We start from the raw sequence: 144,179 nt of genomic DNA, 5'->3' as shown, positions 1-144,179 counted from the left end.
TAGTGATTCAAAGTGAACACTGCGGGGACTTTGTTTTATAGCCGCGTCTGTCTGTTTGTATGTTTGTTCGCGATAAACTCAAAAAAGACTGAACGATTTTCATGCGGTTTTCACCTATCAATAGAGTGATTCTTGATAAAGGTTTAGGTGTATAATTTGTCAACCCGTGCGAAGCCGGGGCGGGTCGTTAGTTTAATATAAAGTTGATACTTTAAGACGTATGAATAAATAAAAGAACATTTGCATGAAGCAAATTACCATTTAAGGAGAAGTCTTATTGCGTTCAGATCAGGACCTAACTTGAAAATAGAATAATAAATTAATCTCAAATCAGTTCTAACTGTACCTATATTCGATATTACGAGTTAGTAGTTTGTTCGTCACACATATTTAGTTAGTCTATGGTTTACTATAGTCTGTGAGAAAAATCCCTAAAAAAATCTGGGACTGGGTATCGGTACAGTAAAAACATTGATTGTCTCGATCAAGACAAGTTACGAGAAATCCAAAAAAGCCGAGAAGATTACGAGAATCTCTCGTAACACCCACACAACGGCAGAAGTAGGTAAAGATCTGGGAGGGAATAAAGAATTTATTAAGGGACAGAACGGACAGGCACCGCTCGCTCCTCCGGGACATACTGCCCTTTGTTTTTATTGTATAAATACAACAATTTTATTATAGCGCTGTTACTTCTGCGAGAGCCCATAAGGATGACACTGCACATATTTTCTTTTTTTTGTTTAGAATTAAATGCATACTTTGCTCATTTGAAATTGCAATAGGCTTTTCTTTTAATGTATTCTCCATATTTAATAAACTGAACGCTTCGTAAATTCTTCTTCTGATAAATAATTACTATATGGAACTTTAAGATGTTAATGGGAATAACATTTGTTAACAAAACACTATTTTTCGGCAGTGTTTTAAGTATTCATGAAAATGCTTAAAGAAAATGAATAATTCCTAAATTTGTAAAAAAAAAAGTTTATCATAACCTAAACTTATTCATACTGTAGATTTAAAATAAATACTTGTCGAACCGCCACGAAAGATTAATTAAAGTGTTTTCTTTTTCTTAGAGCAAATCCATTTGAAACCTACTGTGTTAATTAGTGAAACTAAATAAACGCACACTTGAATTCTTAGTTTTAAAATTATACTCGACACGTTAAATAAAACAAAAAGTTCCCTCGCATCGATAAGCCGATTAATAAGCAATTTGAAAGTTCTCTATCCAACTTTAACCTTCTGCAATCTCACACGGTCAATTTTCAAACACCCATACATTTCAATAAACCCAAACTGTAACTTGTTAACCCCAACCACAGTTCGTAATAAAGGCTAAGTACAGTCCAAAGGTGAACGACCCCATCCCTCCGGACACCTGCTGATTTTATTGACAACATACCTTGTTGTTTTTCCCCCTCCTCCCTAAAATTGTTATTTTGGTCACATGAGAGCGAGGTTTGTTGGTCCAGTAATGAGGGAGTGTTTTTGATGCTTTGTCCGCCAGACACGGTAATGAGTTTGCGTTATTTAGAAAATCAAATGTCTATCATATGAGTGTATGTGTGTGTAGTATGTTTCGTATTTCATTATATACGTATATGCCGGTCAGCAGTTTAGACAATTGATCAACCGGAGGGGCCTAGTCTATACCTAATCTTCTGTACAAAACATTTATTGTGTTGTGATTTATGATGAATCCTTTTCCCCGATTCCACGACGCTCTACATCAGGTACTCTGATTTTAAGAGTTCATTGCAATCGTGTATTCTTTTGTAAATTTCCGTGTGTTTTGAGGTTGCCGAACTAAGTTGTATCAATTTTTGATAGCTTTATAGGTACCTACATATTTACCTACGTACCTAGTATATCCCATGTTATGATTAGACTTTTCAAACGCACCGGCGAATTGAGTGGAGGCATTTAGGGTGGACATGTTTTGTTTGTTTTATCTGTTTCGTCTGTGTGCTTTCAGTGTAAATATTTTTGCGTTACTTAAATAAACACTTTTTTTTATTCTGCTAAATTGAGCTATACCCTGTCTTTTTTAACTCCGTTAATTTTAAGGGTTCATTCCGTGTCTAACGTGCTTAACCAAATGCCCACTACACAGCTAGGATAACTTTATTGTAAAGTTCGACTATTTTACAAATTATTTAATGATTTTTCTAGTGGTGATCTGATCATTATCGTGTATGCAAAATTGATTGATCCAACCACATATATCATGGGTATGCAACATACCATTAATGATCGAACCAGAACTAATGTGTTGCCATATTGAAATTAAATTAAGCCGCAAACCGGTAAACGTGCGACTGCTGTATTATGATTAAGTATATTTTGTTAAATTTGTAATATCGGTCCACTGAAAATAAGCTGATGAGTAAATATAAAAATAAAAATGTTGACTAACTTACTTGTAAAATAAAGAATACAGTGCATTCAAGCAACAATATACAAATTTATTTATATTTTTTATTTATTTTATATTTATTGGTTCACCAACATTTGTTTACAATTTGTAAAATATAACTACAAACGTTTTAACTATTATCACTAAGCGTAACAATTACTTAAAGGTAAACAGTAAACACCACTTGCATTGAATCAAGTAAGAAAATTGCATTTACGTGACATACCTAATACCGATTTAAACTTTCACGATTATTAAACATTATCAAACTGCACAACGGGACTTAATCGCGTATTTAAGTTTTAAGATTTACCTCCGACGTTTCGAGGACGGCGTTGTCCCCGTGGTCTCGGAGAAGACTGGCTCAAGTTGACATCAACATCTTCTAGCCGCGCGAGTTTTTCGAACTACCCGCACTTAGTCTTGTTTATCAGTTTGAACGTTTTGCGCACTAGGGATGTCACTCTGTCGACACACAACACTAACGATATTCGATTTATCGACTGTCGATATTCGTTTCCGCTTACATTTACTAATGACTGGATTCCATGTGGATGAGATCTTAAAACCCTCGTCCCGATTAAAATTGCAATGTTTTTTGATTTCAATGGCTTCCCGCACTTTTCTACTGTAGAAATGGCGATCCGTGGAGAGGATTTTAGGGTTATGCAGCTCAATCCAGTGGTTTGGTCCTGACTCCAGCAAATGCTCAGCCACCGCAGACTTGTTGACCTGACGATTTTTGACAGCTGCGATATGTACCTTAACTCTTTCTGCTATGGTGCGCTTAGTTTCTCCGATATAGGAACTACCACAACTGCAATCTATTTTATAAACGCCAGGTGACTGGAACGGAATAACGTCCTTCGGTGACCTTAGGCTCCCTGCCTAAGCACCTTTATCCAAAGTAGCAGGGAGCCTAAGGTCACCGAAGGACGTTATTCCGTTCCAGTCACCTGGCGTTTATAAAATAGATTGCAGTTGTGGTAGTTCCTATATCGGAGAAACTAAGCGCACCATAGCAGAAAGAGTTAAGGAACATATCGCAGCTGTCAAAAATCGTCAGGTCAACAAGTCTGCGGTGGCTGAGCATTTGCTGGAGTCAGGACCAAACCACTGGATTGAGCTGCATAACCCTAAAATCCTCTCCACGGATCGCCATTTCTACAGTAGAAAAGTGCGGGAAGCCATTGAAATCAAAAAACATTGCAATTTTAATCGGGACGAGGGTTTTAAGATGTCATCCACATGGAATCCAGTCATTAGTAAATGTAAGCGGAAACGAATATCGACAGTCGATAAATCGAATATCGTTAGTGTTGTGTGTCGACAGAGTGACATCCCTAGTGCGCAAAACGTTCAAACTGATAAACAAGACCAAGTGCGGGTAGTTCGAAAAACTCGCGCGGCTAGAAGATGTTGATGTCAACTTGAGCCAGTCTTCTCCGAGACCACGGGGACAACGCCGTCCTCGAAACGTCGGAGGTAAATCTTAAAACTTAAATACGCGATTAAGTCCCGTTGTGCAGTTTGATAATACCTAATACCGTTTACAATAATAATGCAGACATTAACTATTTGCTATTGATATTAACTATACATATAAGAGTGACACATACCGTTACAATAACATTGCACGGCGTTTATATTCCATTCCTTACATAATTCACCACACGTAACAAAATATTACTCAAAAACAACCTTTTACGCCCAAATGAACCCCGCAAGCAAATAACGCAAGGAAATCAGTCTCTTTATACCGAACTCGTAATGCACCGCACCTTCTGTATGGATACTTCAATTTTATTTTATGTTGATCCCAGGCTCCCAGGAATGGCTGCTAAGGGAGCGGTAAAGCCGAGGCTTACTCCGCCGAAACACGTTTACTAACCTGCCTGGAGATAAAGAATTCAAACCAAACAGAATTTTAAATGCGCCAAACTATGTAGACTTGACGTGTATCTTTGTGAGTTAAGAAAATCTTTAGAGTTAGACCAAGAAACGTCTGCAGCGATTTTGATAGCGCTCGCAGCTCGCAGTGCAAGTGTTATTTACACGACATAGATAATTTCTTAGAAGTTTGACGTTTAAAATGACACTTGCACTGCGTGGGCTATCAAAATCGCTGCAGACTTTTCTCGGTCTGACTCTATGTTATTTTTATGGGTGTACGAAATTGATGTGACACGTGTTTCATCCAATATCTATTTCTTGATGTCAGTTATCATGTGGCGATAACTTTTTATAAGCCAAAATATTATTAAGTGTCAAACTACTGGCTCTTTTTCTACACAGTTTTAAAGCTTAGCTTAGGTTGTTTGATTCACATATTGAAAAATTAGAGTTTCACAGACGTGTTTTTAATGCCGCAGAACCGCAATTTTAAAGAGGGAATTCCCTTCAAAAAGAGTATAATGATCTTTTTTTGCATTTGTTGCATCTTCAGAACGATAAAATCTACTGAACTACTAATTCAACTTGTTGCGTTTAAAAAGCGAAAGAATGTCTCTCACTGCGCCATCGCCAGTTAGATTTCCACATAGCCAAATTATTGATATTTGGAAAAGTAGTTAGGTTAGCCCACACTGTTAACTGACAGTTCGTAAACCTTATTACAGACGGCATAAGGTCCACCGATGGATAGTTAAGACTGTTAAGAGTGTTGCTGTCTGTACAACATTTAGAAAACTCCAAGAAGATTTGCGGAAGCGTCTGCGATGCGTAAAATCGGAAATAGCGTCCGCCCCAAAATTGTTCACCCATAAATCAGAGTCACTATAAAAGTCGCGTTCACGATAAAATAATAAATATTGCTTATGATTTTTATTGTACTTTCCTATCGCAAATCTCCCGCTTGCCTTAGTATGGAAATAAAAATAATGTTCCAGTAAATACTTGTTTATGATCGCGGAAAATTCATGCTCGCTACTGCTACTGAATGCAATCGGTTAAGTGTGCCAAGTTGCCAACAGGTAAAAAGAACCAAGTGATCTGATTTATAAAATTTTGTTTTATTATATGTAGGTAATTTATATCATATCTTATGTTAATCTTAATTTAGATATAGTTTATTAAATGTATCATCTATACATATAATAAAGCTGAAGACGGTCGAAAGTCTGTACATGGAAGATATTTGAAAAAAAGTTGGCTTGGGATACTTCGAATCGATAACAGAACACGTTCCAAAAGTTTTTAGAATTTTTGTCTGTTTGTCTGTTTATCTGTTTATCTGTTTGTCTGTTTATTTGAACGCGCATCACGTGAAAACGGCTGAACGAATTTTGATGAAAACTTTACTAATCTGTCGAGAAAATCCCCGGCCTGGTTATAGGCTATAAAAATTCAACCCCTAAAAGGGGGGGTAGCCACAACACTTGATTGACTTAAGTTTGCCCCTGAATCTTATGGCGCTACTTAGGAAGGAGGGGCAAACTTTTTTCAAATATGTGCTACCACTATTGAGTACCCCGGTAAACTAACAGATGGCGCTGAATTTAATACGTTGTGACATGAATAAGCCACCGAGGAAAGATTTTGCCAAATTAACTCTAAGTTTAGAGCAGGGGGTACGGATATCAACAAAAATAATTGAATAATTATGTTGATTTAATAAATTAATAATACAACAAAATTAAACGACAGTAAATTGCCCTTCATTGCACAGTCTTTTGGGGAACTGAGTAAACATTAATTACTTAATAAAGAAAACTAAAAATGAGTTTACATAGTTACATAGTGGTAAAATAAACACACATAATTATCAACCACGCGTATAATTGCATAATTATTTAAAATTATAAATTTTCTCCATCATGAATTATATACTTGGTCAAGCAGATCATGTCAGTAGAAAAATGCGGCAAATTTGAAAAATGTAGGTGTGACATTCGGGTGGCGACGGCAGCAGAATTACTGTTGTAACGTTACTGCTGCAGCACTGTTAATTTTCGTGATAAAATGATGTGACTGATTTCCATACTAAAAATCAAAATGTACAACTGCCTATCAAATTACGTTTATATATCGAAAAATTTTCGCGCTCGCTTCGCTCGCGTTTTCAATAGCTTTCTAAGTCAAATTGCGTTTTTTATATCGAAAAGTTTTTGCTCTTGCTTCGCTCGCGTTTTCAGTAACATTCTAAGATATGATAAAGGTGACATTCGGGTGGCGACTGCAGTAGCATTACTCTGTTGCAACGTTACTGCTGCAGTGCTGTCAATTTTCGTGATAAAATGATGTGACTGATTTCCATACTAAAAGTAGAAATGTACAACTGTCTATCAAATTGCGTTTTTATATCGAAACATTTTCGCGCTCGCTTCGCTTGCGTTTTCAATAACTTTCTAAGATATGGCGACTGCAGCAGCATTACTCTGTTGCAACGTTACTGCTGCAGTACTGTCAATTTTCGTCATAAAATGATGTGACTGATTTCCATACTAAAAGTAGAACTGTACAACTGTCTATCAAATTGCGTTTTTACATCGAAAAATTTTCGCGCTCGCTTCGCTCGCTTTTCAATAACTTTCTAAGATATGGCGACTGCCGCAGCATTACTCTGTTGCAACGTTACTGCTGCAACACTGTCAATTTTCGTGATAAAATGATGTGACTGATTTCCATACTAAAAGTAAAAATGTACAACTGTCTATCAAATTGCGTTTTTATATCGAAAAGTTTTCGCGCTCGCTTCGCTCGCATTTTCAATGTCTTTCTAAGGTATGGCTACTGTAGCAGCATTACTCTGTTGCAACGTTACTGCTGCAGCACTGTCAATTTTCGTGATAAAATGATGTGACTGATTTCCATAAGTACTAAAAGTAAAAATGTACAACTGTCTATCAAATTGCGTTTTTATATCGAAAAATTTTCGCACTCGCTTCGCTCGCGTTTTCAATTACTTTCTAAGCTTTGGCGACTGCAGCAGCATTACTCTGTTGCAACGTTATACTGCTGCAGCACTGTCAATTTTCGTGATAAAATGATGTGACTAATTTCCATTCTCAGCTGTAATACGGCAATGAACGTCACTCAACTAACCAAAAAAATTCAATGTAATCTCGATGACCCTAGGGAGAGGGGGCACCATGGTCTAGAAATGCTTAGGGCATCAAAACGGCACTGGTAGTTTGCGGAGTCAAACGATTTGGGACTCGCATTTAATACGCATTACCATGCCTTCCAGAAAAAAATTCACAGATTTCGTGCCTCACACGACTATCGAGCACATTGGAAATGAATCTACGGAATTCGAAAAAATATTGTCGCTGAGCGACGAGAAAGTCTGGATAAGGAAAAAGTTACAAAATAAAACTACAACGTTGAATGATAATTATTTTATTCTTAGACTAACACAAGTATCCTGGACATAACGCATGTGAACAAACAAATTGCAAAATTTCCACACGCGTATCCAAGTTTGAATAATTGTCGCCGTGGCGCATAAGTATAGGTACATATTTCATTTTTCGATTAATAAGCAGGATATATTAATGTTCAAAGTACAAGAAAATTATTACACGGCAAATCCGTAGTCAACTCGAGAAGTGGTGATCGGCAGCGGCCCATTTGCTGCAAGATATGAAATTTTCTTGACAGCAGTTTGACGCGACGAGAGATGACTATAACAGCGTTTGTCTATGTTGCACCAAACATGAGTTCCAATAGGTACTACCAGGGTTCAGCATCAGCTATCTTGGGTAATGCTCTACCATGTGCTCATCATGACGAAACGGGTGTCCAAAACAGCGTGTGCCTATGTTGCACCAAACCTGAGTTCCGCTAGGTACAACCAGGGTTCAGCATCAGCTCTATCTTGGGTACTACTCTCCTAAGTGCTCATCAAGACGAGTCGGGTGACCAAAACAGCGTGTGCCTATGTTGCACCAAACCTGAGTTCCGCTAGGTACAACCAGGGTTCAGCATCAGCTCTATCTTGGGTACTACTCTCCTAAGTGCTCATCAAGACGAGTCGGATGACCAAAACAGCGTGTGCCTATGTTGCAACAAACCTGAGTTCCTTTAGGTACAGCCAGGGTTCAGCATCAGCTCTATCTTGGGTACTACTCTCCTAAGTACTCATCGAGACGAGTCCGATGACCAAAACAGCGTGTGTTTATGTTGTATTAAACCCGAGCTCCACTAGGTACTGCCAGGGTTCAGCATCAGCTATCTGCTAGCAGCCGCCAGCAACATGCTGAGGTGAGACCATTTCGTGCGCGTTTTATTTTGTCCCTCTCCCTCTCCCTCTCCCTCTCCCTCTCCCTCTCCCTCTCCCTCTCCCTCTCCCTCTCCCTCTCCCTCTCCCTCTCCCTCTCCCTCTCCCTCTCCCTCTCCCTCTCCCTCTCCCTCTCCCTCTCCCTCTCCCTCTCCCTCTCCCTCTCCCTCTCCCTCTCCCTCTCCCTCTCCCTCTCCCTCTCCCTCTCCCTCTCCCTCTCCCTCTCCCTCTCCCTCTCCCTCTCCCTCTCCCTCTCCCTCTCCCTCTCCCTCTCCCTCTCCCTCTCCCTCTCCCTCTCCCTCTCCCTCTCCCTCTCCCTCTCCCTCTCCCTCTCCCTCTCCCTCTCCCTCTCCCTCTCCCTCTCCCTCTCCCTCTCCCTCTCCCTCTCCCTCTCCCTCTCCCTCTCCCTCTCCCTCTCCCTCTCCCTCTCCCTCTCCCTCTCCCTCTCCCTCTCCCTCTCCCTCTCCCTCTCCCTCTCCCTCTCCCTCTCCCTCTCCCTCTCCCTCTCCCTCTCCCTCTCCCTCTCCCTCTCCCTCTCCCTCTCCCTCTCCCTCTCCCTCTCCCTCTCCCTCTCCCTCTCCCTCTCCCTCTCCCTCTCCCTCTCCCTCTCCCTCTCCCTCTCCCTCTCCCTCTCCCTCTCCCTCTCCCTCTCCCTCTCCCTCTCCCTCTCCCTCTCCCTCTCCCTCTCCCTCTCCCTCTCCCTCTCCCTCTCCCTCTCCCTCTCCCTCTCCCTCTCCCTCTCCCTCTCCCTCTCCCTCTCCCTCTCCCTCTCCCTCTCCCTCTCCCTCTCCCTCTCCCTCTCCCTCTCCCTCTCCCTCTCCCTCTCCCTCTCCCTCTCCCTCTCCCTCTCCCTCTCCCTCTCCCTCTCCCTCTCCCTCTCCCTCTCCCTCTCCCTCTCCCTCTCCCTCTCCCTCTCCCTCTCCCGAACTCTGCGAAACATGAAGTCATAAATGTCCTGTGAAAAATGTCGTTCTGACTTTTTGACTATTTTAAGGTTAGGCTACAGGGCAAACCCTTAACCCGATCGTCTTTGTTTTAGGCTCAAATTGTAGCTGACTAAATTGTCCAGAGCCGTTTTTCTCAAATTTTTGATATCATTCTTCGTTTCCAAATTATCGAGCACCAAAATCAAAAATTCGGAAAAAATTGAATTTTATTTTCACTATTTCGACCATAACTTTTTTTGTTTTTGACTTTTTCGAATAATTATTTTTGAACCTTACAGCTCTCGTGATTATGCGTCTTTTGAGCCTATTTTTTAATATCATATCTTCACAACTTTCCGAGATATAAGGGGATCGCACTTTTTCGTGAAATCGGACCGTATACTGGAGCGAACGAAAAGACATTTCCAATGTCAAAAATCCAATCATTCGCGAAAGTCTCGCAACGCATTGAGGTTACAAGGGGCACGTGGTCTTCCTCAGGAGTCTGAAGAGGACCACAGTGAGTGGCGCTCTAGCCAGGTAGGCCACTTCGCTTTCGCTCGCGCGCGTATACCTTACTGTATCGTCCGATATACATCTACTACTCTGTCGTTTAAATCACGTGTAAAATTTGAATAAGGGCGAAAAAAAAAATTGATTTTGGAGTGTAGTTTTATTTAGTGGTACCTAATTGTAAAATATTTTATCTGGACTGCAGTCCTCTAGCATATCCATCTGTCAACTTTACTTCAAGTTCCGCCTCCAGGGGAGAGGGAGAGAAATTAGGATTAGTAATTAATTAACTAATTAATTAATTAATTAAAATTTCTTTATTAAAGACAACATATGGTCCATACATTTTTTAGTTATTGCTTATAATTTATGTTAGTAATAACAGTAACCTAATAAAATATTTAATAATTTATAAACAAAAGTGACTTTGTCCGCTGACCCATTGCCCATAACAGAGGACAATCTAGCTTATTAGCTAATTAGCCGCTTACTGACACAGACCGAATTCCACGCGGGCGGAGCCGCGGGCACAGCTAGTAAATCATAAAACATAAAAATACTAATACGAAAATAATACTAAAATTTAATTTATATTACAACGTAACGCATTTTATCTCAAATATTGAGAAGTATTTATTAGGTAAAGGTAATTCTATTAGACTATTGTTTTGAGCATATTTTTTTAGTTAAAAGTCAATTGAATTAAAAAAAACAGTAAATCTTCTGACATCACATTAAATAGCAATGTATTATGAATATTTGTAAAGTATGAAAATTGCATTACTTTTTGTCTTTATGCATAATCGAAATGTGTAAACGTAAAACTATAATATAAAGTCAATTGGGATGAAAAATTACCGTATTTTTTTTTATTAACACCCTTACAAAATTAAACAATCTATCACAAATAATTAAGGCAAAAGATCCATAGAAGGGACAAGACAAAGACACTCGGGGCGTCGCCGGAGATGTGTCAGCTTGTTAGTAGTAATTCCGTCCCGGCGGGAAGCCCTCTGACTAATACAATAGTCTAAGAAAGAAGGACACTGGGTATATAATATGTATTTAAGAACACCTACTTCGTTTCTAGCTAATGCCTTCTAATGAAAGAACTCCACAGAAGCATCAAAATATAAATCGTTTTTAAGGTTCCATGCCCAAAGGGTAAAAACGGGACCCTATTACTAAGACTCCGCTGTCTTTCCGTCTGTCTGTCACCAGGCTGTATCTCATGAACCGTGATAGCTGGGCAGTTGAAATTTTCACAGATGATGTATTTCTGTTCTAGCGACAACAACAAATACTAAAAACAAAATAAAATATACAACGAACGTGATTTTTTGCCGTTTTCGTGAAATGGTACGGAACCCTTCGTGCGCTAGTCCGACTCGCACTTGGCCGGTTTGTTTTTATCATCAAAGCCGCAACCACTAAAAAGCTCCACAGTCCATTAGCAAATGTACAAAATTAAAAGTAGTTTTAAATTTCTCATTGTTGCAATCTTAAATCGCTTTGTATATTTTTTTATCAATTGAATACACATTAAAGCTTTTAAATTAATATTTTCCGACACGCTGTAACTTTTCATCTGTGTATCAATTAATTATGGTAATTAACAGTAAATATATAACATATTATTGAATATTCAGCGCGAACAACGAGCAAGGCTTTATTAAAATTTGGTTTTATTAACGTTATTGGGATTTATTGAGAGTTAATTTATTATTGATTCTGAATATAGCTTATTTATTTTGTTAGTTTATCAATTGAGATATTACTCTGTGGCTTGTGGTTGTTAGTGAAACGAGTTTACATAATAAGTACATAGAATAATTGAGGAAAAAGCTATTGTAAATTTCTTCTAAATCCTACCTAGAGCCTAGCCTAGTACCTATCCTACTTACATAGTATATCGTCAACCTACTTGTAGGTAGACTTATTTTGTAAGTTGATAAAGATAAACTTTATTTCAAAGAAACTATCTATATGTAACATATTTAATATAAAATAACTTATTAAAATAAACTAAAACTACAAAGAAATTAAAGTTATATTCAAGGAAGCTTAGCTAGTTTTAATTATACCTATTTAGATTCATTCAATACTCAATAAATTTTTGGAATGTAATGAAATTTTGCGGTTTTGCTGAAATTGTGCTGTCCTGCGGGCTCAGCACGGTTCCATTTTTATCGACTATCACTAAGCGCGTCCCTTTCGCACTTACATACTTGTTAGAACGTGACAGGCATGGTGACAAGGGATAAAAACGCGACCGTGCTAAGCCGCCTGAAGTTAAACTGTCTGATAAAAAATATGGAACAACAAATATACCACTAGGTATTAACTGTGATTGAAGTATAAGTACTTATTACAGTGAAGGCCGACTATTAAAAAAACAATATCGTTTCATATACTAGTTTTTTTTCTTCCGGATAAATAAAATTAACATATAGCTTATCCAGATCTTAAACTAAATAACTGAGCAACTTATCGAAAACAAAACAATTTCTACTTCACTTCGCTTACCGGCGGGAAAAGGTCTTTAAACATATTACAAACCTGATATCTAAAAATAACGTTTATAATAAATGGAAAATGAACACGACCGTATTTCAGAGCTTCGGAAAGAAAGTTCTCGTTCCATTAATTAGAGAAAACAGATCGGAGAGGACTGAAACAGCGGCGTGTAATTTACGACCGGGACTTAGACGCTAATTAATTTCAGCATTTGTTCAATTACTGACTGATAAAGAGTTGCGTAAATTATATATTAATTTATTAATGAATCTTGAGTCAAAGTAAGCACCGAAATTTAAATTTCCCGGAGAAATTAGCAATGTGCAAGTTGCAGAAAATTCCCGAAACATCTGCAAACTTTCATGAGAAAATTCTCATGCAAATTTCCACTTACGTTACCGTTCAGGTCAGGGATTATTACTCAATGTTCGTAACTGTTGACGACTGGCCGCGTAGCCAAGATGGCAATCGCTTACGCTCCGTAGCGATCGAAACGCAACTGTCACTGTCACACTAATACGGAAGAGTGATAGAGAGACAATGCTTTTCGTTGTCGAAGCGATAGCGATTGTAACCTTGGCTAGGCCGGCTGGTTCATTAAACATTTACGTCACTCGTTGGCGTTTAAGAAATCGAAGTGTCATCGAAACTAACTGATAAAGATTGTCGTAGACTTTTTGAATTTTGAGGATTACGGGAAATTCCGGGAACTGGAGCCGATACTGCGGTGCTGTGTCTAAAAGGAAATTTATACTCGTGGGTGACTCACTTACCCCGTTAGGCCGTAGTCCTCGTCCACTAAAATCTAAAGCGGGTTGTTCTTATTATGCGGCGGAGCGAAATATTATTATCTTTGGATTTTTCTTATATAGATGGAAATCAGTATAAGATGCGGCAATTTATTTTCAAGAGTGATGTCAGTTGTCAGTCTATCAATATGTCAGCGTCACGTCTCGGTGGCCAGTAATCACCGTAGAGTTTTTATTTTAAAAGAGGTTATGCCGAAAAGGAAATTTTGCGCAGTAGCGCCACCACTAACTGTGAGAATGTTTGGTAATAAACGTGCAGAAAAAATACCGAGAACATTTCATGGGAACTTTGCAGTTTTTGAAAATTCTTTTCGGCACATTGCTAAGAGTGATTGAGAGTTTAATTATATAGAAATGAATCCCGAAAAACCAGCGTCGGAGCTTATTGCTTATTTATATGAGATTCTCGAGAAAATAATGTATGGGATTTTTTAACAAAAGTGTACAAATTGAACACTTACACAGATTTTTTAAAGGGTTTGTAACCTTAAGCACTGTAAGCAGTCGATATGAACACGTACTTACTGCTAACAAAATCGCCGATTTAAGCCAAATGTCAATCCCATTAATTCCCAAAATTTCAACATCATACCTGACACTGCTAAAGCTCTCAAAAATCATAAAAGCGAATTTCTCGCACGATAATATATATCCGTCAAGGAAACTTCGTTCGGAATTTACAGTATCAGTATGCCGGGGGTGTATCGGTGAGGCGACATGAATACCTATAGCATTTCATTACGGTGCTGTTAGGGGGGCCGGGCGAAGTGCAGACTTGTACACCGGTATAACTACGTCAGGTATACCTAACTCTAAGGTTGAAAACGAAAATACTTTGTGAGAATCTTAGAGCATTTAATAACTGGAGTGGCCATTAAGAGCTACCCCTCTGCTGAAAAACTTGCACAATTGTGCAAACTTTTGCATGGACTGACATGGCTATTTGTACGTTACGTACAAATTCATGTAGAAATAGCAAGACAAATGTATTGCTATTTCTACATGAATTTGTCTCCTCCCCCGCAAAAATCGGCAGACTGTTTCGTAACGATGACATCTCCAGTTACTAAATGCTCTAAGGTGAGAATATACCAAAGGACTCATTTTTGATACTTTTGGGCTTTTGGTTATGCTAAACACATTCACTGTACTTAACACATTCCGCGATTCGCTAGGCGGGTTCTCTGTTCGTAGGCGGTTTTCGTCCACACGGAAAAATCGTGGCATCCGCTACGCTCGTAGCTCGTACTGTGCGCTGGCAATGAATATGGGCCCGATTCGGATTTTGAAATAGACATATATTAGATATCTTTTAGACATCACCAAGATACGATAACGATGTGTTTAAGATCTAACCTGTCAAATATGACATTTGCGCAATTCTGGAGATACTCTTGAACGATTTCCTCAGGATATGACATACAGGCCTATTCGGATTTCGAGATAATCACAAGATCTTGATACGATTTAGAGGTCAACTAGATCTACATTAGATATCGACTAGATGTGACTTGGATATCTAAGCCATAACTTGTCGAAATCGTTCAAGAGGACCTCCAGAATCGCGGAAACGTCAAAATTGACATATCTATCTTACAAATATCTTTAAATTATCCGTATCGTAACTTGTTGAAGTCTAGTAGAAATCTAATTCATTTTCCGAATCGAGCCGTTAGAGATCCAATCCACATCTAATAGATATCTTACGCTATCTAACGTAAAAGTGACATTGGTTGCCCGAATTGCGCTGCAAAAGAGAACTAGTTGATATCTAAACTATAACGTATCTAGAATGGATCTAGTACGTGTCGTCTCTTGTGAATATCTTGAAGTTCGAATACGGCAGTATTAATATAGGGTTAGGTTTCTCGTAAGTCGTAGCTCTTTAGCACAAATAATTCAGTGGAGCCGTAGTCAGTTATAATATAGTTTTATAACTGAACGAATGAAAGATTTTCAAATACAATACCATTTTATTAAATAATTTACCTTCTTGGTTGACCAGTCCCTGTGAGTAACTCTCATCTCTTTGATGTTTTCATTCTATTAATTTAGACAACTCTCACAAAATGATACTTTCATTAATTTGTGGGAAGTGAGTAACACATAGTTTCCGAATTGCCTTCGATGTTGACTTCCAAGATTAAACAAAATAATTATTCACTAATTTCTGCAGTCGATTGAACCATATCATGAACTTGTATATTAATATATAACAAATACATCAATTCTAGTAGTAAAATTCTGAAGCATGCTAATACGTTAACATCGGTGGATGTATAGAGTATACATTCTAAATGACAAGCCCTCTGTTAAATTTTAAATAGGTATAAATTATATACAATAACATCATATAATAAAAAATAACGAGTAAAAATTAGTTTGTACGCCATCGCCGTTAACACTCAGTATGAATATTCTTATGAATTCAAAACAAGTTCCATTGTTCATCCCTCTAACTCGCTTTATTTTTATTAGTCATCAAAATTAATCATCAGAATTTTTATCGATAAACATTTATATATATGCGATTCTTATTTAAGTTTTTTTTACATATACCTAGGTCTGAAAGTATATATTGGTTTGCAGAATGCCTAAACCTAAGTAGGTACATATAGGTATTTTATTTCTCATAGGCAGAATAACTATTCTGCCTATGAGAACTCGCTTAAAATGAAAACATCGTGTAAATATTCGCTCGCTTAGCTAAACTCTATTTTCCATACGAAGACAAAACCCATAAACCTATTGTTTAGTTCCATAAAAAAGTCTTTTTTTCAAACATTTTTATTCGCAACACATTGTCAAGGATTTGTCTTTTGATGTAGATTTGGCCCCCTACAGGATTCGTACGGAAAACCTCCGAACCGAAAGCGTTATTCGTTGCACGTAGCAAGTTTTATTGGAATTAAGCTATACGGAACCCTTTACCGAGTCGTTGTCTTTTCGAGGATTACGAAAAGGGTGCACACGGACGGAAATTATAAAAGCAGAATTTAAATCCCTATTATCCATAAATTCGTCGAATCCGGCATGCTTGTCTTGTCATAAGGATTATATCCTTGGCGGTTTTGTGATTTATATCTTGTTAATGTGTCGGGTATTTAGAAATTTGTGCAAAATTTTGGTGAAACATTTTAACATACAAATTCGTCCGGCCCGCTGGGGTTTCCGGACAAAACGAACTGAGCATGGGACATGTAAATGTAAAAAACGGATAAAATATGCATGTTGCCCACTGGCTCTTAATTGTAAACTCAGTTCTAGAAACTTGTCAAATGCGTGAGTTTTAAATAAAACAAAAATACAGATTAAAAGTGGAAACCCGCATTAAAAGGCGTCACTAAATCATGCTTAGGTTTTTTAACTAAATACATAATATTATCTTATTGTTATTAAAATATATAGAGTCCGTCTAAGGTATCTTTGCATTGACTTAAACATAACAAAGCGAGCAAATGTCCTTAGGTATAAACGTCATTATTTTCATAGAATTTGTTTTTTTTAATATCACATCGGTGGCAAACCAGCATACGGCCCTCCTGATGATAAGCAGTCACCGTAGCCTATGGACGCCTGCAACTCCATATATTAACTTTGACATTGCCACACTTTGTCGCTGCAAATGCCATGCAGGGTTAGCTTGGTCCGACTGTACCATATTAATAAAAATAATAATGTAGGGACTTACAATCTATAAGTACCTAATGTTCATACAATTTACCAAACCTATAGTCTGTATCTTTAGGTAATTAAATAAAAGTAAACAAACAATTTGTACATTTTCGGGTAGTAACATTTATTGGTTAACCGACCAATCTACAAAACCGCCTGGATCAGTCAGTGAACGACCTGACTTCAACCAACATTATTTGATCGTGTAATGTTTTCTTCTATTACCCTCAACTGGCTTAAGGAGCAATTTGAGGCTAGATTTTGTTTACTTTTATTTAAATACCTATAGATACAGAGTATAGAGTTAAAACTGGCATTTATAATTTAGTCATTCTAAAAGCCTACTCTTCTACGACTGTTCAAAAGTCATTTCACCAATCTACAATTTTACGTGCATTTCATCACCAAAGTTTTGTCAAGTGCAAAATAAAACGTTGGGGTGCAGCGGCCATAAAATTCAGTGCGTGCTGAAGTATTGTTCATTTTTATGATTCATCTCCTATGTTTGTAGACCCTTACGAATGGAACTGCGGAAAGATGGTGATAGGTGTGGAAGTGTACAGTTGACAACGCAAGTCACTTAGTGTACAGTATTTTCTCTTATGATAAAAACATAATTTGCAAAAATAGGTAGGTATGTTGCCTATCTAAGTCATGCATGTGCTTAGGCACTTCAGAACATGTGCTATAAATAAACGTACTTATACGTAGACATCGTAAATTTTATAGCATTTTCGGTGCAGCGGAGTGGTGTTAACGGAATTTATAAACAATTTCAAACAAGTTAATTACGTTAATATTAACCTTAATTTACCATTTCAGTTGGAATTATCTAAACCAATTCCGTTAACACCACTCCGCTGCACCAAAAATGCTATAAAATTTACGATGTCTGGCTTATATGAAACGAACCATCGTTTCTTGCCAACCTAGCGTCAATATTTACTTGTTGTATAGTACCAGTAATGTACGGCGAATTGTCACTCTCAGCTCACTATTGTCACTGTGGTAAAACAGAGGCCAGACCCTGTATTTCATTTCATAAATCAACAACTATTGTTATTTTTTTATCACAATCGTTCATAAATATCATAAAGCGCTGTTGGCCTAGCGTTAAGATCGTGAGACTTTCAATCCGGAGGTTGCGGGTTCGAACCCCGGCTCGTACCAGTGAGTTTTTCGGAACTTATGTACAAAAATCATTTGATATTTACTAGTCGCTTTTCGGTGAAGGAAAACATCGTGAGGAAACCGGACTAATCCCAATAAGGCCTAGTTTACCTTCTGGGTTGGAAGATCAGATAGCAGTCGCTTTCGTAAAAACTAGTGCCTACGCCTATTCTCGGGATTAGTTGCCAAGCGGACCCCAGGCTCCCATGAGCCGTGCCAAAATGCCGGGATAGCGCGAGGAAGTTGATGTTCAAAAATATTGAAATTAAACTTTGCTTTTAAAATTCTATGCTATGTCCTAGACAGGAGTTGGCGACGAGTAGCTAAAACCTATGTATGACCTAAATAACTACAACCGTTGCAAACGTTTGACCACAATGCATGATATGATGCATATATTATTCACACAGGTTGTGCCGCTGACGTCGGTTTGCGTTTATGATATTACAAGGTAACATTAACGTAATGTACAATTGCCATCAGATATATCGGAGCGGCCAAGGCGCTCACAAATATCGGAACACGCCTCTATTGTCAAGGCGTTAAAGTGCGTGTTCAGATTTTGTGAACACCTTGGCCGCAACACTCTTAACTGAGGGCCTTAGCCAAGATGACACTCGTTGGTAGAAAACAGAGTTAGAAATTATTTTTTTGGTAGAAAGCAATAAAAATAAACATACCTTAAAAAGTTCTGATGTAGGTATACGTTCGAATTAGCGTTTTTGATAGAGATATAGCGAATTAAAAGGGCGTGCGATATTTCGCGCACGACAGTACTGCCGCGGTATATTGGCACAGTACTCGCGTCTAAGTAAATTTGGTCATCTCACCCAATCTCCGTTCACGAGGGGTCAGCCCCCAAACTACGAGTATCGAGATTTGAGGGCGCTAACAATGAATCATGGAAGACTTTTATTTAATTTGTCCTTTGTTTATTGCTGTTGCACGTGATAAAGTAGTCTTCAGGCATATTTGTCAAGTAAATTACAATTTGCCAGAAGGTAGCAGATTTTAAATGTTTGTTTTATTATTAAAATCGTAGATTATATTGTAAAAATTGTTTGGTAGAGATTTTTGGCAACTTACCTATATGCTATATATTAATTGTATGATATTTTTAATATGTCTTTTTGTACAATAAAGAGTTTACTACTACTACTAATATTCACTGTTTAATATACCTAATGATGTTTTGATGGTAAATACAATTAGGTATATCAAAGTAAATACGAATACAAGGGGCAAAGTTGTTATGGCAATATTCATACCCGAGCAAGCGAAAGATTCCAAAATTGAACAACTAGAGTACTAATTGTAAACCATTAGAAATCAAATCCAAATGAACGCAATTAAATATTTATCATTCAAAATCATGACTTCATCACATCACACGTCAATCAATTCTACCAGCCAACTTATGAGAAAACAACTCAAAATTTACATCTAATTACTTTAACACTCTGGTGGATTAAATGCAACTCTCTCATCAGGTTTTGAAGAATAAAGAGATCCTTTACGAGGGTGTGGTGAAAAATAATTGATTTCAATGTTATGTATTTTCGTAATATTACTGCAACATCCAGACCAGACGTTATCTGTTCAAACCTACACCTGCGATCAGTATTTATTGATATAAAATATACCCGTATAACGGTTTACCGCATTCCCCACGCAGTAACTGGCTAAAACTTTTTGGAATAAAATCGTGGTAATATTTTGGCAGGCACGTATTGCTGAAATCCTCAATATTCAAATATCATACGTTAGATACATACCAGTCTGTTTTTCTATACCTTTTTACCTGAGCCCGTATTGCTGTTGTCATCGTTCTTATACTAAACTAGCGACCCGCCCCGTCTTTGATTCTGTATTTTCATGAATCAGTTAACAAAGTCAAACAAAGGAATATTTCAAGGAATATACAGATGAACAAAGTGTAGCATTTACCTTTGGATACCTCCTTCCTTTTTCTGTGTACTGTATTCCAATTCCAGCAATTAGCTTTCCACGTCCGATCATTCTGACTTGCTTATCATGTCTGCGATCACATTACGATACTTCGTGAATTATATCTGAAATTTACAGACGTTAATAAGACTCTCAAAGTCCTTATCAACCCTCGGGATGCATGGGAAGACTGGGACCTCTGCCTGGCTTACTTTGGGCTATTATTTCTATGACTTTCCATATGCAATGCGGCCCTAAGCCACCTCAATACATACCTTTAGGTTTTTCCAATAATTTTATGTAATTTTAGGGAAATTTCATTAATTTTAATGCTGTATATTCCGGGATTCTTTCATTGTTTACATTTTGCAAGATGATTGACGTAACCCGTCAATCACTCTTCAACTGTTCGGATTTCACCACTAAAAAGGCTAGTATGTATATTTTCGGCAAAGGTTATTCTAAATTTCGTTACAAATAATAACTGGTAGTCAACTAATTTTAAATTTCAAATTATGTAATTATGTAATAGTTCTTAAGTTCACCTATAAAAGCGGTACAACCGTCATTCTGATTTGGTGACCCTCGCTGCGCGCCTGTGTGCGCCCTCCTTGACGCCGCGCGCCCGTGCGCGCCCTCCTTGACGCCGCGCGCCTAAGCGCGCCCCCCTTGAAGCCGCGCGTCTGAGCGCGCCCTTCTAGTCACCACCGCGCGCCTAAGCGCGCCCCCCTTGAAGCCGCGCGTCTGAGCGCGCCCTTCTAGTCACCACCGCGCGCCTAAGCGCGCCCCCCTTGAAGCCGCGCGTCTGAGCGCGCCCTTCTAGTCACCACCGCGCGCCTAAGCGCGCCCCCCTTAAAGCCGCGCGTCTGAGCGCGCCCTTCTAGTCACCACGCGCCTGAACGTGTGAACGCGTTTCTCCAGGCGCCGCACCCCGGAGCACCGTGCTACCTACTACGCTACCACTGCTACCCTGTGTTACTGGACTATTTTAAATCTCAGAAGTGCCATATTGACCCACCCATATATACCTGGAAAATAAACGTTACCTACCCCTGAATCCTTACTTTTAATTACTTCACACCTTCTCCACCCTTCATCCTTCCAGCTGCTCAGTTGCGTGCTCTACCAATTCATTGGCAGAGCACGTAACGCGACAAAAGAAACATAAAAGACACCAAAGACTCGAACGCAAACATTTTCCTTATTAGCCTACTTTGGTGTCCCACTGCTGGGCAAAGGCCTCCCCTCGTTTTCTCCACTCGAAGAACTCTCCACGCAGAAAATTATAATTTATAATGTACCTAGTTTCGATTCAATTGAAAACACAGGTAGGAACCTAGAATAGGTACCTACATGGAATTCTTTCAAAAGTTAATACTTGACAAAAATATACCTACAAGAAAATGTTTCACTTCATAAACTACGGCGTATCAACATACAAATCTTTTTAAAGAACTCATTACACTCTGTTACAGCGCCTAGAAGCACATAACAGCCATAAAGTTACCTGCTTAAGCTTACAAATTATAGTTTAATCTTGTAATAAATGCCAGAATATTTTTGCCTTTATCAGTACACCTTATAAAACAAAGTCCCCTGCCGCGTCTGTTTGTGTGTATGTATGTTCGCGATAAACTTGAAAACTACTGAACGGATTATCATGCGGTTTTCACCTATCAATAGAGTGATTCTTGAGGAAGGTTTAGGTGTAGTCTGTACGGAAAGAGAAGAGTCGTGGAATGTAATCGAGCCTATACATTCTACGACTCTACTTTTTCCGCACAGACTTTATAATTTGAACAGGTTTTGTGTATGCTTGCGAAGCCGGGACGGGTCGCTAGTTTAAACTAAAACGTATATATTAAAATAATCGCGGAGATACTTGAATTTCAAATGAAACAGCATACAATGTAGCAAAATGAGATATAAGCATTTATGGTAATTTTAAACATGGCCGTTTCGTTACACGGAAACGAGCGGTCTGTATTTGTTTGACAATGTATTTGTAGCGGTAGTTCAATGAATATTAGCTTTGGGTTTATATCCTATTGTTTGCATTATACAGTCACCTGCAATAATATGTTACTCTTCGAAAGCCGCAAAAATATGTGACACGCTCTAATGGCTCTACATATAAGATCGTGCCAGATATTTTTTGTGTAACATATTATTATTGAAATTAAGACAAAATAAGAAGTATGTAGTATCAATATGATGAAATTCTTTATACCTAATTAAACATTTATCAGTTTTATCACGAACACAACACGAGTCAGGCAACCCTTCTAAATGAATTCGAAAACAACTGCATCGCAAGGCTACACTAGCACATAGTAGTTAAATGCGTTTGACATATCGCTTGCCTTGGCATACGGGCTGAGTGAGCCAAGCTTCCATAATTAATCTGTTACGTCGGTGGCCAACGTAAACGGGCTCGGGGGATAGTGGCGGCTCCTGGCGACAGTGGTGACACTGTCGGATAAAAGGAAGACTTTAAGTGGTGGCTAAACTACAGTTCTGTAAAACAGAGTGCAGTCGAGTGGAGTTGAATTGTAAAATCCTGGAAGCAAAAAACATGGGAGCGTGCCCATTTGTCAAGCAGAAACAATTAAATGCCAACCGAAGTATACAAATAAATTTCTTATATAGATCATTAATAACAAAAATTCCGTCTTCCCTAAACAGTTTAAAATGCAATCAATGGTTTGACAAAAAAATCTGGCATTGGCCTATAGTTCGTTTTTTTAGCATTAGAAAGAACTTCAAAGAAGGTAAGCGATCTTGACATGTCTTTTAATTAAAAAACGCTAAAAATCAGTAACTATTACTTATAAAAGCAGAAGAATATAAATGATCGTATTAGATTCATAATTGTTACATATTTGCCGTAACTTATTTTTAAAATGTGTTTTTCAATTAAAAGACACATCAAGATTGTTTACCTTATTTCTAATGCTAAAAAAACGAACTATAGGGACGACCTGCGAGAAAAATACATAAAAATATCAAAGATTCCGAACTGAAATTCATTAAAATTTGGAAATCGATTAAAAAAGTTAACAACATAAACAACGAAAATACAATCGTACAGGAAAATTGAACTACCTATATATCATCAAGACGCAAAAGCAAACGTTATTGGTTAACTGTCAATTACAATATCTATTTTGTTTCAGACAATAGAACTGTTGATCGACAAATATTAGGACAAAAAGACTGAGCATTATCGAGAAAGAGATATTTGCAAAAGGGGGAGCTCTTGACAAAAGGACATTTCATTGCATTTACACTGAGGGAAATAAAATCACAATTTTTGGAAAGAAATGAACTGAGAGGAGAAAGGGTTGAATCGGACGCAGTCTGAATAGACAATGCTCAGTCAGTTGTTGATTTGCGGACCGTTGCGCGCATACCAATGAGTTTTGGTGCAGTTGAATTAATTATTAGACTCGAATTGTAAAAAATGGAGAATTGTAAACTCAATTTGTCATACGCTTGGATTCTGTTCGCTCTGCTGCCGTGAATACTAAAGGTGACTCGCGTCTCTTTGATTTAATTTTGTGCAATGTGCACATCAGATCTCATGCTTCGCTTTTACAATTTGTCATGTTACGTTTTTAGGGTTCCGTACCCAAAGGGTAAAACGGGACCCTATTACTAAGACTCCGCTGTCCGTCAGTCCGTCCGTCCGTCTGTCACCAGGCTGTATCTCACGAACCGTGATAGCTAGACAGTTGAAACTTTCACAGATGATGTATTTCTGTTGCCGCTATAACAACAAATACTAAAAACAGAATAAAATAAAGATTTAAGTGGGGCTCCCATACAACAAACGTGATTTTTGACCGAAGTTACGCAACGTCGGGCGGGGTCAGTACTTGGATGGGTGACCTTTTTTTTTGCCGTTTTTTACATTATGGTACGGAACCCTTCGTGTGCGAGTCCGACTCGCACTTGCCCGGTTTTCCAAAAAATACAAATGCGCATGGGGTGGCATCTACTGTATGCATATTCTGTTGGGGCAAAGTACGGACTACTTTCGTTTCACCTTACATACTTTCCAATACCTACATAATAAATGTGAATCAGTTTAGAGGTATAGGTATGCTGGTATAAGCAGTTCTTTTAATATGTAGGTGGGAATTCTAAATGTAACCGTTATAGGTCTCTATAACTAATGTCGTATGTAATATTAAAGCATTATTATTATTCGCACACATTACCTTAATTTAATTTACTATCAACACAAAGAAAAGGATAAATTGAATCCACCAACGGTTGACACCACAAAAATAGTTGCCTTGGGCTGGTCATTTTAAGTATCTAGGTAAATACCAAAGGTTATATATTTAGGTGAACCATGTATTTTACTTTAGATACAGCCATAAATTCTAGAACTACGTAATCCTCATAATTAGTAAGAGTAGTAGTCCTGAAACTTTGTGACTGAAAAAGGAAACGCAGCTATTTTACTACCTACACGTCAGCAAGATTTCCAAGTAAATCCATTTCATACCCGTACGTCAGTCTAACGGAAACAGCGGGAAATGCACAATTAGAGGGCCCGAATCGTGCGTCGGGGCCAGGAATGCTTTTATTTTTCCACTTTCCCGCCAGTTTATGGCCTCCGATGGCCAGTATTGTGAGGATTTACGATGTGTGTAACGTACGCTATATGTTTTGGGAATTAAATAATATAAAACGTTTCTAGGTATTGATTGCCGTTTATCGCCATATTCTCTTCATTATGATTTTTATTCGTGTTTTTACCTGACGCGACAGCAAAAACCGGGATGTTTTTAAAGCGCGGGTATCTACATATATCTAGTCTATGATTCTCTTTATGCTATTTTTGTCTAATAAATAAAACATATTTTAGGAATAAACTGTATTCTGTATTTCATAAATATAGTTCTTAAAGAAAACACCTTCCTTTATTTAGTAGAAATAAATTATGTACGTATGTTGTAATCTCCACGCCCCGAGAAGGCTCTTTCCCGGTTCGGTGCCCTAAGCTGTTTAGACTGTGAAGTAATTTTCTCACGCTGGGAAATAATCTTTCACGTATCTTTACTAAACAACTAGGTACTTACCTTAATATTACGAGAACATTGCTTTGCACACAACATACATACATCGGGTAATTGTATGCATGTACCTATTACTTACCTACATTTAATACTCGCTGTACCCTAAATAATACGGCTAATATTAATGTTGGCATAAGTCTGTGGTGTGTAACAGGCAATACCTATTTAATTATATCCTTAATTTCCAAAATTCTAGAATGTGTAGTTGACTTTTATGCTTAACGTGATTTCTTAATATTTCCCTAAGTTAATTCTTTTTAAACACCTCTACAAACTCTAGATTATTTTTATTAAATAAATCACCAAGTAACGTCTCCACACATACACACACACACACACACACACAGAGAGAGATCACAGAGAGCTTAGCGACCGGCCCAGAATGTCGAATTAATTTAATTCAAACCTAATTATAATGAATTTTACCATTAAACTTATTAACATGATTTCCTTGGCAGTTTCTGCCTCGTACGAAAAATATCAGTTCAATTCCAAGATCAAAAGACTTACTCAGGAAATGATACTCGTAGTTACCTAGATTGAAGGCATTCTCGCATACGCTGTTCCCCAGGGACCAGCAAGCGATGACTGCGATAAATTCCTGGCCCGCCCGCTCGGAAAACATGCTCTTAACGCGGACCACAGCTGGCAAGGTGACGTGGAAAACATTAAGGAATTGATTATTTTCCACACTAACTATTAATAAAAAATATCTAAAGTATGTCATTACGCCTATAACATAAATCTCATCAAAAACATTTTTATGTAAAATGTTGTCAAGTCGAGACCATAATGGCTCGCACCGTCAAAAAGTTATGAAATCTCATGTAGAGCGAAGCTTCTAACTCTACACGCGCTGACTCTACAAGCCAATATTCATTATATTTATTGAGCAATTTTGCATAAATGTTCTGCTGTATCCAAATGTACTGTATACGCACGGTCTAGTCAGAATAGGCTATCATCCTGACACGAAGTCTCTCAGCCGTGGTAATAACGCATATTTTTCATCTCGCATCTCGCTTTATTTTACCTACAACGTGTGAGTTAAAAACTGGGTATTCTTTTAAACTGTTCTATATTACCTGCCTTCTGCGAGGAAATGGATTTTCGTAAAAGCGGCGTAGAAAATACTGGCACTTTACAGAGTTTTACAATTAGTTTATTGCGATGCAACGTTGCTGCGTCACTTTCGTTTGACACATTGAGGAAAGAGATGCATATATGTTGTGTTTAAAAACAGATTGGACAAGTGGCTTTTAAACAATAAGATAGACGATGTAACTTAGTGATGTGATATGACTTTACACACTTTGAACTATATAGTACTGGACACTGTGTGACATAGGCTCATCAGCTAAATAGCTGCTCGCCTATAATTATATAATAATAATAATAAAATAGCGCATATTGGGGTCTAACCAAGTTGACAATCATTTGCGCCATAGCGAAAAAAACTCTATCTATTCCTCTATCTCTCTTCCTTATTAGTTTAGTTCCCTACGGCGCTAAGGATTGTCATCTTGGCTAGGCGCCACTTAACGCGCTAACTTAATATTAATAAATTAAAATACTCGTGTGATCCTTTTATCAAACTCATTTCATTCGTTTCATAAACCCACACTCGTATTTTAATGCCTTTCATTATGTAGCAGTCACATAAACTACTATTACGCCTTTACTGGTGGGATACATTTTTTCAGTATTGAGACTCAAATAAGAAAAAGGGATATCTATGTACATACATTATTATTATTATATAAGTACGAGTATAATGTATGTACCAGAGTAGTTAACTTTTATTGTAACGTCCATCCTACCGACTGCGCCATGTAATATTAAGATTTGAAATAAACAACAACCATATGTATTCTGTTAGTGAATTTATGAATGATGTATAGATTTTGACGATCCACCACAGGAGATACTATCTTGACATTATTTTAGAATCTTATCATTTCACTTTTAATTTGATATTTTATTGATTATATTGTTGTGACATCCCTGTTTTTGACGATCATAATATGAATTCCTGTAGATTTACATGCCTGCAATTTATAATGTAATCTGTATTATGAAATAAATAAATGTAATCTAATCTATGTAAATTGACATGTAATATGAATGATATTATGAATAAAATTAAGATTTTTACAACCATATCTAGTTTGGTCTAAGAATGATTTATTCTTCTGTTCAATCATAGACACAAACACATAAGGGTAACATTCCATTTCTAACCGCAGCTGCATTACTGTCAATTTTACTATGGAAATTGACAATGACAGCGACGCGTTCAGTACCGGTAGTGCAGCTGCGGTTAGAAATGGAATGTTACCATAAAAGTCAAAGACAAACTAAACATACTCTACACACAGACGTGACTTTTTTCTCAAATGTATTTGACCCATAATTGCATTCGAGCTATTTCCTCAATTTTACCCCTTAAAGTCATATAAAAGCACGGCTATCAATAACTAATTAAAAAACAAAGCGCTGCGAGCGGTGTTAAATTACTAGCGGGACATTGAAGATGCAAATATATTCAAATAGGAACGAAAACCCATTAAAAACTCATTGAGCGGGAAAGATGAAAGAATGGAGTCCGGTTACTGTTTTGTTAGGGACTTATTAAATGCCACCGTGTAGGTAAAAAACCGGACAAGTGCGAGTGGGACTCAGCGCACGAAGGGTTCCGTACCATTACCATTTCAACTGTCTAGCTATCACGGTTCATGAGATACAGCTAGATACATGGTGACAGTCAGACAGACAGACGGACAGACAGACGGACAGCGGAGTCTTAGTAATAGGGTCCCTTTTTTACCCTTTGGGTACGGAACCCTAAAACCTGAGCTAAAGCACCTTTTTCATGCAGGCATAGACATATATATTACTTGTAGGTATGTATAGTTTACAGAAACGAGTTAAATAAATAACATTGATACTGACAACTATTCATGTTGAATCTTCTAAAAAATTAATCATGGCAAAGTAAATTAAATGCTTGCATACCTTACTTCATATTACAAATTTCAAATATGAATGGAACATGGAAACTCGTGCTCGGCCACGACATCGTCGGCAACTACAGGTTTGAGCGTGACACAGCGATCGGAGCTCTCGACCTATGGTTGCCACCGCCGTCGCCGCCGGTTGCGCAATGTCGTGGCCGGGCCGTACCACTTTTCTATAGGTACTAGGCTCACGAGAAGGGCCTCAGAAATGTAAAATGTTCACCTATTCGAAACCTTGATACTGTAAGTTTTAACCTAGGTAGTCGGTAGTGACCCTGCCTACGAAGTATTTTCCAAACCTCCGATTTTTAGTGTTCCGTACAAAACTTTGTTCACGGAACACTTATGGGATCACTTCGGTCTTGAAAATCAGTTAAATGCGTTTTTCTCGGAGACCGTTTGACGTAGATACCTAAAATTTGGAACAGTTATAGCAATTACCACCACTCATATTGTAAATAAGTCAAAACTGCTTATTTCTTATTTAAGGGGGAAATTTAGGGGGTTGAGAGGGGTAGGCTGAATTTTTTTTTATTTGTAAGAATCGTGTGGGGTACCATTAGAAAGCTTGCAAAAAATTGAGTCGATTGACTGATTTTGACTTCATTTTAGAGTGCAATAGTTTCGATAAAAAATGGATTTAAAGTTGCAAGTTTTCATACAAAAATTTTCACCTCTGTCCTGGCGATTTTCGCGAAAACTATAGCTAATAGGCAACTGACCAGTCAATACCCAACTTAAAGAAGCATGGAGACGGCGGGAAATTTATCAGCTTAACTTTATCTTTATTAGTTTTTCAACTGCAGCCTGATCTTTGGTTGCTTAGGGCTAGCTAACTGATGCTTACACTGGTCATTTCATATTAGGAAGTAGTTTTAGCGAGAAAGATCCTTAGTAAAAACTTTGGCATTGGAATTTATGACTTATGTCTTTGACACAAAGTTTAATTCTGCTTGCTTATTTTTGTGGGATATTTAATTTTATCTGAATAGCCTACTATAAGTATGCGAGAGATCTACAAAATACAACCTTATTATATTGCAAATAAGTTTAAATTTCGAACGGGCTTTCCAACCAATGGACTATCTAATGTGCTCAGTAAGAATCATATTTATTATTGCAGTTTATCTGAAAAATTCAAATTAAGAATTCCGTTCTTCACTGTCGTTGTGTTTTTTTTTTCACAATAGGACACATAGAGTTAGTAAGGCGTATAGAGATAATAAAGTCATTTAATATTTATTAACAGCTATGGCCTCATCTATAGATTTTATTGAGAGTATCTGATTCGTCGAAACAATATACACAATATTCCGTAGTTGAATACGGTATCCTAAAAACAGGCAAACAACCTCTGTAAAATGTAACGATGCGAGCGGAACACTAAATGCCTCGAGCTATCTCGGGCTTGGCCAAATTTTTTTTTCTTGTATTCCAATAAATAAGTATAACGCCTTCCGTCATTCCTTTAATGATAATATCATGATTGCTTCTTCTGTCTTCCATAATTACAAAGTCCTACCACAAACTTTGATAAACATAGTTGCTAATAAGGCCCCACAACATAATGATAAAGGCGGTACCATGCTGTTACTCACTAAAGGGTCATCAACACGCCGCCGGCTCCCGCGTTGCTCGGCAACGCCGGCGTCGCGACGGCGCGGCGCCGCCGCAGCCTCCGAGTCACTAGCCTGACGATGAATCATACCGTGAAAATGCGATTTCATTAAACTTCAGAGATGTGACACGCATATGAATTTGTTATAATAATTTTCCGGCGAGTAAACATAGGGACGAACAATGATATTATAACTCCAGATCGGCGGGTTTCCTGCACTCAATGTGTTACTTCTGAGTTATGAGAGAAATATGTGAATTTATTTCAAGGTGAGTAACAATGATATTATACGTATTGCTGTGACAAAGCGGATATGCACTATGACCCACTAAATAAATTTATAATATCTGTCCGAAAATATTTCCTAAAACATAAATAATTAGAAAATAAGTTTAAATTTAGAATTTCTTTAGTTGTTTACTTATATATGTTTTGCATGCGGTGTTTACCTGTAAGTGATTGTGACATCACTCCCTAACATGTATTAGCTTGTACGTTTTAAATGTATCGATGTCAACAATTGTTGGTGAACCTTAATAAAATAAAATAAAATAAAAATAAAATAACTCCAGATCGGCGGGTTTCTGCTCTCAATGTGTTACTTCTGAGTTGTGAGAGAAATATGAATATAATTTCAAGGTGAGTAAACTTGAGGCAACAAACCGCCTGGATATTTCGTAGTTCGTGCAAAGTTGCTTGTATAAAAAATCTATAACAACTTCTTTGTTTTAGACTAGCAACCGGCCCCATGTGAGTCTTTTGCTACTACATATTTACCCTGACGATAAATCACACCCGTGATAAGACAGTTTCATTTGAGTTCCGAGTTTTGAGACGAAGTTAAATATGATTGCAATAATTTAGTTACCAGATGAACGTTAGTATTTAACTCCTATATATATATATATATTTTGGTCTTACTAACCAAACCGTCAGTTAGTGGTTCCTTAAAATTGTTAATACTGCCCGATTCGAACTTTAAGATATTAATAGATCTAGAAACGATATGGATTAGATGTGTTAGTGTCAAAAGTGACAGACATTTTTGTTTGAAGAAAAGTTACATTTGACACTGACATATCTAATCCATATTGTTTCTAGATATAGAGTTATATTCTTTCATGCATGTCTTAATTACTTAACCTATTAATGTATAGTTATAGTTTGTAAAGTAGTGTAAAAGCCTCGAACTGTTTGAATGTTGTTGCACACCTGTTATTGGTGCATAAATATCATACGTGTCTGCTGTACTTATGTAACTTTACTTGCTTTGTTTATGTACTGTTGGTGTGTCTTATAAAATAAAATAAAATAAAATAAAAATAGATCTATTAATTGACGTATCTTAAAGTTCCAATCAGGCCGATATAGTCTAACGACCTCTTTGTATGAGCAAAATGAACGATAAGTAAATGACATCATTCAGGGTGCGTAGCCAATATGCCAATCGTTTACGCTCCGTAGCGAATGAAACGCAACTGTCACTAGAGTAATAGAGAGACACAAAGCGTTTCGTTGTCGTAGCACAAGCGATTATCACCATGGCTAGGCACCCAGGGTGCCTTAAGTTGCGCTTCCTTCGCTACGAAGCGTAAACGATTAGCATGTTGGCTACGCACCCGGATATCATTCAGAGTATTCAGACATCAGTGTACCTTCGAATTCGTTCGGATCTGAAGATCGCGAGCGCGGTTTTAGAAATGTAAGATTAGTATCAAAACATGATTTTTTTTAAACTCCGAATGCCGCATCACAATGGAAATTAATCTGTATGTTAATTGAACTCCGCAGACTGCAGCGGTATTTCCTATTGGAGCATTTATTGGACGGCAGATTAAATGGCCAGGTGCGGCACAATTGCTTTATTAGTATTTTCATTTATTTTAAATGATTTTAATGACATTCTATAAACATAACGTAAATATTTTTATACAATTTTTAATTTTGTGTCGAGATTTTGAAATAGAAATAGTTTATTCGTGGCAAATAATTAACAGATAAAAAAAGATTTTGTGTTTTTTTACGATGCCTCTAGGCTATATCGGACCTATATACTTAGGTACTAGATTTTCTAAAAGAATATGTAAAGCTACAAATAGTTTTGACTGCTTCTACATTACCTATTCCACGTTTTCAAAATGTGCACATAAAGTTGTACGAAATAATAAAATTCCAATGCATAAACAAATCAGGAACATTTCTAGTAAAATTTCGTGTATCTGCAAATATTTCTAAGCTCCAAAGGTAAAAGTATTCAAAATATGAAACCGATACCCTAAAATATGAGTCGCTGGATCGGATGTAATTCTGTATGCAAGTCGCGCGTGTTGCAGATTTCAGTACAACTAATCAATAGCCTTGTTCCATACAATTCGTTCGTTAGTGTCTATAGCGAATTATGCTATTATTTACTCCATTATTAATGATTGAAGGGGCTGGTGATAAGAGAGAGCTGTAATCAAGTGTAAACTAATTGTAGGTTTTGTTTAGTGGGTAGTTAATACTTAATAGGGCTTAATGAAACTTGATGTGACTTAAATCACAAGTTGTAATTAGAACAAGTTATTTTAAACTTTAATAGGGCGATGTATATAAGTAGAAATTGTGGTTTTAGCGAACGTACATAAGTACTAGCACTAATTAAGTGACACCTGTTGAATACTTTAGCTAAAAGAGTAATAACGTCACAGACTTTATGATGCCAATAACTTACTGGGAAAATGTTACTAATATTGAAATCCAAAGGTCATTCAAACAATTTACCTATTTTATTTTAATAATTTTGATCACAAAACAAATTTCTTACAGACAAATTACGGTATTAGCTTACAGTTCAGATCTGAAAAAACATTAAAGATAATTATAACGCTCGCTAGAGAGATGGATTAGATAAATTACTTATAGACAAGGAGGTGAAAGTGAAGTAGTAAGGTTTTTTTAAACTAAACAGAGCTGCGTTAGCTTATAATTAAACTAAATCTAAAACTAAACTAAACCAAACTAAGTCAATTAAACCTGATAAAAGCGTTTTTTATTGGGTTGCGTCCCATGAGATATAACTACACAATATATAATTTCATATTAATAACGTTCACAAGATATAATTAACGTTTGCTATAACATCAAAATCAATATTTTATTAGGAATAACGGTCATTTAACATAATACTCATTTTGTATAATGATTTTTTATATAACACTCAAATACTATAAATTCAGTAAATCATACATAACGTATATCGATCATAGTATATACTATCTTTTAGTATAATGATTATAAAATATAATAGCGTATGATATACTAAATAGGTTATAACTGCTACCCCTATACAAAACAAGCTGTTGCCAGAAAAGTAGGTTAGGTTAGGTTAGAACTGCGACCTCTACAGAAAACAAACTGCTGCCAGAAAAGTAGGTTAGGTTAGGTTAGAACTGCGACCCCTACAGAAAACAAACTGCTGCTAGAAAAGTAGGTTAGGTTAGAACTGCGACCCCTACAGAAAACCAACTGCTGCCAGAAAAGTAGGTTAGGTTAGGTTAGAACTGCGACCCCTACAGAAAACAAACTGCTGCCAGAAAAGTAGGTTAGGTTAGGTTAGAACTGCGACCCCTACAGAAAACAAACTGCTGCCAGAAAAGTAGGTTAGGTTAGGTTAGAACTGCGACCCCTACAGAAAACAAACTGCTGCCAGAAAAGTAGGTTAGGTTAGGTTAGGTTATTCTATACGAGCATTATGCATTTTGGTGTTAGATGTAATGAGTAATATACATTATAAATCTGAGATATTATGAACGTTATACATAATGATCGTTATATACAATGATATTATACTTAAATAACGTTATACTTAACAAAAATAGATATTTTGATGTTATATCTAACGTTCGTTATACACCTTGAACGGTATACAAAACAAACTTATACAATATGAGCGTATATAATATGAATATTATAGTATAAGTTCTTATGTCTTATATATTACTTACCCTTTTTATTGTATCTGAACTTGAAAACAATGCAACCTGCATTTTTCAACCGACGCATGTAATTCAATCCAGCGGTACGTCAGGGGTCCGTCGCGACCGCTTCCTCGCTAATCAATCAGTGCGGGTGCAGGTCTGCAGGTTCGAAATGCATTGGAAAAATAATCCCGAAACTATTGAAGGTTTTTCGAGTGTGCCGTGGATGTTGCAGGCATAATGTATCAGAAATGTTTGTTAAAATAGAGATATGAAACGTAACACAGAATGAACAAGTACAAATATGACGAAACATATACGGCGCGATTCGGGAAATGAATTAGAGATCAAATATCACTAGATATGAAATAGTAAAGATATGTGACGTTCCACGGCAAAAGGTACCTTATGGCGGCCGCAATAATATTGGAGCGGCGTTATTAATAGCATAAGCGCCAACCATTTCTTATTCTTATTCTATTCTTATATTATTTTTAAAAAACGCCATTTCTAACATGGTTTAGTAAAATAAAACATTGTCTTAATCCTTAAACCTTTTTCATTCTGTTATATAAACAGGTATGTAGGAAGTAGGTACAGTGGCCAGACGCATTTATCCCTAATTTGTGTCAAGCGCACGCAATAATGAACCCGAACCGATGGAGGCAGACTGTCCACTCCAATTCCCTACTGGCCACAACCCCAATAATTAAGGACCAAATAAAGAGGAAGATCTAATGTAACTTGGACATTAGACTTTCAACGTAGTTACTAAACTTGCCTTTATCTTAACTTAACTTTAAACTTTTATCTGCTGAAAACAAGTTTGTTTGAAGAGTCTTAAACAGGGTATTTGACTACTAGTCAAATCAGTTTCTTTTTTCGAACTGTCAAAACGATTTTGCTTCTATGGAATTTATATCAAACACTAGCATGTGACGTCACAATCAAATTACCTACTCTTTATAGTTTTATACGGGGTTTAAAATAGAAATTGTGTCTAAAACTAACTGCTGTTTACGTTTCTCTATTCATCTTCTGGTGCTTTATTTCATGCACTCTGTAAAATAATTTATTTTAAATACAGTCAAATACCCTATTGTTGATGTAAACTGCATTGATAATGCCTATATGTAAAAGTGTTTCTTTTTGTTTTATCTATTATTCTATACTTAATTTATATAGTAGTAAAGTTCATTGCTAGTTTAACCAAAGTATTTACACAGCATAGCTTAGTATAGACATGAAGCTGTTAATCTCGTAAGTGCTAGAACGTGCATGGCGTATAACGTGCTTGCTACGTTAACGTCCGTGCGTAGGTACGCGCGTTGAGCATACATGCATGTGGAAATCCTTGAGGGATATCTGACAGTCCCGTCCAGTGGACTTGTTTCCGCTTATATGATGACGATGAAAGAGCTTAATAATCGTAATGTAAGGAACCTATTTTAGTGTAATAAAGAGCTTTTAACACCACAAATTCACTTAAAATAGTTCAAATATACTCGAGAAGACCCTCAATTTAATTTAACTCGTTGTTATGATATAAGACAGGTAACCCTATCCATAAAATATCCGCCGAAATACCCAACCGTGAAAAGGGTACATGCTCGAGGGAACAGTAATTTAAATAAATATAATTTTGCACATATTTTATGTATGAGAGAGTGGCCCGACAACGCGTGGGTGCGTATGAAACGCCATTAATAGAACAATTTTAAATGAAAATATTGAGACACGTTCTAGCGTGGTGGAAGATTTTTGATACTAAGTTTAAAGGCACAAACAAATAGCTTGCTATAGCGACACAGCGCGGAAATGCTGCCTGCGTGATGGGCACCTTGCCAAAAGGCCAGGGCTTGTTATAGGAATTTTTATTTTTTCTAGGTAGGTTTAGTTTTAGTCGCTTTATTTTATAACTAGTCATAAGTCATAATAAAGCTATCTATATTAAATAGCTTCGTAAGTGGAGAATGTAAGGATGCGAACTATTATTTCCGGTAAAGTACCTAATTAAAATTTTGACAAATCAAAATTGCATTTGTTGCCTGGCTCTCTGTCTCTGCAATAACAAAAACGTCACTTTTGACACTGACATAACTAATCTACCTAAATCCTAGTCGTAATATTTTGATGTATCTTTAAAGTTCGAATCGGGCCGTTAAGCTTCTCAAGTCAGCAGAAGGTGCAAGAAGGTGGTTCTCACGTATAATCCATTACTCACCACGTATCGTTAATGACACTGCTACGTGAAACACACGTTGATCATATTAATTGATAACTTTGTGAACGATCGCGGCGCTATTTGGAAATGTTTGTGTTTTTGCACGGCTTTGTGGACCAATCAATCACTAGTTTTGCCGCTCTTCCCAGACAACCATTATTGGTCACGGAACATCCATAAGTTCCATAACACATACTTGGTACCTAAAGGTAGTCACAGTATCGAAAGATTTACAACACATAAGTACAAGCTGTACTTCACAATTTGGCGGCGATGTGCGGTAACATTGTGAACACTTTGTGTCCAAATGCGGTTCTGGTTATTTTGTGACGGAACTGTTTCTCCGTGTTACGACTCAGTTTAATAGTTTTTTTAGAGCATTGTGTTCAACTCGCACTGATTTAAAAAACAAATGTGAACTTGTGAAGTCGTGCAAAAGCAAGATGTGGCAAACGTGCTGATGATTACAGCAAGAATTATAAAAAATCACATATATTTTAGACCTCGACCGGGCCTCGATCTCCGGACCGGATTTTGGCGGACTTTCTCTGATCAGATCGGGGAAATCCTGAAGTAAGGCCAGGTGAAGAGCACCCTCAACCGACGAGCGTGTATGAGGAATGTTTTGAAAGTGAAGGAAGCGAAAGAAGGTATATCAGGATCGTAGCAAGTGGAAATCCGTGGTCTTTGCATGTAGAGTAAGTCAGGACTCTAAAGTAAAACAACTGTCAGTTCCCAAGACTGTTTTGTCTCTTAAGATGCCCTTTATTTCTCAAGAAAACCTTATCGCAAGACTTTTCCAGTTTCCGTTGAAAACAAATGAGCAACTAACGAACAAGTCGGTCCAAGTCAGAGCTAACTAATCGAACTAAAAAGCTGGTATTCGATTAAGCCAATCGGGAACCATTGTCTAGCGGCGCTCCCGTTCATTTAGCTAGTCTTAATGTTATAAAGCTATTTTTTTCACTTTGTCACTTTTAAATACATATTACAATCTTAATTACAATAAGTTATTGGGCAATTTTTTAATTCTTGATACAATGTATATTGTGTCAAAAATTAAAAAAACTAGATGAAAACCCGGCTTCGCTCGGGTAAAATAAATAATAGTAATAGGTAATACTCATTTTGAATTAAGTAATTATTTACTTTTAGACTTCATACCTTCATCAAGGCGGTTACAAACCTATCTCATCTCAGAAAACTTTAAATCCGTAACATACAATCATAACTCGAAAAATTTACTATTCCGATATATCTAAAAACAAATATGTAATTAAAAAAACCTAATCCGCTTTTCTGGTAGCAGTTCGGTTCTGTAAGGGTCGCAGTTCTAACCTAACTTACTTCTGGTTGCAGTTTGGTTCTATAAGGATCACAGTTCTAACCTGACCCACTTTTCTGGTCGCAGATCGGTTCTGTGAAGGCCGCATTTATAACCTAGCCCACTTTCCAATTTCAAAAGAGGGAACCCTTTTGTACCTACCCTTCATGGCACTAAAGTGAAAGTATGGAAATTATCACTACTATTTCATTCTTTAATATTAATGCCTATCCGTTAATATTAAATTTCGTTTACAAAAAAAAAACTGATTAAGTGCGAGTCGGACTCACCCATCAAGAACGGAACACTTTTTAATATTTGTTGTTATAGCGGCAACAGAAATACATCATGTGTGAAAATTTCAACTGTCTAGCTATCACGGTTCATGAGATACAGGCTGGTGACAGAGGGACAGTGGAGTAAACTGAAATAAAGGTTCCGTCACACCGGCGCGATTTCAGAGCCGGGCCTGAACGTTTTATATGAAAAAGCGGCGCGCCCCGCTCACGCGCCGCACGCGAAACGCGCCTGTGTGACGGAGCCTGAAATGTCAAACCGGGCAAGTGCTCACGCACGAAGGGTTCCATACTTTTTAGTATTTGTTGTTATAGCGGTAACAGAAATACATCATCTGTGAAAATTTCAACTGCCTAGGCCTATCACGGTTCATGAGATACAGCCTGTTGACAGACAGACAGACAGACAGACAGACAGACAGACAGACAGACAGACAGACGGACAATGAAGTAAAACTGAAATAAATGTCATATACCTACTAAGAAAAACCGGCCAAGTGCGAGTCGGAATCGCTAATAGGTTCCCGTTTTTTAGTTACCCTTCAGGTACGGAACCCTAGTATGAGTGTAATAGATTTGTAACCGGTCAGCAATGTGAGTCCCTTGGAGAAGCAGAGGTCTAGTCTAAACCCCCACTTACCATCGGCATTAACAGCCTTGTATTCTTGTTTGCCACCAACATGTCATATTAAAACATATTAATAAAAATTTACTCGGTCAACAATGTGAGTCCCTTGGAGAAGCAGAGGTCTAATCTAAACTCCCACTTACCATCGGCATTAACAGCCTTGTATTCTTGTTTGCCACCAACATGTCATATTAAAACATATTAATAAAAATTTACTCGGTCAACAATGTGAGTCCCTTGGAGAATCAGAGGTCTAGTCTAAACTCCCACTTACCATCGGCATTAACAGCCTTGTATGAGTTGTATGCTTGTTTGCCACCAACATGCCATGTTAAAACATATTAATAAAAATTTACTCGGTCAGCAATGTGAGTCCCTTGGAGAAGCAGAGGTCTAGTCTAAACTCCCACTTACCATCGGCATTAACAGCCTTGTATGCTTGTTTGCCACCAACATGTCATATTAAAACATATTAATAAAAATTTACTCATTTCATCAGTCATATCCAGCCTAGCATTGCATTGGCCCCGCTTAAATATTTCTTTAATTTGTTTTTAGTATTTGTTGTTATAGCGGCAACAGAAATACATCATTTGTGAAAATTGAAACTGTCTAGTTAATCTAGTTATCACGGTTCATGAGATCTTGAGATACAGCCTGGTGACAGACAGACGGACAGCAGAGTCTTAATATTTAATAGGGTCCCGTTTTTACCCTATGGGTACGCAACCCTAAAAAGTGACCAAGGCCTCCAGTGCCCTAGGCTGGAATCAAAGCAGCGTCCTCTGCTATTGCAGCAGGTGCCTGTGCCATTCTGCCACCGGGCCACCCACGGCGGCATAGGTCGAATTTTTCCAAGGATACTTATGCACTACTTACTGAAGGTTTATGGAGCCTCGCCATCCCTAAGCCTAAATTAAATATTTTCTGAAAATAATTTGTTTTGATCTAATAACATATTGGGGTGAATATCCCAAGCAATAAAATTTGATGGCAAGACTGAAAACGCTGGTGCAGAAAGTCAAAATAGTCATATACTATTTTTTTTTGGGAACATCTCTTAGCTATCGACCTCGGGCAATAACTAATATTAAAATATGAAATAATTTAATCATTGAAAAAAAAAGATAAAGGCCCAATTTTTCATTCAGGTGGGTTGTCCGGAACCCAGTTATTCTTGTTTAATGCCGCATAACTCTAAAACTATACAAGATATCAAATTAGTTTTTAGTTCATTATAATACCATATCAATAAAGAACCCTTTAAAATATTACTTGCTTACTAACTCTTTAATAAACCCCCTTATTATGCGTAAAGAAATTTGTCCGGCAAAATAATCCTTATTACCGCGGACAAATTTCGTCGACGGTTATTGGCTAAGTTTGATTTCGTACGCCCCCCCGCCTCCTGCGCACTTTGAGAGTCAGTTGTGCCGCGGCTCTCACCGCAAGAAGACGTCGACGTGATGCCGAATAGATCCGCTACACACGTGAGTCATGTCATTTCGATGTTACGGGGACAAAAAAAATATCATTCCGGAGTTTGCTATATGTTTTTTGTTTCATATTTGTTATTTTTCAAATATTTACAGATCGTGTATTTTGTACTTGTGAGTTTAAATGTCGCGATAGTTAAAGAATGTGGGATTTAGTTATTTTTTTATAATTTTATTTCACCTCGGTTTATCATTCCACCAATTTCATTCCGGTGATTTCGGTGTAGTAAAATGGCTTTAATACCCACCAGAATGAAAATAACACCGGAATGATATCAAAAGTAGCTTCACTTTTGTGTTTAAGTATTATTTGGGGGCACTGCCATGCCCCCGCCAAGTCCGACAAAATAAGATTCCGGCTGTACCTTGGCGCCAAAAGTTCTGTGTCATCTTCTGTACTAACTGCCATCTGGTAAGTATATTGACTTTTTTGTGTTCGTAATTTAAGTCTGGAACACTGACCAAGGGCTCACCCACTAAAAAATGTCCTGGCGTCAGTGGGACTCTTGTGGTACTGTCTATTTCACAAAGAGGACGACTATTGAGACATGCCTCGACCTGGGTCAACAGAGTCGCTAATTCTTCATAAGTCAGTTTAGTATCCTTATTTACTGTGTAAATGTCGTTTGGCAGACTGAACTCCCGCTTCCCACAGGCCTCCGTATGAAGGCATTCTTGAGGGTATGAAGTGCCACGTTGTCCCTTCAGTCGCTAGCAGTTCTGCCACCTCGCTGGCTAAATTGTTTTTCCCAGGTTCGAACATGTATTTCAACTCTTTAGCAGAACCAATAAAATTGGTACCAGTATCGCTCCAAATATCTTTACAATGGCCTCTGCGCGCAACAAATCTTCTAAAAGCAGCTATGAAAGCTTGTGAAGTTAGATCCGATACAGCCTCAAGATGAATAGCTTTCGTAGCCATGCATACGAACAAACAAATGTATCCCTTGGTCGCATGATGTCCTCGGCCTTTAGATGTTCTCATTAAAATAGGTCCAGCATAGTCAACGCCACTATTTAAAAAGGGACGATTTTGGTTAACTCTGACTGTTGGCAGCTGGCCCATGAACTGATTCTTAACTTTAGCTTTGTCTACAACACAGGTCTTGCAATTGTAAATGCATTTTCGAATGGATGACTTTAAGCCGATAACCCAATATTTGGTTTTCACGTAAGTCATCATTAACTGGTTCCAACCATGAAGTGTTCTAGTGTGGGCCTCATTAACAATTAATTTTGTAATATGTTGGTTGCGTGGAATAATAATTGGATGCTTTGTCTCTTCAGACATTGAGGCATTTTGAAGACGTCCTCCCACTCTTAGCAAACCTTTCTCGTCTAAGAATGGTGCAAGTGTGATTAGGGTACTTCTTTTCTTAACTCTTCCATCTTTCTTCAAATCGTTTATATCTTTTCCATATACTAAATTTTGATAGAACCTTATACATTGTTCTTCCACTTTTTCCATTTCTTTAACTGTTATGTGTTTATTCTCTTTTTCTTTCGGTCAACATTCTTCTACAATAAGCTAGCACTCTCTTCATTCGTGACATTGTTGAAAGTACATGACATGTCGTTTTTGATTCTAATTCTGTTTGTGCAATTTCTCTTTTTTCATATTCAACTTGATCTCTCTTAAGCCATTCTGGCCCACTCCACCACAGATCTTGTGTAGCTAATTCTTGAGCTTTGACTCCTCTTGTCGCGATGTCCGCAGGATTGTCAGCAGATTGCACATGTCTCCAACGATCATTATCTATCAATCGTGTAATATCTGCTGTCCTATTTGCTACAAATGTTTTCCAGCGACTAGGTTGAGATTGCAGCCAAGCTAGTACGACCATTGAGTCCGTCCAAACAAATATTTTATTTTTATGAATCTTCAGAATTTCTGCGACATCACTGATCAATTCTGCTAATAAGGCTGCACAGAAAGCTCTAATTTTGGAACAGAAAGTTGCTTCAATGGTGCGACTTTAGTTCTAGACGCGATCATAGAGACGTGTACTACACTACCTCTAACAACCTTCAAGTACGTCACGGCTGCATAAGCTTGAGTGGATGCATCTGAAAATCCGTGCTCAATGTGATCATCTTCTCGTGTCATGTTTAACCAACGCTGAACCTTGACGTTTTGTAAATGTATCAGTTGTTCCCTATGGCAAATCCACTCGTCTGTCAAGTCCGATGGTAACTCATCATCCCAACCCAGATGACTCAACCATAACTTCTGAATTAAAACTTTAGCAGTTATTATTACAGGTGCTAGCCACCCAAAAGGGTCGAACAGACGAGCAACATCAGAAAGTACAGACCTCTTTGTTATAGTACTTCTCATCTCAGGTAAGTTTACTGTAATTTCAAACGTATCGTCTTGTCTATTCCAGGTGAAACCAAGAATCTTTATTATTTTGTCCATTTTGATTTCTAGCGTGTCTCTTGTACTATTGTCTTCTTTCAAATATTCTAAAACTTCATCGGAATGACTAGACCATTTTTGCATTTGAAATCCTGCTCTTCTCATTATTTCTTTGATTTCTTGGCACATTTTCTTCGTTTCTTCTATGTTTTCATTTCCTACCATTAGATCATCCATGTAAAACGACTTCTTTATTACTGGCGCAGTTTCAGGAAATTCGTGAGCTTCGTCGTCGTACTGTACTTTCTACTGTATTGCTTATTTCTATAGGCTTTGTATTGCGGTAACTCAAATGGAAATTCTAAAATTGTACCTATTAAATTTGTGGGACAATTTTTTCGTTTTTAAATTGAAAGAGCTTGTTATCTCGAGTAGAAGTACCATAAATTGTGCCCATAATTTAGTAAAAGTGGCACTTTTTAAAGAAATACTCGATATGCTAGATAGAACATGGGCATTTGAAACAATGACCTTTTATTTATGTAGACGTGTGACGTTCATAGTTGGCAAAATTAAAATTTGATCCAACGATTGTGACAACTTGACAGGTTGGCGTCACCCATACGACTAACTAAATATAGGTTCCGGAACCTATATTTAATGGCTCACGATCGTGCGCCTGGTACCATATCTACCTCAATTTACTTACATCTATGATTCGAAATAAAGTTTCGGTTAATTATTGAACTTGGCTGATTTAGGCAGTTCTTAGCATTTTTCTCATTTTAGTGTATAGATATCATTCCTGTGTTTATTTTTTTCATTCCGTTGGGAAAAATGTCATTCAGGTGGAGTGTTATATCATTCCTTTGCATACTTATCATTCACGTGCGAGTCATTTTTTTCATTCCGGTGGATAAATGTCATTCAGGTGGAGTGTTATATCATTCCTGTGTATACTTATCATTCACGTGCGAGTAATTTTTTTTAAACTCCGATAATTCTCAAAAGGCTTAAGATATCAAGTGCTCTGTAAGAGGCTTATCAAAGAACAGTCTGAGGTCTCGATTGACATTAAAAGAAACATCGAAGAAACGTAAATAAAGAATTACACCGGAATGACACAAAAAACTAGTACTGTTGAAATTGACCCATTGGAGTCCTCGTAATAGGGGTCCCGTTTTTACCCTTTGGCTACAGAACCCTAAAAATCAACCTTGTTTTGGTACTATGTACTATGCTTCACTATGACTCTGAAATTTTAGCAGGAATTAATATTTTTTTTTGTTGTCACCTATCAAATTAGAATAGAATAGAATAGAATAGCCTTTATTGACCAAAAAATTAAATTTCAGCACATATTACATTTAAATAAATTCACATTTCATTTATATCAATTAGTTTCAATATTTTTTCCTTAGTAACTTTATTAAATAATTTTTATGTCATTGCTTTTTAATAATTATTTCAGTCTGCCTTCTTGGCATAGGCCTCCCCCAGCTCTCTCCACAGCTCTCTATCCCTTGCCGTCCCTATCCAATTAGGTCCCGCATGCTTCTTTATGTCATCCGACCACCTCATTATTGGTCTCCCTTCTCTCCTTTTTCCATCTCTAGGATACCATTCCGCTTCCTCTCTATCCCACTTATCTTTACCTTCCCTTGCCATATGTCCAGCCCAACCTGTTGCAGTCAAAAGTGTGAACTGGCCAAAGAACTATTAACCGACAAAAACAGGCAAAACTGCTTTGACTGAGCATGTTGGTCAAAAGTAGTTTTACCTGAAAATCATACCTATTTCTGGCAGCAGTTTCGTTTTTAGGGCGTAGCAAAAAAAAAATAACCCTAACCTACCTATCTCTGGGAACAGTTTAGTTTTTTGGGCGTAGCAAAAAAATAACCCTAACCTACCTATCTCTGCGAGTACTTTTGACTGATAGTAACAGTCACAACACAATTACTATTAACCAATGATTTTCAGGTATAACTACTTTTGACCAACATGCTCAGTCAAAAGCAGTTTTGCCTGTTTTTGTCGGTTAAAAGTTCTTTTGACCAGTTCACACTTTTGACTGCGACATATATACTATCTATATATCTTATTATATTTAATCTTATATTCAACTTACATTGACTCCGGAGATAACTTATTAGCTTTATGCAGTTGACTTTCCAATTCACCGATACACCTCAAATTTGATTCATAGTCTAAAGCACAGTTATTAAATATGTCCACAATACACTGTAGCTTTTTGCACTGTTTCACACTGGCAATGTACTTAATCAGAGTGTGTTACAGTCAGCTGGCACTTAACTCAAAGTTTCTTTGAACAACGTCATTTTCATCTCGCTCACTTATTAGTTTATCACAGCTGCTTCAAGGTTGCTTTCACTTGCATTTCCAGGTAGCTAGTAGTGCCTTGACATGTAAGAATATTTGGAATCATTCTGAAATATTAAAATACAACTGAGAGACCGATGTTTATACTAAACACAATACACCCATGGAACGCTTTGAAGTTCAAATCTCGTTACGTTACGATGGCGTTTGCACTTTGCACTATGTTCGGTGACTATTTTTTATTGTTAACACACACAATACACTATTTAACAGGTTTTTATCACGTCTGGAGTACCGGATAAAGTATTTTCGAATAACAGCCGTCATTGACGTCTAGGCAGTGTTGCTATCGTCTTAAAAGCCGTAACAGACTATCGCACGTTCTGGCTTAAAAACAAATTTATGTAATAATTATACCGGTATACATATCCATATGAAACGAAACTTAATGCAAATAATAACCATTATACATACCGGAAAGTCATCAAATAAACAGTAATATTCGTCTTGCTTTTTATTAAAAAAAATACGACCAACCTAACTTGTAAGCATGTTTGCAGTTTCTAAACGCAACGCATAGCTGTCAAATGTCAACCAACAAATTGAGCCTTTAGTATTGTTTGTCGAAATTTTTTCACTTTTAAATGCAAAATACGCGACAATACGAATTTTGCGGATATATGTTGTCGATTCAAAAGTGTTATTTTTTTACGCTCTTTTGTTTGAGCATAATTTAATTTGTTTCTACCGTCAAAGCCGCTCGCGTTTATATATAAAGATAATTGGCCAACTGTATTCTTCTAAGAAGTACTATTCATCCAGACAATTTTAGCAAATAATCGTGAACGCGAACATTCCATCAATGCAAATTCCAGCCGGGGATTTAAAGTTTTCTTTTTTATTTTTGGTTAAAAAATACACGTCTCACATACGAAAAATATTATACCCGACATATCTACACGATAATTGACGTCTTTAAACATACTTATCTGCATCAAAGAGAATTAATCTGCATCCACGAATAGCTTTAAATAACAAAATTTTAATTTTAACCGTGGTTTGCGTCTGCTATCTGGATAATATTTCTTAGGGATAGGCTTGGTGGTCACAGGGATGATATTCGATACGTTGCTAATTTACAAAGTAAAATGAATTCAGTCGATCGAGCAAATACCGCAATGTCACGAAAATCGCATGCAAGTTTTGAACCTTCTAAACGGACATCTTTCTCTGTCACTATAATATTAATTACTAATAACGCCATTATTGGAGTAAAAGAGAAAGATACCCGCAATGGGGTTGGCCGGTGGAAGTTTTTAGCAGATGGCGCCATCATAGCTTGCCCCGTCAATCCCTAGAATTGTGTCAAATTTTTGTTTTTTTAATACCCTGGATGCCAGCTCTTTAAGCCAAATCTCATAGAAAAAGGGGCAAGCTATGATGGCGCCATCTAGGCAAACCTTTGACAGTTGCCAACCCCATTTACGAACTTCGGCGTTCGCGGTAGACCCTCTGAGGTATGCCACGCGCCACCTAGTGGAGATCGTCAGAAAAGAGTAGTAGGTAAGCCGTAATAGTACGACGTAGCCACCTAGCTACCGTAACAACCATGAAGGGTGTATACTAAACGCTAGAGGGCGCTGAATTTAGATATACATATTTTTGTTAGACATAGACACTATAGACACAGATTTGGCATAGACTATTTATTACTGTACTGTCTTTTCATGTTTTATTTCAGGAAAACGCCTTCTATCAATAAAGTAGCGTTTCTTTTGTTTTATCGATGTTTAAAGCAAACTAAATTCGTTCCAATTTACTTATAGAATAATGAAAACTCATTTATTGTAAAATAAGTGTTATAAAATGAATACAAAACTAAAATTAAGTACAACTAAAAACTAAAGCTAAAAACTAAAAATATTTATCAAAACTTTGCGCCCTTGGTAAGGTGCCCATCACGCAGGCAGCGTTCCCGCGCTGGATTGCTATGGCCAATCTTTGCGCGAGAAAGCTGCCCGCGCGAGGGTCACCTGTGGCCTGCCTTAGGCGTTTGCTGAGCTCCTTGTGGAGCCCCCGAGCCCCCCTACCCCACGGACCTAGTGTCTCGACGCCGAAGGCTACAAATTCGTAGTGTGCGCCGAGACAACTATATTTATTAACCTTGGAACGTTCTCGGACGTCAGCCGCCGCCCCGGCCTGTTTACTGGTGGCTGAAATGTAGGACGCCGCCAGCGTGTCTGCGCAGGTGGCGTCCCACACCAGCGCGCGGCCCAACCGCCAGGGGATCAACGACATCCCGTCGGGGCGCTTGCCGTCATCCCTTGCGATCTGGGGCTCCAGAGCCGCAGGGACGTCGGCGCTGACGAGCGCTCTCCTCAGGATGTCGTTAAGCGCGGCATGACGGGATAGGCGGCCGGCGCCCGAGGAGCAGGCGAGTCCGTGGTGGCCAAGGCGATTAACAGGGGCCCCACAAGAGGCGCAGCTATGGTCTACACATACATCGGCCCCGACCCGGAGTCCGATGGCAATTCTTAGTGTGTTTGGCTCGATGAATGTGCCGGTGTGGGGTGATGGGTAGGCGTGTAGCCATTGTCCAGACTCTGGTCTGGACACAGCTAAGAGCCTTGCGCGGTCCCTTCCCGACGAACTGTCAACTAGGGATTTCATGACGGCGGTGCAGGCCAAGTTGTCCCAGGCCCTTTGCCTCTCGGGTCTAGGTGGCACATCTCGCAGTTTGGCTAGCCAGACATTCCTGGCCTCATCCAAGCACGCGATCTCGCAGTTTGTTGTTTTAAGGATTTTACCTGCGAGATCAGACGTGCTATGGATTGAGGACAAGAATGCCGGCAGAGCAACACTCGATATTTTGCGTGTTCCTAAACCGCCAAACCTAATGGGCAAAGAAGCCTGGGTCCAAGCTGGTTCGTTAAAACGGACATTCAAAATCGATTCCAATTAAAAATTATGAAACTTTATATGGTGGGTCTTACTAGGATAAATATTACGAGGTTCATCTGGGAGCCTTGATCTCTGAAATAAAACTACTATTAGGTAATGAAGACCAGGGCCCTATCCCACAAAACTTTACAAGTTGACAATATTGTTGTAATAGTAATAAACTCTTTATTGTACAAAAAGACATAAATTACAAATGACATACAATTAGTAAGAAGTACAAAGGCGAACTTATCTCTTTGAGGGATCTCTTCCAGTTCTTCGAGTAGATGAGAGGAGAGAGTGACAAGAGGAGAGTGGTGGGAGGAGGAGTGTGAGTGAAAGAATTGTTAAATTGTAAACAAAAAGATGTCACGCCACAGGTCTAAAATTAACAAAATTTATTTGGCATTTGTAAACCCGTAACACAAAAACAGAGTATAAATAATACCTATATATCGGATAGCTTACCTACATAATTATAAGATATGTATGTACAATTGTATTTACTTAACTAATAATTAATTAAATAATTAATAAGTAGGTACTTAATTTTGTAATTATTTAGGTAAAAAAAATCACAAAATGTTTGGATTATTTTTTGCGTTTTCTAATTTCATACCTATCAAAAATTAATCCTTTTGGATTATAATTAAGTACTATATTTATTACAAATCAATAGAGCCATTAGGAGGCAAAATACCTTGCTTTGTTCCGATAAGGTCCACTTTATGCATTTTTTATACATTGAAAAAATTGTATTAATACGTCTAGATAAAGTTAGACAGGTAAATACATTTGTTTTACTAATGGTGTTTAAATTTTAATTGGATTTTGTCCCTAATTGTTTGTGAACTTTATTCAGGGGCACTGTACATATAAACAATCTTTATTGGACTGTGGACTTCAGTACCGTAACATAAGGTAAGTACCTTCTTACCCAGAATTCCGGAACGGGTTCCGGAATAAAAAAAAAAGTTCTAATTTATAATTAAAAATTTCGTTTAGGTTGGATTCTGGGCATGTCTCGCTTTGCTTTAGCAAGTAAAATATACGATAGTTAATTTAATGACTAGGTATGATAATACAGCATAACTATTAGCCATGTTTGGCCATGTCAATGCATCTAGTCTTGTCAGACGGCTAATAACACAAACATAGTGTAGTTTCTTAGCATCTTTCAATGGTAATTGTGGGTCAAACAGATCACTGTGTTATGTCTTTCCTGTAGACATACACAAGAGTTAAGGGCTATAAAGGTTAATTTTCTTATTTAACCCTTATCCACGTGAAAAGGTCCTCCTTTTATTTAGAGAACTATGATAAAATCATTGCTTACATGCCCACAAGCTGCTAACTATTGCCCACAGGAGAGAAAAATGTACTGTTCGCGATAACACACTAGTTTTCTCTCCTGTGGGCAATAGTTAACAGCTTGTGGGCATGTAAGTAATGATTTTATCATAGTTCTTTAAATAAAAGGAGGACCTTTTCACGTGGATAAGGGTTAAATAAGAAAATTAACCTTTATAGCCCTTAACTCTTGTGTATGTCTACAGGAAAGACATAACACACTGATCTGTTTGACCCTTGTATTAAAATCGAATAAAAGTACTAAAATCCAATATACTTATTCAGTGGTCTCAATTCCGGAATTATAGGTAACGGAAAATTTGTCCGAGATTCCGTATTTTTAATTTATTCCAAAGTTTTATACAAAGTTGGACTGTTGGACCACCCCATTAAACGGTCAAAAGTTGTTTAAACAGTTGATTCATCCAGATACGTTTTTTTTTTTTTTTTTTTTTTATTACTATTATTAATACAAAAAATAACCTTACGATCTAATTCAGTTCCCTGCAAAACTGTTTACACAGTTTGTCTGCAGGTGCGAGTCTCTTATATAATTACGTTATATTGGGTTGTCCACGATTTCGGAATTGCGAATTTATTCCAATGTTTTACACAAAGTTGGACTGTTGGACCACCCTATTAAACGGTCAAAAGTTGTTTAAATAGTTGATTGATCCAGATACGTTATATTGGTGGTTCGTGGTCCGTCCTCGTTTCCATGGTCTTGTCCAAGCCGATGTATCCATGGTGTTGGCTATGTTCTTGTTTTAGCTGCAACCTTACGCCGCGGATTAACAGGAGCATGTACCCTCGAACAACTGAAAAACGAAAGTAGCCGATTAATATCTAAAACTACTTAGTTATGATCACATGCAACTATGGTATAATTGCGTCTATTCGTTATTTCTCGAATACGTATGGTCAGGGCGCCCTCTATGGTCTCATGTATGTTTTATGATGCAAGTATTTAAAGTTACAATAAACCAATAGTTGCATTTATCCTGGTTCACCATAATAGCTTCAAGCTATGGTCTTTTAGTACAAAACAATGGGACACTTCGTGACTACTTTGAAAAAAACTCGTATCTGCCAATCAAAGGAAAAATGTGGTAACTATGTATGGGATACAGTTGTATGGGGGGGTTTAATCTTTTTGCAGATTCTGTTTTTGTATTTTTTTTTAAATAGCGACACCAAGAACTTACAAGAGCTATTATAGTTTCTATTGAATTAAATATTTATTTATATTATTTTCACAAAACGGTGCAGTAACTGCAAAAAATACTGCGTAATACTTACTTATTGTTAATACGACGAAAAATGTCAAAAAATGTTTTAGCTCATGAAACAAATGAGGTGATGGTTGGTACGCAATCGCCGTCACTGCACACAAGACGATACACATAGCGACTCCGAGGTACATAGAAATCTTGAGCAGCTTCACTTTTTTCTGTAACACAATAATAATGATATTAGAAGTATTATAGACCGACCGCTTAAATGAGTCCTCGCCTGCGCGGTACGGGGGCGACGGGGTAGGACGACTAAGGGCGGCGGGGAAGGTGCGGGCGCCGTACGCCTGCCGCCAGAACCAAATGAAGATGGGCGTTTTCAGAAATAAATATCTAAAACCCGATTCTCACAGATCCCGGTGTTTTTGGGTTCTTTCAATTCAGAATCACTAGCATATTCAATTCTGATGATAAAATTAAATGTCCCAAAATCTTGTATGAAAATTGTACATTCCACTACGTCACGCACATACAAGTGAAAAAAAATTTCATACTAAAACGTGACGTAATGGAATGGACATTTTGGGACATCTTTTTTTAATGGAGGGATGGAGAATGCTGTCGATTCTGAGTAGAATGAGCCCAAGAACGTCCAGATGTGAAAGAATCAGGTTTCCATATTTATTTCTGAAAACGCCCAGATTAAACGTTTAAACGTTTTCCAGCTTGCTGGGAATTAATTATTCGAAAATATAAAATTTGATTGGCTTAACAGACACACAACCAGGCGTGGCTCACTCCGCGATTTCGTCGCTTTGCTACAGGTAGCTACAAGTACATCCGTTCCATACCAATTTTGGTGACTAGCCATAAGCCGCGCGTGGCGCTGTCGCCACCTAGCGTCCATATCTGTCCTGATCGTAACATACGCGTTTTGTTAGAGAGTGAGTCTTCTGTAGGTACCTACCTAGTACTATTATTTATTCTGTGACACAACAAACATTTTTATATCGTGTCGCTTTGTTAAAAAATATACTCACTCCATGAGAAGCCACTATAACAAGAATGTTGTACACGATATCCACTAGTAAAGCCAATGAGAATATGAACATTTGAATATCCTTAGACACCTCGACGCGGCTTGCTCCTGACAATGCGTCTATAAGCATTGTTCCCAAATACATGAACATTATCAGAAATGCGTTACAACTCTGAAACAATAACAGGCACATAAGTATAATCTAAATTTATTGAACTGAGCTAATGATTACACAGATGCAGGAGGCCGATTTTTGAATTTTGACCGCTCGATGTCGTGTATTTCGTTCAATAATATCTCCAGTACCGTAAAATGGGGTGAGTAGGGTCAAAACTGAAATTCAAACCTCGATAACATTTTATTTTTACATATGAAAACTGAATGGTGTATATAATAAGTGTTCCGGACGTTTGTATTTTAGTTTTTATTTTATTTTGGGTAGTTCCGAACTTTGACGATAAAGAGGAAAACCCACCTCACCCCGTAGTGCCTCGTATTTTGGGTGAGAGGGGTTTTCATACAAAGGTGATTTTGGAAGATTGTTGGATCGATTTTTTTTTATTATGCGTATTACTATAGCTCCATTTTAAATTGGAATACATTATTTTTGTAGCAGTAGCCTTAAAATCCCTTCTCACCCCCCTCTCAAACCTCCTCTCCCCGCGAAACCTACGCACCTCGTTTTACGGTACCCGGCATTTAAATACTACTAATACAATAGTTGTAGAATTGAAATCGAGTGGTCAACACCACTCGATTCCCAATTTCTATCGCTCGTATTTCAAAAATTAGCATTTCGCTGTTTTCCACCGTGTGTGTGACGAAATCGAGCGCTCGAAATTCAAAAATCGGCCCCCAGTGCATAATTATTTTCCATCGTATTTTCGCGGTGTCTAACGTGTCTTACTATTTCAGTCAGTCTAAACGTAAAAAACGATTGAAGTTGACTGAAGTAGCACGACAAATACGAACGTTTCCGAGAAAATACGATAGAATACAATTATGCGCTACATCTGTAATCTTTAAGCTATTTATTATTGTGTTTAAATGGCAAACGAAAGGCGCACTAAAGGTTCGGGGCGCCATGTCATGTTTGTCAACTATGATCTCTATAGCCGTTGGCAGTAGATACATAATGGATTGTAACCAGACCAGCATCAGCAGACTATCTGGACTGTCGCGTGCCTTATGACGCGTGTCGATCTTATTCTTCATTACCTATTAATCTACTATTCGATCAGTGGATGTCAGAGATTGAAAGACACGGCCTACGAATCAGTCGCACGAAAACAGAATTTATGGAATGCGACTTCGGAGGTTCTGAACCAATCGGCTGCGACATAACTATCGACAACAACAACTTACATAAAGTGTCCCGTTTTAAGTACCTTGGCTCTGTGTTAACGGCCAATGCACGCATAGATGAAGACGTGAGTCACAGAGTTAACACGGGATGGTTAAAATGGAGATCGCTGACTGGGGTACTTTGTGACGCTAAAATGCCTATTAAAACCAAAGGCAAAGTATTTAAGACTGTCGTCAGACCAGCTATGCTGTATGGCTCTGAATGCTGGGCCGCCTTGAAGAAACATGAGCAACAACTTCATACAGCGGAGATGAAAATGCTTCGCTGGGCAGGTGGCGTAACGCGCTTAGACAGAGTGCGGAACGAATATGTACGAGGATCCTTCAAGGTGGCACCTGTAATTGAAAAACTCAGAGAAGGGAGACTCCGATGGTATGGCCACGTAATGAGACGGGACGACAACTATTCCGTGAAAACCGTGCTCAATATCGCCACCAAGCAAAGTACAAGGGGCAGACCTCCGGCCTCTTGGTGGTCCACTGTCAAAAGAGACCTGAAGACGCAAAATATCCCACCACTGACAACACGGGACAGATTGTCCTGGCGCAGACGCACAAGAAGGCCTGACCCCAAATGAAGTTGGGAATAGGGCAGGATGATGATGACCTATTAATCTACTAGCTAGAGTAGGTACTTGAGTACAGACCATCTATTAAAAGATCATTGGCTAGAGTTGATATAATTGACAAACATGAAATGGCGATGGCGCCCTGAATCTTTTTTCTATGGGGCTATTCATAAATTACGTCATTTCAAATTAGGGGGGGGGGGGGGGTCTGGACATCGGATGACGGTAGCATGATATAGGAGGAAACAGGGTCATTAGAAGCATGATTTTTGGATGATTTTAGGGGGGGGGGGGTCAAAAATCGTCAAAAATCGATGACGTAATTTATGGACAGCCCCTATGGCGCCTCCCGTTGCCATTTTAAAACACAATTTTGAATAGGTAGATCCTATTCATCAGCTCAGTTCAAAAAATTTTGACTATAACACATTATAAATTGAACTGATTATGAACTGAACCTGATCAAGTGATCAGTTTATATTTTATATAAACGGTGGCCAACACATACGTAACTGCATTCCTGTTGCCAGGGAGGTTTTGAGATTATACTGAGCAACTTTTACTATGGGATCAACCCCGAATCGCGCAAAAAAAAGTACCCTCCCATAGAAAATGGACCAGCCAAAATGTATGAAACAGCCAAATTTTTTATTGCGATTGGGGTTGGTCCCATACTAAAAGTTGCTCAGTATAATTCCAAAATCTCCCTGGCAACGGGAATGCAGTTATTTTTTAGCCAGCCTGTATAGTAGTGTGAGTATTATTTAGGCTAATAGGCACCTAAAAAAACACAAATCAAAATATTTGATAGAGTCTGTTCGGAAAGAGAAGAGTCGTGGAATGTATGGGGCCCAATAATTACACGACCCTTCTCTTTCCGCACAGATTCTAAAAATAATTTGATGTGTTCCCAAAGTTGTATAAGGACAAGGAATACACTTGACCAGAGAGCCTACCGCGAACACCGAAGTTCCCAAATTTCGGGCAAATTTCTCTTTTACTCCAATTAAGGCGTAAATAGAGTGACAGAGACAGTAGCTCGAATTTTACGAACTTCATTTTTCACGGTTATTATACTGAAACACACAACCTGTCAGTAGAAAAAGGCGCGAAATTCAATTTTTCTATGGGAAGTCAACTCTTCACGCCTACATTTTTAATAAAAGTTCATTGTACGCGGCGCTTACGTAGGTGGTACCTATTATAGTAAAATTAGTAGGCAAGTGTGGCTGGCCTTCAAATTGGGGGCGGTTTAGGTAGGGTAGGTACACTGGTACACATTGATTAGTGTTTTTACATAAGTATAAGTAAAGCGGGCATTACATTATACAATTTGCAGAGCGCTAATTAAGTGTTGCTCGGCGAGATAAAAAAGAGCTTGTTCATTACACTACACTAGCTAGCGACGCTAGTTAGTGTCTTATTTTCATTTCACCAGTGATCATCGTTCGAATCGAACGTCGCGTTTCGGTCGAAGGTCGCGTTTCGGTCGAATTCTTTGTACATTTCGAGAAGCACTTTGTTAGCATAATTTCTAATGTCTTTGTTTTTGTAATCTTTATGCGTTTTATCCCATAAAAATGGCATGTCTTTATAAAGTTCATGATTGAAGAAGAAGATTTTAGCAGTAGGTACTTCCTTTTCCCTTGTCTGTGGCTGTGTCATTTTGAACTGAAATGCAATAACTAAAACAATAAAACATCCATCATACGCGTGTTCGAGTGCATCGGTGGCGTGCCGACAACTGACCTTACACAGTAAGCGCTGAGCGCGCTAAAACCATTTACACTATGCGTTCTAGTGCGCTAGATAGCGTTAGTGCGGCAGAGCACATGCGATCGCACTAGATTGGGTCACTAACTGGCTTACTGTCTTTACACTATACTAAATTAGTGCGCTAACTCAGCTAGCGCACTGCAAATTGTATAATGTAATGCCCGCTTAAATGTAATGTAGTATACCCTATAATGGACGTGGAACCGGTAATGGAACAAAAAAACACAAATCCTCTAAAATAAGTATCTAAAAGTAGTTCCTAGAGCTGCTTCAGTTTGAATTTTTAATAAATTCGGTTACTTTTTAAGAAATTGGCGTCAACCCAAAAGTTGTCGTGTCACTGAAAAAAAATACCACTAAGAATTCTTAACAACTTCGCTAAAAGAGGTGAGTTAATTTATTAAATTTTAATTAATTAATACTTGATGAAAACTAGAATGTGTTTTGTTAATTGCATTTACTATGGGATAAGGTATACAACACACTATGTTGTAACTCCACAGAAGTAAAAAAATAGTTGTATTTGGCCCAATCCCATTTTAGGAGCTGTAAAACTGCATACCTCCTATGATGGGACAATTTACATAATGATGCTTGCCATGCCATAATTTCATGTTTAAACAATACAGAAGTAAAATGTATTTACGAAATATGTCAACCAGGAGGTATGCTCGGACTTCGGATAAATTAATATCGTTTTTCCAAACTTTTATTTAACTTGCCCTGTTAGTTAGTGTGGGTCAAATCTTGGTAGCTGAATTTGACCCACTTTCCGATTTCCGATTGAGTTGAAATTTTGTATACGTAATTAAGTATACAAATCGGATGATAATGCAATATTATGATAACATGGACCTGATCTGATGATGGAGACAGGAGGTGGCCATGGGAATTCTGCAATTAACGCTAACTAATTGTGTTTGGGTATATTAGAATTGTCTCGATGGGTCTAATACAATAATAATTGTCTGTGGAAAGAAAAATACATTCAGCGATAAAAGCTTATAACAATAATAGATTTTTTTGCCATAACTTATTCCCTATTTCAATATTTTATACTGATAGAGCAATGTCCATTATAGGGGGCCCATTACTGGATCCACGTCCATTACCGGGGTTCCATTACTGGAGCTTTGGTGTCCATGACTGGAGAAAAAAAACATAGTTTTAATTTGTTAAGTATGTGGAAACTCATTGCAGTATCTTTGATACAACACGCCTGAAACATGAAAGACGGATAGGACATTCATCTTGTAACACGCTAAGCGGTAGACCATTTACATGTATCAGGGAAATATCACAAATACTCCAAATTTCCTCTTAAATGTCCCATGACTGGTGCTGTCACCTTATATGCAAATTCGCCACACTTATCCGCCACACTTATCCGCTACACTTATCCGTATGCCACACTTACCCATTGACCTTATAAAAAGTAGTGTTTCGATGTTTTGATCACTCACCAAACTGAGAGAAGCCCAAACTATAACTTCAATCCTGGGACTAATACAACAGCAACAATGTTTAATCTTGGACCTGGACCTGTTATATACTGGACTGTGGTCGTTCGACATATTGTCCTAATAACTAAATCTCCAAAACACTTCACTGAATTTAGCACGCGTGTGTATTCGTACACTTCCAACTGCCGACTGGCGCCTCTGTTATTAACGTAGTATTTGTATGACTCATTCAGACGCCGAAACTAGGCAGATAATGAAAACACAAAAAACAAACTTAAGTGTACATGCGGGAAAATTCTGAATTAAATCACCGTAGTACATCTAGCTCTCGGTAGCGATATTGGCGCGCCGCCTGTACCCGCAAAGCTCACCTTGAGTTATATTTAGTCTGTAGACCTTGAAGGTTAATGGCCTCATGGGCCTTATGGGATTCGCAATACATTGCGGTTTTTGATCGATCCATTGAATTCGTTGGTCCTACTTAGCCGGCAATTATCTAAAATCGCATTCCATTTGTTGCAAAGTCTGTAGAAGCCTTTACGAAATATGTCCTGGTATTCCCAGACTATGCGTAGAATATACGTCGTGTTTTGATGTACCGTTGTGGGGATTCCTAGATTCCAAGTGAGTGTTTAAAGGTAAACTAGAGTCCAAACAACAATGTTTTCATTTGATTTATAATTCATATAAGTATGTAGGTTTAGATAATTTTCATGCGATTTATCATTTATTGTTAACAAAAGACCAAGATATATAACATTTTTTAAGTTTTTATTCCTTACAGACTTAATTAATAAGAACTTATCATATCATTTAGTTTTTTTTTTACCAGTTGTGTTATTGGAAAAAGTTCATAATGGCGGAGTCATGGTGGTACTAACTACAATTGTAACACGCTTGACGCTGACGCCACAAATGTAATCTATGGCCATGTATGGCGGTCGGCGAGCGTGCGTTCCATATTCCATGGCAGAAGGCATATTCATATTCTTTCTATTGATCATACATTGTCACAAATGCCTAATTTACATTATTATATGAGACGTCCTACGGGTAAAGGTACCTTATGGCGGTTGGCACTTACGCTATTATTAACGCACCTCCAATATTATTGCGGCGCTATGCGACGTAAGCGCCAGCCGCCATAAGGTACCTTTTGACTTGGAACGTCACATATACAATAGGTATGTCAGAAATATATAAGATTAAAATAAACTAATGAACGCGTCGAACTGGGGGTTCCTGGTCCCTCCCCATTTCCACGGTCCTGTCCAAGTGATTATATCCATGTTCTTGTAGCTGCAACCTGACGACGCACATTAGCAGGAGCATGTATCCTCGCATAGCTGAAAAACAAAAGCGGGTTCAATCATCTACGACAAGGTAAACCCATAGATTATACTGGGTTTATTGTGTCTATAATTTGTTTATATTTCTTATGATTTGATTTATTTTTCTAAACAACGTGAACTACAGAAGCTCCTGCCATCAAGTGATATACTTGGATAATAAAACGTAACATAGAGGGCGTTTGACAAATTGTATTCGAGAAATAACGAAATAGACGCAATATTCCCTTAGTTGCATTTATCCCGGTTGACCTTATTTATTTATTTAAACTTTATTGCACAAATAATTAAACTAATATCTGGAAGACAGAACTTTGCTCGGAAACCATATAAACACTCAAAAATGCGCGTTTTCGCAGAGATAAGACCTAGCTAGATCGATTTTTCGTCCCCGAAAACCCCCATATAGCAAATTTCATCGAAATCGTTAGAGCCGTTTCCGAGATCCCCGAAATATACATTATATATAAATAAATATACAAGAATTGCTCGTTTAAAGGTATAAATCGTACAAATGGCGGACTGAATGCCAAAAGGCATTTTCTACTAGTCAGGCGTTGGGTCAAACAGAGATATTATATGATAAAAGCACAAAATACTTACTTATCAGTAAGACAAAAATTGCCGAATATTTATAAAACAGCGCCGCAGCGTCTGATGGTCCGATCGCTATCGCAGTTGCGAAACCCAAAATTAGCGTTACTGTTAGAACGAACCACAACACGGCGCCGAGGTAATAGGAAATGTTAAGCAGCTTCGCGTTTCCCTGTAACACAATAAATAAATTTAAGGAAGGTAGAGGCAAAGAGAATAGAGTGTATAGAGAGTTACTGTCATGGTAAATTATGTAGCCAAAGTACATTTACTGTCATCTTTCGACAGAAGATTAAAACTGTTGCCATTTGCATGTTGTTTGCTGAATGCCATTTGACTTTGATCCTTATTCTTTCACTGATATGTGTTAACTTGTTAAATATTAATATTAACGCCATCTACTCAGGGCGTATTTAATTTACCCTAGAGCCATCCGGGCCATGGCCCGGGGCGCCAAGAGCGGCGAATGCCGGCCCTGGCGGATTACATTTTGTTTTTATTCCTTGACTTTTGGGGCGGCGAAACTTATTGGCTCGGGGCACCAAATTTCAAAATACGCCCCTGCATCTACTCGAGAGTAACGAAGCCACTTTCCCCTATAGAGTCTGTGCGGAAAGAAAAGAGCTATAGAATGTATTGGTTTTCTTATATTCCACTCCGCGAGTCCACGATTCTTCTTTTTCCGCACAGACTCTATCTTTAAATTATACAATCCACAACGCCAACTATACAGTTGGCAACAACAGACCGGGCTGTCGTTACAGCCCGCGGCAGACGCAGCCAAAAAGGGCCTCGCCCTGAAACGGCCTCCTCACACACCCCCAGAAAGGGGGAGTGTCAGATGACCCGCTGTGTTCTACCTAATCATGATTTCTCCAATCGGTTAATATAATGCCCACCCCAAGAGAAGACCCTACGATGAGTATGTTGTGCACCACGTCGGCAATTAACACCAATGAGATCATCAATATTATCAAATCCTCGGGGGCGTAGCGATGGCCATCCCCTCTCATTGCATCCGCGAACAATACCCCAAAAATCAGGTAAAATAAGGACACCGTGCTGATAGTCTGAAACAGTAATAAAACATAATAATAATCCCTGAATAAATCACAAATACGTATATGAAATTCCTTTATTGATTATGTTACTAAATTATTATTTATTATTGTATTTGTTACACTATAGTTCGTTTTTATAGCATTAGAAAAAAGGTAAACAATCTTGACGTGTATTTTTTATTGAAAAACACTTGACAAATAAGTCACGGGAAATATGTAACAATTGTGAATCATAAACTTACGATTATTTACATTCTTTTGCTTTCATAAGTAGTAGTTACTGATTTTTAAAAACCGTTTTTTAATTAAAAGACACGTCAAGATCGCGGAGTCGTATTTTTTTAGAGCATATTTCAATATTTTTTAATAAAAAGACACGTCAAGATTGTTTACCTTCTTTCTAATGCTAAAGATACGAACTGTAGCAGCACTTGGATAATGTGTCTATATTGTATATCGCAGCACTTGTGTTTATTTTGCACGTTTCAAAGTTCTAAAGTATGTACCTATCGTATCCAGTCTATTTTTGGAAGAGTTCACCGTCATGCACTTAACACTGACAACAGTAGTTTAATGATCACAAAAATAATAATAAATAGATATGCTATAAGTTCACATTACAAGTTAAATACTTGTAAAATATTTAACGCATCTTTTGATTACTCACCAAACTGATACATGCCCAAATTGCAAGTTCAATCCTGGGACTTATACAAAAACTACAACAATTTTTAGGTAGTTTTATTGCCATCTTTGAAATAATATTTTGAACTACGTTTTTTATAAATGTTGAATCAAAACACTAAATAAAAACATTTTAAAATAATTTTAGTACCCACGCGTCTTTATTCGCACACTTGCGAGTGTCGACTGGCGATGCACAGTTTTTGTTATTCATTAATCATTACTTTATCATTACAGTATGTTCTCAGTATTGTTATAGCATGCAGCCCGGCGAAACCCAGCAGATAAAAAAAAACAAATACAAACTTAAGTCTGCATGCGGTAAAATTTCTAACTAACTAGTAGTTCGCCCCGAACTGAGAACTCGCGGTTCTCCAAAAACTAGTAGTGATTGAATTTGTTGCACCTACTTACGGCGCGATTCGGGAAATGAATTAGAGATTCACTAGATATGAAATAGTAAACATATGTGACGTTCCACGGCAAAAGGTACCTTATGGCGGTTGGCGCTTACGCTATTATTAACGCCGCTCCAATATTATTGCGGCCGCCATAAGGTACCTTTTGCCGCGGAACGTCACATATTTTTACTATATCATATCTAGTGAATCTCTAATTCATTTTCCGAATCGCGCCGTTAGTCGGCAAGGGATCGAAAACCGTGTGCGATTTATTGCGTAACCCGAGCACTTTTATTATTTTGATACCAAACTCGACTTACTTTCTTGCAAATAAGATGATAACTGTAGGTAATTTGATTGTTGTAACGTCACAATGCTAGTGTTTCATATAGGTAAATTCCATAGTAGAAAATCGGCTTGACAGTTCGAAAAAAGAAACTGATTTGACTAGTAGTCGAATACCCTATAATGAGCACTAGGGAAAACCTCAAGAGTCACCGGGACCGAGAAAAAGAAAATTCCCAACTCTACAGCTTTTAAAAATCCACGATTCTAAAACAAACCCACCACGAATAACAGCTGTAACCGCCACTGGAAAACTTATTCAATTTTGAACCGTATTCTCGCGCGATACGTTCTAAATTCAACTGGTTTCCCAATGGCCGTTCCGACAAGGTAGCACACACTCGGAACATGTAATTCCCGTCAGGGAGCCTACCTCGAAACACGAAAACCTAAATTCCATTATCTTCCTCTCTATCGCTCGAATATGCATAAGTGATAGAGAGGCAGATAACGAAATTTAGATTTACGTGTTTCGCGGTTGGCCCCGCAGAGCCAGACAGACTCGATGATGTCATTTGGCGCCAGATGCCGAAAAGAGTGACAGAGCAAGACACAACAACAATAGCGCTGTCTCTTACGCGCCGTAACACTCGACCGATGTTTGCGAATATTTTAGTTGAAACAAGGCCAAATGTGTTAGTTGAGCTATGTACCTACTGATAGTAGACGTGATTCACGTGTAGCTTTTCAACTGTTTTATTTACTAGCATTTACAAAGTAGTATTAGCAATACCTATTTGTAATGATTACTATGGAATCTGAGTAAGTGTTTTTTTAACCGACTTCAATTTCATGGAAGGAGGAGGTTCTGTATTCGGTTGTGGCTATTTTTTTTTTTCTATGTACGTTCACCGATTACTCCGACATCCGTAGTCCGATTTGAGTAATTCTTTTTTTGTTTGAAAGGAGCTACCTCCGAGTTGGTCCCATTTTAATTTGGTTCTGTTCTGATGATGGGATCCATGAGGAATTGAGGGAACTCCTCAATTTTTAAAGGCACATGCATGGTGTTTTGGGCGTTTTCTTAAGCAACTCGAGCATTTTCTCCCGAAAACCACCAATTTGATGAATTAGACCTGATGATGATGATTATTTTGATGATAATGATGATGATTTCTTTAAATTTAAGTATGTTCAGCGATTACTCCGGCACCTGTGATCCGATTTGAGTAATTCTTTTTTTGTTTGGAAGAAGTTACCTCCAAGGTGTTTCCGTATTATTTTTGGTTCTGGTCTGATGATGGAATCCATGAGGAATTGAGGGAACTCCTCAATTTTTAAAGGCACGTGTTAAGTGATTTCGGGGTTTTCTAAAGTAACTCGAGCAATTGCTTCCGAAAACCACCAATTTGATGTACTGCAACTGTAGCCTTACCACGAGTTTGACATTGACACATTCGCTAACGTCTTATGCATCTAAATGTAACTTTTTATGCATCTCGCTCACACTAAGGTTAGTACGAGCGAGATGCATAGGAAGTAAGTTACAAACATGCTAGCGAATATATCAATGTCAAACTCGTGGTAAGCTGGTAAGGCTACTGATCGGGGATTAGGGTTAGGAGTCAAGGGGTCAGGGATTAAGGGGTCGGGGAATGGCGGTTGAAGAGTTGCTGGTTCAGGATCGAGGGGTTCCTGGATCAGGGGTTGATGTGCTGTGAGGTTGAGTGATCGGGGGGCAGAGGGATTGGGTCAGTGGCGGGGCGGGCGGATGGATTTAGTTGACAGGAATTATAATTTCCTATACGGACTCGAGAAAATTTCTGGTTCAGGGTCGAGGGGTTCCTGGATCAGGGGTTGATGCGCTGTGAGGTTGAGTGATCGGGGCGTTGAGGGATTGGGTCAGTGGCGGGGCGGAGGATGGATTTAGTGTAGTAGTGACAGGAATTATAATTTCCCAGACGGACTCGAGAAAATTCCTGATTACATATTTATTAAAGAAATAGGTAGGTACACGAATTTAGTGTTAAACATGATCTTGTTTTTCATTCATGCGTCGCGCTCTTAACAATGCGTTAAAACTAAAAATGGAAAAATAAAAACTTTTTACAAAAAAAAGCAAACCGACTTCAAAAAGGATAAAATAAAATATTATCCTTTTTGAAGTCTATGCGTTACCAACTGATATGTTTGAAGTCGGTGCCAAGCCAAGTAGTAACAATACCAGTCAAAAATAATCAGCTTTATGGCTATAAATCCCATTAGAACTGTACTAATAACTATTACAAATGTGTAAGTAATTCTGTCTGCCTCTTTGTCGCCTTTTCATGGCTAAACAACTGAACCGCTTTAGGTGAAATTTGGCAAGAAGGTAAATTTCTTGAATTGTTTTATATTTTGAAATGTAGTCCTCTGGATAAGGGACGGGAAATTACTCAGTCCCAATCTCACACTTGCGTGCTATAGACTGTTGGAGCATTAGTAAGAAATGCTCTTTAAAAAATACGACGGAAAAAAAATTGGATTTCCACTAATGTGCCGACAAACATGGTACAAACTGCGCCAAGAAGGTTTGATCGTGTGTTCTGAGGTGTGTTCTTAGATACAATCTACGTCAAAGATATGTTTACACTTTTGCACCTTTGTAATAAGGCGAAAAGTGTAAACATATTTTTAACGTCGACTGTACCTACAGAAAGTACGTTCATTGTCGTCGTGTAAGGCAATCCAACGTAGGTACATCCTTATCGAATCGCACCAAAATCATGGTATGCTTCAAAATTTGACTTGGCACCGACTTCAAACATATCAGTTGGTAACGCATAGACTTCAAAAAGGATAATATTTTATTTCATCCTTTTTGAAGTCGGTTTGCTTTTTTTTGTAAAAAGTTTTTATTAACTGGTTATGTTCAAGCATCAGTGTACCTTGTACGGTTACTATTTTTATTTCGCGGAAGTTCAAGGGAAAGTTTAGCAAAAACATGGCCTGACGTCTGACGTATGCCTACATTTTTTAACTGTATTAATAAGAAAGGGACGGGTGCCGCGCCACTCCTGTGCCGGGCCTACTGAAAGAGGTTTGAGATAACAAACATTAAGTATTTAAATGTTTCTTCTATCTAAATCTATTCTGTTTATTTTAAGACTACGTTAGCAAAAATTTGAATTTAATACCTTCTTAAGTTGAGTGTTTATTACTGATAACTCTAAAATAAAAATTAATTTAAATAAATAAAGGGCGTGGCCTACCTGCCTACGCCCATGTTTGTAGGCGCGAAGGGTAATAATCGTCCTATAGAAAATTTTAATTTCGCGCCTTTCCTTTGGCTACTGATAAACTTGTTTGACCGGCTTTACCTATATATTTTTTTTTGTTCGTAAGGGTCCTTCATTTTCACAGTTGTTCATTTCCTGAACTCTGGATCTGAAGAAGATTTATTTTCTCTTTATGAAGCCTCTTTTTTAAGGTGACACTTTTTAATTAATTCACTTCTCAGTTTCTTTTGCATATCGTCACTTTCTTTAGCCAAGGAAATAAATGCTGCACAAAATTGCAAATTTTTTGGGGGCTAATTTAACCACAAACAAGTTTTATACAGTGTTTTTTTTTTAGCCATACGGTGGCGGTGCGACGTGAATATGTTGGTCAATGGTCATTACTAAAAACTTTTTCAATTGGACCAACTTCAAATATACTAACTGTTCCATAATACATTTCGCCTATGTCGATGTTTGCTAGTACCTACTTGCTACAGGACAGAGACATTTTCGCGGTTATAGGGTTTTTAGAGTTCGTTCGAATGTCATCATAGTTTAACTAAGTATGTATGTAAAATGTATGCTTACAGGCGTTCTTGCTGTTCATCCTCTGTGTGCTGCGGGGCGCCGGTGGAAAAAGGATGCTTCGTATTCGCCATCATAAATGCCGTAAGTGAAAATAACCAATCTACTACACCACGTATAATAGCCGTAACCCAACCAAAAGAGACTTGAGGGAACTATCATAGGGACCATCATTCGATCCCAATACCATAATTATATGACACGATAAACAATTGAATGAGTTTTACAATAGCTGTTTGTTACGCGTGCCGTGCAAAGGTCCGGCTTATTAGATAATATCCGACCGGCGGTTATCATCGAGTAGCCAAGTGGTAAACTGTTACGTTCAAACAAATACATACATATGTACCTAAGTGCGAAAGTGACACATTGTCATGTATCTCGACAGGCTATAACCGCGATAGGCGTGACCACCAATACGTGCAGCAATAAACTTTATAACAATAACTTCATCCTTTCTGATTCCAGATTATTTGCGTGGCAGCTTCCATCGGATGCCTTGCCTTCCTAATCCTCAGCCTCGGCGCCTTTTTCGACGGAGAATCCCGAAGCTCTAACGAAATGCTACTGGTGTACTTCTTCTCGGGCATCGCTCTCGGTTGCTGTGTGGTCAGCATCTTAGCGCTCGCGTTCGCTATCTTGCTGGTTGTGGGGATTCGTCGTGTAAGTTGCTCAATTTTGCAGTATTTGCGAATAACATATACTTACCTATATGACTCATTTGCCCTAACTAATAAGTCACCACAAAACATAACAAATATAGCTTTTATTAAACAAAGAGCAATCGGCCGCCCGTATTTCTAACGAGGACCGATTGACTCACATCCACGACTCAAAAAAAATTTACTCATTTGAGGGGAGAGACTAACCTCTCATTGCGAGACACAGCGATCGGACCTTTCGCTCCACCTATGGTTGCCGCCGCTGCCGCCGCCGGCCGCGCAATATCGTAGCCGAGCCGTAAGGCCGCGAACTGTCGTTGTAATTCTAATTAGACGCAACCGCAAACATATGAATCAGAGAATGACCCTAAAACTGTTTTGTATAGTCTGTACTAGTTCGGTAAAGATTTTATTGAATATTGTTCCAGCGCAACAAGAGTTACGTGAAGGCCTACCTGATATTCGGCATCATCGTGGAGGTGCTGAGCGTGATCGGGTGTCTCGTGATCATCGGGGTCGAGTGGGGGGACGTGGTCATGATGTACACGCTGATCCCTCTCGGAGTTTGCGGTGAGTGTACTCTTTTATACAATATATTTTATCTACACACATGTCATAAGCCCTTTGCGTTCAAAAACCGCAAATTACAGCCAGCATGAAGATAAACTATTTTGTTCAAAATACTTTTCTTATCAGTGCAAATATTATTAACTATAGCGTAATGTAATAATAACATCGAAATTGATTTTGTAATGACATTAAATTTTCGAACATCTGAGAAAAACAACGCAATTTGATTTGTCCTCTATTATTAAATCAGTCAAGATGAGGTTCGATTCGAAATGAAATGTCAGTCTCTCATGTTATACTTATCGAACGATATAACAATTGGACCGACCTTAGTTTGTCCCCGAATTAAAAAAAATACGGTTACGTTGCTTTCGCCGCGTCTGTAACTAAAAAAATCGCCCATAACGACATTACAAGCAAAGGGGTCATCCATTAATTACGTCACGCGTTTATGGGTGATCCCAAAGGTTAGATTAGTTGCTACCTTAAAACATGAAAGCCTTTACAGTGGTTATATCCTAATCAATGTTTGTTTGTTTTCAGTTATGTACGCCTTGATACTAATACTCGTGTACCAGACCTACCGGGTGTTTTTGGAACCCGCGCCCGCCACACACACAAAACTGCTCAACTCCTATGACGTTTCAGGACCGTAAATCTAGTCTTAGGCCTCTATCGCACGAGCGTTTTTACAAAGCGCGATAAAAATCGTTTGATGACACAAATGGATACCCGTGTATTTATAACGACGGAGCTTTTTTTACGAGCGTTGTCGGATTTTTTAGTGTTGGCCATAAAATCAAATTTAGCGTAGCTACGAAGTGCTGCAATAACCCCATTATCTAATATTTCGCAACTATCGGATTCGAATACTATCTTAAAGCCTTTCTTGGCCATGGCGCTTACCGACAATAAGTTAGCTACTAAAATTGTGTAGGAGCTCTTTACATCATGCTAGGACCAAACATATCGATATACGGCATCATTTTATTAGAGAACTTGTAAATAGTAATAAGATTACTATTGAGTATCTAAACACTAATGATATGTTGGCAGATATACTGACGAAAGCGTTGTGTAAATTTAAACACAGTAAGTTTGTGAGACAGCTCACATTACTGTCATAGGTAAATACATTTAACTATGTAGGTATTCTATGTAATCATTGTGTTCTTAATGTAATTACCATCATGGTTATTTGTTGGTTTAGTCAACATGATAGTGATTACATGAAATTAAAAGACTTGTTTATTTTATAAACATTTATTGAATAACAATTCATAATGTGAATAACTGAACTTTGTTAATAAGGTGTAGCGAAAGTTCAGTGCATATGTTTTTGTTAATTTAATGTTATAGTGAAGTGTAAGTCACTATTTAAGTTTTGTGTTTAAACAAGATTGCTTTGGTTTAAGGGCCAGTGTTGGAAAGTGTCTTCGTAAACTTAAAGAATCTTGTTTTATAGGTAACTGCATAAACGCACGTGGAACAAGTTTAAATGTTTGAATAAATATACAGCTTTTGTTCGCGTGCGTGATGCCGACACATTCGGAGTTCTAACAGAACAGAACACAGAACACGAAGTTCTAGCGTAAGGTTTTAACGCGACGCTTTTTAATCTAATGTGCGAACCTAAGGCCGTGACCGATGGCCGAAATTAACCATTAAGTAGATATATGGCCTAAAACCAGAATACTCAATAGTACTAAGTTTTTCTAATAATATTATTATGATTATACCTCTAGAATATACTGAATAAGCCAATTCAAACAAGAGGCTAACCAAACTCCACACAGGAGCAATGAAAACAGCTCTTTATATAGAGATTTCCATACAGGGTGATTCAATTTGCTTGACTCGAACCTGCTTGCTAATATCTAGATTCTAAAATTCACGAGCGTACTACAATGTTTCGTAAAGTGAAACCTTGAGCGTTGCGAGGGGTTCAAGGCACGAGCACAAACTCGCACACTGCATTTTTTTGTTAAATATGTTATTTTTATGTATGTATTACCTAATGAAGTTTTCTAGTCTTTAACAATAGTTTTAATTATGTACAAACAAAATTATGATTTAGAAAATGTATTTAACATTTGATTAAGAAATATATTTTTTAACAACACAATGAGTGTTTTTTTTTCCTAGAAATTACTTAGATGTTATGTATGTATGTCACATTATTGCACATAAACAGGTTTACATAAAACGGACAAAACAAAACAAAAATGTTATGCAAAGGCGAACTTATCCCTAACAGGGATAATGTTAATGTGGATGTGTTAATGTTATGTTTTTATTTAAAATTTAAGGCATCATCAACTGTCCAGATCTCTTAAGAGCCCATCAACGTGCACACTGCTAAATAATCGTGATGATTTAAATTTAACGAAAGATATTTAAAAAAGGTGATGGCACGTGGGCGGAGGTCGGAGGATCTTGAGGGAATCGGAGAGAAAACAGCGTGTGCTTCTTATCGTGTCTATTTGGAAAGTGTAAGAGTACATCACAAATTAACTAGCCTAAAATAATTAAAACTAATAACAGCACCACCTATGCACTTTGTAGGGAACTAAGTAGGTAGGTACTTACGTTTATGTAGATCATTATTAAAAAGTATGTAAGAGGTGAGATAGATGGCGCTGTTAAATATACAATTTAACAAAAGGGGGCCGCTAAGTACTGTATTTTGTATTTACGTACCTTTTGAATAGATCAAACTAGTTTTTATGTTGCTGGATTCGTCGATCTATGAACTCAAAACAAAAACGGCCGTTTTAACTTTGGACGCATAGATTGACGAATCCAGCGACATAAAAACTAGTTCGATGTATTCAAAAGGTACTTAAATACAAAATAAAGTACGTAGCGGCCCCTTTTTTTAAGTATCTTTCTTTAAATTTAAATAATCACGATTATTTAGCAGTGGCTAGTGTGCACGTTGATGGGCTCTTAAACTCGTAAGACACCATATAAAGTTTCCCGATTTTTAATTCGAACCTTATTCTATAAGGAAATTGGAACGAATTTCGATTGTTTTAAACAACAATGAAACAAAAGAAATGCTACTTTACCTATTTGGTTCATGAAAGATTCAAATTACATTGCAACGAATATGTACATTGTAATGTACCTACATTAGTCTCAGGAGGTTAAAACTAGTGACTTTTGACACCCCTTACGACCTAGATCTTTATACCATGTGAGCTTATCTCGCAAGAACTATTCTAAGTAAGGCACTCACATTTTAACCTCCCAGGTCTATTTGTTATTTATCTTTGTTTCTGTGCGTTATGTGTAGCTACATTTGCTGAACATAGCGACGCCCGAAAGCAAACACGTAGTAACCCACAAAAACCAAATTGTTCACTAGAGACGAAAAACTTTTCGAGTTTTGATAAAAAATCATAACTACGTTGTTTATGAACACAACTAACTCAAAATTGGATGCAAAATTCAAAATTGTTTTGGACTTCAAATTCATTAAAATAAATTTAACCGCAAGTTGTTACAATACCATATTTTTTGGGTTACTACGTTTTGATCTTTATTACATTGTTATTACGAATAATGTGAATGCCTATTCAGATATTTAGCACATAATAGCTGTGGCAGCAGCTTATATTCAGCACAGTCGGACGCCATTACGGTTGCTCATATTCTAACCTCTACAATTAAATAGGAATTTAAAATGAACTGAATAACCCATTTATATTCATCTATAAAACTAGTTTTATCGTAGCATAACTTGTTAAAGTACATTTTCTATCACTAAAACATCTACTTAAACACCGCAAAAAAATTACAAATTTAAAAGTGGAGTACTAAATTTTCTATATTTACTTTCTAAACACTCTAAACAGTGCATTATTTACGCGGCGCTTTAAAATTTTAAATAAAATGTATATATATATTTACAGTAAAGTCGCATGCGCAATGAAATTGATGTAATGTAAACATCAAATCAATATATGGGTAATGTCCTCCTTATTTTGTATTCACTTCAGAAACTACACTTTGACACGAGTTCACAAATTAAAATGGAAGACAAATCATACACATTTGTGTATGATGAAAGTGCATTGTTACAGAAAATATATTCAGCTATTTAGCTGAATATATTTTCTGTAACAATGCACTTTTGAACCAAAATATGCATAACGTGTGACTGAGTCATTCTATACAAAGCTGGATAACTTTGGTTTAAAAGCGGTATAGAAGCTTTTGACAGCCTCTATACAAGTGTTATTCAGCGATCCAATGTGTGGGCTTATACAGCTATTACATTACTGTTATTCAGTTTTAAGCGGCGTGGGCATGCCCACTTTGCGCCCAAACCTTCTGTATAACGTCTGTATTAGCGCTTATACAGAAGATATACAGCTACCTTATTCAGCATTCAGTACGGCATGCTCTATTATTCAAACAATATTCAGCTACTTTTGTGTTACTTGGGTGGCACGTGGATTCGACCTGTCGACGCAGAAAAAAATGGAGATTCCAAAAATGCAATAAAAAAAATATTGACCTTGTGTGGGTTACTACGTGTTTGCTTTCCGGCATCGATATGTTAATATGCTTAATTTAACTGTTTGTGTTCGAAATAAAACAATAAAATATGCTCAAGGGAACACAGCGATTACATTTTCTTATTATTACAACCCACAAAAAAATTAATAAAAACATGATATCTGCGGTCCCGGGCATGCCCATCCATCTCACTCACGTTTACGCTCAGTGAGAGTGAGAGAACACGAACCTACTGGGCCCTAACCAGGAGCATAACGCCTTGCTGGCTAGGCTTTAGTACACCGTGGAAAAAACGCCGGGATAACTCTATGAATAAACTTAAAAGTGGAAAAATTACTGCCTTGGGTGAGACTTGAACTCACGGCCTCTGGAGTCTCACCCAAGTGTAATGTTTTCACTATTCTAAAGCTTAATAACATCGTTCTCACTGTTCTCAGACGATTCTGCTTGTCAAAAATTAATTTAACACTTTCAGTATGTTAATGAAGTTCATCCAATATTCGCCGAATCTTCTTCCGGCTGACTGAAGTCCAGTTTTCTGCACATAGCCAACACGTTGCGGTCCCGACGACTTTTCGGGGTAGGGTGGATAGGAATGTGTTCCCGAGTCGCAGGCTTGGCGGGTAGTGGTGTGGATGAGGAGTCCATGTTTGGGGACCAGGTCGTGATGTTGCATTCTGTAAGTAATAAATACATAATTTTTTTAGGTGGATATTTGGTCAAGTAGGTAGGTAGGTACTTACCTAAGTAGGTACTTATACTTGGGTAAAAAACGTTTGGGAAAACCAGCGTTAAAAAGTTATTTTGGATACAATTTTCTGAGACTTAAATTATATCAAAATTATATGAAGTAGAAAACTTTTTATAGGAAAGATTAACCCATTAATAAAGTTTAAAAAAACATACTTAAAAAAAAGTTAACATTCATTAGACGTCTGAAATTTACAAATGAACATTTTTAATTATTGTTAATTTGTTTGATAAGTTTTTTAATTTGCTTCTTTTTTTATATTTAATTCACTGACAATACCTAAAATCGAGCATGCACTATAATTAATGTACCTACGGCATAATTATAAATCAGTTGAATACGATAAAAATGACATTATTTCTAATTTAAAATAATAAAATATTTTACTTACCCATAGTAATTTGCACGATATAATTGTTTGACACGACAGACACTGTTGATTTACGATTCATTGTCAATATTTTTATTAAATATCACAACACTAACGGATCTACGAAGTATGGCAACGGCTTCTAAAATTAAGAACAATTTTTTAAACCGTCACAAAGGACTAGTCGACTAGTGCTCTCTGTAGTAGATTGCTTAAGAATAAATCGTACGCTAACCTGTCCATCTTTATATTGAAGGTACAAAACAAAAATACTAATTAAATAATATGACTGTAATTTGTTAATGATCGAGCCCCGTCCTAATCGATAACCCTTTGAGTGAAAACAAATTAGCAGGTAGCGCACTAATCACTTTTCATTAGATTTTAATGATAACGATCATTGTTTACAATTACAAGTCAGTTATTATTGAGAAAGTGAAAGTATGTGTATATTTAATAAACATGTTTGTGTAGGTAAGTTTTTTCAGTTAGGTTTAATTATTCTTATATATATACGATGATTTTTAATCGGTGATCAGGAACATTTTTTTCTAACTCGGTAATTAATGTAGATCACGTTGAAGTCGTAATTACATGGAAACAAACTTGTTTTTTTGAAGTGAAAACTTCTTTAGCGGCGCTGTGCACTTTTTGTGACGGGGAAAATATGTTAAACTCGTAACAGGTGTCACGTGACCGTAAGACGGGCACGTGACCTGATCGAAAAACTGTTACAATGAGTTTTTCTTAATTGATTTAAATGCCATCTAGTGAGTTTCCCACTAACTGGTAATAACTAGAGTACTAACAGTGATGTGCTTAGGGGTTTCAAGTAATGCGACGAAATAACGCTAGATGGCGTTAACCTCAATTATACATAGTGCTGCAGACATTCATTGTTTTCACTTCTGCCGGCACTCCCGGAGTACAACCCGTTGTTTTTTTTATCATAATTTTAATTTTAGGGATCAATTTTATCCTAAAATCCTTGTCACTCTACTAATCGGTATCTATGAGTTATTGCCTCTTTACAAACTTAATGGCAATTGATAATTTATGAGTAATAACTTGTCATTGTCATATGCATAAACAAAATCATAGATCCGTCAAATTTCCCGCCATATAGATGGCACTTGACGTATCGTAGTTACTTCATGTAGGATAACCATGTATTTAGTGGTTATTAGTTTTAATTATGGTTTAACTTTTAATTAATTAAACAATGAGATAATTGCGTGAGACCTAGCCTAATAAGTTTGGGCTAGATATTAATAATTTTCTACTCCTGATCATCATCATCATCATCATCTCAGCCATAAGACGTCCACTGCTGAACATAGGCCTCCCCCTTGGACCTCCATATGTGCCGGTTGGAAGCGACCCGCATCCAGCGTCTTCCGGCGACCTTAACAAGATCGTCTGTCCATCTTGTGGGTGGACGTCCTACGCTGCGCTTGCTAGTCCGTGGTCTCCACTCGAGCACTTTTCGACCCCATCGGCCATCTTCTCTGCGTGCAATGTGGCCTGCCCATTGCCACTTCAGCTTGCTAATCCGGTGGGCTATGTCGGTGACTTTAGTTCGTCTACGGATCTCCTCATTTCTGATTCGATCACGTAGAGAAACTCCGAGCATAGCCCTCTCCATAGCTCGTTGAGCGACTTTTGAGTTTTGAGATGAGGCCGATAGTGAAAGACCACGTTTCGGAGCCGTAAGTCATCACTGGTAACACACATCGATTAAAGACTTTCGTCTTGAGGCACTGAGGTATGTCGGACGAAAAGACATTACGTAGTACCTACTCCTGATCACCGATTAAAAATCATCGTGTATTTAAATACAATAGCTTGTATTACCTACCGAATCATCACGCTAGTTTCCGTCCATGCTCTAGATTTCGTCCACTTGACGGATTAGAGAGAGAGAGAGACTAATGTAGGTTTATATTCAAATTTCGTCAATGGACGAAAACTATCGGTATGACCCATGACCCTAACTAATAACAAAAACATATTTAACATTGAAATAAATATACCTATTCAGATGAAATCAAACGTAATTATAAAACTGCTTCGCTATTAACTTTAGAGGATGACAACAGAAGGGCGTAACCAGAAAATACTATTTTCTGTAAGAACACGATTTATTAAGCGTAAAATTACTTAACACTAAAACACAAAACCGTTACACAATATCAAGTGATATTTCGTCAAATCAAGGCAATTTAAACATTAATTAAGATTAAGGCACATTTTCCAATTTCATTTACCTACTTAAAACTGAATTTTAAATATTTCAGTCTTAAATTGTATGATAACGTGATTACGTGAGCGACCAATATTTATTGATGATCGAAACTGTTACAAAAAATTATTTTGCAAATCATGCAAGTAAGAACCATCTTGTGAAAACCCTAAATTATGATTATTGCTAAGACTGAAGATTTGGCATTTTCACAGCTTCGAAAAGAATCAAACTTAATAACACTTCCGCCTATGGAAGACAATCTTACACATCAAAATTATTCTTGATTCCTTTCAACATCAGTCGTTTAGAATGAATAACTCACAATACAAAAATATGGCAATTAAAATTAGATACAAATTGATTGTTCAATAATAATAAAAACATTTAATCGCGATATTCAATTAACTAATGAATAATCAAAGAATTATCTAAACATTTTGCCTAATTACGAAATTCCGAACGAATAAATGCAAGACATTAAATCGATATTTCGAAAAAAATCGAAACTTAAAAGTAATAGACTATAGATAACTTGAGCAGGCACAAGTGTAGGTACTTGCTAGACGAGAATGGAACGAACGATGAATGAATGATATTACACGCATAAGTAAACAAATATGGAGACAAAAATTCTAAATTTAAAGACCTTTTGTATCTACAGTCAGCAAGACGAAAATGTAGGTAGGGGTGCTAAGCTAATAGGTTTGCTGTAAGCGTGTGTCGTTCACGAGTGAGTGATTTAAATGAACTGTTTGACTGAACTCACTCACTCTTCAACACAGTGCAGATTCAACTTGCTCATTTCGCTCAGTAACTCATCTATCTCAGTGTTCCTTGCTCGCTCTTTCCCACTCATGATTCGAATGAGCCGGCCGAGCGTGACGAATGAGACTATGCGAATAGATTTCGGAGCGGTTCGCAAGAATTCATCACGAAGCACTTATGTCATCTGATTGATTAACATCTCTCTCTACTCACTCGTGAACAATATAGCTTACAGATCCACTGAGCGAAATGAGTGATACATATCACCGCGACAGAAATATTTATGAATCAATAGCGTTTTGCGCATCTCTAGTTTGCTGACTGTAATACATAACGTGTAATTGTGTGCGCGGCTCCTCCCTATGCAGTACCTATATCATCAGACTAAACTCCTGCAGCTGTCCTTGAACATGTTTGAGGCAAGACTGTATTTCCTCAGCATCAGAAACCATGCCCTGCAGTTTATCCTGCACATCCACCAGAAACTCTCTATCAAACGTAGCCTTCTTTAAGGCACTCATGCAAAAGTTGATCAGTGCTTTGAAACACTGCTTTCTAGTCGCATTATGCGGCTGATGGTCCCATACTGGTGTTGCCCTAACATAGCTCCAAGCTAGAAAAACGTAGTCCATAACACTATTCCAGTGCTGAGACTCAACTAAAGTCTTCCCTTGCTCGATAACGCACTTCTTAAACGCGCCTAAATGCGTAGCAACCCTCGAATACGCCGGCGAATCAGTTTTGGATGTCAACCGTGAAGATGGCAAGCTTTTAAATATGTTGGACTTCAAGTAGCTTAAGCGTTCTTCGAGCGGCGCTAAATCTGGAACAGGTATTTCCATACGAATCTCCTTTTCAATTTCTGGGTGTTTGTAAGTAATAGTTTTAATGACATTGATTAATTGTGTCGGGCTTAATCCTTTCAAAGCCATATCGATTGGGCTCTTGAAATCGGCTTCAAGAGTTTTTTCTATACGAGGACGCTTGATAGGCGGTGTGCCTTTAATAGGGCTGGTGATTTTGAATTTCTGAGGGGTACTGATGTCGCTGAAATCTATTTTTTCGGGCGTGAGGGGGATCCTTTCGTCTAGGATGAGGCGTTTCCTTGGCGTCGAGCGGAGGGTGACGCCGAGCTTGGGCGGGGACAGACGGCCGGGGAGGGCCTTGGGTGGCGTGCGGACTGTCGAGTGGAAGGATTGGCGCTTCAGATCGATGTCGGGGGACCAGGTTACAGGGAGCCGCTTGCGACCTGGAAATAAAACAATATGGTTTTGTTAAATAGACATTTCTGAACCAAGGATTTGTTTACGATTTTGGTATTTTTTTTGACTGCCAGATTGAAATGAAGGAAATAATTTTCATTGTTTGCGTGCTATTAAAGAGATGATGGAATATGACAATATATATATATAATATGACAATATAACACTCGCGTTATGTACACATATTTAATTACACAAACGGGTCTACCGCGATATAATTTCATTGTTTTTACCTTAATATATATGATAGATAGACGCCGATAGTCATAGTTTTTGTTGTATGTTTGTCATTAAAATACCTGTCAGATTCATGAAGAATGGTGCCTGTGTGATCGTATTTATTAGAATATTCGTATCATTGCTTAATAAACAAAAACAAAGACACGTAAAACCGGCAATGTACTCGCGAGTTCCCGCTTGAAACTTAGAAAAAAAAACTGTTACTTAAGTTGTTTCTAAGCAAAATACTGATAACGGAAAGACAAAAAATAAAACATGTAAAAACTGTAAACCCAAACCAACCTCGTTGTTGTATCAGCAATTCATCCGGCGAGGCCGCCGGGCTGAGATACCCGGGCGGCAGCGCCGGCGAGCGCTCCCTCGCATTGGGCGTCAACCTCGTGTTAGCCAGCGGCTGCAGCGGCGCCGCGCGGGGCGCCAGCGGCGTGCGGGCGGCGAGGGTGCCGGCGAGGGCGGCGAGGGTGCCGGCCGGCGCGGGCGGCGGCGACACGCGCAGGCGGTCCAGGCGCAGCGGGATCTCGGCCAGCGCGGCGCGCGTGCGGCCGGCCGGCGTATACTCCATTTGTGCTGGATGCAAATGCATAACAGTAATAAAGAGGAATTACAGAATTAAATTTGGTATTCCATACCAAACATGATCTTATGCAGTTGTCATAAGGATCCGTTTATGCCTAAATTAAAACTATACTTAGATTTTTACTTGCGTTTTTTTTTTGAGATAAGTTAGCGACTTTCAAAAAAAGGTTTACTGTTAGCGATTTGTTATTACTTTTTCTTAATATCAAAATCGCATAATCTGACAGATGGATTTATCCGAGTTTGAAGTTAAGCGACTCATTTGGTGCTGACTGCACTAACACCAGTGTGAATTTGTCTTATAAATTATGATAATGGCCCAACAACTGACCTGCTGCCTTATTTAGCAGTTCCCAAAAAACATGCCAGATATTTGGAGCTTATCTTATCTTATGGTTTTCGGGGTCCTTTGCAGATACACTTCGACCCATAGAGATCTTTTGTGCAATTACCCCCTAAGAAAGATCCATCAACTACTCAAGAGCTTTTCCCATCATCTCCATGTGCCGGATGATGGAGCTAATGGGTAGCGTTTTAAAGGCCTTTGGTTCCAAATATCCTGCTAGAAAGTCCTTCATTTTTTGTCTAGCGAGATATTTGGAGCTAGATTTAATAATAAAACACACAAGCATACAGCCACACGCACTAAGTACTTATAAGTACTGCGTCCAGGTGCAGAAATGCCGCAGGACTGTCGCTGGTTAAAAAACGCGACCAATTTCTAATGCTTTGGAGTAGTACACCGGAATAGAGTATAACATCCAAAACCATATGGTTTTTTTTAATTTAATGCAGGCTTTAATCGCATTGGACCGCTCAGGTAATCATACACTTGTCAACCCACTTAAGAATCTATTACATAATTCTACGATCTACCAAGAGATAACGAAAATATTACAGGAAGATAGGTCTGAAAACTACAGAAGTATTTGATCAATTTCATAGTGGAAAATTCATACAGTCGCGATGCTGCTGTTGGAAAATGTTCTATGATATAAAAGCTACAAATGTATTGGCTCATTATGTATTAAAACGCCCTAAAACTTGCACATTTTAGGTTCCCGCTCAAAATAAATTATCGTCTTCTACACTTATTGAAAAACAATGATTTAAACTGTATAAACGCCAGAATTTGATTATCGTGAATAATTACCGTGAAATTCGCTGTTTATTGACACTCAAACCTTTAAAAACCCTTTAAAATAAATAAAACAACAATAAACTTGTTTAGCGCAATTGGCGCACAAATTGACGCGATTTGACAGACGCCATCCAACGGTCATGATAGTGATTGATGTTCTCAGAGAGAGAAAAACGGTATCGATATCTAAATATTGGAATTGTCGGATCGTGTGTACGCATTTTAAATGATTTTTAAGCTGCAACTCTTTAGTCTATGGAATACAACGTAGGAATAGCCAAGTGGAGTCGAAGTCATCCATTCATTTGTCAAGCTGTCATTCATTCATCATTTTTTTGTCAATTAAGAATGTCAAATAATACGCTGACAAAAGAAAAATAACGCGAGTGTTTAACTATTATTTTCAAGAACTGCTGACTAAAAAGCGTCTCAAGTTTCCAGCATTCGGAAATGTGTTTACGGACTTGAGTTGCGGATAAAGTTTATAACTTGTATTTCTATCATTGAACTTGTATTCGCGAAGACCTTGTGCACAGTGGACACGGTCATTTTATCGTCGAAAACATGTGTTATTTTTAAATAATACTTCTACACGTCGTAGTTTGTTCATTAATAAACACTTTGTGAATGTTGCATCGAAGTGGGGCACCGTGAGCGTGTGTAAATAAACAAAGAAACAGTCGGTTGAATCGTATGTTCTAGACGTTTTGCTCGCCACCATGGGAAGGTTTGTGATTGTTTAGGGAGTATGGAGCGTTTGTATCATGACCTAAACCTGGCCCTAGAGGAGAGTAACTGCGGCCGGCAGGAGCGACGCAAGTTAGGGCTTCGCCGACGGACCCGCTCGGCGGGGAACCTGCGTAAGTAATTTTAACTTAGTTGATAAATACGCAATTTCGCATAACTTTATGTTCATAATTCGTGTTCAGAATTCGCATAACTATATGTTCATAATTCGTGGAATTCATATTTTACGGTACATGTCAGCAAAATCTTGTTTGGTTAGCAACAAGTTTCAGCATGAGTTATAAGTTAAACATACTTCATAGCTGTATGGATTTTCTTACTTAATTATAATAAGTTGTATGGGAAGTATGGTTAAAGTGATGATTATACCAGTGAGGAGACACTCCTCCTTTTGGCAAACTCGGCTCCGTTCGGCTCATCAATGCTCCGAGCAATATTAGGGCTGGCACCACTTGACATCCTTTTGCATGCTCAACCACAGATAAGATAATGACTTGAATTTTGACAACCCTAAATAGCTGAAAGGGATAGTGCCATACATTAGAAAGGGATAGTATGATTCGTCAAACTTCAGTTTTGTAGGAAGTGTCCTTTCTGTAAGGTAGTACTATTATTTATTCTGTGATTATACTATTTACTCACCTTGCAGCGGCCGCAGTAGCAGTAAGCCTGCTCACAGAAGATGGAAGCTCCAGCAGCCCTCCACAAGCACCACTAATAACACAGCCACTGTCCGACTCCGATGACCCTCAACTCAACCCTCACAAGGGCCTGAAGTCCCGACATTACTGTCAGATTGGCAACTTCGAGTCTGACTCCTTCAATGAGAACTTTTCACCCACCCGGCCCTCAAATGCGAGGAGAAAACGGAAGTATAAGAAGATGCCGGTGGAATATGCAGAAGGAAACCGGTCTCCGCCAGTGGAAATTTTAACTATTACTACTGAGGTGAGCTTACTATCTTTGTGCACACTTTTCAAATTTTTTGGTGTCCAAGAGTCACACAGCTTCTTCAATCTAATTAATAAGTAACTTATTAATGCATTTCATTATTAAGTATAAAGTATAGGTCTGTTTTAACCTATTTATCTTTACGAATAGAATCATCATAATCTCAATTTTAACCTTTTCGCCGCCTCGTCAATGAAGTAATAGTGTCATCAAGGCTATGTCAAAAATTGCACGTAAACAACCCATATAAGTTGTGGCATGCGAGGCACGAAATGTACTGACTTTATATCAAGTCAATGGCAGGGAAAAGGTTAAAATATAGAAGAGAGATGAAGTGATTTACTATTTACACTGTAACTTTTTGTAATTGCTTGTATTTATTTGCCTTTTTCCAGCCTAATACATCACCATCCACGATAATGTTACAATCACAGGGTCTGGCGCCACTCGTCTACATGCACCGCCATAAATCGTTTTTAAAACATGAAAGGTATGTCTTCATCATGTCTAAATTTATCTTAACTATAAGTTCCAAATCCAAGCCTTTTAAATTAATTAGGGAAGACATTTTTCATTCGCATTTTATTGTTTTATAAGTTGCAAACAAAAAGTAACGTTACAATTTGTATTTCAGAAATGCTTTCTGTGGCAAAAGGAAATGGTCGCACAGAGATAAAGGGGATGTCTGTGAAATGAGAGAGAGATCATTCAGCGGCGGCTGCTCATCCAAATCCACTTTCTTCTCCAAATCCGACTTTAAGTCGAAGAAGCACGAAACAGACAAAAAGAGGAAAGAACCGGTCTTACAGCCCGGCAAGATTGTCCTCAAATCACAGAACACAGAAGGAACTAAACCCTCAAGCTTCACAAACACTCCATCTCTCCCCGGGAGCTCTAGTTTTAACTTTGTATATAAGAACTCTAAAAACGGCACGCCAACATTATCGAAAATGACCGGGTATAAAATTGCCACAGACTTGCCCCCATTTTTCAACCCAACCACGAGTACGGGGAAACAGTTTGACGGAAAAATGTACAGAAAATCCAAGATGCTGAACAAAAGTCACCCGCCTAATTCGCTAAGAAACCCCTTGTTATTTGATGATCAGAATAGTGGAATGGACTGCGCTGGAAACGAGTCTAGTTCTTTAAGCAGTAGCGACTCGGATGGAGTCGTAACTAATGACAGTGACAGAGAGGGAGATGATGAACTAACAGACTGGCCGGGCATTGAGGAACTCAAAGTCTTCAACAAGAGTCTAACCTTCAAATCATCCAAATCCGTAAACAACAACTCACCAAAATCAGTCAGCAACATGCCACCACCAAAACGGCTGAAAAAAGAAAAGAGTCTAGTCAAAAGCGGTTGGGCCAGTTGCAAGAATAGATTTAAGAAGAAACGAGCTAACATAGACTCGGGAAACGATGACGACGCTATGATGTCAGACTCGAAAACCGTAGTAGATCTTGAAGACGGGATCTTGAAAGAGAACAGAGATATTTTACAGCCTCACTCTTCTTTTTCCACATTCAGCGATATAAAAAATGCAGGCATATCCGGGCAGAGCGCAAACGAATCCTTCTTCCAATCATTTTTAGCTTTTCAAGAAAAAACTGGCGACCAGGATGGGTTCCAAACGCCGCGAACGAATTTTTCTTTACAAAAGACTTCTTCTAGTGATCTAAATGTTAGTGAAAGAAGTCCACAGAGCGATCATTATTTCAGCGAACATTCCATGGGCATAGCCACTGTGGCCGAGGTCAGAGAAATCAGGGCAGGCTGTCGGAGAATCAGAGATGAAAGGCCAGGGTTCTTGATTCTCAGCGCAGCCAATGAGCAGCTCTCAAAGTTCCTTCAGGATTCCTGTCAGTCAGAGCTGAAATTGCCTAGTTTAAATGACCCCGAGGAAAAGGAGAAGCTGGAATCACTAGCGAAGCTGTATTCACTTGAGCTGCAGGTGGAAATGGGACGGCCAGTTTTAAGGAAAACTAGGTATGTCTGTTTTGCTTCTTGAATACCGGTAAGTGGGATAAATGGGGACTGAGGGGTGACTTTAGACAATATATTTTGTTTTGACTATAAATTAGCTGAAAATTTTACCCTAAGACTAATCCTGATTCAGAGATTGTAAAAAGTACACTGCTGTCAACCATGTTTTATAATTGTGGAATATATCCTTTATCTAATGTAACCCTTCCTGTCTCTAGTTACCCCACTCGACGGTATTTATTTTTATTTCGTCACGATCAGCATGAAATTTGGCATAGGTGGCGTGGCATTATTTCTTATTCTTGACTTGGATTATTTATTCGTAATAAGTGTACTTTTCTTTGTACATTATTTTTGATTTTTACCTATAATCTTTACCATCACGTGTCTGTTACGTCACATGTTTACGGTGTGAATAAAATGTAAAACGTTAAAAAAACACAATCAACTTGAGCATTGTGTTACAATTAAATTGATAAAAAAACTGGTTATACACACACGCAAGTTTAAGGTAAATGACTGAATTACAAACAATAAGCAGGTACCATTATCATAATTGCGTAAAGCACTTGTTTTGACCGAGTGTGATAGTTATACATACCTGTATTCATTCCATAATACGTCAAGGTCAGACAAGTTATTTCGACTTTGTTTACCACATATAGTGCCGCTATGCGATTAAGGAAATTTTGAGTAAGTTACCTGTGCCGAAAACCGATAACCAACCGCGAACCACGTTCGACGTGTTGCCTCTCTGTCGCACTTGTAAATTCGTACGTAAATGTGACAGGAAGGCAACACGTCGAACGTGGTTCGCGGTAGGCCCTCTGGTTCTTAAGCTTAGGTACCTACTTTCAAAATTCTCGTACTTTTAAACGTTACAGAAAAACCAGGGCTCGGAACCGGTATTGAAATACCTGTATTAACAGTTCCAAAACCGTTATATTATTTCGTTCATTAAAAAACCGGTAAATTGAGGGAACGCGAAGTAAAAAATTACGCTCTCCTAACCGGTAAGAAGGCGGAACGGAATTTTATGGTTCACAGGGAACGATATAATACCGGTTACTCTTGGCTTTTGGAGACTCTTGGTTAAACTCGTCATACGTGAAACAGATAGCAATACTTACTCATTCTATCTTACTTCGATATTTTCAATTTAACCGGTTAATTTCGTTCCACAAACACGAAAGGCGAACGAATTGGGCATAAATCTGTATCTCAATAGAACAGTTCTTTAACCGGCAACCGCAAATGGAAACGATATCCTTTTCGTTCCCGGGTGACTGAACGAAACCAGTTTGAAAAATGGAGCGGTTTCCGAGCCCTGAGAAAAAGAACTTAAACCATAGCACATAGGGGTAAATTCACGATCTACGGGGCCAAAATTATTTTTGCGGGTTTTTGTATTTTTTAACGTTTTACGAAGTTGAAACAACTGTTTCATGATATTTTTTTTTAATTTGTAGGGTATTTTTTTCAAAATTCTACTGATATGTAAAATTTCGACATCTGCACAAAAGAGGAAAAAATTAAAAATATAGTAAAATGTGTATAATAATTTATTACTGAAATAAAACCAGTTGCCATATTAAGCTACAGTCTCTGCTATGATGTTTTCTTCTTCGCTTCCGGAAGAGCACTCTGGGTTCGGATCGGCAGGCAATAGCAATTCTATCGTCTCTGGCGGGAAAGTACTGTGCTTTCGTTTTTTTTACTTTTCTCCTGCAGCTCAGTAAGGGGTCGGAACTCAAAAGTAAGCGATTTAAAATATCCGTGTTGCAGCTTTCTTTCGTAAACTTCCTTGCGAAATCAAGTCGATAAGATCGGAAATGCTTGTTACGCGCTTCTGCAGCTTCTTCAGTGAGCTGTCCAATGGGTAGTAACGCATTTTTTTATAATAACAGCACCATGGACTAGTATCTTATGCATCGTGGGCGTCATGGGATGCCATCCGTATAATTTGATATATAGTTCTCCTGTTTCCTTTGCGTAACTGTCGTATTTTTCAGAGTCAATTTTGTGGCAGCTTGATATCGTCTCTAAAATTACTTTTGATCTATATATCAGCTCGTAACTGATTCCAGTTATATCTGATGCTAATTTTGGATCATCAAAAAACCTTCTGCTGGTGTTTCCATCATTCGTGTTGCCGAAATTTGCCGTTGGCATATCTACAAACAACGGACTTTCAGCAACGGGAATCGCGAAAGAGCCTTCTAGCCAAGAATTATTGTTTTTTATGAATCTGTCTTTTTTATACTGAGCTTTACTCCATCTAGTCTTAAATTCTGACTTGAAATAAGCAAAATTGCTTTTAAATAATTCTATTTGCTCATTAGTGCAGCCTTCATGAGAAAAAGGTTGATCTCTTAAGGAACACAGTTTTTCTTCCAATGTAGGTAAATATTTACTTTTGAAGAGATAAAATATGTGTTTTCTAGTCACGATCTTCATTTCTGACGTATTTGGTACATCTAAAACAAATAAACATGTCGATTAAACTCAATACAAAAAAAAGTTTATTTTTGAGTAAAATGGCGGATTATTTTTAAAGTATAAAAATTATGATTTGGCGGAAGCATGCGGAAAGTCTTTTTTTAAATTATAATAACCAAAACAATAGACTATAACATGTCGTTAACAATTCTGCTCGATCTCACCCTATTGTATTACTTATTAACGAGTGAAGTTTATTTTTTGCGAAAAATGACGCTCAAAAACAGTCTCTCTTTCAGAGCATTAACCTAGCCTCAAAAACAAATAAATAAAGCATATTTTTATTTTTGCTTATAAATTACTAACCTGCTGTTTCAGAATCCATGATTTTTTTCACTCTTGATCTCTTAAAAACAATAAACCACACCGTCAAAGTTTTGCTTTTCTAAGAGCGCCGAGAACAAGTAACATACACGAAGTGACACGATCAAATTCCGACTGACGTGAAACGAATTAGAAAGTGCATACGAGGGTGGGAGGGGTTGTTATCTAGCCTCTAAAGGGTCCTCTACCGCAGGTAGCTGTTATCGCAGAGGTATTTATTGTTTTGATAAATCGACTTTTGGCCGCGTAGATCGTGAATTTACCCCTTAGTGCATAGGGTGTGAGGTATATTGCTTTTTTAATGTTGGCAGCTGCCTATTAGGCATGCACTATTGTATGAAGATGTCGTCCCACGGAAGTTCAATACGCCATAATAATATGAAAACATATATACCGAATGTGCTGATGCGAAAATAAACTCAATTAATTTTATTCCTTATTTCAGCAACACAATGCAAGCTATAAGAGTCGAGCATTCCTACTACAACTTCCCGTCTGACCACAAACGGCGCTGCTACGGCGAAGACCAGGACTCGAGTCTCAGTGATCCGGTTAACTCGAACGATGACGAGAAAGACTTTGCTGAAGACTCGTTCTCGCATTCATTGGTGGATCGATCGCTGCTGCATCCAGGTGAAATTGATTGAGAGTTGAAAACCGGTTTCTGTCTGGCGTAAATTATGACGGTTTAGGTTATTAACCGGTTGATTATGACATCAGGTCTCGAGTCTCAGTGACTCTGTTAACTCGAATGATCGAGAGAAAGAGATTGTTGACACGTTCTCGCATTAATTGGTAGATCGATCGCTGCTGCATCCAGGTGAAATTGATTGAGAGTTGAAAACCGATTAATTTTTTAAACCAATTTCTGTCTGACGCAAACTATAAAAACGGTTTTTAACCGGTCAGTTATGATTGATTATTACTTCTACAATTTTATATTAATGATATACTGGTTAATTTTTCTTGCAAGTCGATGTTTTACGTGATGTTCTGGTTCAAACTTGTAAACCGTATAATTGATGAACTTATAAATAATATGACTAACTGGCTTTCTGAGTTTGTTTACAAAAATGAATTGTTAGTTGGTGGCTCATTTTAGTACCAATGCATTCACATAAGTCTTTCCTTAAAAAAGACCATTGGTATCTATGACACCATGTGGTTTTTTCGAAAATACGTTGGGAAAAGTCGAATTTCCTCGCAGTTTGGTACGCCATATAAGTTAACTTTATTTAAATACCTAGGTATTTCTACTCCGTATTTATATTTAACTGTTTTTTTTTAACTGTTCATGCACAATGAGTTTAGTTTTTAGGGACCAAGGGTTTGATTTATGTATACATAGTTCTGATGATTTTACAACGAGGTAAAGATGTTTTTCATATATTCTCACGTGTTTGTTTCTATCCGTTTAATGAAACCAAATAATTTTGTATGAAATTATTCGTAGGTACGTCAGATACCTACATGCACATAAATGAGTAGTACTGAATATTAGTAAAATCAACCGGGGTAATTGCAACTCTGGGATTACTGCGTCTGTTATTTTTAGGGTACGATTGGTCGGGACGCCCTGTTATGCTTTATTTCCAAGAAGCTCAGGTTTATCACTAGATGCCGGGAGCTCTTTTAATACACGTCGTTTAAAAATAACTCAAATAGACGCAATAACCCCATAACCGCATTCATCCCGGTCGACCTTATGCATGAGAAAAATACTCATGTTAAATAAATATGTTCAGGCAAAAACATATTAAACTTTATGTATAAAACATATGTCGTTTTTATGCCGTATTCACTGCTTTACTGCAAATATTGATGTTAATAACATTGTAAAACTGTTAAAGGATTACGCACTGTTATAAACGTTTATAATGTTGATATAAGGACTACTATTGCCTGCTGGTTCGGGCGTAGAAAGTAGATGGTAGATGTCACTTGATAACTTTATGGTGCCGTGGGTTCAGCCAGGAGTATTTTGAAAAATCGTAGCGCTTTTTTAGATCTTAATACGGTTGCCATAAATAATTAATAGCAATCTTGAGGTCTTTCTCTAGTAATATCATCGATTCGAAACCTGATGAAACTTTCGTTCTGACTAATACTTAGGTCTGAACGCACCATTATGTAACAATTTTTGCACAAAATCTAAAAATATTAAAATTGCTACTTTTTTCGATCGACCTCGTTTCTTTTTTGGTAAAAATTAATAAAAATAACATTACAATTAAATAACAATGATATCCGGGAATTCCGGCACGCACGTCTGTCCGCTCAGTGCTTAACGAGTTGCAATCTGAACTCATGGTGCCTTAAAGCTATAGTGTTTGTAGAAAATGAAAAGAACGAACGTCATAGGTAGGTGATTACTGATTAGGTAGATACCCAACGGTAGGCGCTATATATTTATATATATATCATTCATATCATTGGCCGTGGCAAAAATGATGCCAGTACAACGCGAGGAAGATGGCGATGATGATATCATTCATATCATGTCGTACCGCAAAGATTACTCAAATTTCAACTTTTTTCAATAGACAAATTGGTTTGACATGCTAATCAACATTTATTACTAAATTCTAATATTTGACGACTAATTAAATCAAATACTGAACATTACACTAGAGTCAGACCAAGAAAAGTCTGCAGCGATTTTGATAGCCTACGCAGTGCAAGTGTTATTTTAAACGTCAAACTTCTATGAAAATATGACGTATAAATAACACTCTCACTGCGTGGGCTATCAAAATCGCTGCAGAATTTTCTTGGTCTAACTCTATTTATTTTACTTACAAATGATACACGCGAATCCAGAAACAAATGCGGTCTTATAATAAAACTTAACCATTTTCAATATGTGTCACATACAAGTATATGTTGTTTGTTTTATTTCATATTTTATTATCACTTATATTTATTAATCAAATTATCATTAACGAAGAGGTACTTAAAAGTTGTATTTCTATGCCTGTTTAAGTATTATTTTGTACATATGGCTCTACATAAATCAAACCAATATACATATTTTTCTATTGATCGCAATATTGATATGATTGCAATTAGAGCCATGGATGATTTGTTAATTTTACTTGATTGTTGTTATAAAAACACTGGTGGGGTAAATTATCGTCGAAGTCTTGTTGATTGGTCTAACTTTTGAATGAATCGTAAAATTTTAAGCGTACGCGCATGGGTGTTGTGTACATATTTGTTAGTATTAATTAATGGACTAGGATCTAATAGTAAGTAAGCACTGAAAGTAAACTATAGTTTCAAAATATACTTTTTAATAAGAGTTGCTGTTTTATTTTGTCATTTATCAATACATATGTATTTTATGAAATATAATTGTTATCTTACGTTACCATCCATCCAATTTGTTTTATGTGCCATCCATCCATTTTGTTTTAGATTAAGACTTCCAAATAAAGTAATTAAAAAACCAATGATAAAATAAAAAAAACGATATGATAAAATCAATATATTGCATAAACGTAAAAATGAAAGTAACAATAATATTACAGATTGATAACAAAATTAGCACCAACATACAAAAACACTTAACATAGCTTCAAGTACAGACAGATCACCTTACATCTAACAGTTTAATTTACAACTAAAGGTAGTCTTTTTAGTTTGTGATATGCCCATACTTTTTCATTTAACCCTGTTGTATGGAATGACTATAACTACTAGGAGCCATTTGAATTGAATATGAACAAGCGAATGCTAGAGACCGAAAACCTTTATTTAAAACGATACCGGTTTAACCGAAAACTACATATTCAAGTGAGAAAATTTAAAGCTAACTTCTATTATGAGAAAATTGAAAAATAGCAAAAGAAAATTCATTATAAAATTATTTTCTTATTTTCTATAGTTGACACATTTATTTTTGAGATAGCTGTTTGGCTTAGCGCCACTTGCACCATCGCACTAACATGGCGTTAACCCCGTTAACCGGTTAAACCTGGAGTTACCATGGTACCAGTACAATTTGACACTGGGTTAACGGTTTAGCCGGTTAAACCCGGGTTAGTGGATGATGCAAGTGGCGCTTAGGCTTTTATTATACTTTCACTGATTATATCAGACAAAACGGCCAACACTCGCGGTAACCGGTTTTCTAAACAATACCGGTCTCGGTCCCTAGTGCTTTTTTTAATTTGTACTGTGATGCTATTAAGTCACTTTACCACTCATAGTGGATGATATCACAGTTTGATCAATAACAATACCCTTCTGAGCCATGCCGCGGTCGGGTAAAGATTTTAAGGTTCCTATTTAGCTACAAGTATTTCGCGATTTGATTAGAAATGCTGAAAATGCTTTTGTTTTTTCGCCGGATGTTTTACTAAAGACAATAAATCTTTAAAAACAATGATTCGAATAAAAAAGGAAACAGTTTTATAAAATCGCAAAATACATTAGTAAAAAAAAGAGATTTAAAACTTTATACATACAATAGTATCAACTTCTTATAAAATGCTGCAAACATTTATGCTTGTGCCAAATAATTAATAAAATATATAAATAAAGACGGGATCATTAAAAATTAAGTAACATTCAAACTTCAACGTATAACTATCACTCTTAGAATCGCTGCGTTTCTTAGATATTATTAACAAACAACATAGTAAAAATAACAAGAGGATTTCAAAACAAAGAAAAAATCGTTTCACAAATACTCAACAAAAACATACTTTTGATATACACAAATATACATAAAAATCGATTTATAAAATCGCACTTCACTTTTTAGGTACCTATATTAAAATCTCTCAGATTTCCAACTTATACCAATTTTGATTTAACATTAATATCAGGAGCCGCAGCGACGATGACAATTGTAGTTATATCGACAAACGCTAATCAAAAAGTCAAAAATATGGATGATACGACTGAAGTAAAGCCGTTCTCGATAACGTTCTCTATTTTGTATGGAGAATGTTTACGCTCGAGAATATTTTCCATAGTAAACGGAAAACATTCTCGAGAATGAATGAACATGTGACAAAAAGTAAAGTCACTATTTCCATACATTTAAGCATCGATAGGCGTTTAAAAACGATTTGTGTACGCCTCCCACCGTTTATGCAATAAAATATCAAAGAAACGAAACGAGCCATTCAAAATTGCACCTTATGTAGTTCACTCGATGGTCACGATCAGATCGTCGCCCTCGAGCTTCTGCCCGTTCGTGATGAGTACGGATTGTATGGTGCCGGCTTTCGGCGCCTGGACGATCATTTCCATCTTCATGGCGGATAGGACTGCGATGGCTTGGCCTTTTTCTACCTTGTCACCTTCTTTCACTTTCACCGCTGTGGAAATAAATAGGGTATTTAAAATAAATTATTTTACACCATGCATGAAATAAAGCAACAGATAATTATTAGAAAAACACAGATAGGGGTCATCCATTAATTACGTCACACGAATTTCTAGGTTTTTTTACCCCTCCCCCCTCCTTGTCACACTTGGTCACATTTGGCAAACCCCACCCCCCTGGTGTGACGTCACATTTCTTCAACGAAATCGGCAAATATTTATTTAATATTTTATCAAAATATTTTTGACAAAAGAATATTAGTAATTTTATAACCCAAAACTGATAAAAAATCAAATTAAACGAATAAAAACGATTATCGTTTCAAAAACCTGTTATTTAAATGATAATTAGCGTATAAAATAATTTAAATACATTTTCGGTTACTGATGAAGTTAAAGTGACGTCACAAAGTTTATGACTCCCCCCTCCCTCTTGTCACAACATGTCACATTTTCTTGACCCCCTCCCTACCCCTAAACGTGTGATGTAATTAATGGATGACCCCATAGGAGTTAATTTTAAACACAAGTTCTATTTAATAAATCGGATTGAAATATATAAAGTAGGTGAGTTGACCGTGACGTCACGATGTAATGTTTCATAATTATAAATTCCATATTAGCAAATCGTTTTGACAGTTCTAAAAAGGTAACTGATTTGACTAGTAGGAAAATACCCTATTGTGATTTATTATTTTATACGTTCGCTCGTTTTGGCGATTAATTACAAATTATTATACAATTTGCAGAAAGTTATAGGTTTTGGAAACTTATAAAACTTACGAATAATGTTACAAAATATAAAGGAAGTTTTTAGAAATTTCCCGGTGGAAAAAATACTATATTCACTTACACAATACGGTGCCTGGCATCGGGGCTCCAACTTGATTCTTGTCTCCCTTGATGGCTTTAGGATGGATCTTCATTTCCTATAAAGATATAAATTCGTGGATTTGAGTTTTGTTAAAACGATAACAAAACTCATAGAAATCAAATAAAATTTTGACATGGAAAGGTATAAAGAGTGGCCGAAATATGTCAAGCTCCGGCGATTTTGCGGACGGCTAGGGCACGACATTGCGCGACTGGCGACGGCGGCAACTATAGGTGGAAACGAAAGGTCCGATCGCTGACTCGCTCCAACCTATGATTGCCGACGCCTTCACCACTCGCGCAATGTAGTGGCCGCGACGCTGGCTGGTTTTCTCGGAATATTAAAGACACAAATTTAAAAACGCCCATTAACTTAATATTGGTAGTTAAGTTACCTTGCTGGCCGTCTCGTCCTTGATGAAGACGCTTCTAAGCTGTCCGTCCGTCTCCCTCTCGCCCGCGGCCGTCATCTCGTCCGTCCTAATGTGCGGATGTCGAGCGTCTATACTTTGATACTATCACCCTCAAGGGCTAATACTAACCTTGCTGGCAGTCTCGTCCTTGATGAAGACGCTTCTAAGCTGTCCGTTGAGCTCGAACAACACCTCCCTCGTCCGCAGCGGTCATCTCGTCCGAGTCGGCTAATGTGCGGATGTCGAGCGTCTATATTTTGATACTATCACCCTCAAGGGCTAATACTAACCTTGCTGGCCGTCTCGTCCTTGATGAACACGCTTCTAAGCTGTCCGTTGAGCTCGAAGAACACCTCCCTCTCGCCCGCAGCGGTCATCTCGTCCGAGATGGCTAATGTGCGGATGTCAAGCGTCTTTCCGCGCTCAATCTTCACCTCGATGCTGTCGCCGACCTGAAAATAAATATTACTGGGTAAGAGAACGCCAAAACCAAACTCAGTAACAGCAAAGAGAATCGAGTGTAATAGAGAGGTAAAGTCTAAGAAAGAAACGTGCCCCTTAGTTCGCAAACAGATGGCGCTGTACTGTGCCATATGTTTTGCGGTCACTGAATTGTCAAACGTCAACTTTCGACAGTCAGAGTTACCGCAAAATGTATGGAGCTGTACAGCGCCATCTCGTTTGCCTGTCAAATTCGACGCACGAAATTGTCTTAGATTTTACGCATCTTACTCAACCAATGTATCTTTGGTAACAGCCTTTATCTCATTTCGTTGGCCTTACATTAGTATGGCAATCATGAATATGCCTCACATTAGGGTGGAGTCAATAACTCATTGCTTACGCTACATTTCGCTGCCCCAATATTACAGGGTTCTATGTTTCTCTTTTATCGAACTGAAATTTGGTCATAGTGACATTAAGTCGAATTTCAAACTATCTTGAAAATGTAACATAGAACCCTGTAATATTGGGGCAGCGATTTGTGACTACGCGGGTATGTAAATGTACTCACCGTAGGTCCAACAAGGAAGGTCTTAGTATCCAGATGTTTGACGGGGCCGTACTTCTCACGGATGCGGAAGAAATCGTTGGCGACTTGCGGGTACATGGCTGCTGACATTACGTCGTAATCGGTGATCTGTGGGAATTTAATATTATTTAAATAATTTGGAATTTTGTTCATGTCACTTGACCCTTTGGGGCGTCCGCGTCGCGTGGGCGGGTGCAGTGCGCGGGCGGTGCGGGGGTGAAATTGCAAAGCTCTGTTTTCCTAGGATAGCGGTGCCGTCATATAGCGGCCGTCTCCATACAAAATAATACCGCTAAATATGGATGAGTAGTATTTTGTATGGAGACGGACGCTATATACTATTACCAGAGCTTAAGTAAAATGCATCGCACTCGTCCGCACCAGTCATAGACTAGGAATCCTCTAGACGGAGTTTAGAGCAATTATTTCATGAAACCGATGCTGCCAAAAATACTGCGGTGCGGGGGACGAGGTGAGCGAGGTCCTGTGCCGTGATTGGTCCGTTCAAAGACACGGACGCCACACAAAGACACTTTCGACTCAAAAATGGAGTAAAACTACCGTAGGTATATTGTGGTAGAGGGGGTAGAGCTACTATGCTCAGTCTGGACGATGTCTTGTCTGTGGCGCCAGTTAGCGTTGTTCATACATTTTTTCGTTAACCCGCTCAGCCGCGCCGGCTAACGGACGCCCTTGAACGCCACGCCTATCATGTCCGGCGCGTCATCTAACCTTGCCGGAATGCAAGAAGGGGGCCGTCCAGAAATCATGGCATCATATTTGGCCTATTTTTAACGCAACCCCCAACCCCCCTCCCCTGCCGCAAGATCACGTGATATATAATTATGATATTTTTTATTGGGTAAATACGTAAAATAGAGCGGATTATTATATCTAATTAAATGTTTGAGTAATATTTTTGTTTATTTCTTTCCCGCTTTGAAAAAAAAATTACACATTATCTTCTCTGACCCCCCACTCCCATCGTGATCGTTCGTGATATTTTTCTTACCCCCACCCCCCCTCTAAACGATCACATGATTTCTGGACGACCCCAAGGTTATTGGGCTGTAGCGGCACATGTCAGTCTGACTTTGGCGGTCAAAAGGTTAAGGGAAGTTTGGGTTGGTTTGGTTTGACTAGTTGGATCTAAATGGGTTAAATACAAGACATCTTAAATTCACAAACGTTACTGGAAAAGTCTTGGTGTTTTTATGACATAATGACACTAGCGTACTAATCTAGCCGTGGGCGAAGTCGTATCTGCGAGGCCCTTTTTCTTTCAATTAGCCCGAAGAGGCCCGGCGCGAGGCCCCTTCGGGCGCGAGGCCGTGAGCGAGAGCCCATTCCGCCCACGCCTAGCAACGTCACTGCATAATGATGTCAGACCTAAACCTTCGGCTTGGTAACTTAGGGGGTAGACTAACAGGAGGTCACAGTTTAACATATTACTTAAAATAGTAAATGATATTCCAAACAACATAAAAACTCTTAACAATTGAGGGAGGAATATGAGACATAATACGACTACAAAAGGTATCAAACAACAGATCCAAAATGTGGGGTTCAAAAAACATGTCTATAAAGAAATCGGTTAGTGACATTTTCAACACTTGACACTTGGAAAGACGCTTAAAAATGGCTTCCTACCACATAGTCTATTTCACCGGTCACAAAGTTCTGAAAACATTATCAAGGTAAAAACATACACATTTCGCAAATAGATAGGTGGGCATTTTCACTTAAAAGTGTAGGTACCATTTACTTTTTACTTTTTAGTTAAATAAGCTTGATATGTAATTAAATTGATTTATATTAATAAAATTTGAATTATTGACTGGTTTACTTTTTGCAAAAATCCATCAACTTTTGGGTTATTTCTACTGAGAATCACGAGGATTTAAAAAGAAAAAAAATTGTCCCAAAAAATTTCAGTTTCGTAACGCATTTTCACATACATTTTGTATGGACCGTTACAAATCTGACACACAAAATTTGTATGAAAAACTGGGGACACTTTTTTTCTTTGTCTCATTCAATAGCCATCGATCACCATTACATTAAGTTTCATTAATGTCTTTAATTTCCTCATTATGTGAATTATTATGTTTTGTGCCTAAAATTGTATTATTGTGTAATTAAGTTAGTTTTAGTATAGTTGTAGTTTTCGCTCTAATATTTGTTTCATGGTGTGCATACATGCTTTGGATGGCATTCCCAGCCAAAAACCTGCTCTAAAAAGAATTATTCCATGTAATAAATGTTATCTGTTTTGTGTGCCTAATAAATAAAATAAAAATAAAATAAAATAAAAATAGTACTCGTGATTCTTAGTCTAAATAACCCAAAAGTTGATGGTTTTTCGAAAAAAAGTCAATGGTACCATTTTTTCTGAAAACCCCCAGGTAATAAAATACGCCATGTAAGAGTTTTTATTATCCTACATATTCCGATTATGTTTGAAAAAAAATAACTAGAGAATGATGATCCCACAGACAAACTCATTGTTGAGTTTTGTGGGGCTGTGCTTACAGAATATGTCATTATGTGATTTACCATGTATTTTGTTAAATAAATAATAATAATATTGTTTACCAGCGGGTAGGTTTCTTGAATGTCAGCCTTGAGTTTGTCGAAGTCGAGTGGTGGCATTTCAGCGCCGGGCCGGCCGTCGATTCTCTTCATGTCTTTAAGTACTTTAGATCTGTGGCGAAAAACAATAGCTGTATTATTATTTATTTTTTAGACATCACCAGTAAACTAAAAAGCTTTTAGCTATCTGCCCAGCTGGCCAGGTGTTCTCTTCTGCAGGTCGCATTTCTCGTTAAGTTCGATAATTATATGAAATTATTTTGTCAATTGAACTTTTGGAAAGTTTTCGAAATAGCGAAGCGCGATCTACAGCTTATAGAGCTACTAGTTGTATATAAATGGGATGTAATAACTAGTGGCTCTGTGAGCTGTAGACCTCGCGAGCATAACATAAAACTGTATAAATGTATGACTCTACTATTTTGAAGAAAAAAAAATCCAAAAACATCGAACCTGCTCACAAAAAAAGAAAGAAAAAAAAGGATAATTTTGCCTTTGTACAATGATGTATGTTTTTTTCCTATTTTATGTTTCTTTTTGTACAATAAAGTGTTTTACTACTACTACTACAAAATTTGACGAGAATCGGCTGAGAATTGCTACCAGTAGAGGAGAACATCCAGACATGAGCAAGCATTTGCCCAAGCTGAAACGGAGACCTTCGCTAACGCTCAGTCGTCTTATTGAGGCACGATAATCACACATACCTCAGAGGTTCAGGGTATCCACCATGCGGCTGCCCAATAGCTCCCTGCAGGAACTCCACGACGGACTTGGGGAACGACAACTCCTCAGCCTTAGCTTCGATGTCCTTGGCGGTGAGTTTGTTTTGCACCATGAACTGGGCGAGGTCACCCACGACCTTGGACGAGGGGGTGACCTTGATGATGTCGCCGAGGATGAGGTTCGCTTCTCTGTGAAAGAAAATAGATATAGGTAGATGGTCAAGCAAATCTTGTCAGTAGAAAAAGGCGCGAAATCAAATTTTCTATGAGGCAATATCCCGTCGCGCCTACATTTTTCAAATTTGCCGCCTTTTTCTACTGACAAGATCTGCTTGACCAACTATACTTAGTATTTGATCTGTGCACAAAAAGCGTGGTAAAATATAGTTTCATTGGTGAACACTTAAGTCTGCAACGATTTTGATAGCACACGCAGTGCAAGTGTTATTTTAAACGTCACACTTCTATGAAATTAGGACGTATAAATAACACTTGCACTGCGTGTGCTTTCACAATCGTTGCAGACTTTTCTTGATCTAACTCTAAGCTATAAGGCCACGCGTTAGCTAAGGTTGGTCAAACCAATTTGTCAGTCAGTAAGAATTGAAATGAGATAGTCCTTTGACAAACTACTCGTATATATTCCATGAGGTAAAATGTAGGACCAACCATGCCATCGCAAAACAAACTGATAGTGCCATAGAATACTTCGAGATATAATTGGCCAAATGGTCATTTTGCAATTTCCGGGTTGGTGCCATAGTGTACGTTCAAAATCAAGTAGGTATGTGTAATGTGCACCTCAAAGGGTATGGCTAAGGGTTGAAAAAACAAAGGAAAGTTACCATATAGGTGGAAACTTTCAGGAGAAATAAATAAACATGTTGAAAATGGAAAATTTCGTTCTCTAAATTTTTCCATGTAGTTGGCAAACTTGGAAACTTTCCGTCAGCATGTAAGATTATTTCATTTTGCATGTTATTCCAAATAAGAGAGAGTGAGTGTCTCTTATACTACAACAGTCTCAAATGTCTCAATTCACCTGTAAGCCTTCTTAACCTCCTCGAACTGCGAACCCAGTCCGAGCGAGAAGGCCTGGAACTGCAGGTTGGTGTACTGGCCGCCGGGGATCTCGTTGAGGTACACGTCCGCGTTGCCGGACTTCATGGTGGCCGTGCACTCGAACGGCCCGTACAGGGTTCGAGCTTGCTCCCAGTACGCTGAGTATTCTGATACCTTTTGGAGGGGGATTTCTTTAAATAACATATAGTATCATACCTGCAAGCCTTCTTAACCTCCTCAAACTGCGAGCGCAGTCCCAGCGAGAAGGCCTGGAACTGCGGCCGGGGATCTCGTTGAGGTACACGTCCGCGTTGCCGGACTTCATGGTGGCCGTGCACTCGAACGGCCCGTACAGGGTTCGAGCTTGCTCTGAGTATTCTGATACTTTTTGGAGGGGGATTTCTTTAAATAACATATAGTATCATACCTGCAAGCCTTCTTAACCTCCTCAAACTGCGAGCGCAGTCCCAGCGAGAAGGCCTGGAACTGCAGGTTGGTGTACTGGCCGCCGGGGATCTCGTTGAGGTACACGTCCGCGTTGCCGGACTTCATGGTGGCCGTGCACTCGAACGGCCCGGCCCGTACAGGGTTCGAGCTTGCTCTGAGTATTCTGATACTTTTTGGAGGGGTATTTCTTTAAATAACATATAGTATCATACCTGTAAGCCTTCTTAACCTCCTCAAACTGCGAGCCCAGTCCCAGCGAGAAGGCCTGGAACTGCAGGTTGGTGTACTGGCCGCCGGGGATCTCGTTGAGGTACACGTCCGCGTTGCCGGACTTCATGGTGGCCGTGCACTCGAACGGCCCGTACAGGGTTCGAGCTTGCTCCCAGTACGCTGAGTATTCTGATACTTTTTGGAGGGGGATTTCTGTGAACAATATTTTTTTCTAAGTTTCAGTTGTTAGTTAATCACAGTCACTCTCTCTCTCTTAGTACCTATTTGCTCATCAAACTACGTTTTTTGTGTTTTTAATTAGCCTATTTGACTGTCCTACTGCTGGGCAAAGGCATCTCCCCTGGCTCTCCATAACTCCCGATTTTGTGCTACGTTAAAAAAAATAAAAATTCTCGTAAACAGTAAGGTCTGGCAATAATATTATGTGCTGTTAAGTGTCTTGATCAAGATTGACCAAAGGCCGAAAGTGCTCGATCTAAAGCGGCTGGTGTAAACCATAATCGGCCGTAAGCCAATATTATGTTGTAAAGTGCCCGGTGCCGTGTAAGATCGGCCGATGGCCGGCATTGTTTGCAGTAAAACACCCGGTGCAGCACAAGATCAGCCGAAGGGCAATATTTTGACGTTCTCAACCAAAAGGTACCTACATACATTGTCGGTTGTCAAAGTCAAGGTTGGTTTCAAATTGAAGCTATATGGAAATAGCGACTTATTGACAACCGACAATAAGTACCCTTTTGGTTGAGAATGGCACATATTATTTGATTAAAGTGCCTAAGTGTAGCACAAGATCGGCCGAAAGCTGACGTAATGTAACGTAAAGTAGCTGGTTTAAAGGATTTAATAACCGGAGTCGCTTTTAAGAGCTTACCCCTCTGCCGAAAACCTTGCACAATTTGTGCAAACTTTTGTATGGACTGACGTTTATCTGACATGGCTGTTTGTACGTTACGTACAAATCATGTACAAATAGCTACATTTGACGTGCCCCTCTCCTGCAAAAATTGGCAGACTGTTTTGTACAGAAAATGACAGCCAAAGCGTCTCCAGTTACTAAATGCTCTAAGGTGGCTGGCCTAGGACAAGATCTAATGTATTGTAAGGTAGTAAGTGTAGGATTGGAGTCGGTTGCAAGTTAAATTATGATATTTGATAATGTAATGAGTGTGTATATTGTATACTGACTGGTGTCTTGTTCGGTGCCCATGAGGCAGGCGACGAGCGCGCCCATGCTGGGCTGGCTGGTCATGCCCGACATGGAGTCGGCGGCCGCGTCCACCACGTCGGCTCCGGCCTGCGCGCAGGCCAGCATGGCCGCCACGCCCGCGCCCGACGTGTCGTGCGTGTGCACGTGGATGGGCACGTCGGGGTGCTTGTCGCGGATCGCCGAGATCAGGAGCCTGGGATATATCAGGGGGTTTTCAGAAAAAATGGTACCATTTACTTTTTTTTCGAAAAACGATATCAACTTTTGAGTTATTTAGACTCAGAATTACGAGTAGGTACTATTGAATGAGACAAAGAAAAAAAAGGGTCCCCAGTTTTTCATACAAATTTTGGGTTTCAGTTCTATGTAACGGTCCATACAAAACTGTAATTTTTTTGACACATTTTTTTTTCTTTTTAAATCGATCGTGTTCGTAATTCTGAGTAGAAACAACCCAAAAGTAGATGGATTTTCGAAAAAAATAAATGGTACCTATAAACACTCTACCATCAACATTTGTTAAAAATGGTAAAAAAAACTTCAAAGCTTAATGGGTACACAACGAAGGTGGCAATAATAACTGACACTATCTTATTTGTAGAGCCATAAAAGTGTGTCACATTTTTGCGGCTTACTAAGAGTATCATATTATCGCAGGTGACTGTACTCTAAAAACAAATTAAATTACTTTCTACGAAAATACTTTAATTTTTGTTTTTTGCAAGTAGTCACACTTCTTCTTCTCCTTGTCTTTTTCCCATTATTTGGGGTCGGCTCTCCTAGTTATATATTCTTCCTAGTTATAATGTATTATAGGTTAAGTTTTATGTTTTACACCAAATAAAAGTATTTCTTTCTTTCTTTCTTTCTTTCTTTCTTAGTTATATTTCGCCAGGCTTCACGGTCCTGGGTCGTCTCAGGTGTGCAAGTAGTCACACTACTATTTAAAATTAAACTATAAACGAAATAATTGTCATATACAAAGGAAACAATGACCAAGGCCTCCCAAGGCCAAGCAAGCAAGCAAGGCAAAGCCTTTATTTCGTTTACAGCTTAATGGGTACGTCCAGTGCCCTGTTTATCAAAAGCTTGTAACATGTAATACAAGTGAAAGTCTCTTTCTAACAAAAGCTGTCAAAAAGGGACTTCCACTTGTATTACAAGTTACAAGCTTTTGATTGACAGGGCACAGAGGTAGCGCATGCACGCATGTGTACTCCAGATTGCGCGCAATATCGCAATTCATACGAAACTCGCATATACATTTACTTTGTACCACGACCTACAAGCGCACGAGCTTTTCAATAGCAAGAAAACACCGCTTGAGAAAAAATAAAGGAAGGCGAATTAAAGTTGACAGCATAGTACAACTAAAGCCCATTTTCTTGAGAAATAGCACACACATTTAAACTTGAGACCGCTCATGTTCCAGCCTCTATTTGGTGACCTAAAGTGTATTCATCCTTACTTGTCCTATCGTGTAAACAAACACTTCTCGAAGACATTATCACACTTTTCTCTGGAATTACACAATAATCATCAATTAAAATGATGTTGTATACTTACAGAAACTCACAAAGAATTGAAATAAATAACCACTGAAAAATATCACTTCTAATCAGATTTTCATCAATGATCGCAGTAACGAACGGATCACCTAAAAAACATCTGACATTACGATGTCTGGATTGTTTATGAATCGTATTGTTGGCATTACACTTTGACGTCACGTTTGTTTACATGATAAGACATGTAAAGATGAATCCCATCAAAAACATAAATGTAAAAAAGGAGAGCCAAGTTCAATACAAAAATTATGCTTGGCTGTGGGGTTCGCCGCAAAAAGAATGGAGATCTAAATGAGTGCCAAGTTCTATGCAAAATCCAAATATGTATTTATAAGAACAAAATAACATTATAAACAAGTATTAAACTCTATTTCTTTGCTTTATTGGATACCTATAACAATTGCTGTTATTTAAAAAAAATGTGAGATCTTAAAGCAGGTTAGATTTGACTTGGCCAGTTTTCATTACATCAGTCATTTTATAAAGTAATTCTGATAAAAACTAGCCAAGCCAAATCTAACCTACTTTAAGATCTCACATTTTTTTTAAATAACAGCAATTGTTATAGGTATCCAATAAAGCAAAGAAATAGAGTTTAATACTTGTTTATAATGTTATTTTGTTCTTATAAATACATATTTGGATTTTGCATAGAACTTGGCACTCATTTAGATCTCCATTCTTTTTGCGGCGAACCCCACAGCCAAGCATAATTTTTGTATTGAACTTGGCTCTCCTTTTTTACATTTATGTTTTTGATGGGATATCAATACTTTTTGTAAAGAAAACAAGGCAGGTATTGAGATTTAATGTTTTTTCTTGTGTTTCCGCCGCATGTTTTTTCACTTCTGTTCTTTGTATTAATTATGTGGTGCCGCGCGCCGCCAACGACACACCGTTGGCCGGTCGTTTAGCGCGTATTACAAGTTTTTTGTATGGGGACACCACTTATTTTTTGACTTAACTTTATTTTTATATTTCTTTTATATAGCAAATATAATAATACATATATTGGGATAGTTTCAAATATCTGCTTGTAACGGTTCCAACGCTACAATTAAAAAATATTTTTTGTATGGGGACCCCCCCTATTTTTTACCTTTTTTTATTTTTAGATTTTTTCCTACGCTTACACACAATTACCGAGCTGGATTCCAAATTTCATCCTTCTAGGTCATCTGGAAGTAGGTTAGGTTTAGGTACTATATGTCAGTCACAATAAATAAAAAAATTGTATGGGGACCCCCCCTATTTTTTACCTTTTTTTTATTTTTAGATTTTTTCCTACGCTTACACACAATAACCGAGCTGGATTCCAAATTTCATCCTTCTAGGTCATCTGGAAGTAGGTTAGGTTTAGGTACTTATATGTCAGTCACAATAAAAAATGGTTTTTTTGTATGGGGACCCCCCCTATTTTTTAACTTTTTTTTATTTTTAGATTTTTTCCTACGCTTACACACAATAACCGAGCTGGATTCCAAATTTCATCCTTCTAGGTCATCTGGAAGTAGGTTAGGTTTAGGTACTATAAGTCAGTCAGTCAGTCAGTCCCAAAATTTACGACTTTTTGACCTTCATATCTTTATAACCGTTTGAGCTAGCTTCATGAAATTTAGGCTTCTAGATGTCCTTATGGATATAATTAAACACACGTAGTTTTATGTGTTTACGTTAAATATGTTTTGAGTTATAGAAGGGTCAAAAGTGGCACCAAGTGGTTCGTGTAAAGATACACTCGGCGCTGGCTAGCCAGTTCCTTTGCTTGAACTTGGCTTGACACGCTGCCGCGTGTCTAGATACACTTTACATTCCTAAAGTTTTTGCTCAAATAATACTCACTTAGCTGCCTGGGGCTTTAATAATCCTGCCATATCCTTAATACACAGCACATGGGTCCCAGCCTTCACGAGCTCATCGGCCAGGTTCAAGTAGTACTTCAGGTCGTATTTCTTCTTGTTAGGGTCGGACACGTCGCCCGTGTATGAGATGGCAGCTTCGACCACGCCCCCGGCTTTGCCTGCGGCGTCCATGCCGAGGATTAAGTTGGGGAGGTAGTTTAGAGAGTCGAATACGCGGAAGATGTCCATGCCGGCTTTAACCTGTAATAAAAATTAAATTATAATGGCACTATTCATAAATGTTTATCAAGACGTTGATAAATAGAGATTTGCTTTATGAATAAGGACGTAAATTATTAAAATACAACTATAAGAATGACTTTTAATTGATTGAACCGCTAATTGTGACTAATTGACGGTGTTGATTAGGATCATAGTATTAAAATCAGTTAGGGCTAGGAGTCACACTAAAATTAGTCCTTGTACTGCGCCATGTGCTCGTCACCATCGTGTATGATCTGCCCTTCCACCTCGACACTATTACGTTTCTTACTATTGGTCATCACTTTTTGTTTTGTTTTATAGTAAAATCTTCGTTAGTCCTGTAAGGCCGTGTTGGCTAAATTTTACTGACCGACATCTCGCAGAACTTGTAGACCACGTTGTCGGGATAGTTGGTATAGCCGACGGCGTTGGCGCCGCGGAGCAGCATTTGGAACGGGATGTTGGGGATGAGACGCCGCATGGCTTCTAGTCGCTCCCAAGGGCATTCGTGCAGGAACCTGGACAAATGGGAAATAGGTTAAAAAGAGAGTTAGTACTCGAGAAATAGAAGGACTAGATTTTAGAACTTGCTCAGATAAAAGGTTAGGGCTGAGATGGCCCTACATCAGATTATTATGTAAAAAAATATGTCTGACGAGTTTAAATATTTATTAATTTAGTTTTTTTTTTCGAACATCAGTCCATAACTAAATACAATAAATGAAACAACCCGTATTAACATATTTATACAAACAACTCACCTAAGAGCGACATCAAAAGTAGCTCCACCCCAGTTTTCCATAGAGTACAGATTACTAAAGTTATGTGCCACATAAGGTGACGCAGCCAATAGATCATGTGTTCGAACTCTGGTGGCTAAGAGGGACTGATGAGCGTCTCTGAACGAGGTGTCCATGAGGAGAAGACCCTTGTTTTGGCGGACGGCCTTGGCGAAGGCCTCTGGACCGCCTTCTTGGAGGATCTGTTTGAAGCCTTTTGGAGGCTTGATGGCTGTAAGAAAAGAACGTTGTTTTATTTAGTTGTAGGTCGTCTTGAATGAATGATGCTTTGAATGAATGATGCTTTTATTCGAAACACACATACACAACAACATTCAACAACAGTTACAGTGTTGCGAGTGGGTCCAAAAAAGGATAACACTCAGCATGTCGCAGCACATGATTAGTGTTACGACGCTGATTTTCCGTGTAAGTACCCATTGACACGTAAAACAAACACAAAACAACACAGAACATAAAAACAAAACCGAAGCAGAATCAGTATAAATACTTAAGCACAGAGTCATCTAATCCCAAGAATTACTTATAATTTTAGCAGTTACAAAAGTTGATGTCTAATTTCTTACCCGTATTTTCTCCGGTTAGTTCGTATTTCTTGACAGCCTCTGGTGAAAGGTCTGAAAATAGGTTTAGTAAAATGAGGAAACTGGGCACACATGGAGCGTGAACATTATAATAAATGAATAACAGACACAATTTTACAATAATAGGTAGGTACATGTTTATTCCATAGTAGTATACAATTGGCAATGGGATAAAATTAAAATATGTATGAAATTATTGTATGTAGATCACTTATTATTTGTAGAAGTGCTTAAATAAATATTAAATTAAAAATTTTGTAAACCCCCCACGCTATATGCCAAAAAAATCCATTTCATGCCAAATATGCCTTACATAGTTTTGGAAAAGAGCTGAATACTCTTCAAACTGATGGATCGATTTCTATCAAACATAGCTGCGAACCACCGCAAGGAAACTCGCTTTCACGTTCAAAAAACCGCAACGAAATCGGTCCATCCGTTGGATAGCTACGATGCCACAGACAGACATACATTGGCGTCAAACATATAACACCCCTCATTTTACGTCGGGGATTAAATACTAATAAAGTACTATTGTACAGTAAGGATATGTAAAATGTATTCATCCTTAAGTGTCTTACCATGTAAACAAACAAACGTCAAATCCATAGAAAATCTAGACATCGTAATGCCAGATGTTTTTGAGGTGATCGTGTAAACTGTAAACAAACACTTCTCGAAAACATTATCACACTTTTCTCTGGAATTACACAATAATAATCACTTAAAATGTGGTTGTATACTTAAAGAAACTCACAAAGTATTGAAATCAACCAAATAACCACTGAAAAGTATAATTTCTAATAAGATTTTCATCAATAATCGCAGTAACGAACGGATCACCTCAAAAACATCTGAGGGGTCATCCATTAATTACGTCACACGAATTTCTAGGTTTTTTGACCCCTCCCCCCCCCCCCCCCTCCTTGTCACAGTTGGTCACTTTTGGCAAACCCCTCCCCCCTGGTGTGACGTCACATTTCTTCAACGAAATCGGCAATTATTTATTTAATATTTGATCAAAATATTTTTGACAAAAGAAATATTATTATTTTTATAACCCAACACTGACTAAGAAATAAAATTAAACTAATAAAAACGATCATCGTTTCAAAAACTTGTTATTTAACTGTATAGCGAATAAAATAATTTAAATAAATTTTCGGTTACTGATGAAGTTAAAAGTGACGTCACAAAGTTTGTGACTCCCCCCTCCCCCTTGTCACAATATGTCACATTTTCTTGACCCCCTCCCTCCCCCTAAACGTGTGATGTAATTAATGGATGACCCCTGACATTACGATGTCTAGATTTTCTATGCATTTGACGTTTGTTTACATCGGCGGTCGGCAACCTGCGGCCCGAGGGCCGCATGCGGCTCGTGAAACTGTCACTTGCGGCCTGCGAGCCTCTCTGGCTATGTAATATTGAGAAACGACAATATCTGATAAAGTCATAAATATTAACAAAGTGCGGCCCGCGTCAACTTACTCATCGTTAACTACGCTACTAAAACTACGCAAAAAAAGGTTGCCGACCGCTGGTTTACATGATAAGACACGTAAATGAATACACTTTAACTTAAGTTAGGTAATTAATTACATATAGGTACACACAAACACACATTATGTACAACCGTGTGCGAAATGAAAATGTGTTTACGTTTAGTGCAGCCCCTATCCCTTGAGTTACCAAATTTCAGGATTTTTGGGACTGTGCCAGGATTACGGAAATATTAGGAATGACGAATAAATGTGAGTGAGTAGATACAAGTTTTTGTTAGAACTAGGAAAATGTAAGAAATATTTAAACCCGGTTTGAAATGTTTGTGTGTAGGATGATACATATAAATGAGTTAATCCCCAATGAAAAGCGATAACCGGGATTTAAATATATTACCTACCACACCCAGGTCGGGCTGGAAGAAATTAACAAATATTTATGTTTTTAAATTCATGCAATTTCTGAACTGAATGGAAAATTGTATTTCTTACGTAAGAGTACCTTCGGTTATTCTCGAATTTATATAGAAAATAAAAATCGAGGTGTATTATGAATTCTGGTATACCTACCTCGTTTTTTTAGCACTAGAAAAATGGTAAACAATCTTGACAGGTCTTATTATTGAATAATGCTTTTAAAAAAATAGTAACTTTTAGTTATGAAACCAAAATAATGTATGTAATATGCTAGCTGATACTAGTATATAATGTTACATATTTGCTGTAAGTAACTTATTTTTCAATAAAAATACACGTCAACATTGTTTACCTTTTTCTGATCCTAAAAAACGAGGTATAGTATTTTATATACGTAAGGTAAAAACGTATACAGTAAAAATGTGCATATTGTGCTCCAAAATTCGATATTTAATTTTAATTTTATGTTGGTATGAATGCCAATTTAATGCAGACCATCACTACTATCATTGTGTAATACATCAGGTTGTGATATAGTTTTCATACATTTTTTTTTATTTTTATTAGGGGGACACCTTACACAGATCAACCTAGCCCCAAACTAAGCAAAGCTTGTACTATGGGTGCTAGGCGACGATATACATACTTATATAGATAAATACATACTTATATACATAGAAAACACCCATGACTCAGGAACAAATATTTGTGTTCATCACACAAATAAATGCCCTTACCGGGATTCGAACCCAGGACCATCGGTTTCGCAAACAGAGTCACTACCCGCTAGGCCAGACCGGTCGACATAAAAACTGTTTTAGCAAAATTAGTAAAATTACCCCTTGGGGGGCAAAGTAGGCACATTTTACGGTATGTAAGGTGTAACTAGGTCACTCACGTGATATTAGTATAACCTCAGATTTGTTTTGGCTGGCAAGTTTAACCCCCTTATTCGAGCGTTTCTTTTATTTTTTGCCATTTTATATATTGTGACCTTATTTGCCACTTTAGTGTTATTTCTAGTCAGGATCGCGATGCCTTTCCATCCTTATAGGAGAAAAAAAGTGTCCTTAAATTTCCATACATTTTCAAACTTTCCTTTTTGTTACCGCCATACACAGTGTCCTAAGGGGAAAAGGTAACACAATAGGAAAAAAACTCTGGGACATTTTTTTATCCCATTAAGATCGAAAGAGTTCATGATTCTGAGTAGAAATATCACAAAAGTGGCAAAAAAAATCATAATAAATTTAAATGGCAAAAAATAAAAGAAACGCTCATTCATAAACGCGCTACAAACCTCAATTAGCTAATAACCGTGTCTTAATCTGTCATTTTGACTTATGTATTTGTAAGAAAGGGATAGAACATAATTTAACTAAATCAGGCCCGTAAAGTTTTATGAATAACGGTAAGAATACAACCATAAATGATGACTTACCGAGAGGAACGGGGGGAATGTATGGCGTGATGTCCGCGGGAGGAATGGAGGTGGCCAGTGGGGTAGCCGGGCCGTTCACAAGCACCTGTACGTAAATTATATAAATAATGAAACATTATATTATAACAGAAAATATTCTATACGTAACCATGTCATTTAACCTCGTAAGCATATAAAGTATTTTAAATTTTTTATTTGAACCTTATTCAATAAGTAAATTAGAACGAATTTCGTATGTTTTAAAAAGCAATGAAACAAAAGAAATGCTACTTTATTTGGTTCATGAAAGGTTCAAATTAGATTGCACGATTATGTACATTGTAATGTACATTTAGTCTCAGGAGGATAAAGCTAAACAAATAAACGAGACGTGACTTAGGGGCTATTCATAAATTACGTCATTTCAAATTAGGGGGGGGGTCTGGACATCGGATGACGGTAGCATGAAGTAGGAGGAAATGGGGTCATTTGAAGCATGATTTTTGGATGATTATAGGGGGGGGGGGGTCAAAAATCGCCAAAAATCGATGACGTAATTTATGGACAGCCCCTTATGTTATTTTCGATAGCTAAAATCAAAACATTATTATGTTTTGATTTTAGCTATCGAAAATAACATAAGTCACGTCTCCGACTTGTTTCTTGTTTGAGAAACATGCTTTTACAACCTTTTTTCTTTTTTAAGTAAGTCACGTCTCCGACTTGTTTCTTGTTTGAGAAACATGCTTTTACAACCTTTTTTCTTTTTTAATTATAATATATGTACTTAAAAATATATGTGTATGTAGAGACTCTTACCTGCAACAAACTGTAAATACAGTTTTGCAGGGATCTGGCGATACAAATGAAAGAGAATTTGCCACTGAAATTTGAACCTACAGTGTAGGAAATAGAGTGGACTTTTCGCTGTTGGAAAATTGAACGAAACAAAGCAAAAGCGACTCTGTTCCAATTGAATAGGATTTAAATTTCATCGAACTGTAGAGGTAGTTAGGACCTTGGGCCTTAGCAGGATAGATTTAAGCTCTGTACTGTGTATTATTAAATAAAATAAATGAAGGCTGCGAATACTATAGAAATAATTGACCACTGATTATTATTACCCACAGACAAGACATCCTCCAGACTGAGCATAGTAGCTCTACCCCCTCTGCCACGCATACGGTAGTTTTACTCCATTTTCGAGTCGAAAGTGTCTTTGTGTGACGTCCGTGTCTTTGAACGGACCAATCACGGCACGGGACCTCGCTCACCTCGTCCCCCGCACGCCCGTATTTTAGGCAGCATCGGTTTCATGAAATAATTGCTCTAAACTCGGTCTAGAGGATTCCTAGTCTATGTTATTACCTGTCCAAGATAATTGAGCAGTTTCTGAGCACGGTTCTGCGAAGCTTTGAACATGAAGAGCTGAGGGTTTTCATCTATGAAGTATGTGTCCAGGGCACCTGAAAAATACGAGTCGTGATACAATTCGGTATTATAGTCTATATCTTTAGGTATTTCAATAAAAGTAAACAAAATCTACCCCCAAATAGCTCCTTAGGCCAGTTGAGGGTAGATGAAAACATTACATGATCAAATAATGTAGGTTAAAGTCAAGTCGTTCAGTGACAGATCCAGGCGGTTTTGTATTTGGTCGGTTAACCAATAAATCTTATATCTACTCGAAAATGTACAAATGATTTGTTTACTTTTGTTTAAATACCTAAAGATACAGAGTTATAGAATTTGCAAAACAAAATGTTTTAACAAAATCAAATTTTTCAATAGAAAAATACAAACAGAAATAATTTAACTGCTAAGGATCGATCTCCCAAATTTTAAATTTCATGCCATTTTCTGTTGGCGAAGTTAACTTGCCAGACTATATAAAAGAGGTCAACTTACCAGAGAGGAATTTCTGGTTGCCGACCACATTGAGCAAGAATGGAATGTTGGTTTTAACGCCGCGGATACGGAACTCTCTGAGGGCGCGCGTCATCTTAGCAGCTGAAGCTGGCAGGTCGTTGGCGTGGGAGATTACCTGAAGCACATTGAATTCATTATGTTTATGGAAACCACTTAGACATAGAGCAAATGAGCGTTTCTTTTATTTTTTGCCATTTTTATTATTGTGACCTTTTTTGCCACTTTTGTGTTATTTTTAGTCAGGATCGCGAGCCCTTTTCATCCTTATAGGAGAAAAAAAGTGTCCAAAAATTTCCATACATTTTTCAAACTTTCCTTTTTGTTACCGCCATACAAAGTATATGGGGAAATGGTAACACAATAGGAAAAAAACTCTGGGACATTTTTTTATCCCATCAGGATCGAAAGAGCTCGTGATTCTGAGTAGAAATAACACAAAAGTGGCAATAAAGGTCACAATATTGAAAAATGGCAAAAAATAAAAGAAACGCTCAAATAAGTAAACTAGTACCATCGCCCTGTTAACTGTACATCGGTGGACCACATACCTTTTGTAATAAGGTCCACCGATGTACAGTTGGGAGTGTTGCTGTTGGTACCTAAAAAGTTCACGCAATTTCCACTCCACGGTTCTCTTTTTATAGCAGAAGACTTAAGACTATTTTAGACAATGCGAGAACTCGTATGCGACTTTCATTACATTGCGGGTTTTGATCGGTCGGTTGAATTAGACGTAACCATCGGACCGCAATGTAACTAAAATCGCATGCGAGTTTGCGCGCCGTCTAAATCAGCCCTTAACCATTTTAAACATGACTCGGGTAGGACTTGAGCCTTCATGGATCGTCTCTCGGGCTACTGTTGTTTCATTAATCACTCAACAAGGCAAGTAACCAAGACAACGTAATGTTTAACACATTCAGGGCCAAGAACCCAACTGTCGGGTACACTGTTCGTAGCGACTACGCGCTACATACTGCAAAGACGTGGCTACGCGCTACGAGCGTAACCCGTAGTACTTAGTGGCAATGAATGTGTTAATGTAATGAACTCGTAGTAGTCGTAGATATATGTACTTACTTTTACTAGCAGCGAGTCGTAATATGGCGAGACGATGGCTCCAGCATAGGTGGCCGCCGAATCGAGACGGATACCCATACCTTCACCAGACCTGCAAATAAATGAACTTAAGTGTTATTATACCGATAGATCCAATATAGGATAAAAGAATGTTTCAGAAACTTTTAAGTTCAATGAAAACTATTTTTTCTCTGTTACCATAAGTAATACCTGAGTAACATGAGTTTTAAGGGTATTCTGCTGTTCTTTTCGGTCCGTAATCGCCACTTAAGTTATGTACCTAACTTACTCAACCTTACCTGAATACTTCGAGTCTTCCAGTGCTGGGTTGGAAGTTATTCGCCGGGTCTTCAGTGGTCACTCTGCATTGAATAGCGAATCCTTGTGTCTTGATATTGTCCTGTGTCAGACCCATTTCTGGTAGGGTCATGCCTTCGGCCACTCTGATCTGGGACTGCACTAAATCGATGCTCGTGACCTCTTCTGTGATAGTGTGTTCTACTTGTAACCTGAGGGAGATAGTGAGATTTTTTATTGTTAAATTATTTACATGGTCGGTATCTATGGTGGTATTCAGAATCCGATTACCAGATTTAAACTGACTTTTACAGGTATCAAAAGATCACAGAGTCCTTTTTACACCTTGATTATTTTTACAAAACAATGATTTATTACAAAATATTTTGTCCAAAATTTGTGTATTTTTTCATCAAAACGATAGATAGGGGCAAACAATTATTAATATCTTGTTAGACTTGACTGACGTTTTTGAGTAGGTAACGTCATTAAACTTTAAGTAAGTAAACACTTTATTGTACGAAAAGAAAGGAATATTGGTTACATAAATAATACATAAAGGCTTATTATTAACCGGGCAACTAAAATATATAACAGGAACTTTCACTGGGCATATAATAATATAATTTGGCTGTGCATTAATATTTTAGCACCAATAAATGTATATTAGCCTCAAATTTAAGCATCATATTATTAAAAAACTGGCAGCAAAATCAATCCCACCCAAAAAAGTTATAGGGAACTTGAATTTATAGGTTGGCGTCTAAGATAACAATTTGGCAACTAATATTGTAAAGCGATCATAAAATTTGGATGTTTATATATTTTGTACATAAACAGAATACCTAAGATACCTATATACATAAGCTTTAAATACTCCATTTAAAAAAAAAATTTAAACATATGCATACCTAGTACTTTAAATTGACTAATACATAAATGTGTACTACATAGAGTTTACTACTGCGCCCTAATATAGACAGTGTAAAACTGACCTAGCGTTGACCTCGATGAAGTAGAAGTTTCCTTTGCTATCGAGAAGGAACTCCACAGTTCCGGCGTTTTCGTAGCCCACATGCTTGGCCAGGTGAACAGCGCAGTCGGTCATCTTCTTGCGAACCTGTTAAAAGTATTTTAACATTAAATACATGAATATATAAAATAAATAATTTTGAATTTGTAAATACTTCTACTGTTTCAGAGAAGAGTATGTAACTATTAATCGTGTACGTAATCATTAATTACGTATAATTTGTAGGCGAGTGAGCCCGTAACCTTAAGGAGTCTAGACCAACGACTAGTTCTGGGCATATATGGGTTAGAGAGATACTCCATTTTTAGACTTTGAGACGAGTGATATGTTCTATCAGCAAATTACTTTTTATCTGAGCGTTAAACCCCAGCCTCATTAAATAATGTCCGATTACTTGACATTAATATATCAAAACATTACGTAGGTAATTTAATGAACGATTCCGTTCATTGGCGTGTTATCTTATTGTTTAACCAATTAATATTACGACGGGGGCTCGTCTCTTGCGTCAACATAATTAATTGTAAGTTTTTCCTCAATCTATTAATAAAATGAAGCAAAGAAAACAAATAGACCTACTGGTTTGGTTTGAACCCTTTATAAGGCATATAGGTAAGCAAAACTTATGCAAAATTGAATCCTATCACTTTGAAACAAAGTTCAAAATCATGTGGGAATGATATTCCCTCTGCCTTATAAAGGCTTAGTAGACACACATAATCATGGTTATTGATCGTTTACCTGGACTCGGTGAGGTAAATTTCGTGCGTTGATATTATTGCTATTCTATTGCAACCTCGAAAAAGTTTCTTGTGATTTTGCCCCATTTTCACTTGAACAAATGGGTTTTAAATTCATTTTTTTTTAATTTTTTTTTTGGGAAAAGGCATCCCGTAGTATCCAGTTTATAGTACGTTGCTCCTGGAAAAAAATATATGGAAAACTTGGCATAATTAATAGAAGCCTTTTTTCAATTGGGATATGTACGTTATGGACCGAAGTAATTTTTCATCAACTCTCCCCAACCCTCCCCCCTCTGCGTCACCCCCCCACACCCCCGCAAAGGGCCCGAAACGCGGTTTTTCTAAATTTTTAAGAAAACCGTTCACGATATAGAAAAAGTGAGTAGGAACGAAGTGATCCTTACTAAATTTGCTATTTATCTCTTATACACACTATAGTGCTATCACTTATAGTTTTTGTGAAATCTGTCACCATGTATGCAATTTTTTTAGAATTTACTTTTTTTTTCTTTTGTAAGATAACTTTTCTCAAAATATACTTACGATATCGCCAAATTTTGTTTAATTTAAATAAAAAGTTAATATGTTCTTTAAAATGGTGTATTATTTATTATTAAACTCTTTCATTTGACGATGCTATGCCATTTTGAACATACATCGTCTTCAACCATTTTTAAGCTCACCGAACATCGTTACTATTAACCACTTGACTGTGAAACAGATCGCACGGTCGCGTTTTTATAGCTTGCCTCACATAGAAGGTAGCCTATAGAAGTGGTGTGCGCGTGCCTCCGTGAGGGACAAAATATACGCAATGCGACAATATTAAAAACACGTTTTAACATTCCTGACAATATACCAAAAACAATAATCTACGTATTTCGGTCGGGTTATTGAAATGAAATGAAAATTTTTATTTGTTGCCCACCATAACCCATACTAAATTTATGGTGAGGATCAGACAAAAAGTGAGACTGTGACAAGGACAAGCAATAGTACCTACCGCTTTCTTGCTTTGCTACTCCTACTGAAAGTTCTATAAGTGTATCTCGTTCGGTCATTTGGCCCCTCCCCCGTTTCCTCTCTATTATTGTACCTCTAATGTTGTCTCACCATGCCTGTCACGCTCTAACAAGTATGTAACTTGTGCGAAAGGGGCGCGCATAGTGACAGGCGATAAAAATGGAACCGTGCTGCGCCCGCTGACCGAATTTTATACAACACAAACGAGGGTGAACCCACGATTTTTGACCATAACACACATGAAAAGTTCATCATCTTCTTCGCGTTGTTCCCGGCATTTTGCCACAGCTCATGATTTGACGTAGACACTAGTTTTTATGAAAGCGACTGCCATCTGACCTTCCAACCCAGAGGGGAAACTAGGTCTTACTGGGATTAGTCCGGTTTCCTCACGATGTTTTCCTTCACCGAAAAGCGACAACTAACGCGAGGAAGAAGATGTGTGTGGTGATCAAAAATCGTGAGTTCACCCTCGGTTGTGCTGTACCTATAAATTTCGGTCAGGATCAGTTTCATATACAGACAAGTGGTTAATAACGATATTAGCTGACATTGAAAATATTTGAAGGCGATGTATTTTAAAAATGGCATAGGATCGTCAAATGAAGTAGTTTAATAATAAATAACACATACATACATATCACGTCTGTTTCCCGGAGGAGTAGGCAGAGACCACGGTTTTCCACTTGCTACGATCCTTACATACCTCTTTCGCTTCCTTCATTTTCATTACATTCCTCATACACCCTCGCCGGTTTAGGGTGCTCTTGACCTGGCCTTTCTTCAGGATTTCCCCGATCTGATCAGAGAAAATCCGCCGAGGTCGACCCCTTCCAACTCCCACTTCCACTTCTCCCTTATACACTCTCTTTGTTAGCCTTCTTTCACTCATTCTTTCCACATGTCCAAATCATCTCAAAATATCTTTCCCAATTTTAGCCACTACATCAACATTCAGTCCACACTTTTCCCTTATCACACTGTTCCTAATTCTATCTTGCAATCTCACACCACACACACTTCTCATTTCCACTGCATTCACTTGGCTCTGATGCCTCTTCTGCCATACCCAACTTTCTCTATCATACATAAGTGTAGGCACCAACACCCCTCTATGAACAGCCAACCGTGCTTTTTGCGACACCTTCTGGCTGTCGAACTCGCGTTCCAAGGGTTCCGTACATAAGTCCGACTCACGCTTGACTGCACATTTCTAATAGGTTTTCCTATTATCTATAGGTAAAGTACTATTTTGTGTATTTTTTCAAAATTTTAGGCCCAGTAGTTTCAGAGATAAGGGGGGGGGGGAGAAATGGTCGGACAGACAGACAGACGCACGAGTGATCTTATAGGGGTTCTGGTTTTTCCTTTTGAGGTACGGAACCCTAAAAGCGTGAAAGATATCGTAAGTGTTATTTGAGAAAAGTCATTAGAAGAAACAAAACACTGAAAATGCTAAAAATAGCATCTTCCGTGACGTATTGCGCAAAAACTATAAGTGATAGCAGTATAGTGTGTATAAGAGATAAATAGAAAATTTAATAAGGATCACTTCGTTCCTACACCCTTTTTCTGTATCTTGAACGGTTTTCTTAAAAATTGAGAAAAACTAGGTTTTGGACCCTTTGCGGCGGTGTGGGGGGGTGACGCAGAGGGGGGAGGGGAGGGGAGGGTTGATGAAAAATAACCTCGGTCGACAATGTACATATCCCAATAAAAAAAAGTCTTCTATTAATTATGCCGTTATTTTAGCTAATTTCACTGAACTATTAGGGTAAGTTAGATTTGTGAGCCTTCTGAAAATTCGATGAGCAGTTTATGAAAAATACGCGCTCGGTCAAATGCAAATTTGACAAGACAAAGATTGGAAAAAAGAATATTTTGATGTTGCGATAGGTAATATAGTTATTTGTTTTATACAAGGGGGCAAAGTTGTTGTTTAACCGCTCGTGCTAATATTGATACCCTTGCAAGCGAAAGATTCCAAAATTGAACCACAAGCGTAGCGAGTAGTTTCAAAGCACTAGGGTTAAACAAAATTTGCCCCCGAGTGAAACACAAAATTTTTCACCACACCAACCCGAAGCAAATTTTAAATATAATATATCAAACAAAATCAAACCAAAGCACATCCAAATGAATGTTATTAAATATTTATCATCCAAAATCATCATTAAAAAGTCAATTCTACCAGCAATCATAAGAAAACAACTCAAAATTTGCATTTCATTACTTTGCCTCACATGTGAATAAAATGTAAATTTGGTATCAGTTTTTGAAGTGCAGTAAGCCTTTCCGAGCTGGTGTGGTGAAAAGAATATTTTTATTTGATTTTGCTCTTGAGCTCCACCATTCGATTTAACATTCTCTTAAATAGCCAATAGAGGAAAATTACAGATAAGTTCCTGATAGGAAGAAGTGTGTAGTTTATAAAGGTATAATATATAAATATTATTAGTTTGTATATTGGCGATAGTATTAGACTTTATATTTGTAATTTCCTTTTTCCACACTGCACCCACCTTAGCTAATTTATGTTTAGCCCAGTAGTTGACTGGTAGAGAATGCCTCAAGGCATTAAGTCCGCCTTTTGTACTTTTTACTTGTTCTTGTTCAATAAAGTTTAAAGTAAATAAATAAAAACTTTTTACAAAAAAAAGCAAACCGACTTCAAAAAGGATGAAATAAAATATTATCCTTTTTGAAGTCTATGCGTTACCAACTGATATGTTTGAAGTCGGTGCCAAGCCAAATTTTGAAGCATACCATGATTTTGGTGCGATTCGATAAGGATGTACCTACGTGGATTGCCTTACACGACGACAATGAACATACTTTCTGTAGGTACAGTCGACGTTAAAAATATGTTTACACTTTTCGCCTTATAACAAAGGTGTAAGGTGCAAAAGTGTAAACATATCTTTGACGTCGATTGTATCTAAGAACACACCTCAGAACACACGATCAAACCTTCTTGGCGCAGTCTGTACTATGTTTGTCGGCACATTAGTGGAAATCCAATGCATTTTTTTCCGTCGTATTTTTTAAAGAGCATTTCTTACTAATGCTCGAACAGTCTATAGCACGCAAGTGTGAGACTGGGACTGAGTAATTTCCCGTCCCTTATCCAGAGGACTACATTTCAAAATATAAAACAATTCAAGAAATTTACCTTCTTGCCAAATTTCACCTAAAGCGGTTCAGTTGTTTAGCATGAAAAGGCGACAAAGAGGCAGACAGAATTACTTACACATTTGTAATAGTTATTAGTACAGTTCTAATGGGATTTATAGCCATAAAGCTGATTATTTTTGACTGGTATTGTTACTACTTGGCTTGGCACCGACTTCAAACATATCAGTTGGTAACGCATAGACTTCAAAAAGGATAATATTTTATTTCATCCTTTTTGAAGTCGGTTTGCTTTTTTTTGTAAAAAGTTTTTATTTTTCCATTTTTAGTTTTAACGCATTGTTAAGAGCGCGACGCATGAATGAAAAACAAGATCATGTTTAACACTAAATTCGTGTACCTATTTCTTTAATAAATATGTAATCAGGAATTTTCTCGAGTCCGTCTGGGAAATTATAATTCCTGTCACTACTACACTAAATCCATCCTCCGCCCCGCCACTGACCCAATCCCTCAACCTCACAGCGCATCAACCCCTGATCCAGGAACCCCTCGACCCTGAACCAGAAATTTTCTCGAGTCCGTCTAGGAAATTATAATTCCTGTCACTACTACACTAAATCCATCCTCCGCCCCGCCACTGACTCAATCCCTCAACGCCCCGATCACTCAACCTCACAGCGCATCAACCCCTGATCCAGGAACCCCTCGACCCTGAACCAGAAATTTTCTCGAGTCCGTCTAGGAAATTATAATTCCTGTCAACTAAATCCATCCGCCCGCCCCGCCACTGACCCAATCCCTCAGCCCCCCGATCACTCAACCTCACAGCACATCAACCCCTGATCCAGGAACCCCTCGATCCTGAACCAGCAACCCTTCAACCGCCATTCCCCGACCCCTTAATCCCTGACCCCTTAACTCCTAACCCTAATCCCCGATCAGTAGCCTTACCAGCTTACCACGAGTTTGACATTGATATATTCGCTAGCATGTTTGTAACTTGTTTCCTATGCATCTCTCGCTCGTACTAACCTTAGTGTGAGCGAGATGCATAAAAAGTTACATTTAGATGCATCTTGTTAGGGAATAACGACTTGTTAGCGAATGTGTCAATGTCAAACTCGTGGTAAGGCTACAGTTGCAGTACATCAAATTGGTGGTTTTCGGAAGCAAATGCTCGAGTTACTTTAGAAAACCCCGAAATCACTTAACACGTGCCTTTAAAAATTGAGGAATTCCCTCAATTCCTCATGGATTCCATCATCAGACCAGAACCAAAAATAATACGGAAACACCTTGGAGGTAACTTCTTCCAAACAAAAAAAGAATTACTCAAATCGGATCACAGGTGCCGGAGTAATCGCTGAACATACTTACATTTAAAGAAATCATCATCATTATCATCAAAATAATCATCATCATCAGGTCTACTTCATCAAATTGGTGGTTTTCGGGAGAAAATGCTCGAGTTGCTTAAGAAAACGCCCAAAACACCATGCATGTGCCTTTAAAAATTGAGGAGTTCCCTCAATTCCTCATGGATCCCATCATCAGAACAGAACCAAATTAAAATGGGACCAACTCGGAGGTAGCTCCTTTCAAACAAAAAAAGAATTACTCAAATCGGACTACGGATGTCGGAGTAATCGGTGAACGTACATAGAAAAAAAAAAAAAAAAAAAATAGCCACAACCGAATACAGAACCTCCTCCTTCTATGAAATTGAAGTCGGTTAATAAATAAATCTATCCTAATATAAGGATCCTATAAACCTTAAAACATAAGATAAGGAACATTTAGTACCTCCGGGTCGAGGCCGGGCGCAGGGGCCACCTCGACGACCTTCTGGTGGCGGCGCTGCACCGAGCAGTCGCGCTCATACAAGTGTACCACGTTGCCCGCCTTGTCACCTGAAATACAAAATACGATATTAGTTGTAACAAGCAATCGAAAATACTTTTTTGAAGTGAAAACTTCTTTAGCGGCGCTGTGCACTTTTTGAGGTGGGGAAAAAATGTTAAACTCGAGACAGCGAAAGCCGTAACCCTCTCTTTCAACCGCGCGGCGAAAATGTATGCCTGAGCCTGCTGTTTCGTTTAGGCGGCGCAGGGCGCTTGCGTGACGTCACGTGTGACGGACAATGTCATTGTGTTTTTCTTTTTTGATTTAAATGCCATCTAGTGAGTTTCCCTCAAACTGGTATTAATATAACTAGTACTCGCAGTGATGTGCTTAGGGGTTTCAAGCAATGCGACGAAATAACGCTAGATGGCGTTAACCTCAATTATACATAGTGCTGCAGACATTTTGCACTAGATGGCGCTGTTATTAAAATTTTGAGTTACAATGTCGTTGAGTTTTCACTTCTGCCGGCACTCCCGGAGTGCAACCCGTTGTTTTTTTTAATATGTTACTGTCGCGCATTGTATTACAGCATCACAAAGATCTCTTCTTCTTCTTCTTCCTCGCTTTATCCCGGCATTTTGCCAAGGCTCATGGGAGCCTGGGGTCCGCTTGACAACTAATCCCAAAAATTGACGTAGGCACTAGTTTTTACGAATGCGACTGCCATCTGACCTTCCAATCCAGAGGGGAAACTAGGCCTTATTGGGATTAGTCCGGTTTCCTCACGATGTTTTCCTTCACCGAAAAGCGACTGGTAAATATCAAATGATATTTCGTACATAAGTTCCAAAAAACTCATTGGTACGTACGAGTACGAGCCGGGGTTTGAACCCGCGACCTCCAGATTGCAAGTCGCACGCTCTTACCGCTAGGCCACCAGCGCTTTTTATAGCATCACAAAGATCTATTCTCATTTAACACATTCAATACCACTAAGTGCTACGGGTTACGCTCGTAGCGCGTAGCCACGGTTTCGTCGTATGTAGCGCGTAGTCGCTACGAACAGTGTACCCGACAGTCGGGTTCTTGGTGTTGAATGTGTTAAGAAATTCTTTTTATTTGCGATGTTTGCTAATTTACTATATAACGAATGTTGCCCTTGTCACAGTTCAAATTTAATCGTATCCAGAACTACTGACAGAAATTTGAAAGAGAAGAAATATCTCTGTAAGAATACAATTGAGTAGGCATAGAATAATGAAATAAAGGTAATGTTCATTCATTATATATCATAACGCGATCATTTCATTGATGTATTCAATGTGAATTTACTGTATACAATCCTGGAAACCAATGCACCATTTCATATAAGTACGTATCATTTTTCCTATCACAAAACAAATAATGTTGCTAAAGTCACTTATAGATATAATCTTACCAACATCGTTCAAGTAATACAATAATGGAATCCAAAGTACACAGATTAGAAAAATTATCAATACAAACAATAATGTAATCATCGATAGTCTAGAGTCTAGACAGTTGAAATTTTAAGACATGATGTATTTCTGTTGCCGCTATAACAACAAAATATCTGGGAGACCGAGCTTTGCTCGGAAAACATAAAAAAACTCAAAAATGCGCGTTTTCCCAGAGATAAGACCTAGCTAGATCAATTTATCGCCCCCGAAAACCTCCATATAGCAAATTTCATCGAAATCGTTAGAGCCGTTTCCGTGATCCCCAAAAAATGTATATAAATAAACAAGAATTGCTCGTTTAAAGGTATTAGATACTAAAAAGTACGCAGCCCTTGGTGGTCGAATCCGACTAGCACTTGTTCGGTGTTTTTTTTTGTCATGGTGTTTGTAAATTTATATTGTGTGTTTTTGCAGCTGTCAAATAAATGATTTATCTATCTATCTATCAAATAACGTCCCTAAGCCCCTTATAGATGTAATCTTTACAAATTTGATATCGTTACAACAGAATTAAAAGTACAAAGATTACTAACGAATTTTATCAATGCAAACAATAATGTCATCATCGATACACAAAATCGTAAGTAGATTGTACAACAAGGGCATAAAGTGAAAAGGTTATAATTTATAACGCAACAATTACGCTTTCTTATCAAAAACCTTACCTCATTAATTTGGTCATATTTGAAAGCTCATGCAAATGTGTACCTTATTGCATAACAACAAGATATAAATTTTAATGAGTTCTCAAATGTACTTAGTTACGTTATTTTATGCAAAGTTTACCTAACAGTAAACAATAAACAATATGCAAGGTCCGTTATGATGTTAAATGTGTTATTATCACCAAAAAGGGACTTTATACTCAATGACACTTATCTTTAGTAGTCGCATTTGTATTAAGGCAAGCGTCTCAGATAAAAAGTTCCTTTTTCTGATAAGGACACAACCGAGTAAAGTTGATACATGCGTCACCTTATTGTCTGAAAGATTAGTATCGGGGGCTCGTCTGTTGTCTTTATCACAGAATAAATAATAGTACTAGGTACTTACAGAAGACTCACTCTCTAACAAAACGCGTCTGTTACGATCAGGACATATATGGCCGCTAGGTGGCGACAGCGCCACGCGCGGCTTATGGCTAGCCACCAAAATTGGTGTGGAACGGATGTACTTTTAGCTACATGTAGCAAAGCAACCAAATCGCGGAGTGAGCCACGCCTGTCTTTATATTTAATAGATGTGTTTTCCAACTGCATTTAAGTATTGATCGCGTCTTTATTCGCATGCTTATTAAATGAGGCAGAGTTATTTTAAAAGTATATCTATTAAGTTATGTGGTACATTTCCTTAAAAATAAATTTAGAATACCAATTTACTAAAGCAAACGAATATGCTATCATTAGTTCATTATTTACAAGTTAGTGGCTCTGGGAGCTGTGTAATCTACAAACTGCCATGGTTACGCTATTGAAAAAAATATAGATTTTTTTTCGCTATTGAAAAAAACGTATAAATCTTGAATCAGCTCACAAAATTTCGCAAGAGTCGGCTGGAAATGCTACATGAAGAAGACAATCTGGACAAAGGTACATATGAAAATACTTTGCCGCGAGACGCTCTTAGCTCGGGCTTTGCGCTCGTTCTACCAATGAGATACCTACTTACCGAGCAGTTGGACCTCAATATGCCTAGGTCTTTCTATGAAGCGTTCAATGAACATGGACCCGTTGCGTTGCTGCTGAGAAAGCACGCTTGAAGCTGACTCCACTTCAGCCATGTCACGCACGACTCGTATTCCATAGACTGACTTATTTGTAATATAACATGAGGTACTTACCAACAAGTTGGACCTCAATATGCCTCGGCCGTTCTATGAAGCGTTCAATGAACATCCGTTGCCGAAGGCGCCCAACGCTTCTGAGGAAGCACACTTGGAAGCCGACGCCACTTCAGCCATGTCACGCACTACTCCAAAGGCTGACTTATTTGTAACATAGCATGAGGTACTTACCAAGCAGTTGGACCTTAATATGCCTCGGTCTTTCTATGAAGCGTTTTATAAACATGGATCCGTTGCCAAAGGCGCCCCGCGCTTCTGAGGAAGCACACTTGGAAGCCGACGCCACTTCAGCCATGTCACGCACTACTCCAAAGGCTGACTTATTTGTAACATAGCATGAGGTACTTACCAAGCAGTTGGACCTTAATATGCCTCGGTCTTTCTATGAAGCGTTTTATAAACATGGATCCGTTGCCAAAGGCGCCCCGCGCTTCTGAGGAAGCACACTTGAAAGCCGACGCCACTTCAGCCATGTCACGCACTACTCCAAAGGCTGACTTATTTGTAACTTAGCATGAGGTACTTACCAAGCAATTGGACCTCAATATGCCTCGGTCTTTCGATGAAGCGCTCAATGAACATGGATCCGTTGCCGAAGGCGCCCAACGCTTCTGAGGAGGCACGCTCGAAGGCTGATTCCACTTCGGACATGTCCCGAACTACTCGCATACCGCGACCGCCACCGCCGTACGCCGCCTGCGAGAGAAACATTGTTTTAAACTTAACTAGAAGTAACAAACGAAAATATATTAAAAGTAAAAAAATATATGTATAATGTAAAAAAATATGGATTAGACTATTCAAATAAAACCTTATTTTTAAAAATAAAAATGATTTCTTTGTTACTCACATTACTCACATATTATTAAGTCGAATAAAGGCTCGACATGTTTCGATCCAATTTTACACGTTGCGCCCTTGGCCATTAGAAGATCCTCGAATAAACGATCGACATGTTTCGATCCAATTAAAGAGGATCTTCTTCACGGAGCACCGAGTAACCCGTTTACGTAATAATACGTGAATAACCCGTTTAAAATAGTTTTAATAAGTAACTAAATACCTTGAAGATGACTGGAAGACCATGTTTCTTGCAGAAGTCCACGGCCTCTTCTTTGGTCGTGATAGGACCGTCCGTGCCCGGTACGATGGGAACCTCTGGAATTGAAAAAAGTATAAAAATAGCAAAAAAAAATACCTCACTAGAGGTGGTTATGGCGAGATTAGTTCAGATTGTTTTTGTATTATTTTGCCTGCGTTCTAACCGAGTGTTATTTAGGGTTTATGTAGTAATTAGGTATATTTTACACAACGCCTCATATATTAATAAATGCCGTAATATGAGCATTAATCCATAAGACTCTAAATATAAACAATAGACATATTAAATATATTAAAAACGCCCCGCGCACCGCCCGCAGCCCGCAGCCCGTAGTCTGCGCCGGTCCGTCACCGTAAACGCAAGCTCCTGATGACACTCCTCGGTACGGAGTGAAACATGTCGAGCGTTTTTCGACTTAAAATACGTGAGTGACCCGTTTTTAATATATTTAATATGTCTGTGTCTCACGGAAGTTCTGTTATTAAAATATAAACAATAGGTTTATAAGAAAACTAAAAACTACAAAATTAGAATTTACTGTGCGAATTTACTATGAGATTCCAAAAGTATAGACAAAAACACTTTTCGTAAATTTTATTTGAAATGTCCACATATCATTCGTGTGACACTTGTAAACCTACATCATCAAAAGAAAAACACAGCAAAAGTACGTACTGGCTTCAATGGCGGCTTTCCTGGCGGCCACCTTGTCACCCATTCTCTGCACCACGGAGGGGTGAGGCCCGATAAACCGCATGCCAGCATCAACGATTGCTTGCGCGAAGTCTGACCTGTAAACATATACAACTTTATATAACAAACAGACTAAGAACTAGCTTATTGCTACTATTTTTAAATTTTCAATACCTTATCTAAAAAATAAGATTTATAAAAATTGGGACTTTTTTTATCATCATTGATTCTTCTCAATTGTGCTCGTGATTGTAAGTACGAATAACTTAAAAGGGAATCTTAATAGCATCTTACACCCAAATATGAAATACATGATATGTACCCACAGACAAAACATCCTCCAGACTGAGCATAGTCGCGCTACCCCCTCTGCCACGCATACGGTAATTTTACTCCAAGTTCGAGTCGAAAGTGTCTTTGTGTGACGTCCGTGTATTTGAACGGACCAATCACGGCACGGGATTTCGCTCACCTCGTCCCGCGCACCCCCGCATTTTTGGCATGAAACTCGGTCTAGAGCGGCGGTCGGCAACCTGCGGCCCGCGGGCCGCATGCGGCTCGTGAAACTGTCACTTGCAGCCTGCGAGCCTCTGGCTATGTAATATTGAGAAAAACAATGTCTGATAAAGTCATAAATATTAACAAAGTGCGGCCCGCGTCAACTTACTCATCGTTAACTACGCTACTAAAACTACGCAAAAAAAGGTTGCCGACCGCTGGCTAGAGGATTCCTCGGTCTAGATGTATCTAATCTTTAAGACCCGAAAAACTCATAACATAAAACTGAGCCGGCGTTCGAATCACGAGATCACGACCTCCGGTTGGGAAGCCACAATAATGCACAGTTTAACCTAATACTAATTAACATTACTATCAGGGACATTCGCGGTGAACCACTTCAGAAAAATTGTACCTCGATCCTTACGAGCAAGCTAAACCCCGCCTCCCACAGAGATAGCCAATTACGATGCATTTAGGATTCTTTGTCTTAATAATGAAAACGGTGAAAGCAGGTAATGAGACAAACAATAGGTAGTAAGGACAGTTTATTGTTGTTGTTTATGCCATGGCCATGCTATTGGTCATCACTTTTATGATATCGCCTGACCGTCTGCAAGACGTTTAAACGATTTTTGCCCTTGAGGTGTTTCACCGGGAATGGAGGATAAGGATCGAGGTAAAAAAATCTGAAATGGTTCACCGGGAATGTCCTCGATTGTACAGCGTCCACATTGTTCTCTTTAGCTACCCTGATGATCTCCGGGATGCTGAGGTACGCTTCTACTGGAGCCAGACCTTTGCCAACCATCTATGACTCGTCGGCTTTTATAAGAGCTGTGAGACACTAACCTTTCTGACAACAGCCCATAACCGGGATGAACAGCGTCCACATTGTTCTCTTTAGCTACCCTGATGATCTCCGGGATGCTGAGGTACGCTTCTACCGGAGCCAGACCTTTGCCGACCATGTATGACTCGTCGGCTTTTTGTCTGGAAAAATAACATAGTTTTTGAAATTTATTGTCGGTTAATTCTCACCTAAGGTAGGTGAGAATGATTAGGGACATTTCTTCAATTATTGGGGATGAGACAGACAGCTAGGGACTTAGACAAGTGCTAATCAATTATAGAAATCCCAGTCAAAACTTAATTAACTTCGTACGGCCTATGTTTTTTAGAAAATCACAGTTTTATCAAACTAGGCAAAGTTTACGGTCCAGGGCGAAGCATATGGGGTCTCCGAGCACCCTAAACAAACCGGTAAGTAATGTCAAAGCATGCTAGGCTTCGTAGATGTAATGTCATGGAGATTTTTAACTAGAACATCACCATTTGATTACCTGACATGTATCGTCAACTTTGTTAGTAACCGACATTACTTGTTTAAAGTACCTTGCCTCTTGTTCTGACATCTAAGAAGAGCATACATTTGTCTCCTTCTCTCACCTGTGCATCTGCAGCTTGTCCTGTTCGCTGTAGATGGCGACGGACCGTATGCCAAGTTCGGAGCATGCTCGGAACACTCTGATGGCAATCTCTCCTCTATTCGCTACCAGAACGCTCCTTATGGGTTTGTACTCGACCGGTTTGTTTGCGTTCTGAAACATAAATAAAATATGACATCGCTATGGAGGCGCCGTGAGCTTAGGTTCTTCTCTCAATCTCACTGAGCATGAGAGTGAGCAAAACGGCGTGCCCGGGGTCGCGGATATCATTGTTTTGTTTGAATTGCTATTTTTAGTTAGTTTTGCCAAAAAAAAATATGTTTAACTGAAAAGAGCTAAGGAAGGACTACTAAGGAGTATCCACGTCGGTACAGTTAACTACCCATTCTTAATGCAACGAGATACTCGTAAAGTCTATAACTCTGTATCTTTAGGTATTTAAATAAAAGTAAACAAAATGTACCCTCAAATGACTCCTTAAGCCAGTTGAGGGTAGATGAAAACATTACATGATTAAATAATGTAGGTTAAAGTCAGGTCGTTCAGTGACTAATCCAGGCGGTTTTGTATTTGGTCGGTTAAGCAATAAATGTTATTACTACCCGAAAATTTACAAATTGTTTACTTTTATTTAAATACTTAATAATACTCAATTAAATGTGTTGCTCCGTGTGTCCGTTTTCAAGTAAGTTTGCCCCGAATTGAACATAACAAAGTGTGAAAAAATCTTTATAAAACTCATGTTTTCGTAGAAACTTGACATTAATGGTGAACTAATCACCACACTTTGGCAGAGCAATATGCCTAGAGTTAGACCAAGAAAAGTCTGCAGTGATTTTGATAGCCCACGCAGTGCAAGTGTTATTTTAAATGTCAAACTTCTATAAAACTATGACGTATAAATGACACTTGCACTGCGTGGGCTATCAAAATCGCTGCAGACTTTTCTTGGTCTAACTTAGTAGAGTTAGCTTGGTCTACTTACCGAGCTCGCGTATCGTGCTCTCGCGCAGCTCCATGCTTGAAACTGATTGGCCGTCAGATAAACATGGCGCACTTTGAGGATCTGCATTTTCACTTATCGACAAAAAAACTTACAAAAACAATAAGTACCGCGCTAAGTTAATAGCACTATAGCTTAAAATAATAATTATTTCATTGTATAAAAATAAAATGACTAGACTATTTTTTCGTTTTCGTTTCGTTCCGTTTTCTGTAACAAAGAAAAGTTGTGTTAATGTATATTTTTTTTCTGAAATTCATTTGTTATCAAAACTTATCAAGTTATCATAGCCTTGTTTATATTATAAATATAATATAAAGATAAAACTCTGGACCAAACAAAGAAGAGAATTAATCAGATAATATTAATTTAAGCAATTAAAGTTGTGATCTAAAAGTAACATAATTTATAATTTAATAGCATGAAAAGTATGTTAATTTTTATTCGTTTCACGTAAAACTCAGTACAGGTGCGGGGATTATTACAAGACACGAACAATACTAACATTAAATTTATAAAAATTATAAACACTTTGCTAAAAAAACCCTGGAGATCACCTATCAGACTTAGAACACCTATGAGTATCAGACATAAAACAATCACAAAAATACCAAAACCTACCTCAGATATTCGCATACAAAACATAATATTCATAGGGCATTTGAGACTGCAACTAGGTACTGCAAGTTAATCAAGAATAGGATTAAAGATCTAAAGATAGCAATCATTATAATCAGTCTGCACGTAAAGTGAATAGCGGACACGTATTATCTTGTAATGATATACCACAAGTGTATGATGTGTGTTCAGTAGGTACAGATATATTATATCATTGTATATACATATACATATATCAATGTAAACGATAGTCAACGACTAGTAGATTATTAGCTCAATTAGACTTGCGTACTTGAAGCGGTTAGCACTATTTTAAACCTACGAATAGGTATACATATGTCCATAAAGGACTTTGCACTGCGTATAATATTGTCCCTTCAGTGTCAAATTGTTACTTTTATGGCGGTATTTGCTCTTTAGATGCGATTCCCGAATGAAGTTGCTTTATTAAAGTTCAAGAAGCCATTGAAATAAAAAACAGTATTTTGAATCGGGACGATGGTTTTAGGATCTCATCCACATGGAATCCAGTCATTAGTAAATGTAAGCGAAAACGAATATCGGCGGTGGAAACACATCTTTATCGTGAGTATTGTGTGTCGACCGAGTGACATCCTAGCGTTCAAAAGTCTGTTCGGAAAGAGAAGAGTCGTGGAATATATGGGGCCCAATACATTCCACGACTTCTCTCTAAAAAAGACCAAGACTACTTACGGGGACAGAGCCGTCTTCAAAACGTCGGAGGTCATTTTAAAACTTAATTATACGCGGTTTTTGTAAATAATTTTTACTGCCATTTTTAAGTTATATCAGTAAGCTGATACTAATATTCTTTTTAAAATAGAAATATTTAAGTGCGTATAAAACAGACGGAAATCAAATAACCTAAGGATAAGAATTAACAGCAACCCATTTAACTGACCAACGGTAAGCCTTAATTCATTGCAATACGGTTTAAAATTGGTCAGGAGCGTTGACGACGATAGTCACAGTAATCTCCTCGGCCAACGAGTGGAACGCGACGACCTGAATGACTTTGAAACACTATGTCGCTATCGATAGTCGATATACCTAAGTAGGTAATAAGTATGAGTAAATTCAAGACACGGTACTGCATAATCTAGATCTCTTTAGATACCTACAATAATTTAATATAATCTTAGAGCAATGATTTGGTTAATTTTAACGGTCACTAAAGTGTAATATTTTTCTAGTGTACCTAAGGATTATATGATCTGTGCTAAGGTCATAATGGTCATATCTATGCTTGTTTACAACTTTACATAAGTACTATTATTTATTTTAGTCCATTTTAATAAATGGTACTTGTTAAGTTAATTATTTTTATAGGTTACATTCCCTAAGGTCATGACTCATGACATGATGGTCAATCGTTAAACTAAATTAATTGGATTCATGAAATGGATATGGACGAAATTTGTTAAGTGGCCTATTCTACATATCGGTTCAGTTAGATCTTTCACTCTCTTGTGTATGTTATTAGTTAGGCTCTGTCTATCCCTAATTTAATATATATTATCCCTAATTAATAATATATTAGTATCATTAATAGCTTATACACTGCTGGACAAAAACTTGCCCCTTGATCTCCAACCGTCTCGGTTTTGAGCAATCTCCGGCCAGCCGTTGAGATATACGCTATACGTCCGTTTATTAAAACAACTCTTCGTCGCATCTGTAATCCCCATACACTGACATATTCCCTAGCGTCTACGTAACTTACTTTTTATGCATCTCTTATATTCGCATATTATGCGAGCAAAAAAAAAATCAAAGAAAAAAAAAGAAAAGAAAGAAGAAGAGAAAGTAAGTTACGCAGATGTCAGTTTGACACTGCTAAGGCAGTCGTGGTAAGGCTACTTCAGCTACTTGATCTCAAATGAAACGGTTTTATTTAATATATTTCTATCAGCACACTAGTACGCAATATTTTAGTAAATAGCGAATGATAGTTACACGTTTTATCTAATCTGGTCATAGTCCATTAGCGGGGCCGGAACTAAGCTTTTATTTACTTTGATTCTCGCGCCTGAAATACAAAAAGCGGTTATTTTATCACTACACCTTATAAAACAAAGTCCCCCGCCGCGTCTGTCTATTGTGTGTATGTATGTTCGCGATAAACTCAAAAACTATTGAACGGATTTTCATGCGGTTTTCACCTATCAATAGAGTGATTTTTAAGGAAGGTTACTGTGTAATTTGTTATGGTTTTGTGTAACCCGTGCGAAGCCGGGGCGGGTCGCTAGTATAAACTATGTCAGTATACTCGTATGCTAAACGTGTCATCACGTTGTTTACCCCTATGATTGTGTGAAGCCCGTTGTTCTAACGAGGTTTCAACCAATTTGTCGATTTCTTATTGCATTTTGATTAGAAACTGCCAACCACTTCAGAGTGTAGGTTCTTTTATTTAAAAAAAAACATTTATGAAAGCCTTGCAATTGTTTTTAATAATTTATTATCAATTGGTCATTAATTATCACTATTCGCTGCCCCAATATTACAGTACGGCTACCACCAGTTTTGACATTGACATAACGTTCACGTTTACGTAACTTACTTTCTATGCATCTCGCTCGTACTCGCATATGCGAGCAATAGTGCAAGCGAGATGTACAGAAAGTAAATTACGTAGACGTGAGCGTTATGTCAATGTTAAAACTGATGGTAGAGGCTCAGGGTTCTATGTTTTACTTTTATCGAACTGAAATTTGAACATTGTCATGGTGACATTAAGTCGAATTTCAACTAACTTGAAAATGTAACATAGAACCCTGTAATATTGGGGCAGCGTATTGTCAATAGTTATTAGTCTCGGAATTTACCTGACTAAAAGAACATCAGTAGGTACAGTCAGCAGCAGAAGTTGCTAAGCGGGCCAGGTGTTCAAAATGATCTTGACGCGACTTTATTGTTAAGAGAACAAAATCGTGTCAAGGTAATTTTGAACACCTCACCCGCTTAGCAACTTCTGCTGCTGACTTTATTAGTAATTTTTGACCATCAGATTTACAGGAATTAGATGGCTACGTATTTAATTACACAAACGGGTCTACCGCGATATACTGGACAGCTGAAAATAATGAAATTATATCGTTTGTGTAATTAATTAAACATGTGTACAAAATAATTAGATGGCTGTTTGTTAATAAATAATCATCATCATCATTCATCATTTCAGCCTATATACGTCCCACTGCTGGGCACAGGCCTCCTCTCATGCGCGAGAGGGCTTGGGCTATAGTCCCCACGCTAGCCCAATGCGGATTGGGGACTTCACATACACCTTTGAATTTCTTCGCAGATGTATGCAGGTTTCCTCACGATGTTTTCCTTCACCGAAAAGCTAGTGGTAAATATCAAATGATATTTCGTACATAAGTTTCGAAAAACTCATTGGTACGAGCCAGGATTTGAAGTTTGAACCCGCGACCTCCGGATTGAAAGTCAGACGTCATATCCACTCGTCCACCACTGCTCACTAATACATCTAATCACAAATAATTCTTAAGTCATTGATTCATTGAAATAACTATGAAAGGTTAGGTACTTTAAGAGCCAACGGGAGTGGTCATTTCTCCATACAAACGTACTCCTCGTTTTCCTCCGTGGTTTTTGAAGCTAGAGCAATGATTTTTTCAACACAGATTAATATTGTCAATATCTGTGTCGGACCGTTTTGCTTTTTTTTGATATTTTTGTTTTTTAAGGCGCTAGAGCCCTTCTAAAATGGCCAAAATGGCCTAATTGACTATGCCGCAATGAGAGGCGTGGCATTCAAAACTGATATCAATAATTGATATCCAATTAGCCAAAAAAGCAAAACGGTCCGACACAGATAATTTCATAATCATTTAGATTTCCAAATTTGGTTACGATTGGTTAAGTTTTGGAGGAGGAAACAGAGGAGTACGAAACCTCGATTTTTGAGATTTTTACGCAGGATTTTTCGCCTTGTCCTTATCGCACTACTTTTAGGTGCCGCTTCCGTTAGCGAGACGGGTATATTTACCTAAAATATTTAAAACTCAGCTCCTGTTTCGTCTTAATTAAAAAAAATAGATTTAGAGCACATACACGTATGAGCAAAAGCTTCAAATACAGTACAGATTTTGAATTTTAATACTCTACTGATTTTGTATTTTTAGCTTCAATCCATTCCGGGGCATGTTTTATTATTATGAAAAGTCATATTTTATTTTATACTCGAAAGCGAATTTTCTGACTCCCGAGCTAATCATCTTCAAAATGTGTAGGTATACATAGCAATGGCGTAACATGGACACAAACTATGATAGTCGACATAATGGTAGTACTCACGATTACAAGGTTATCGCTTTCATATCACTCGGACCACATAAAATGTTCCATAACTTATGTCAAAACATGACATAAGCATTGATTGTCTTATTACAATTACATAATATTATTTTATGAGAAGGCACAAGACAGAAAATACGATTTTAAGCTATCACGGTAATTTACAGTATGACCATGACGATTGTAATTGTAACAGGGCCTGTAGATAAGTCTGGTCAAAATATTAGGTAAGTACCGTCAACAGAAGTGAATAGGGATGGCTGAGGTGAATAAAGGCAAAACTTTAAATGTGATTTACCTGACGATTTCTTAATAACTACCACACCCTGCCTGCCTTCATCGATTTAGAATACCCTGTTCTAAATCGTTTCCTGCCTTGTTCCAAAAAAATGACACGACTACTCCAATTCAGTATTTTGCCATAATCCGGAACGCGTCGAGACCGTTCATTGCTTTCCACATTAATGAAACTTACATTAACGTAACTAGAATTGCTCGATACTAACTTACTACACGAATTTCATAGTGAAATACTGAGTAGATTCTTGCGATATGATCTCGTTCGTCGGCAGACTGACGCGTATGCTGAGGGCGGCGCGTATCCCTGTCATACTTACGTACGAATTTACAAGTACGACAGAGAGGCAACACGTCGAACGTGGTTCGCGGTAGGCCCCCTGATTCATTTGAAATGTTTTCAAGGTTACTGTTCTTTCAAGCCTGTAGCCACAGCTACGTTAGTATACACAATAATGATAATTCACCATTCGTGACTAATTAGGTCTAATTAGGAAAACATGCACGTACAATCGTTTGCGCGTTTTGGTTTGCAAATGACTAGTATACCTGCAAACTTTTATCTTCTTTACTAATCGGAGCTTGTGATGTGTCTTCAAAAGGTTTTTAAAAAGTAGTCATTACAGAATGATACTGATGAAAAATACCTAATGAATTGACTAACTTTGAATGACCCTTTTCAAATGACAATGACAGAAAATAACTGCATGTAATCAGCGTTAACCTAATTGACGAGCATTAAAAGAAAATTGATAATATACTTGGTCAAGCAAATCTTGTCAGTAGAAAAAGGCGGCAAATTTGAATAATCGCGGGTTAGCAACACTACGTCTGAATTGTTCGAATATCGCGTGTTATTTATATCTTATCTGTGGAACTGTTTTGTTTACATTTCATCGTTGTTCGATGTACATTGCTGCTTTTTGTTCGTTTCCTAGGGATACCATACTTTAGTTTGTTTTACATTGCTACTGACATATCCGGCTTGACAGACTATACATACTAAGTCTGTAGCCAGCCAAATACACGTGGAGGGTAGTTACCTATTGGATTTGCAGAATAAGAAAAATTAATGCCGCCCAATGTTTTTTTTGCTAATAGAGTGATGCGCGTCTTATCCCTGCCCAAACCGACCGAATTTGTAAAGAGATAAGCATAAAATAAGACAAAAACAAATATAAACTACTACTTAAGAGCGCTCTTACAAGAAAAGTCGAAATAACGCAAAATTGATGATACTAGTCGACGAAATTCAGGACTTTGTGCTCATTATTAGAAACAATGAGTACTTGTTCCAGTAAAAGTCTCTTCTTATCTTTTTAAATATCGTTGTAAATATTAGAAAAAGGACTTATTAAATTAGTAATGATTTTTTTTCAGATGGTCGTTTCCGAAAAACCCCGTGAAGCACTGAATGGCAAGCTCTTATTTGGAAATGTTGAGAAGTTTACTCTGCTAAACCTGGCTATTTTGTATTACTAATACCCTGTACTTTAGGCATATCAAACGATATTTTTCCTACACACCTTTGAGAAAGAGAAAATCAAAGTAAAACGAACTCAATTTTCTCTCCGAAACAAGTGTCAATTCCTACGAAAATCTACTTAATATCGAAGTCATTTTCATACTCAAGCAATCTGCAACGTTTGCTTATACTGTTGGTATACATAAGTGTTTATGAAATTCTACTATAATTTTTTGGCAATTTTTTGAAAACTACTCTATATTACCGATGACGCGCGCTGCGCCAGCTCAGTGCCGCGGCACTGAGCTGATCCTAGCACTGTTTTTATAGTATTACAATTTATAATGGTACAGTTTAATAAACTACCGGACAGGATTAAAAATATTTGAAGCGACCTGACATTCTATATGTATTAATTTTGACTCAAGATAGTACCCAGGGTCTGATGATGGAGCCGGAAGGTGGTCACCGGTACCAATCAACCATGCAACTAAACCACTTCGTGTTTAGGCTCGTTTTATTCATCTCAACAAGATCTTTGACACAAGATAGTACTCAGGGTCTGATGATGGAGCCGGAAGGTGGTCACCGGTACCAATCAACCATGCAACTAAACCACTTCGTGTTTGGGCTCGTTTGATTCGTCTCAACAAGATCTTTGACACAAGATAGTACTCAGGGTCTGATGATGGAGCCGGAAGGTGGTCACCGGTACCAATCAACCATGCAACTAAACCACTTCGTGTTTAGGCTCGTTTTATTCATCTCAACAAGATCTTTGACACAAGATAGTACTCAGGGTCTGATGATGGAGCTGGAAGGTGGTCACCGGTACCAATTAACCATGCAACTAAACCACTTCGTGCTTGGGCTCGTTCGATTCGTCACAACAAGATCTTTGACAAAAGTTAGTACTCAGAGTCTGATGATGGAGCTGGACTGTGGCCACGGGTACCAGTCTACCATGTAACTGAACCACTTCGTGTTTGGGCTCGTTTGATTCGTCGCAACAAGATCTTTGATACAAGATACTACTCATGCAGGGTCTGATGATGGAGCTCGAAGGTGGCGACGGGTACCAGTCTATCACGTAACTGAACCACTTCGTGTTTGGGCTACGTGTTTGGGCTTCGTGTTTGGGCATCGTGTTTGGGCTTCGTGTTTGGTGTATCACCTAGTGTCAAAGATCTTGTTGAGACGAATCAAACGAGCCTAAACACGATGTGGTTTAGTTGCATGGTTGATTGGTAATGGTGACCACCTTCCAGCTCCATCATCAGACCCTGAGTACTGTCTTGTGTCAAAGATCTTGTTGAGACGAATCAAACGAGCCCAAACACGAAGTTGTTTAGTTACACGATAGACTGGTACCCGTGGCCACCTTCCAGCTCCATCATCAGACCCTGTGTATCTTCAGTGTCAAAGATCTTGTTGAGACGAATCAAACGAGCCCAAACACGAAGTGGTTTAGTTACATGATAGACTGGTACCCGTGGCCACCTTCCAGCTCCATCATCAGACCCTGTGTATCTTCAGTGTCAAAGATATTGTTGAGACGAATCAAACGAGCCTAATCATGTTACTACATGGTTGATTGGTATCCGTGACCACCTTAATCATCATCATTATCATCAGATCCTCAATACTAGTTCGTTTTTAAACCCTCGTTGATACAAACTTTACAACCTATAGGTACTAAATGCTATGACGAAACATGTAAATAAGCGAGTACCTATAATTTATTTCGAGTAATACTTATACCTTCATAAGTACGAGTATGGGGCTATTCATAAATTACGTCGTTTCAAATGGAAGGAGGGGGGGGGGGGGTCTGGACATCGGATGATGGTAGTATGACGTAGGAGGAAACAGAGTCACCCGAAGCATGATTTTTGGATGATTTGAGGGGTGGGGGGGTCAAAAATAGATGACGTAATTTATGAACACTGCACACACTTACATTTGCACTGCATTTAGTATTTTCGTACTTACCAAATAACAGTTTTAGGACTTTAAAAGTTAGCACAGTTAGTGTTGTTATGGTTGATTTCAATATGCTTCGCGAAGGATCAAGAATGTTTAATCCATCATTGTAGTGCGAGTGTGGTAGAAGGGATCGGCATACTGAGCTCGCACGGCCTGCCGCAGCGCGTAAAATACCTAAACTCGCTCAACGCCGAAATGTAATAGCGCTCTTAATAATAATTAAACGGTTTAGGTTTTTAGTTCAAATTATGCAAAATCGGGAAGTAACATAACATTGAACGGAATATAGATTTGACATATATTTATAGATACATTTTATGATAACTATAGTATCTATAGATACACAAGATAAAATTGAAATGCTCAAAGTCCAACAAAACAGGCAAAACCTGATTTCGATGTATAACAGAGAAAGAAGAAAGACTGGTTAAACAACATAAAATCTGAAATATCTTGGCCGAATCATAACAAGTTTAGGCACCCAAGTATCTACACTCAAATACAGACCTTAAGGCTTAAGTGAGAGAATTCTAATCACTGTGGCTAATCCTTCAAATTGTGCGCACAATGTTAAAATAGGTATGTTTGAACATAGTGGCCCTGAGATATCATTCCAATTGCATACAGAGTATAACAGAGAGCTGGGACGAGAAGCCTCAGTTAAAAATAGTTTTTAAGGGTAGCGAACAAGCGTATTGATTAGCATATCCTTACCACGAGCTTGACACTGACATATTGCTAGTGCGTAACTTACTTTCTATGCATATGTAGAAAGTAAGTTACGCAGACGTTACCGAATATGTCAGTGTCAAAATCGTGCAGATGTCAGGTGTGCAGGTGTGTGGTGGAGTTCACGTAATGCCAGCGTAACCCAGTACATCAGAAGGGGTCATGTTACGCTGGCACTGCGTGAACTTGGCCGCTGCGCGCGCGTAGGTTATAACACTTATAAATAACTATACACCTGACGTGTGTTTGGCAACAACCGGGTGTTGGCGAACGTCGAACCCGAGTTTGTTGACATACTAACTATTATCCAAACGGTATCGGTCAATGGTAAGTTACTTTAGTTTCCGTGGTAGACAAAATTTCACGGTAAAACGAGTTTTGGAGAGTTTTTGGTGGTGGTATTATTTTGATAGGTAAAATATTATTTACACGTTAACACTTAGACTGATAATACCTATTAGTGATAATATTTTTGAAGTGTATGAATGTCTAGTTTTTTAACTTTGTGTTGGTCTATACTCAAAAACGTCAACGGGAGATATTCATTGTAAAGTTAACTAAGAATGTTGAGCTAAAAGTTAAAACATCAGTACAGCTACCACCAGTACGTCTACCATCAGTTTTGACATGTACATATACGCTCATGTCAATGTCAAAACTGGTGGTAGACGTACAGTTTGTCACTTACATATTCGCTAGCGTGTGCGTAAACCACCAGTACGTCTACCATCAGTTTTGACATGTACATATACGCTCATGTCAATGTCAAAACTGGTGGTAGACGTACAGTTTGTCACTTACATATTCGCTAGCGTGTGCGTAACTTACTTTCTACGAGTCTCGCTTTGTACTCGCATATTAGTGCGAGCGAGATGTATAGAAAGTAAGTTACGCAGACGTTGTCGAATATGTCAGTTTGACACTGCTAAGGCAGTCGCGGTAAGACTACAGATCCTACAACATATGCGACACATTTTACGTAAATAACAATAAACAATGTTTTATCGGTCAAAGATAATATTCGTTTTATTTATGTTGTTTCGCAATATCTAATCTTAAGATAGCGTTTCGCAATGGTTAATAGTAATACCACGCTCGGCATTTATGGAATGCTGTAAAACTGAAGCATATAGGTAAGGTCAAATTTCAACCAAGAGCTCATTTAGACGATGTGAGAACGCGCATGCGAGTTTTATTACATTGCGGTTTTTGATCGGTCGGTTGAATTGGACGTAACCAACAGTACCTAACTAAAATCGCATGCGAGTTCGCGCGCCACCGTCTAAATCAGCCCTTAAGCCGACCACTGACTAACAGTCCGCCGGACGATATCGGCCGGTCAGTTGTTCGGAACTGTCAATTTTTTGTTCTAACTGACAGGCCGATATCGTCCGGCGGCCTGTTAGTCAGTGGTCGGCTTTATACATATTTGATAAAAGTGTCAAGGTGCAAACTGCCATGACAAAAGAGTACTCACGCTCATGCCTTATATTCGTGACCGTATCAGCAAGACTTACAGAAGGTATTGTTTAACAATAAAGATAACAATAACAGATATGAAGATAATTAGTAGAATGAATAATGTCTAAGAGCTGTAGGTATTTTGTAGTCTTATTGGAGAGTTCACTGCCCAGAGAGAATATGAGGCTGAAGTTTATAATTTTTCATGATATATTTAGGAGGTACACAAGCAGAGGGACGCTTGAAGGTAAGCGTTACCGTCGTCCATGGACACCTACAACATCAGTGGAGTTGCAACACTTGCAATTGCTTTACCAGTATTCAAGATTAGGAGTATATGCACTTTTGGTTTAAGAATGCCGCGAGCAACAGTTCAAGTGGACAAGGAAGAAATTCAACGTTCATTATAATAAACTAAAACGGGACTTTATCGCGTCCGCTTTCTTTTATTGTTTTTCTTGACGTTTCGAGCATGTCACAGGCGTCACAGCTCTTGGTTGTAGGCTGTTTCCCTGATTAAATAACTAAGCACCTAGTACCTACATATATGCGTACGCCAAAAAGACATTAATAATAATATACATATTAAATATATTAATCCTATCTAAGAAATGTTTTTAGAAGGCAACATTTAGATATAATTTAACAATGTAAAATTATCATTTAAGTAAAACATGCCGTACATACTCGTACACGTATCTAATTTAAAGATAACAATTAACCCCCTTATTCATAAACGTGCTACAAACCTCAATTAGCTAATAATCGTTTGTCCTTATCTGTCATTTTGACTTATGTATTTGTAAGAAAGGGATTAAACATAATTCAACTAAATCAGGCCCGTAAAGTTTTATGAATAAGGGCCAAAGGGGGTAAATGTTTGTGCTGTTACAATGTGTTAATTATTGATTTTATAAAAAGTCTTAATGGTAAGTGGGTGAATCAACTTTTTCTCGTCACTCTGTTCCATGGTTACCTACAGTCGCTTAGGTCACTCTTTAAATCTGTTTTAATAACATTTAAATTAGCGTTTGTGGTAGTTATATAATACATATTACCTACAATATATCATTCAAATATCGGTTTAATGTCAGGTGTACGTTTGAATTGGCCGGTTATTGTACGCAGGTACTACAAGTTTATAGTTTTGGCTTACCATTGCATAGATTAAGATATTCTTAGTCTGAGCAGATCACGGTTAACAACGAATAAGTAAACTAATAAAATGATAGTCACAAGTCAGAGTTAACTTACGTAATAAAATAAGTAAGATAATGAAAGGTCGTCTAAGTGAGTATAAATCTAGGTTTTAAGCGTCATTCTGGGTTAGTGTTAATCTAGATTTCAAGATGACTGAGTCTTTATCAGTCTAGGTTGACATTGATCCCAGTATCAGTAGGGCAATTTACAAATATTCAACGCTGCCTAGGTCTTAGGCCTGGACACACCAATGTATCAGACCTCCAATTACTCATAGATGTCAAAAACCACCAAGAACCAAGAAAAATGAGATGGACCAGTGGCGTAGCTAGGCGTGGGAGAAGTGGGCCCTCGTCCACGGCCTCGCACCCCAAAGGGGGACTCGCGAGACCCTTCGGGAACAGTGAAAGAAAAGGGCCTCGCAGATGCAATTTCGCCCACGGCTAGATTAGTTCACGCTACGCTATATACTGAGTTAAAGCTGCAATGGATGGGTCGACATATGAATATCCTAAGAAGGCAGCGAAAAGAGAATGGCGGCGTGTTGTCAAGCATGGCAGAAACGATGACCACCGACGCCACCGGCGGTAGCACGGTCGTATTTTTATCGCTTGTCACCATGCCTGTGACGTTCTAACAAGTAAGTGCGAAAGTGACGGGCATAGTGACAGGCGATAAAAATGGAACCATGGACCACTTCGTCAAGAACGAGTAGAACGACCAACGAAGAAAATGAGTCAAAAATCCGGGGGTTCTGTGCGTGTATATACTTTAGGCTGAACGATTGAGAATGATTCGTGGAGGCCACATTATGTTGGCAGGGACAGGGACTTAACTGTAGTTATTGCCAACAGAATAACAGGTCCAGAGTTCACGATGATGTAAAATACACACACTAATAAAGTAACAAAAAATCTTATTAACTTTCTGTCCACTCATATGGGAGATAGAGCCGATAGAGGTGACCTTATGTATTCATGTACATACTTTTATGAATTTATAAATATAGTAGATAAATAGCAAGTCACAAAATGGTCACGACTTATAATGACGAAGGAACAGCAAAATTAGTAGGTATCTGTATATCTGTATCTCACTTAGGCACGTATTTTAAGATCTGCAAAAAGTTTTTGAACAACTATATTTTTTTATCATTTCTTGCAAAAAGACTCAAGTGCAATATAAGACTAAAGATCATCAATCAGTATCTCAAGTTTATGCGTGTGATAAAAAAGTACTTTAATACTATTAAATCCCTGTAATAAAACGATAAAACAAACGTACCTTAGATTAGTTTGAACGGAGCACACGCGTATACGCGGTCGCGGTCGCCGCGACACTGACGTTTGTAAGCAGGTCAAAGCGACCTCTAAGTTATCAGCAAGGTTCAATGGCAGTGGAGGGTGATCCTGGTTTCGTAATATGTGGTAAGATTGTGAAGACAGTGGGAAATTAAGGAACGGTGGTGACTGGTGCCAAATATCAGCCGTGACTCGAAAAGATTGGTGTGCCAATGCGACCCAATGCAAGCCATTTACTAAACCTAAAGAAAGTAATGAAACTTGAACTTCAAGCCGCTGTAGGCAAACCATGGCCAAATGGAGACCGCTCCGTTGCTCCTCGACTCAATGTATCTGCGATACAGGACCGCAAACCATGGCGCATCAACTGGCGTGCCCCGCATGCTCGTATATATTACGCGACAGCCAGGGCTGTCAACACCGCTGACTACTGGGCAATGGGCATCCCTTATATGAAAAACAAAACCTCGACACGAAAGGAAACAGAAGAACTCCAGGGGTTTCAGTGGAAGGTGATCCAGAGAACCAGCCGCAAATATCGAGAATCGAAACAGCGTTATCTGCCTCTATCGCTCTTTCGTAAATAGGCGGACAAACGAACGAAGAGGTTCGAGGTAGACGTTCTGGTTTCGTAATATATACGATTGTGCTGCGATTGTGGAGCGTCCACGCCACGCAGTTAACAGGGAGCTATGGGAAGTTGAGTAACTGCGGTAATGACCAATGTCAGACATAACACGAAAACTTGGAGTTTTGATCTATGCGAACCATTTGTTAATCCACTTTAATTCACGCAAATACGAGGACGATTTTAAGTTATGTCGCGTGAACAACTGAACACGCGGTCTCGGCACAGATTAATAAATAGTTACTACGTAACAGATACCTCATTCCCAAACAAAAGCAAAAATACCTACGCTATAATAGCCTACAGAACCTTAATAATAATACCTGCTGCTCAGGACAAGAAGAAATGTACCATAATTACGCGCACAAAGAGTCGAGACTGTGTTGCCCGCCGTTCGAGTCACGTGCCAACGCGTCATCGTAAGAATGCGCTAGGGTTGTAGCTATCTTACCTATGATGATTATTGTAATAAAACGAATGTTGCGAATCAAATATGTTTTAGTTTTAATATAATGATTTATAATTTTTTCACTTCTCGGAATTCTCTGTTATTAAAATTTTATAAGTAGTTGAAAATATCCTAAATCACGTAAATAATTTTAATAAATATTCAGGAGCAAAGCAACGGACAATCAACGGTTTTTAAAAGTTGTAATACGGTGCTACCAGGCCGATTAATTATTACGTCGTCAAAATTATTTAAAAATACTTTTTCTAACCCTTCAATATAATTATTAAACTTTCAGGTGGGACCTTTAGCCCGCCATAAAAAGATGAATTTTTATTATAGGCTTTTTCCTTTGTTTTTTTTACTTTTTCACCCATCTACTGCACAATAATTACGTGGTTTCGGCATTTCGAAGCATAAGCGCGGGAAACGCGCGGTGCAATGCGGTGCGGCCGCTGAGGCGGGCGTTCGGCGGCCCTCTGTCGGTTGTATCGTCGACGATACGCCGAGCGGTAGGCATATAGCGCGTGGCCTTGAGCGTGTGACGGAGGCCTGGTCTCGGTTAATCAACTTTTAATCAACGCGAGTTCAATTAGGGATTTGCATCAGCAGGTATTTAACAATGCAGTATATAACAGAGAATCGGAACAGAGAGGAAACCATAACACGAGAGGTTTAAGTCTTAGCTTGAGTTCTCATACGAACCACGGCCTACAAGGTCCGCCAAACGTAATTCAAGTTTACTGGTAGAAATACACAAGCATAAGGACATATTCGAAAACTTCTTAAGGCCAGACCACAACACCCCATGCGTAATAACTGTAATAAGTCACAGGCATCACAGCACAGGCCCTCTGCGTAGTACATCGCTTTCGTTGCGTACTCTTATCGAATACGTAGGGCACGCAACGCTAGTAATGTACCATCACGCTCCGCGATTGTTGCGCCATTTAGAGTCCTAGCTAAATTGGTTGTTCTAAATTTACGTTATAGAATTTCCAATTTAGCAAGAACCCTAAATGGCATAACAATCCAGTGTGGTGACTAATAAATACTATGCAGAAAGCCAGTACACCGCATTATAAGGCATGCGGTATTACTTGGCCGTCGCGACGAAATGTTCATTGGGACATCTGCCAAACTATGACTATAATGGTCTGGCTATTTGATTTGGCACTACAGCAGACCATTCACAACTCATGCCGTCTCATCACAATGCGTATTTTTAGGGTTCCGTACCGGGTAAAAACGGGACCCTATTACTAAGACTCCGCTGTCCGTCCGTCTGTCTGTCTGTCTGTCACCAGGCTGTATCTCATGAAACGTGATAACTAGGCAGGTGAAATTTTCCCTGTTGGAGACTAAGAACGCAACCTCATTAGATAGGTTTTATTTTTCTGTTGTTACTGACATGTGTTGTCACGTCACTTCTTGATTTCCTTCAATATATAAAATACGTTTGTGTTATTTGTTCCCGTTTTATTTAACTCTCAGTTATCTTACAAATAACCATCATGGTAGCAGAGCGTGGTTTGTAAGCAGTAAAAGAGTCCGTGAATAAAACGCCGTAGTTAACGTTTCATATTTCTCGAACGCCGACGGGCGAGTTTGAACGGCGAATTATATTGTTACGTCAGATGTTCATCGAACTATTGTTACCACGTAAATATGTCGAATTCAGGCAATAATAATATACATATTGATAAACTTGTCGGGAGAGAAAATTACGCAAGTTGGAAATTTGCTGTGCAAGCTTACTTCGAGCTTGAAGAATTGTGGACATGTGTTACTGGTACCAATACCGACAGTAAAAAGGAAATAAAGGCGAAGTCGAAGCTTATCTTGCTGTTAGACCCGATCAACTATGTACATGTGCAGAATGCCACTACATGTAAAGAAGCCTGGGAGAATTTAGGCAAGGCGTTTGATGATAGCGGGTTATACAGAAGAGTAGCCTTGTTGAGAGACCTTATTACTACCACGCTGGACTCGTGCAGAAATGTCGATGATTACGTAAACAAAATAATGTCAACCGCCCACAAACTAAGAAATATTAAGTTCAGTATTGATGACGAATGGCTCGGAACGCTGATGTTGGCAGGCCTCAGGTACCTGAAACTTATAAGCCAATGATTATGGGATTGGAGAGTTCGGGTATCAAGATCGGCGCAGATTCCATCAAGTCTAAACTCCTGCAGGAAGTTCAATGCCCTGAGAGCTCAGCGTTCTTCACGAGGAGTAAGGCCGCTCATGGAAGTCAAGCAAGTCCAGCGAAGGCAAATAGTGGCCCACGATGTTTTAACTGCAACAAGCACGGGCATTTCGCGAAGAATTGTCGTGCTCCGAAAAAGAAGCAGTCTGAAAAACCGGAAGAAAGTAAAAGTTTTTTTGCAGCATTTTCAGCATCTTCTCAGACCAAATTCCCCGACTTTTGGTATGTGGATTCCGGTGCCTCCATGCACATGACCAACAGACTCGATTGGATGTATGACGTCACAAATCCACCGACGCCTAACGTGATAGAAGCCAGTAAGACACCGCTTCCAGTTGAAAGTATGGGAAAGGTAAACTTAATGTTGAATGGTAATGAAGATAGCAAAATTCAGGTAAGAAAAGTTCTTTATATTCCTAAAATTGGTTCAAACCTCTTATCTGTCAGTGCTATGGTGAAAAATGGCTGCACAGTAAACTTCACCAATGACGGCTGTTACATTTACGACAGCGACGGCAACCTTTTGTGTACAGGAACACATGAAAACAATTTGTTCATTTTGAATACACACCGAGAAGTTGTCTCCAACCTAACTTGTTCTGCTAACTTAAATGATGTTGTCCTGTGGCACAGACGCATGGGACATCTGAACTTTACAGATGTAAGCAAGCTGCCGGAGTGCGCCGAGGGAGTTGAACCGTTTCTTGAGAAAAGTAAGAGTCCTGTTACCTCCCAAGTAACAATTTGTGGTACTATAGTGGTCAATAGAACGTTTCCTAAATACCACCTAAGGTCCTATAAAAGACCTACGAAGGTTGTATAAAGCCGAAATGGCGTATCTTTAGTGCCATTCAGTGATATAGTAGACCTGTAGCAGTGTCAGCCGTGACGTTTTAGGTCTATAAAAGTGATGTAATGCATGACTCTTGTGCTAATTTGTTGTCAGAAACGCCATTATAGTGTTAATTTATACTATAGTAGCATTTGAGATTCCATTATAGTGCTTTTTTATACTATTGTAGAATTCATAGTTCCTTTACTACTAGTTGTGTGTTTACTTCACAAAAACGGTACTAAGTAAAATGGTGATAAATAAAGACGTTATATTAATATGCGCCATTTAGATGTCGAATAATTCGGTCTTTAGTGCAAAAAGTATATGGGACGGAAGTTTTACCGTTAGAATAGTATTAGGTTAATGAGGAATTTTAAATGCCCCCTCGATTTATTTATGTTTTTAATAAAATAATTTAATAAAATATTATGATATTCACCATAGTTACTACTATACAGCCAAGAAGTAAATCCGACGCTTTTATAGGCTAACTATAGAACTTAGGAGGAAATATTCACCGCCATCATGATTAAAATTAGGGTTCCAAAAGAATTTTGCTGTGACCCAGTTGCACCTACAAACTCTTTAGAAAGATATAGGATTTTTTTTTAATTTAGATGTAGTCATTACTGTTGTTTCCTTTTTCAATGAGATTGGTAAAAAAAATGTGCTAATAATGGATGTCGATAAATATCTAAACCGTCACGATTTTATGCTTGTATTAAATCATTGATGATAAATCTCACCTACAATCACTAATATCACTGGGGTCTTTTTTATCAATTCATTAAAATATAAAAATATTTTGTACGGAACCACATTATGTGGCTTAGGCCTGAACTTATATAAGCAAGATATAAGTAGCCATTACAGATCAAATTGATCATTTACAAGTAGTCGTTTTCTACCTTTATGTATCTAACTCGGTTTATAAAAGACATAAAAACTCAGCTATAACGCTGTTGTCTTTTAAAAGAAAAAACAAAACCACTATACAACAGTTTTGTGATATAAAAGAGTCATTGTGACGTTTACAGCGATGAGATATAATAGGGATTTT

General features: G+C 38.1%; 5 protein-coding genes and 1 long non-coding RNA gene across 11 annotated transcripts; 2 read left to right on the top strand and 4 right to left on the bottom strand.

The window, feature by feature from the left end:
- Positions 1 to 49,086: 49,086 nt before the first annotated feature.
- Positions 49,087 to 56,465, bottom strand: LOC134796864 (uncharacterized). The gene is made up of 4 exons (XM_063769071.1): positions 56,288 to 56,465; positions 51,116 to 51,286; positions 50,143 to 50,293; positions 49,087 to 49,661 (listed from the first exon to the last, which is right to left on the bottom strand). Exons 1-4 carry the CDS (start codon positions 56,396 to 56,398, stop codon positions 49,528 to 49,530), a joined length of 567 nt encoding a protein of 188 aa, XP_063625141.1. The 5' UTR covers positions 56,399 to 56,465; the 3' UTR covers positions 49,087 to 49,527.
- Positions 56,466 to 57,456: 991 nt separating this feature from the next.
- On the bottom strand, positions 57,457 to 60,109 carry LOC134796865 (uncharacterized). Its single transcript, XR_010145014.1, has 4 exons — positions 59,959 to 60,109; positions 59,130 to 59,300; positions 58,240 to 58,402; positions 57,457 to 57,633 (listed from the first exon to the last, which is right to left on the bottom strand). It is a non-coding gene; the product is annotated as an uncharacterized LOC134796865 (long non-coding RNA).
- Positions 60,110 to 64,450: 4,341 nt separating this feature from the next.
- LOC134796862 (uncharacterized) lies at positions 64,451 to 66,432 on the top strand. The gene is made up of 4 exons (XM_063769070.1): positions 64,451 to 64,590; positions 64,975 to 65,169; positions 65,597 to 65,738; positions 66,282 to 66,432. The coding sequence occupies exons 1-4, from the start codon at positions 64,498 to 64,500 to the stop codon at positions 66,392 to 66,394; spliced, it is 543 nt and encodes a 180-aa protein (XP_063625140.1). The 5' UTR covers positions 64,451 to 64,497; the 3' UTR covers positions 66,395 to 66,432.
- A 7,076-nt stretch (positions 66,433 to 73,508) lies between these two features.
- LOC134797113 (uncharacterized) lies at positions 73,509 to 77,744 on the bottom strand. The gene is made up of 3 exons (XM_063769347.1): positions 77,628 to 77,744; positions 76,181 to 76,465; positions 73,509 to 75,645 (listed from the first exon to the last, which is right to left on the bottom strand). Exons 2-3 carry the CDS (start codon positions 76,458 to 76,460, stop codon positions 74,768 to 74,770), a joined length of 1,158 nt encoding a protein of 385 aa, XP_063625417.1. The 5' UTR covers positions 76,461 to 76,465; positions 77,628 to 77,744; the 3' UTR covers positions 73,509 to 74,767.
- A 157-nt stretch (positions 77,745 to 77,901) lies between these two features.
- On the top strand, positions 77,902 to 85,178 carry LOC134797104 (uncharacterized). Its single transcript, XM_063769333.1, has 6 exons — positions 77,902 to 78,475; positions 79,012 to 79,310; positions 79,709 to 79,803; positions 79,948 to 81,306; positions 84,572 to 84,759; positions 84,947 to 85,178. The coding sequence occupies exons 1-6, from the start codon at positions 78,364 to 78,366 to the stop codon at positions 84,958 to 84,960; spliced, it is 2,067 nt and encodes a 688-aa protein (XP_063625403.1). The 5' UTR covers positions 77,902 to 78,363; the 3' UTR covers positions 84,961 to 85,178.
- Positions 85,179 to 87,598: 2,420 nt separating this feature from the next.
- LOC134797100 (pyruvate carboxylase, mitochondrial) lies at positions 87,599 to 139,075 on the bottom strand. Of its 6 annotated transcripts, XM_063769322.1 has the most exons (27): positions 138,980 to 139,075; positions 125,578 to 125,805; positions 124,594 to 124,745; positions 123,997 to 124,137; positions 122,629 to 122,744; positions 121,915 to 122,009; positions 121,379 to 121,547; positions 117,486 to 117,592; positions 110,744 to 110,868; positions 109,751 to 109,960; positions 109,452 to 109,542; positions 108,351 to 108,486; positions 107,811 to 107,908; positions 106,464 to 106,548; positions 103,086 to 103,136; positions 102,481 to 102,730; positions 102,090 to 102,237; positions 101,457 to 101,716; positions 98,025 to 98,239; positions 96,142 to 96,352; positions 95,082 to 95,288; positions 94,378 to 94,486; positions 91,765 to 91,890; positions 91,103 to 91,201; positions 90,879 to 90,941; positions 90,317 to 90,392; positions 87,599 to 89,456 (listed from the first exon to the last, which is right to left on the bottom strand). In XM_063769322.1, the coding sequence occupies exons 2-27, from the start codon at positions 125,662 to 125,664 to the stop codon at positions 89,284 to 89,286; spliced, it is 3,600 nt and encodes a 1,199-aa protein (XP_063625392.1). In that variant the 5' UTR covers positions 125,665 to 125,805; positions 138,980 to 139,075; the 3' UTR covers positions 87,599 to 89,283. The 6 variants fall into 6 exon arrangements, with proteins under 6 accessions (XP_063625392.1, XP_063625391.1, XP_063625390.1 ...); XM_063769321.1 differs by lacking the exons at positions 90,879 to 90,941; positions 96,142 to 96,352 and adding an exon at positions 96,821 to 97,031 and having other exon boundaries at positions 91,040 to 91,201; XM_063769320.1 differs by lacking the exon at positions 90,879 to 90,941 and having other exon boundaries at positions 91,040 to 91,201.
- Positions 139,076 to 144,179: the final 5,104 nt, after the last annotated feature.

Source organism: Cydia splendana, chromosome 14, assembly GCF_910591565.1.
Source record: "Cydia splendana chromosome 14, ilCydSple1.2, whole genome shotgun sequence".
Taxonomy (NCBI): domain Eukaryota; kingdom Metazoa; phylum Arthropoda; class Insecta; order Lepidoptera; family Tortricidae; genus Cydia; species Cydia splendana.
The sequence above is the reverse complement of the archived record's forward strand: the minus strand, read 5'-3'. Positions and strand labels throughout refer to the sequence as shown.

What these genes read in the sequence shown, in the direction of transcription:
- LOC134797104 (XM_063769333.1), top strand. Translation starts at nt 78,364, where the DNA reads ATGGAGCGTTTGTATCATGACCTAAACCTGGCCCTAGAGGAGAGTAAC. An exon ending in TTTTAACTATTACTACTGAG is followed by an intron (nt 79,311 to 79,708) that starts GTGAGCTTACTA and finishes GCCTTTTTCCAG; the next exon opens with CCTAATACATCACCATCCAC. An exon ending in CCAGTTTTAAGGAAAACTAG is followed by an intron (nt 81,307 to 84,571) that starts GTATGTCTGTTT and finishes TCCTTATTTCAG; the next exon opens with CAACACAATGCAAGCTATAA.
- LOC134797100 (XM_063769321.1), bottom strand. Translation starts at nt 125,664, where the DNA reads ATGCAGATCCTCAAAGTGCGCCATGTTTATCTGACGGCCAATCAGTTT. An exon ending in TTCATCGAGGTCAACGCTAG is followed by an intron (nt 109,961 to 110,743) that starts GTCAGTTTTACA and finishes TATCTCCCTCAG; the next exon opens with GTTACAAGTAGAACACACTA. An exon ending in CCTTCCTTGTTGGACCTACG is followed by an intron (nt 91,202 to 91,764) that starts GTGAGTACATTT and finishes ATTTATTTTCAG; the next exon opens with GTCGGCGACAGCATCGAGGT.
- LOC134797113 (XM_063769347.1), bottom strand. Translation starts at nt 76,460, where the DNA reads ATGGAGTATACGCCGGCCGGCCGCACGCGCGCCGCGCTGGCCGAGATC. An exon ending in ATTGCTGATACAACAACGAG is followed by an intron (nt 75,646 to 76,180) that starts GTTGGTTTGGGT and finishes TTTTATTTCCAG; the next exon opens with GTCGCAAGCGGCTCCCTGTA.
- LOC134796864 (XM_063769071.1), bottom strand. Translation starts at nt 56,398, where the DNA reads ATGTCGAACGACCACAGTCCAGTATATAACAGGTCCAGGTCCAAGATT. An exon ending in TTTGGGCTTCTCTCAGTTTG is followed by an intron (nt 51,287 to 56,287) that starts GTGAGTGATCAA and finishes TTATTGTTTCAG; the next exon opens with AGTTGTAACGCATTTCTGAT. An exon ending in TTATAGTGGCTTCTCATGGA is followed by an intron (nt 50,294 to 51,115) that starts GTGAGTATATTT and finishes ATTGTGTTACAG; the next exon opens with AAAAAAGTGAAGCTGCTCAA.
- LOC134796862 (XM_063769070.1), top strand. Translation starts at nt 64,498, where the DNA reads ATGTATGCTTACAGGCGTTCTTGCTGTTCATCCTCTGTGTGCTGCGGG. An exon ending in TATTCGCCATCATAAATGCC is followed by an intron (nt 64,591 to 64,974) that starts GTAAGTGAAAAT and finishes TTCTGATTCCAG; the next exon opens with ATTATTTGCGTGGCAGCTTC. An exon ending in TGGTTGTGGGGATTCGTCGT is followed by an intron (nt 65,170 to 65,596) that starts GTAAGTTGCTCA and finishes ATATTGTTCCAG; the next exon opens with CGCAACAAGAGTTACGTGAA.